Source organism: Nannobrachium achirus (genome assembly GCF_963921795.1).
Source record: "Nannobrachium achirus genome assembly, chromosome: 15".
Taxonomy (NCBI): Eukaryota; Metazoa; Chordata; class Actinopteri; order Myctophiformes; family Myctophidae; genus Nannobrachium; species Nannobrachium achirus.
The window spans coordinates 39,809,718-39,953,896 of NC_137822.1; the positions used below are offsets into that span (position 1 = coordinate 39,809,718).

At 42.0% G+C, this 144,179-nt stretch overlaps 2 protein-coding genes across 2 annotated transcripts; one reads left to right on the forward strand and one right to left on the reverse strand.

Annotated features, from left to right (window-relative positions):
• Positions 1-13,372: 13,372 nt before the first annotated feature.
• Positions 13,373-19,286, forward strand: LOC308299850 (LHFPL tetraspan subfamily member 5 protein-like; the record flags this gene model as incomplete). The annotated part of the gene is made up of 3 exons (XM_080743633.1): positions 13,373-13,549; positions 15,066-15,303; positions 19,015-19,286. 3 exons carry the CDS (start codon positions 13,373-13,375, stop codon positions 19,284-19,286), a joined length of 687 nt encoding a protein of 228 aa, XP_080599759.1.
• An 8,918-nt stretch (positions 19,287-28,204) lies between these two features.
• On the reverse strand, positions 28,205-73,193 carry LOC308299851 (aquaporin-3-like; the record flags this gene model as incomplete). Its single annotated transcript, XM_080743634.1, has 7 exons — positions 28,205-28,376; positions 29,015-29,093; positions 30,062-30,200; positions 31,612-31,730; positions 32,398-32,535; positions 33,728-33,854; positions 73,086-73,193. 7 exons carry the CDS (start codon positions 73,191-73,193, stop codon positions 28,205-28,207), a joined length of 882 nt encoding a protein of 293 aa, XP_080599760.1.
• Positions 73,194-144,179: the final 70,986 nt, after the last annotated feature.

Here is a 144,179-nt window from a genome sequence, read left to right on the forward strand (position 1 = left end):
AGTACATTGTAATATTGTCAATTAATACCTCCTGTTACCGTACTGTAGATATTTGTGTAAATGTGAAAGGGGTTCTATTTGTTGTATTATTTAATGGTACGTTGCTTCATGGTAAACTGACATTCACTCATTCAGCTCAGGTTGCAGGACTCAACTATTTTAATTCTTCTAATATTTAGGAGCAGCTACTGCCAGCAACCTTTGCATTTTGCAGTGTGTTGCATGTCCAATTCAAACTTGGCAGAGAGTTGATAAAACCACCAAAACATCCATAACAATGGGTTTGGGTTTTCAGACAAAATGGTAAATAGTAGCTACATTAATATATTGATTGATTGATTGAAGAATTTATTAGAAGTTTGCAATAGAAAAAAGTACAGTTTCATGACAGTACAAATCACTGGTACAAGGTCAACTAAAAGGAGATCCTAGAAAGCCGAGGCTTATTTCCACAGGAACCACACTTTAAGTATCTCATATAACATTGAAAGACAGACGGATAGAACATAGTACTTTATCTAGGATAATATCAGTTTCAAAAGTATTACATCAAATACAAAAGGCAGAATACAAAGAAAAGGGGGGGGGGGGGGGGGGAGCATGGGGGCTTAGTCTATTTACAAGTCACGGGTAGCTGCTGTCTGAAGGTGACTTTTCATACCAATTTTGAAGGAGGCTAGGGATTTGCTCTCCTTTAGGGCTTGTGGAAGGGCGTTCCACATGTTGATGGTATAGCAGGAGAACGAGTTAGCGCCTTGTTTAGTGTTAAATCTACGCTGATGATGATTAGTGGAGCTGCCTCTGGTGTTATGATCGTGAACATCCTTGACCTTTAAGAAGTAGTTTGTCAGGTACATGGGAATCTTGGAGGTGTAGTGTATCTTGTACACCAGGCCCATTGCAAGATGCTGTACTCTGTCAGCTACTTTGAGCCACCTCACGCTTTCGTGGTGATGCTCGGTAAGGTGGGTCAGAGGAGGGAGACCAAGCACAACCCTAATTAGTTTGTTTTGGGCTGTTTGGAGCATTAGCTTTAAGGCAGCTGGGGCGTCGCGATACCAGACAAGGACCCGTAATCAATGAGGGGCCCAATAAGAGCACCTCCTAGTGTCTTTCGGGATTTAATATTGATCAGCGGGGCAACTCTTTGCAAGAAGCGGATTCGTTGATTGACTTTATTGATTACCTTGGTGGTCATTGTATTCCATTCATCCAAAGGGCTTTACAATGTGCATTACATTCACCCATTCACACACAAACATGAACACTCCGACAGCAGAAGAAACCACGGAAGGCACCAACCTGCTCATCAGGAGCAGTTAACAGTTCAGTGTCTTGCTCAAAGGCACTTCGACACTACACGGGGAGCCGGGTATCAAACCGGGAAACCTAGCGATCTATTCATCTGTTTTACAGTCATGTTAAATGGTAAATGCCGGTGCATTTATTCCAAAGCGCTTTACATAGACTGTGCATTCAATTCACCATTCACCCACACATTCATACACCGATGGAGGAGGAAACCATGCAAGGCACCAACCTGCTCACCGGGAGGCGGGAGCAACTAGGGGGTTCAGAGTCTTGCTCAAATAGAGAAGAACTGGATTCACATCACAGTGGATGGAATGCAAGGAGAACAAAGCTGACATCTGTGACATTTACATTTCATGAGAGACATTGACAGAATACTAAGTCTATATGGAACGTGTGAGCAGACATGTAAATCAATTAGTCTACAAAATGTGGTGGCAGGATAGAGCCATCAGGCATGAGTCACATGATTAAAACATGCACTAGCTTAGATTTTCACATGGATTAGTTTTTCAATATTCATGGATGTTATACATGTATTAATACATAAATCAGATTGTAGCAGCAGCAGCGTACAGCAATGAGCAGTAGCATAAAATCAGAGATCCACATCCACACTAGCTCCTAAAAATGCAACAATCTAATTTGACAACTCATTAATAATCATGTGTGATGGAGTCTCATTAGTTATTGTGATGATCACTTCAAAGCCTGGGCTCTGGGGGTCCATGCTGTCACTTTCACTTCCACAAGCACACAATCATCATCATATTTCTCCATGCACAGCACATAATCGTGATCATGTTTCTCAGCATGAAACAGCAGACTCAATAATTCAACAGCAAGTTCTACTTAGCCTGCCCTGATCTCATAACAACACAATGTAGATGTTTTTAGTTGTGCACATTTTGTTTCATTAAATTATATTTAAAAGAAATGTGAGAATCTATTTGTTGTTAGCTGTAATGAGACTGATTGATTGTGTTGGTTATTATAAAAGGGATAATGTTTGAAGTTGATTCATCGAAAATGAATGTGATGTGGTCAATCCCTGGCTGTCAGCCTCTTCACACAGACAGAGAGAAATCAAAGAATGATAAAGAAGAGATGGATCAGAGGTACTGTATCCTTACTGTGAGGATTTTGACTCCTTTGTACAGGGAAGACACTGTAAGGAGGTCATTTAGACTCCTTTGTACAGGGAAGACACTGTAAGGAGGTCATTTAGACTCCTTTGTACAGGGAAGACAGCAGGGTTTAGGTTGAGGAGAGAGAACCTTACTGTGCTGGCTGATTCATTCTGACTGCCTGGGGATCGACAGGTTCTCTTACTGGTAAATGGTAAATGGTGCATTTACTGTATATAGCGCTTTTTATCCAAGGCAAGATTGTCCATTCACACACACATTCATACACCGATGGTGGAGGAAACCATGCAAGGCACCAACCTGCACATGATCATCGGGGGCAATAAGGCTATTAGGGGTTCAGACTGAGTCTTGCTCAAGGACACTTCGACACAAACTCTGGGGGAGAACTGCCGCCACTCTACCCCTGCCGCCACTCTACCCCTGCCGCCACTCTACCCCTGCCGCCTCTGCTTATTGCTTCTTCACACACACACACACACACACACACACACACACACACACACACACACACACACACACACACACACACACTTTTCAGGGTACCGTCAGCAGGTTGGAGTCTATTCATTCCAATGGGAGAGTGAACGTGAACACAGCTTCTGAACCAGTCTTTAGCTCCATGGTCACTGAACTAAATGTTGGACCAGGTCGTCAAAACGCCACACAATATTCCCAACAATGTCATACTAAAATGGCTTTTTTCAGAGACAAAAATAAGGGGAAAATCAACTTTTATTATCTAACTTTCTCTGTCGCAGCAACACACCCTCAGGATCTGACACCAGTAAACAAAGGACGTTCCAACTAGCGGCTCCTATTGGGAACGTGTATCTTCCTCTATTAACAGTCTTTGGTACACATCACTGCTGCTGGCTACAGTAAACGAATGTCAGGAGGAAATGAGTTCAAACTGAGGGCACAGCAGCCCTGTCTCTTTCCTCTGTCGTTCACCAGTACTGACAATTTACAGGGTACAAAGCCCAAGGAGACACGCATGCACACACACGCATACACACACATGAGAATCTCAGGCGTTTCCCCTGAGGCATACTTATGTTGAGAGACAAACACACAGACTTACACACGCACATATTGTACAAATACACACACACACACACACATTTGTGTGTGCATGTTTCCCCGGGCCATAAGTTGAGACAAACAAATGCTTTATCCAACAGAGATAACAATGTAATTTACACCCAGAGCTATAAAACAGCTCAACTGTTACAGTAAGAAACAGACTTTCTGTGGTCATTTAGCTGCTCTTCTGACAGGTTCTCTCTATGTGTCTTGCCCAGTGACAGACTCCCTCTATGTCTTTTGTCTGTTCCCAGTACACTTGACAAAATGTCATCAAAGCTCCATGTGCAGATAAATATGGTTCCAATGTACAGCAGTGTTGCCAGATGTACGATAATTATCGTATTTGTACGATAATTTGACCCTCTGTGCGATGTACGATCAATAATTCCAAAAATGCCCAAATGTACGATAATTTCGGCATATCACCAAAAAGAGCGTGAATTCACTATTTTCCCTGGCTGCTGATCTGGGATCTGGTTTGGCTTCTCAAAATAAGCCAGGAAATCAGTCAATCTGACCCTAGATCTGTACTTGGAGGCATTAAAAACACCTGTTGTATCTTTCCAGACCAGTTTCAGTTTTTTATTTGTGCATTTTTTGGTGAAATTACGTTTTTACGCAAGTGATTTCTCTTGTTTGGCTGTGTACGATAGTTTCATGTCAAATACGATAATTCTGAGCCTCCGGTACGATAATTCAACATTTCCCATCTGGCAACACTGATTTACAGCATCTTCCATCCTATGCATTGAAAGAACATTCATGTAGCTCTACTCCTGTATTCTCAAAGCCACCATTTAGTCAATCCACTTAGTGAGCTCTCCATCATAACCACAGCCATGATGATCAATTAACAGCAAAGCCTTGTTAAGAGTGGAGACACTTAACAACCCGTGGTGTGAGTATCATACCCACTGCAACACGCGTGGAGCGTGGAGAAAATCAAACAACATCACAATGAAATGGGACAACAACCAAATGAGTTAAAAACTAAGCAGTAAAACAATACATAGAAATCAACAATGCATAGCAAAACAATATTACAAGGCCAGGCTAGACGTGGTTCAGCCACAGCTGAACACGTTGCTGTCCCTTCTCATTCATCTCTGCCCAGTCCCATGCTGTGCAGGGCTGCCACACAGCATCCCCATCATTTAGGTATCATCCCTGTTTGGCGAGAGTGGCGTTTGCACGTACGCCAGATCTCAGTGTCTGCTACCCCCCACAGACAGACAGACTATGTGTGTCTGTGCCCACCCCACACTGACAGACTCTCTCTCTCTCTGTCTGTGCCCAGCCCACACTGACAGGTTCTCCACACAAACCAGGCTCATTGTCAACAACAACAGAGTCAAAGTGAATCTGTTAAACTTGGACAGGGAGTTGACTATTCTTACTGGTGAGATCCTGTGAGACAATGGAAGACAGCTCAAGTCTCAGCTTCCCTGATGGATGTATTTGAGAGAGAGAGAGAGAGAGAGAGAGAGAGAGAGAGAGAGGGGGAGAGAGAGAGAGAGAGAGAGAGAGAGAGAGAGAGAGAGGGGAGAGAGAGAGAGAGAGAGAGAGAGAGAGAGAGAGAGAGAGAGAGAGAGAGAGGGAGGCTGGGGACATGCAAACTCAGAAAGGCCATTTTGCCAACACACAACAGAGAACACACCCCCATGGCGCCCCATCAAACCCAGGACCTTCTAGCTGTGAGGCGACAGCACTGCGCCAACGTGCCCCGGCTCCGACTAGATACCAGCATTTCTATGCAGAACTTTGATTGCAAACATACATCAGTACTAGGAATAGAGGAAAGGTACAGTTGAACAATAGGAAAAAACAGGGAACGCATGCTCTGTGATTGTTTAAAGTGTGTGTGTGTGTGTGTGTGTGTGTGTGTGTGTGTGTGTGTGTGTGTGTGTGTGTGTGTGTGTGTGTGTGTGTGTGTGTGTGTGTGTGTGTGTGTGTGTGTGTGTGTGAGCGCGCGCGCGCTCGTGTGTGTTCGGACTGTCAATCAAGATAAGAGTCACATTCAGTTATTGTGCAGCAGCACCGCCCCCCAAACACACAGCACACACTCCAAACCAACATCACAATGCTTTATACTAAAACACAAACAACAAATAAGCTTCTGAAAAGAACAATGAAACGCTGTCTTACCTTGGAATCCAAAGAGGAAAGTGGATGCGGGAATCCAGAGCGTGTGAATCCAGAGGGAAAGCATCCTGAAGAAACCAGCGACTTTAAATCCACACTTCTGTCTGTCTGTCTGTCTGTCTGTCTGTCTGTCTGTCTGTCTGTCTGTCTGTCTGTCTGTCTGACTGTATGCTTTAGCTGTGCTTTAACAAAGCAAAGATGAGGGAGACCGTGGACGTGAAATGAAACGTGCAGCAGGGATGGTAATAATAATCCACTGGAAATGATTGTTCAACCACAGAATGAAACACACTGACTGCATATGGATGCTGAGAGCAAACCCACAACCTGCTGTCCATTAGTGACACCTGTTGGTTTGATCACGCTGCTACACCCAACAACTCATCCTGTTGCCTCTGTTTCATGTAGGCCTATGTTTAAATTAAGCCTATAGGCCTACACTTCGACGCAGCTCGTTACACTAAATGTAATAATGAGAGCTGCGTTATTCCTCTGCAATAGTGCTGTAAAAGCACAGCTGTTTCATTTATTTGAATTTTAACCAGCCGAAAATGGCCGAATCCAATTCCAATCAGGCCTAATTAGCAGCACATGCCAGCCTCTGTCCTGTTCACTGCTTTTGACACTTCATACTCAGTCAGAACCAAGTGGTGAAACCAACTCAGAATGTATGGGTCCATTTGTCCACTCTCTCGAGTTAAATACATTTATTGTGCGGTGATTCCCCCCCCCCCCCCCCCCCCTACAATAATCATCAGGTATCATTTTGGAGGAAGATTTATTTTTATTTCTATTTTTACAGAAAGTACATGAAACAGAAGCAGCAGGATGAGTGGTGATTTCTTCCCGCGGCGCCTACAAAATAATCATCAGGTAGGCCTATCATTATTATACTTGGAGGAAGATTTTTTACAGAAAGTGTGATGAACTAGCTTTCAGTAAAAGCAAGGGAAAATAAAATAGCTATCGACCTGCTGACTCTGATAGGTCTAAAGGGCAGATTATTCCAGAGCCTGGGGGCAGCCGCTGCAAAGGTCGCCCCTGGTTCTCTTTTTTTGATAAGCTCCTTCTGCAGTAGCTCACCTCAAAGAAGAAGCCATATGTTTGAAGTCAGAGTTCTTTCAAAGTCACTTTGTTTTTATGGAGACCTGAGGATAGAGGCTCTACTGGTATCTACTATTAATCTAGCAATAAAGAACCAAGTAGGCCTATATCATAATCACTAATTAACACAACTGCCAGTTCCTTTACAGAACCATCCAAAGTTATGACTGGTACCATCTGGTGATAGGTAGGTGGACTTCTATGTTCAATGAATGGTTGCTTATATGGTTTTCATGATCATTGTAGCTACTATTTACAGCAGTAACTATTTTACTAACATGTGCTCATACCTGTATACTGCACATTGATACAGTAGTGTTTAATTAGTGTCTTTAGCCTCCTACTGTTTTTATCGTTTTGATTTATTAATTTTATTTTAGATTTTTCTTTTTTTGCTGTGTGTGCGGAAATCCCTGATAAATAAAGCTCACAACACGTTGCTTCGCGCCACGTTGTAAACTTGTAAAAATGTCGTTGATTTCATGAATTTCTTTTGAAAAATGTTCTTGAAAATCATTGCTTTTCACCCTTTTTTCTTTAAAAAAAAAAAAGTACTGGCTAGTGACGACCCATAGAAATGTGTCCGCGACACATAAATGGGTCCCGACCCAGTGTTTGGGAAACAGTGATCTATATCATAAGATGCCAGCAGCAGGGGTGCCTGCTGGCCTAGCGTTCCAGGTGCTTATCATAGCCTCTGATGCCTGACAGCGTGTCGTGGGTTCAAATCCTGATCCTGACGACCTTTGCTGTGTGTCACTCACATCTCTCTCCCAATTTCTTCAGTCTACTGTCCTATCAATAAAGGCATAAAATCCCAAAAAACGAATCTTTATAAAAGAATAATTAAAAAAGTAGCTAAAAGTGATAAAACAAGTCAAGTTTAGATTTTATTATTACACCAAATAGACATGATGCTAAAATGTGTACCAAGATGGAGAGTATTCATCACAGACAGACATGAGAGACATTTTTCTAAGCAAAGACAAGCCAAGTCTTGCTTCACATCATGTGAAAACTGAGGGGGAGGCAGAGGAATGTGGAATGAAAACCATGTGTCTTGGCATACAGCATGCTGGCATGCATTATTCATGAACCTGACCCTTCATATCAGATGGAGGGAAAAGTGTGCGTTGCGTTATAAGACTCACTTTATACACAAGATTCTATTTCACAACTTAATAACAGAACAGAATGATAATACCACAGCCTCACCACTGGTATCATAAGTAGGCTAACTAGTAATTGTTCCTGTAACTTTTAATAACCCCATTAAGACTGGAAATGTGCCTGTGTCCCGTAACCACTTTATTGTTTTTATACGTTGTATATTCAAAAATAACAGATATACAAGTTGCAGAACCGAGTGCCACTTGTAGATCTGCTATTTTTTCTCAAATCTTTGAATATATATACTTTTAAAGTGAACGTTTTGCTCCATGGGGGCCCTGAGATGGTCCGTGGACAAATACATGTAATTTTGGGGGTCCTTGACATGAAAAAGTTTGTACACCACTAATTTAGGGTGGGTAAAGAAATCAAAGCTAACCTTATGTCTACGGTCTCACTCAAGCTTGTTAAAACATTTTCAAAGGTCGTTCCAAAAACCTTTTGAAAACAAAACAAAACAAAGCAACCACAGAAGGCAGTGGTGGGTGGCCTTAGTTTTCACACCATGTGAGCTGCTGAGTGGAAGAAAGACGGTGGACTAATCCTATCTGACAGCATGCATTAGTAAGCTTGCTGCACCATGCTCACACTGTCAGAGTAACAGAATACATATGTTTTCTAGAAATAAAACTTTTTATGATTGATAGGTTTTTCTTATTTTGTTCAGAGAAGGGGAGAACAGTGTTATTTTACCTCCTGGATGAGTGTGCTTTACGATTGTCTATTAAAGGGAGAACAGTAACAGAATCACATCAAGTGCGTCCAGTTTATCACTGTATTATTGTGCAAATATGTTGCACCTGTTACATCGATCTGATGAAGCCCATCTGGGTTAAAATGACAGGCTTTTATGAAAAAAGCGATTATTTTATGTCTCTGTTCTATTGATATTTGGAGGTAGAACCTCAACTCTGATTGTTTGAGCTGAGACCTTTGTAACCACTGTATAAATATTGTATTCTGGTACAGTAGCTAATACCAAATGTAGGCTAACATGTGAAACACACAAAGAGCAGAACTCATGGATAAGTCAAGACTGTCATATTTAATGCATTTAACACCATGCATGTGATGTAGCCATAACTGGTCTCTTCACTGTGTGTAATGGCTGTAGTCATGTCTAATGACATTTCTTTTTACTCAATCAAGTAACCCAAAAATGGCTGTAGGCTTCTAGGGTGCTGCATGCATTGCTGTCTGCTATCGAGCTCATGGCTCTTTAGTAGACTGGTAACCTACGTGCCTTGTTAATATGCGGCCCGGGTTGGCCTCCCGGACAGATGGACACTATCTCTTCCTGCTAGACTCAGAGAATAGCATGTCAATCAGCCAAAGTCTTGAAGAGAGGATGGACTGTTAACACTGAGGGCTGATCCCAGGCCAGTCTTCTAGAACAGTGGTTCTCAACCAGTGGTCCGGGGACCAACAATGGTCCTTGAAGGGGTTCCAGGTGGTCCCCAGCTATTCAAGCAGTGTTCATTCACTATGAACCTTTATTTTAAATGGAAATGTTAATTTGTATGTAGAAAGGATAGGAATAAATAGGCTTTTTCGATCAGCCAGTAATTGTTGGATTGAAGTGTGGAATGGTTTTGTGATGACTTTGTTGAGGATCGAAATAAACTAAACCAAACTAAACTAAACGTGCGATAGGATGCCATGTTGAAAATGGCTAGACATCGGTCTTTATAAAAATCCTATCTAAATCACATGTTTGGTCACTGAGGGCTATGGGCTGAGGTGGAGTCTGAAGAGGTGAGTCTTCAGACTACTTCAGATCTATCTCTCATTAGTGTGGTTGTCCTAACAGGGCAACCACACTATAGTACTTGTCCGACTTAATTCCATCTTTCCAGATAAACTTTATTTTGCCACACAACTCCTCCCACAGTTTTGGTGGTACGAACTTGGGCCAAATGTCAAATCGACCGGCTTCATTGGGAATCGCGTCACATGCTTGCATTGTGCTAAGACATACGTTATATAGTTTAATTTATATAAATGTATTAGTGAATTAATTTTCTCCATTGACTTGAATGGGAAAATGCTGATTCAACCAGTATGTCCATATATGGGCATTCCAAGATATGGGCTTAATATTGATTGATAAATATGATGATCATGGATCTCCAAATATGGGCATAAATGGGACAAAGCCTGACACAGAGATCTCCATAAATGGCCATTCATTTATTAGTGACTTAATTTCCACCATTGACTTGAATGAGGAAAATTCAAATGGTAAGACAAAATTCATGTGCAAGAGTGACTCGCGTCATGGCAACCACACTTGCAATTTCCCAGGATTGCATCTCTAGTTCCTCTCATTCTCTGACCTCCTATCTGTCTAACCCAGGGTTTTTAGAGGTCGAAGGGTCCCCGAAGGGTTCCCAGTTCGAATCCGGGCTCCCCCTGAGTTAATGTCGAAGAGTCCTTGAGCAAGACTCTGAACCCCTAGTTGCTCCCGTTGAGTAGGTTGGTACCTTGCATGGTTTCCTCCGCCACCGTTGTATGAATGTGGGTGAATGTAATGCACAATCTACAGTATGTAAAGCGCCTTGGATAAAAGCGCTATATAAATTCACCATTTCCAATTTATTTACAATTTTTTGACTCAGGGCACCCCTGTAAATAACGTTTTCATTCAAGGGCACCCCTGAATTACACTGTTCATTTTACACATTTTATATCATATTGGAGAACTGTCTGTTGAGCTTGATAGCGTAAGGCTTTATCTCTTCTATCGGCTTTGTGGATTGGCCAAGCTTTGCGTGACATTTGTGCCACTGAAGCAATATAAGCAATAGATGCACACATTAGGACTCCAGTGTTGTTCAGATCCAGACCTTACTGATTCAAACAGATTTTCACAGATTGAGAAATGTTCTGCTGGATGGTAAACCGTGTGAATCGAAGACCAGACGACTCCTGTTCTGTTGCTGCAGTGCAGCACAATGTGTACGCCTTCAGGCGGTTCAGTCCTTGCCACTGCGTGGAAGTGACTGCCTACGTTTTCAACACGCTGTGTTCACGCTGGAGGGAGTTCACCTCAGTGACAACTGGAATATGCCATTGCTCCTTTTGGATTTACCAGTACACGTACCCTGAGGGTCACACAGCTGTGCTGATAGAACACGTTGCCTACATCTGGGGAGGTCGTCCTCCTCACAGCAACGTGCTTCATGCATTTGATGTGGACACCCACAGCTGGTCCAAACCCAGGGTGTCCGGGACGGTTCCAGAGGGGAGGCAGTACCACTCGGCCTGTGTCTTGGGGAAGGTCATGTTTATCCATGGAGGACACTGCGAGCGGACTGGACTCACTAATGACACCTATAGGTTGGACACCAGCAAAATGGTCTGGTCTTTAATTAACACCAGAGGCAACACACCGCCTGCTTCAGCGCAGCACTCTGCCAACATCATCGGGACAAAGATGTTTGTATTTGGGGGTAGAGGGCACTACATCAACGTCAACCACTACAACAGCATCAGAGTGTTTGACACAGAGACCAACTTCTGGCTGGACACACCTCCTGCCGAGCTTTGTCCAGGAAGTCACAGCTTGCATGCAGCAGCCTTTGCCTACAATGGAGAGCTGTACGTTATTGTTGTCGACAAAAGTGCCCTGTGGAGGTTCAACCCTGAGACCTTTTCCTGGACGAAAGTTGAGTCCAAGGGGAAAGGCCCATCTATGACGTCTAGCATGTGCTGTTGCATGGTGGGAGATCGCATCATCCTCTTTGAAGGAGTTGACCTGCACATCCTTGACTTGAGTCCTAGTCTGAAGACGTTATGCAAGAAATCAGTTATTCAGTACGGTCTGGAGCACTCCCCAGAACTCCCACATGACATCAGGTGGGAACTGAGACCATTGACTACCAAAAACAACGGAACACTCCCTGGAATTCTTTTTTGAGATCACAAAACGAGATTCAGTCTACATGGACTGCTAGCTGAAAAGTGTGTATCAAACTGAATGGAAGGACACCAGAAGACGCAAAGGTTATTGTTATGAATGAGTGAACTGGAAAGATTCAATGATTGAACGACTTATAACCCCAAACCTTGTCTGACCTGCTGTGAGGTAGGACCCATGCATGTGTCTAATATTCACACACACACACACACACACACACACACACACACACACACACACACACACACACACACACACACACACAGTCTAAATGGGTTAAACCCCCTCCCCCTGTGAAGAACATTCATGGGGGGCCCGCAGTGAATCCTTGTACCCTGCAGGACCCAGAATTTGGTGCGACACCCGTGTGTGTGTGTGTGTGTGTGTGTGTGTGTGTGTGTGTGTGTGTGCGTGTGTGTGCGTGTGCGCGTGCGCGTGTGCGTGCGCGCATGCTTGAGTGCACCTGGCTGTGAAAGGATTATCATTGTAGTCACAGGTTTCACCTTACAACCTCATCTTCTTACACTGAATAATTCATCAGATAACACCTTTCTTGGCAAGCAAGCGCATTCTACCAAACACCTTGTCAAACAACAAGCTCCAATGATCCAATCCCAACCAATAGGTGTAAATTATACCAATCCGTTTTAGTTTTTTCCTTTGTTTTCCCCCCAAAAAATTTGGTCGCCTGCCTACCACCAGTAACTACATAAAGTCAGTCTCACTGGAGCTCCATTCAGTAGTAGGCTGCAGTCAGTGGTTACCAAACCTGCCTACCACCAGTAACTACATAAAGTCAGTCTCACTGGAGCTCCATTCAGTAGTAGGCTGCAGTCAGTGGTTACCAAACCTTTTAGCCATGTCTGTGACCCAAAAGAGAAATTAGACGTTTGCCCGGGACCCAAACTATTGAAAACAGCAGATCTACGAGCACACAACACGTCGCTTCATGCCATGCATGTTGTGAGCTTGTAAATCGTCTATTTTCCCTACTTAAGCATTTTGTTTTAAAATGTATAGAATTGCTTCCTAAAATTACTCCTAAAAAAATCATGAACATTTTTGCTTTTTTTGAGGGAATGTTTTTTTTTTTTTTTCGTAATGTTTTGAAATAATAATAATTAAAAGAAAATGTAGGAAAAACTAAAACTTAAGGGACCCATAAAAATGCGTCCGCGATCCACAAATGGGTCCCGACCCACTGTTTGGGAACCAATGCGCCACAGTCCACAACCTCTGAGTCAGCACTATGTCATCAAGGGGAGGGGCTGCTGTCCAGGGTGCTGAAACGTCACTTAACTCCTGACCCAGCCTGGAGCAGAGCTGCCAGGGGTCGCGTCACGCACAGTCACAACCGTCTGGGCTTTTACTACGGAATTCTAAAAACCAGGTGGCATCATATTAGCAAGAGATATTGGATTACATTTTTTACATTATTTACACGACGAAAGGTTTATCGGGGGCTATACTCAATAATAATTGAGTAAAGATGTCGACAAACTTGATAACAGCCTTGGAAGCCGCTCAGATCTATCACACCAACTACGTGAGGAACTCCCGCGCCATCGGCGTCATGTGGGCCGTGTTCACCATCTGCTTCGCCATCATCACCGTGGTGGTCTTCATCCAGCCCTACTGGATCGGGGACAGCGTCAACACCCCGCAGGTAAGGGCTGGCACCAGAGTGTTGTTGACCAGGGGTCTTCAACGTTTTCAGGCCAAGGACCCCTTAGCTGAGAGAGAGATGAAGCAGGGACCCCCACAACCTTTTCATAGATTCTATATAGTTTCATTGTTTGACAGCGTGATCGATCATCAGTGTATTTTGGGTTCATGTCAATTTCGAATTTGTGTTTTCAGAATTAACCTTGAAACGTCAATATAAACTTGACCTTTCACTCTGTACTTAGGCTGCTCTTTTTCCCCTCTACACCAAAGGTCTTTGCCAAAAATAGCCGATCTACAAGCTCACAACGCCTCGCAGCGCGAGGCGTTGTGAGCCTGTAGATCTGCTATTTTTGGCTAAAGTTCTCAGAATAAGGACACTAGGGTTCAAGTGGTTATATAAAAAAGAAGAAAAAAGTTTCTATCACTCAAAGATTTGGAGGACCCCCTGTAGTAACTCTGAGGACCCCCTAGGGGTCCCGGACCCCCTGTTGAAGACCCCTGTTGTTAATTAATTGTCACTCAAATAATTTCGATTAGGCCTAAAGATGTAATTGTGTTTGGCGTTGAACATGGAACATATGAATACATTTGCTTCGTAATAAAATAATGGCGTAGGGCAGATATGACAAATAACTTAAATATACAAGAAATGATTGCCACTTAATAGTTTTATACAAACATTTGAAATAGTTGATCTGCAAACGTGTCACAAATTGACGCGTTGTAAGCTTGTAGATCTGCTATTTTTTTTTTTTTTTTTTTTATCCCACAATTCTGTAACCCATTTTTCACCCGGGGTCAATTATCTAATACTGTGGTTCTTAAACTTGGGGTCAGGACCCAGAGATAGCAGATTTACATGCTCACAAGCATGTAGATCTGCTATTTTCACAGTATCTGTGGAACCGAGTCACCTTAAATGTAATACCTACAATTACAAGTGCTTGTCAGGGTGGGGGTCCCTGGTTCAACTTCATATTATGTTTATTTTGGGGGTCACGTCCTAAAACAGATTGAGAACCCCTGATCCAATGTAATCCTGGGTGCTACACTCCCTCTGCCAACCTGGGGAGAGAACGTACTGACCCCATGCTTGAGGAGTCCAAGTCGCTTCTTTTCCCCTGACAGGGGGAGTTTCCCCAGTTGGCCCCCGGCTGGCCAGGAGGAGACAGTATAGAGACCAGGATTACTGCATGTTTTTTGTGAGGGTACCTACCCTAGGAGACACGGGGAGAACATGCAAACTCCACACAGAAAGGCCCTTTTGCCAACCCCACCTAGGGTGTGGGCACTGATGACGCGGAGGAGAGAACACGCCCACAGCGCTCCCGACTGCGCCACCGTGCCCCCAGATCTGCTATTTCTAATATTCTTGTATTCAAAAAGTTTTGAGCATTTTTCAACATGGAAACGATTATGACGATTATGCAAAAATAATTGTGATCAAATTATCTCAAATACTTGCGATTGGATGATTATCATTTAATAACAGTGAGGGGCCTACTGTGTTGCAGGCGGGCTACTTCGGCCTGTTCCACTACTGCATCGGCAACGCGCTGACCTCAGAGCTGACGTGTAAAGGCAGCGTCCTGGACTTCAACAGCGTTCCGTCGGGAGCCTTCCGCACCGCCATGTTCATGGTGGGAACCTCCATGCTGCTGATCGTGGGCTCCATGTGCTGCTTCAGCCTGTTCTTCTTCTCCAGCGCCGGGCAGGTCTACAAGATCTGCTCCTGGATGCAGCTGGCCGCCGGTAAGAGGACAAGTAGTCATTATAGTAGTAGTCAAAAAGTGAAATTTCTTGCCAGAGTCTCGACTCAGGTGGATCAAAGAGCGCTAAAAATACTAGCATCAGCAGTAGTCCAATGTCATTTCGAGTATGCCTGTACCTCCTGGTATTCCAGCATCCCTAAAGTCCTCAAAACAAAGCTACAGACCTCCCAAAACAAAATGATTAGACTAATCCTGAGACTTCCTCCCAGAACTCATCTTCTCCCAGCACATTTTCATAGCCTAAAGTGGCTGCGAGTCGAGGAGAGAGTATCGCACACAAAAATGCGTATGGTTCACAGAATTAAGAACAGGGAGGTACCCAGGTATCTGATCAAATATTTTGTAAATGTCAAAGACACCCATCGGTATAACACCAGAGGTAGCTCTACTGACTTTGTACCATACAAATTCAACAGCGGTATGGGAAAGAGCACATTCCTATACTCAGCAGCCGTTATGTGTTTTGGCTATTTGCATGCTTGTATGCTAATATGTATGTCAATAAAGAAATCAATAGGGGCAGATCTACAAGATCTGTTCTTGGATGGTAAGAGAATATGTAGTCATTATAGGGGCAGGTCTACAAGATCTGCTCCTGGATGCAGCTGGCCGCCAGTAAGAGAACATGTAGTCATTATAGGGACACGTCTACAAGATCTGTTCCTGGATGGTAAAAAATGTAGTCATTATAGGGACAGATCTACAAGATCTGCTCCTGGATGCAACTGGCTGCCGGTATTAAAGAGAACATAATATGTAGTGATTGTGAAATTCAACAGAAGCATGCGTGGCCGACATGAAATGAGAAGCCAAAATAATAAATAATGATACAATTTTAAGAAATAGTTTTAGTAATCGCCACCGGTTGCAAGAAGATCGCATAAAGTGGTGGGTGCCGTGATGCCAGTCCAGGGGTGCCTCAGAATAATCTGATGATATTTGGAATTCATCAATATTACTTCACTAGTAAAACAGACCTGATTCGAGTTATTGTCCCATCTACGGCCAACTCTCTTCACCAAAAAATAGCAGATCTACAAGCTCACAACGCGCCACATTGTGACACGTTGTGAGCTTGTCGATCGGCTATCTTTGGTGAACCTTCCCTCCAGTAATGCTGGGGTTCAAGTGGTTAAACGTAAAGTTATTTTCAGTCAGTTCTGATGGAAACGGTTATTTCTCCGTGACATAGCTGACCGTATCTCAGGTGGAAAGATGTGCATATTTATTTTGCGTAATATGATGTAAGATTCTAAAACATAACAGGTTAATTCAGTCAAAAACGTTTGAAAACCCCTGGCATAAAGGCAACAAGAGGTGTCCCACCGTGGTATCAGTGATCGAATGTCGAGGCAAGACACGGGTCAATTGAAAGACAACAATATTCTAATGTCAGGGAAAGAAGTTCATAAAACATGTAGGGTACACAAAAGAGCAGTGAAGTCATGGCGTGACTCGCTCATCCCCCGGTTCATGGAAGTAATTTCTCTATGGAGAATAACATTGGGTCATCTTAAAATCGTCTCATATAAGCATCGTGGTCCAAATGTCACTCATTTTGATAAAGCCTGTTTCTAGCGAAAATCTAACTAATTCGGCGATAGTAACATTAGCGTTTTCTCACGATCAGTTGATTATTCATATCCATAGTTCTTATATGACGCGATATGAAAAAAGTCTATGGGGATTCAGAATGGGGAAAAAAAGTGAACCAGGTAGGATGGGTAAATGACATCAGACTTCACTGCTCTCAATTAGTACCGGTAAGCTAAATATACTGTAGGGTTAGGGTATTACATCCAAATTAAATCACTATGAACAATCACAGTGGCATTATTTGAAAGTAGAATGGCAGGTCTTGCAAACATGACATTTATACACTGTAAAATCCTGTTGATCTATCCACGGGTTCCATTATACACTCTCAGAGTCACGGTAACACTCACGATTTTACAGTGTGTTGGCTACTTTTACAATGAAAGATGGAAAAAAGAAATACATGTGAGAGATGTATTTGACTTAACAGAGGGGATATGCACACGCACGTACACACACACACACACACACACACACACACACACACACACACACACACACACACACACACACACACACACACACACACACACACACACACACACACACACACACACACACACACACACACACACACAGAGAGAGAGAGAGAGAGAGAGAGAGAGAGAACCACAGCTGTTTAGTTTCAGGAGTGGCCTGTGTGTCCAGAGGGTGTGTAGTTCTAGGTGTCAACCGCACCGCAGAAGCCAAGAGATCCTGTTTCCTCTCTGATAGTAACACCTCCTCCAGTGACAGATTGCTAACAGTACATGATGTAACATGATTCAGTGTTGAGGGGATTGTCTGACAGACAGACAGACAGACAACCAGAATTTACATTTATTTTATATTGGGAGGCCAAATACATACAGTAATACATACAGTATCTAGCTTGTAGATCGGCTATTTTCAAATATCCGAAATGTATAGGGATGAAGTGGTTACTGTATGTTTTGTAAAAATAGGCTAATCTACAAAGTCACTACTAACTAAAGTTTTCAAATAATGGCAGTAGAGTAAAAGTACAATATTTTGATCCTAGATGTAGTGGAGTAGGCCCCTCCCCATACACACCCATTTTAACTTCAAACTCCATTTTAACCATGATAGATTCATCAAAAACACCCATTATTTTTTTTCAGGTGACTCATAATACGTGAGCTGGCCATGTTTTTCTATAATGTTTTTCATTTATTTTATTTTATTGTATTACATTTTTTCCATTTGCCCAAAGAAATTAAAAAAGTTATCGAAAAACACAGCCAGGATGGTATTATGAGTCACCAGAAAAATAATGGGTGTTTTTAATGAATCTATCATGGTCAAAATGGAGTTTGAAGTTGGTTGTGTATGGGGAGGGGCCCTGGAGGAGGAGGAGGGCCTGATAACATTTACTTCAAATATCGAAATACTGAATCAAGCAAATTAAAAACTGTTCAGGGTGTTCATAAAAGCCTGATTAGACAATAAAATGACCACATTTCTTTTTTTTAACTGAAATATTCCTTTAACCCATTTAGGCCTAGAATTATTGAATGCTTTAACCAGTGAAAAATAGCAGATATATAAGCTCACAGCGCAGCACGAGCTTGTAGATCTGCTATTTTTGAAAATATTCGTGAAAATGTGTGCAAATCTTTGAATATATGCATTTTCAAAGCGAACGTTTGTAACTAAAATTTTGCTTCTGGGTGGTCCCTGGAACTAAGATGGGTGTCTGTGGCCAAATAAATATAATTTTGGGGGTCCTTCACATGAAAAGGTTTGAGAACCACTGACATAGTAGTCTCTCAAGAACAGGCTAACTGAGCTCCATTTAAGTGAAAAGGACCTTTTCTTTGACAATGGCTGTAGCCAGATTGCTGACATAGAAACATGGGTTTTTCAAAAAAAAAATTATCTTAGGATTCAAAAAACACTTATAGAATCGGGTCAAAATTCTAATTGTCACGATTTTTCAAAAAATAGCAGATCTACAAGCTCGCAGCGCGGCACTCGTGCCGCGCTGTGAGCTTGTATATCTGCTATTTTTCAATAGTTAAAGCATAACATAATGATACACGATAATGTGTACCCGTTTTTTAATCAGTATTTTACTTCCCCCACACACACACAGCCGTGCTGATGGTGATCGGCTGCATGATCTACCCGGACGGCTGGGACGCGGAGCCGGTGAAGAGGATGTGCGGCCAGCGCACGGACAAGTACACACTGGGGAACTGCACGGTGCGCTGGGCCTACATCCTGGCCATCATCAGCATCCTGGACGCCGTCCTGCTGGCCTTCCTGGCCTTCACCCTGGGCAACCGGCAGGACAAGCTGCTGCCCGACGACTTCGAGGTGGAGGGGATGGGTGGAGGAGGAGGAGGTGAGAGCCTTTTTATCTGAGGTGGAGGGGATGGGTGGAGGAGGTGAGAGCCTTTTTATCTGAGGTGGAGGGGATGGGTGGAGGAGGAGGAGGTGAGAGCCTTTTTATCTGAGGGCGGAGGGGATGGGTGGAGGAGGAGGAGGAGGTGAGTGTTTTTATCTGATAGTCTGGGTAGGTTAGCCGAGTGGTGGACCAATCTGGGAACTAAATGCTTTCCAATAGCTTTCTTCACAAATGTGTTCATAAAGGCCAATGTGAGCGTATGAGGTGTGTACCTGCTTACCCATTGTACATACTTTAGATTCTAATAGCTAACCTACTCCTCCCAGGGATATTCCGTATTTTCAGACCAACCCTGCTGATTCGCTGCCCACAAGGAGCGTGTGAGCAATTAAGGGTTAAGAGTCTTGCTTGATCGATTAAATTAGTAGGAGCGTATGGTGGCTGTTAAACGTGGTGTTAACACAATCTCTGCCACACACGCATATAATGGATTCTCTATGGCCGGGCGTCACTTCTCATGCACGGCCAGTGTGCATTGTAATCGAATCGCGGACTTTGCCGACTCACACGGGACCAGAGTGGCGTACTGTATGTAGGCCTAATGAATGTACTCATATCATACTCGGGCAACTCGGGGCATGTCATGTCTAGACATCGGGAATCACTCCGGCAACTCGGGCTGGGGCGGAGAATGTGTTTAAAGGACAACTTTAGTTTTTGGAGCTGTGTGGAACACAAGCTCCCTATACGTGGCCGTGTGTGTGTGGGTCTGTCTGTCTCCGTGTCTGTCTGTAGCCTGCAGTAACCTTTTCTGACCACACATGTTAAGGGAGGGGCGCTGGACACACACACACACACACACACACACACACACACACACACACACACACACACACACACACACACAGCTCCACTTCGAACAGAGGTTCGATTTTTTACAACAAGGGTTCATATTTTAGATTGTAATTAAAGAATATAAAAGATAAGTGTTATAATTATTTCATTTACTTCTTTGTATCGTTTTAGAGATTCTTATTTCAGTGGTTGGGGGCATGCATACAAGTAGCTAAATATGTCATTTTACACTGAATAAGCCCATTCCCAAGATACAACGCAACCTTTCATGGTTGGATGTGACTTATGGGGGATAGAATTGTTACTGTAAATAGCTGTAAAGAAATTAGCTGGCTTATTGTGTCTAAAAATACATATTTAGCCACTTGTACGCATGCCCCACATTTTAGCACGGTAAACGCGATAAAACAATAGAACGAAGCAAATGAAAACATTTTAACAGTCACTTTTTCTTTTCTCTAATTACAATCTAAAATATGAACCCTTGTTGTAAAAAAACAAAGTTGTCCTCTGAAACTAAGGGTTAAAGTGAGCAATTTTAATAAATTAAGAGCTAATACGAGCAAAGAACTAATGTCCATTGAATTTAACAATCCATTAATGCAGTTCTTCTCCTATTACAGATCAAGAACAGAAGTAATATGATGGGATACAAGCTCAGAAGTCTGGCCATCCTGATATGTAGATATCAACACAAGCTTTCTTTATGGTTATGGTGCCATTTCCACAGAGCAGAATGATTTCATTTGAAAGATTCATGTTTTTTCTTTTTTCTTTCTTTTTTTTTTTGGTATTTACATATTTCTCTGAACAAGTAATAAAATACAATAATTGGTACTGAATACCAACCCCAAACCTTGTGCAAAGTTTTATACCTCGGGTTCGGGGCGTGAAGTGAATTGTTTTATTTGATCAGTTTCTCTCTCGCCGTAACTATAGTGCGAGTGGAGTTTTTGCAATTTGCGCATATATCAAATATCAAAATACATAATTACACACACACACACACACACACACACACACTCACAAGCTGTACAAGCAAAGGGCTTTCCCCCTCTATGAGTCCTCATGTGGTTTTTCAGATCACTACTTTGACCACAGCCCATGTGATGTGATGTCACAGTGACAGTCCATATATGGTTATCCCTTTTATGCCCATATATGAAGATCCCTGATGTCATTGATACCACTGGCCAGATGGCAAAGGCATGGCCCATTGTAAGGTTGACCCGAGCGGCCCAGGCTCCAAGAACAGTCAGGAATGTCTTTCAGGGTTTTTATTTCTCCTAATTCACTGTGCAGGTTTTACAGGTGTTCACATGGCAGAGCTAATACTATTCCAAAATAACAAATAGAGCAATGAGGAAACATAACAACTTGGCGAGCACTAGTACAACAAACCCAACTGGGCTAAGAGTTCTCTTCTGGAAACACCTGAATCACACCAGGTCCAGTAACTCTCCCTCAGGGATGTTCACAGTGCATTTGCCACATCACACACTTCCTGAGCTGTCCCTGCAGCCTCCATTAAATAGGAGCAGACTGCACCACAAGGAAACAGCCCCAATTAGTAATACTACTTCCAATACTTCCATATATCCATTTCCAACATAACCCCCAGCTAGTAAGTGTAACCTAAGCATACTATATGATGCGTTACCTTAAACTTGGGTGCACTTCAAATGAATAACATTCTAAACACATTAGCCTTCTTTGCAACACCCCTCTCCTCCACAGCACTTGGCACCTTCCCATTAATCAAGGAAGTGCCCCCAGCTGTGAAGGAGAGACACAGGAGACATAACCACACCCCCTTATTACCACCACCCCAAACATTCAATAATCAGGCAAACATTGAAATGCAGTGGATTGCAGTTGAGTGTGTACATTGTCTTCACTCATTGTGTGTACTATACTGTATAGGGCACGGCTGCCCCGTGACACCCATCTGTGTGGCTGGTTAAGATAGGGATCTCCATGCATGGGCATCAAATATATTGTATAGAAACATATTATTATTATTATTATTACCCTTCATATAAAGGCCCTTAGATTGTGTGTAGAATATAATGTTTCATGCAAATTGCTCAAAAATCCCAGGATAAAAACGGGTTTAAGCGTTTCACAAACAAAATCATAGCGCCCCCCTTTGGCCAATTGGGGTAAGATTGGTTTCAGTGATATTTGGACTAACCCTCTACAGTAGTTCATCATGCAAATTTTACTTTGCATGTATGTTTTAGAGGCAGAAGGATAATTTGCATAAAACTGCAATATTCATTGAATTATTAAAAAAGAATGTTTCAATTTCCGATCTGACAGATCTTTAGATATTGGTCCAAAGTTCATGTAAAAAAGGTTCTGTGCACGTGACGCGAAACTTCCAGAATAAAAGCGGGTTTAAACGTTTTACAAACTGCTCAAAATGGCGGGAAATCTAAGGGCGGAGCATACTTAACAAAGACACAGATGGCTTCCGCTTGAGTCAAGGCTCGTGTGTACACAACTTCTTTAAACGAAACGAGGCATGACTTAAGCCTGTTTAAAGTTTCGTAAGCTTCGTATAGCTCCCCCCTTTGGCCAATTGGAATAAGATTGGTTTCAGTGATATTTGGACTAAAGTATGTAGGAGTAGAAAGGTGCCCAAAGTTTTGAGGAGAACTTACACTGACTGACTGCCTGCATAGTATGATAGATAAATAATGACAATAACTTACGTGTGCGAGCCCACAAAAAAGAAAAAATCTACCAACACACTTGTTTCCTACAGAGGATCGCCCCGATGGTCAACTTCAACACACTGAAGACCATAGTGATCCAGGCACTCAAAAGTTTAAAAAAGGGAGGAACAATACTTTTTTTTTGCGTTTTAGACAAATGAAATAAAGTATTGTTCCTCCCTTTTCTAAACTTTGAGTGCCTGGATCACTTTTTTCTTTTAGATGATTTGCTCCCGTCGATCCAAGAGCACCACTAGACTCTTTTTTTAATATTTGTATTCTCAAATGAGCACCTGGTTTTCTCTCTCACACTGAAGACCATAGCTGGTGCAATAATTCAGCCCCTCTTTGACTACGGAGTCCACGTATGGTATCGTGGCACCCCACAAGCCCTGAAAACAAAACTCCAAACAGCTCAAAACAAACTAATTAGGGTCCTGCTTAACCTTTCCTATCAGACTCACTTCACCGCTACTCACCAGTTAAGAGTGGGGTGGCTCAGAGTAAAGATGACAGAGTACAGCAACTTGCAAAGGGCCTGGTGTACAAGATACACTTGACTACACCACTAAGATGGAACGCCTTAATGAAGGCCTTAAAGGAGTGTGGTTCCCTATCATCCTTTAAGATTGACCTTAAAAAACACTTACGAGTGGCAATAACAAACCTAGCCCAGCCTTACCCTCCCCTGACCCTTCTTTGTATTCACCTACTGTATATATTCTTTGTCTCTTTTTTTTTTTTCTAGTACTGTGTTCTATCCGTCTGTCATTTAATGTTATGGCTAGATGGCAAAGGCCATCTGGCAAAGGCCATCTGGCCAGTGATATTTATCACTGTTACTTACTGTAAATAAGCCAAGAGGCATTCCTAGGATCTCCTTTTAGTTAACCTTGTACCAGTGAACTGTACTTTTTTTCTATGCAAACTTCTAATAATGTCTCCAATCAATCAATCAATCAATCAATCAATCAATGGTGTGGACATGCTGGTGCCTCTTCAGATTCCCTAACCGACTGAAACCCTTGTCACAATGTTTACACACAAAGGGTTTTTCTCCACTGTGGATACGCTGGTGTGTCTTCAGGTTACCTGAATCACTGAAACCCTTGTCACACTCTTTACACACAAAGGGTTTTTCTCCACTGTGGACACGCTGGTGTGTCTGCAGAGTAGATAACACACTGAAACCCTTGTCACATTGTTTACACAGGAATGGTTTTTCCCCACTGTGGAGACGCTGGTGTGTCTTCAGAGAAGATAACACACTGAAACCCTTGTCACATTGTTTACACAGGAATGGTTTTTCCCCACTGTGGATACGCTGGTGGTTCTTCAGAGAAGATAGCACACTGAAACCCTTATCACATTGTTTACACACAAAGAGTTTTTCTCCACTGTGGACACGCTGGTGAGTCTTCAAAGAACCTAACTCACTGAAACCCTTGTCACACTGTTTACACACAAAGGGTTTTTCTCCACTGTGGACACGCTGGTGATTCATCAGATTCCCTAACTGACTGAAACCCTTGTCACACTGTTTACACACAAAGGGTTTTTCTCCACTATGGATACGCTGGTGAGTCTTCAGATTCCCTAACTCACTGAAACCCTTGTCACACTGTTTACAAACAAAGGGTTTCTCTCCACTGTGGACACGCTGGTGCCTCTTCAGATGATGTAACAGACTGAAACCCTTGTCACACTGTTTACAAAGGAATGGTTTTTCTCCAGTGTGGACACGCTGATGCTTCCTCAGATCAGCTAACGCATTGAAACCCTTGTCACATTGTTTACACACAAAGGGTTTTTCCCCACTGTGGACACGCTGGTGAGTCATCAGATTCCCTAACAGACTGAAACCCTTGTCACATTGTTTACACACAAAGGGCTTTTCTCCACTGTGGACACGCTGGTGCCTATTCAGAGTCCCTGACTGACTGAAACTCTTGTCACATTGTTTACAGTGGAAAGGTTTTTCTTTGGTGTGGACATGCTTGTGTTTCTTCAGAGTTGATGCCCCAATGAAGCTTTTATCATCTATGAGGTTTTCTTTCCTGTCCAAGTCATCCAATGTTTCCTTACTTCTTCTGGCTGAGTTGAAGTCCTCGCAAGATCTTGGTTGGTCTGCGTCTCCTTGCTTCTGGCTGGTTACACAGCTGGTGATTGTCCAACAGGAAGACGATGGGAGCTGTCCATTGCTCATCATTTGACAGGAAACCGGTGTCTTTTGTTTCATGGACACCGCTCCTGCTACTTGGAAGGTGTTTCTTTGTCCTTTTCAGGCTGAAAGATTTGGTCACTCCCTTTCTCCCCTGTAGTTGTCTGTGTTTATTGCTGACTCTCTGTGTCTAATAGAGATCCTACCTCTTGGCCGTACTCAGACTAAATGTGATGTTTAAAAACTGTGTCACATCTTATTCAAGGTTGACCAGAGCTCTGGTCTGATGTCACACAACACAAAATGTTGACATCATTCTTAATAACACCGATTTGCACATCTAACAGCAATTCATGCCCATATATGGTGATACAGAGATCACCATATATGGGCATGAAATGGATGCAGACAGACAGATACAGATCAACATATTTGGCATAAATGGACACAGCTAAACAGATGGTCAAAAGTGGTCCTATGACAACAGGTTTAATGGGACCGGCCTCAAATTCGGCACACACGTTCCCTGACCCGATACACGTTTTTTTGGAAACCAGTCCGAAAAGGTTCGGAATCTCCCTTTGCGGAGCTGATGTCTGACATCAGAGTTTTCCGGAACCGGCACATACACAGGCATAAGAGGGACAAACAGATACAGAGATCTCCATATATGGACATAAAAAAGAAATCTCGTTTTTGCGAACGCCCATCATTTCAACTGGAGGGTTAGCGACTCACTCCACGGAGGTTATGGTTAGGGTGAGGTTTAGAGTCGGGTGTCGAAAAGATGACGTAGTCACCCTAGTCACGTTGGGAACTAGGGATGCGGTATCGGTACTCGCGGTATCGGTACTCGCGCCGATACAACCCTATTTTGCTGTACTCGTACTCGCCCGATACTTCTGACGGCAGCGGCCGATACCGAACAGGGGCGTCACAAGGGGGAGAAAAGTGGGACTGGGTTACTGGGGCTCAAGGTGAAAGCCAGGGCCTTAATTATTTTATACTTTTGCTATTGAAAAATAGCAGACATGCAAGCTCACAGTGCCGCACTGCAAGCTTGCAGATCTGCTATTTTTTAAATACCCCATGAAGAACATTCATGGGGGGCCAGCAGTGAATCCTTGTACCCAGGGCCCAGAATTTGGTGCGACACCCTTGGCAATGTGGCTGTTAAGTATGACATCCTTTTGTAGGCAGAGGAGAATTTCTTTATAATAAAAGGTTGCTATAACATGTAAAATAAGCAAATTAAGAATTACCAAGGGTGATTTGCGGAGCCTGACTGTCATACTGGTAATTGTGGTCACGATGACCCACAGCGGGTGCACGCTGAACGGAGTGAACGCTGGCATTCAGCGGCAGCAGGCTGTCTGTCTGTCTTTCTGCAGCTTCAACATGAGTAGACCTACATTGAGTGATTTGGCAGCATCATTCATCATTCATTAATCTTAAAACTTGCTACGATGCAAAGTTTGTCTGAGTGCTTTGCCTTTGATGGAGAAATCAAATCCAAAAAAGGCGACTGGATGTGAATCACTCACTCATTACCTCGGCAGCTCGGCTCGAGCCTGTTGAATCAGTGTGATCCGCTCATCTGAAGAATAATCCATTTTGAGGTGAGATTTTGAGAACATGGAGAAAGTAGTCTCAGTCATAAGTTGGCTGCGAATGCCATAAATAATGGTTTAGAGTAGGCCTAACAGTGATGAGAGATGAGCGAGATGAGAGAGGTCGCTTAACGAGAGGAGTCCTGTCAGTCCAGCTGCGCTGTGATGCGCTGCTCTGGGGAGTTAATTGGTGACCTAGTTTTAGACTACGTCTTTCACTGGTGATGTAATCAATTATTTTGGAGCAGATTCCAATAGTATAAACATTATTAAAAGGCTTTCATATACTCTTGATATCTTTTTCAAATGAGGTTTAGCCTAATAGATTGAAATGTGCTAGATTTAGGCTATTTTCTGCTTGTTAATGTCAATAAATAAATTCATCAATTAATTTTCGGTTATCCGAATAGGTTTCAAAATTGTCGTGTACATGTCAGTGAAATTAGTTGCTAGGAACATCCCTAATTTTAAGATTTGTGAGGATGACAACACATTGTTTTGTATTATTAATTGTACTCGTATCGGTACTCGGTATCGGCGAGTACTCACAATGAAGTACTTGTACTCGTACGGGACATCCCTATTGGGTACTCGTACGGGACATCCCTATTGGGAACCACACTTGCAATTGAGGTGCCAATGAGGTGCAGCCAAAGGGTAGTAGACCTTTGTGCCCATACATGGTGTTACATGCGAGCGCACACTGTTTCGTAGGAACAGTATGTCTAGTTGCAGCCAAGATTCGTGCAGAGCATGGCATTGTGCTGTGTGTGGGCAGCACAGGCATGGCGGCAAAGAACCTGGAGGGTGGTAGGACAGCTCATTCAAGATTGAAGAGGGAGCGTGTCACTGTTACTATATGTCATCTTTTCAACACCCGACTCTAACCCTCACCCTATCCCTAACCTCCGTGGAGTGAGTCGCTAACCCTTCGGTCGAAATGATGGTCGTTCGAAAGAGTGCGATTTTACCATTTAAGATCCCAATCCCCATTGTCCCCGGACGGTTTTATTGTTTATCTCGACTCGGGACCAGTTTAACTCGAGACGTAGACCTGTCGTAGACCTGGTAACACGCTAAGGAGACGGTGCCACCGCTCAAAAATATTATATACTTAAACATTCCAGAGAGCTTCCTGAGGACTTCAACTCAGCCAGGAATGCGAGCGCTTTCCTCTGGACGTACGCATCATCGTCCAGGGGAGGGTGTGGTTGTATCACCTTTGCTGTATCACCGGAGCTTTTCAACATCACATCACTGCACCATACATACAATGAGGGCAGGTGCGGGGTGTTTGGAGAATGTGAGAGGGCCAGGGCTTTAGGGGGGCGGAGCAGAGGCGATGATTGACATGAGACAGACCATGAAAGTCTCTGAACTACGCCATCTCAGGTGACTAGGTATATTATCTTTGCTACTCAAACAAAAGGCCACAGAACACAGAGAGAAAAAAACTGCCATGGCTCCCTGGAGTATAGTTTTCAGTTTTAACATTTTAATACACGTTTTAAAGACCAGGACAAAGACTTTTATGATTGGTAAAAACAGCTTGTCATGATTCCTTTATGGTTGAATAATTCATTTTCTCTTCATGTGGTGACATTGGAAAGCTTCAAAGTCTGAGCCTCCACTCTTCTCTCCTCTGGCTTCACCTCCACCTCCTCCACCTGACATCCAACCATCAGCTGGTACACCATCACCCCCACCGCTGCCCCCAGGAAGGGCACAAACAGGGGCACCAGACACCAGTAAAACCTGCTTCTGAGAGAGAGAGAGAGAGAGAAGGAGAGAACAGACATGAACTACTAGAAAGATGCAAGGTGCTGGAAAATTGCAAGAGTGGTTGCACTGACGCGAGTAGCGAGGAATTCGCAGGAAAATTAATTCCGTCTTATACTGTTTATATCACATATTGTGATGTCAGGTGAAGCATGACCAATCCTGTCTGATTGGACACACACGCATATATATATATATATTGTCCAATCAGACAAGGGACAAAAGTCTGGAAGTACAAAAGTATTGGCATTTGGCATCAAAATTAACTTTTAAGTACCAAACGTATAGCTCATTATGCAGAATGTCCCATTTCACGAATGTGAACTCTTTTGAAAAGCTTTTCAAAACAATTTAAATAAAAGAATAATAAAAAAAAAAGGATATTGGGCTGATGTAAGTTTTGTAATCAAAATCTACAAAGTAACAAATAATTACAGTTTTCAATACGGGTTGTGGAGTAAAAGTACAATATTTTCCTCTGAGATGTAGCGTAAAAGTACAGAAATTTGTACCACTACAGAAAAAAAGAAGAGAAAAATAAGTAGTAAAAAGTACAGCATTTGAGTAAATGTACTTGGTTACTTTACTTTACACCGTACTGCATACAGAACAGAACTCACGTGAAGACCTGGTGTCCCCAGCCTGCCAGGGCGGTGAAGAGGCGTGGTCCCAGGTCCCTGGCTGGGTTGAATGCATAGCCTGCGTTTTGGGAGTGCAACAGTCCGTCAGACAAATCCATCACAGAACAAAATAACAAGGCAAAGTCGATTTTTAAACCATACTCATAAAATACTTGGTAAACCGAAACGGAGTTGTATCTATTCTGTACACATCATCACAGTTTGTACGTGACACATGAAATGTGTTTTTTACTGTAAATTGACAAAAGTATTAGGGGGGTTAATTGCCCTACTTGATCATACTACAGCATCACACACAAGTATCAACAAAAAATCTTTATCCCATGATTGTGTAACCCATTTTTCACCCAATGCCAATTGCCTAAGCTGTAATCCTGGGCACTGCTCTCCCTCTGCCAACCTGAGGAGGGCTCCGAACTGAGCTCATGCTTCCTTCAGTGCATGAGGAGTGAGCAGACTGCTTCTTATCACCTGACAAGGGGGAACTTCCTGGTTTGGACCAAGGAAGGTTAGGCAGGAACAGACAACACCCGGAATTTGGCACACCATGGGACGCCGCCATGACACTTTTGGGTGGCGGAAGTGACGAAGTGCTCATAGACGCTAATGTTGCCACCCATGGAGCCTAGATGACGTTGGTGACTGTTCTTGCTGAGACCTTCTTTGGTTTGGACGTAGAACATGGAAGGAACATGTTATTCCAACCAGTTCCTTTGCCCTCCCTCCATCATGTGCCCCAGCTGGCCAGGGGGAGGCAGTATAGAGACCAGGATTACAGCATGGTTTTGTTAGGGTATTCCTACCCTAGGAGACACAGGGAGAACATGCAAACTCCACACAGAAAGGCCCTTTTGCCATGCACCTAGGGTGTGGGCGCTGATGACATGGAGAAGAGAACACACCCCCGGCGCCCCCCCTGGCGGGAATCGAACCCAGGAACTTCTAGCTGTGAAGCGACAGCATTACCAACTGTGCCACCGTGCCCCCAGTGTGGTGTGACAATCAAGTTGAATGTGACGATGTTACCTGCATTGAAGCCCATGGACAGACCGACCAGCAGCACCGCCAGGCCCACACTGAAGGCCTCCAGGCCTCTGGGGGCGCTGTTGTTATGAGGGTCCATTATGGCCAGGATGCACACCACCAGCGCTGCCGTTCCAATCAGCTAAGATACAATACAAGGTATGCTGTTGTTGTTACACTGAACTACAAAAACAATGTTGCTACAATATGTATCGTCGTTCGTTGGTGCTCATAACTCAATTTTTTTTTTCTTAAATTGTTTGGTTAGTTGCAGTCAGTGTTGTATTGGTGATTCAATATTTGGCTAGACACTCAATTTAATGATGTCACGCTCACATCTCTTTCACCTACTCTACAGGATTTAACAGGTTCAGACAATGGTATTCATATCATATGTATGCATACAGACTCATTCCTTTGTTAAAACACCCTATTGTGACACACTAGAGCATTTGTAAACGTTGACGAGCCGTGATCTAGGGGGTTGTTTCATAGAGTATATATAAAATAGAGAGCGGACGGGCCCCGCCCCCACTATCATTTCAATGCAAGTGCTCAGTGGCGTTTTGAAGCAACGGCTACGTGCTAGCATGTAGCTAATGCAGGTGTATTCTGGGGGAAATTGGAACCAGAGCTGGTTCCAAAACGTCACGAATGACGTCACGAACGACGTCGACGTCCATTGAACCTATTGTAGACCCCAGCGCCGCGCTCTTATGCTCGTGCATGTATGTTTCACCCCGCCTGAAATTCCAGCTTTGGCCAGTAGGGCGGCTGCTTCAATATTTACAAGCCGTTCTGGGGGCTTGGGTTGTTTGGATGCTCGTGAGAGGCGTGACCCTGCTCAGAAAAGATACATGATGGTGTCTACCCGCGTGACCAGACCAATACAACACTGGTTAGTTGCCCTAACACTGGCGGAGTCCAACTGGGAACCTTCTGGTTGCCAAGCACCAACTCTATCCCTGAGCCACTGCTGCCCCTACCACCAGTGCCACTTCAACCATTTCCATTATGCAGTAAAACAGCAACAAACCGATTGAACCCAGAATGAGCATTAAAGAGGCGGTGCCATAGTTTTGTACTTTTTCTGGTTTTCATGTGTCTAGTAGGTTGACAGTACTTCATTAGACCTCCTGGTGTGGTTATGAGCAATTATGTATTGCCTTTCTATTTGGGTTTTAGCTGTAGGCTGCCACCTTGTGGGGTCAAACGTGCCGGTCCAAAAACACACATACTTATTACATCACATAATCAACCCCTCCCCTAATTACCATTCACCCAACATACATGGGTGTGCTGTGGCTAACTTCAGCTGGGTCACCACCCACCATGACAACCACACATACCAATGAACTGGTGGGTGTGGCCACATAAAAACATAATTTTAACTCTTTCTGTACACTTTTTTGGAAGAAATCTTCCTCCTAGTATAATCATAATACCTGATAATCATGTTTTAGAGGGGGGGAAATCATGGCACCACCTCTTTAAGTTAAACACATAAGAATCCATAGTTCCTGCAGGTGTTCCACCAACAGGAAGAGACTCACCTGATCAAGGACTCCGTTGAGCAGGCTGAGGTGACTGGATGGGTAGGTGGCAAATATACCAGCGGTGGCATTCACTCCTTCTACCAGGAATGCACCCTGGCCAAAGTCACACAATGCATCTGTAGGAAACATAATACAGCACTGTTATTGTCATTATTGATTAATTTATTGATTGATTTCTCTGACACACATGCAGATCAATATTGTTTAGACCAGTGGTTCCCAAACTTTTCAGGTCGAGACCCGAAAGACAGATTAGACGTTTGCCCGGGACCCAAACTAGTGAAAATAGCCGATCTACAAGCTCACAACGCATCACTTTGCACCGCCGTTGTGAGCTGTAATTATTGTTATTTATTGAATTTCTTACATTTGTTTGTTCGTTTTCAAATGTATAAAAGTATTTTAAAATGTTTTATTAAAAAAGATCATTCAAAAATAAATGTAGGAAAACTTGAGTCGTGACCAATAAAAATTGGTCCGCCACCCACAAATGTTTTTGTGAACCAGTGGTTTAGACATACCAAAATACATGCAGAATATGATGATTATTGAAAAATATATATACACCAAAATACATGCAGAATATTGTGGTTATTATACAAATACAAATAAATTACATTAAAAAACACATACCAAAATACATTGTGTGAATATGATGGTTATTATTGTTTTTAGATATACATACCATTATACATCGTCAATATGATGGCTATTATACTGTTTTATATACATACCATAATGCATTGTGAATATGATGGATATTATAATGTTTTATATACATACCATAATACATTGTGAATATGACTGCAGAAGCCAGGAAAGCGCCCAGTGTCTGGGAGCAGAAAAACACAGGGAACTTCCTCCAAGGCTCTCTGCCCAGTAAACACACTGCGAAGGTCACGGCCGGGTTCAGATGTCCTCCTAAACATAGGAAAACAATGTCACTGTCCACCTAAACATAGGAAAACATTATTAGTTTACTAACCTGTAGCTGCACTTTTATATTGTTATATTGTTATATTGTTATTATTATTATTATTATTACTATTCCTAGGTCAGTGGTTCTCAAACCTTTCAACCACCCGCCCATAACTTTGAGAGTGTACAAATGGAACCAAATGGACCCTTACTGGTCCATGTACACTCTCAGAGTTACAGACCTGTAAGGGTCCATTTGGTTCCATTTGTTACACTCTCAGAGCTACAGACTTATTTGGAAAGGCCTTACAACCCAACAAAAACTTAAGTTAAAAGGTAAAAAAGAAAAAGAAAAATCAAACCTTGGTTCGAAGTGAAGCGGTGAATTTTTATTCTGCAGAGGGGGTGAGAATGGGTTGGTTCTAGAGCTATACATTCTGTGTTCTAGATCTATACTTTCTATGTGCTTAAGTTCTATATTTTTATGAATTCTGAATGAATGAATGATTTTATCTGGAGGGCCAAATTGTCATGTGAAGCTTGACCAATCCTCAATTCTGCATGCACGGGACATGTACGGGACAGACAAACAAAGCCTGTTCATTCTGGACTGGAATGACCATATATGGACATGTACGGGACACACAAAGCCACTCCTTGGAAGCGGCTTTCACCGCTTAAAAAAATAAATAATCAAACCTTGGTTCGAAGTGAGGCGGTGAATCTGAGTATAAAATTGTCTAGAGCTACAGAATTCTGAATGAATGAATGATTTTATCTGGAGGGCCGGATTGTCATGTGAAGCTTGACCAATCCTCAAACTATGGTCTCATTGGACATTTTTAATCACCCGTACGGGACAGATAAAACCTGTTCATTCTGGACTGAAATGACCATATATGGACATGGGGGACACACATGGGACACACATTTATGGACAGATAAATCCTGTTCATTCTGGGCTGAAATGACCATATATGGACATGGGGGACACATACCGGTATTTACGGACAGATAAAACCTGTTCATTCTGGACTGAAATGACCATATATGGACATGGGGACACACAAGGCCACTCCTTGGAAGCGGCTTTCACTGCTTCAAAAAACACTTTAGCTGGTATAAAGGTTCCTGGACCCTATAGAACAATAGTGTGTTGCCTCTAGCAACCACCACTCACTAATGACCCTCTCACCTGACACCTGTCCGCTCACCAGGACACCCAGCGTTGCAGCAAAGCCAAAGGCCAGGTTGACGCTCAGGAACAGACCATGAGAGCTGCCACTCAACACCATCTGAGCCACGGCACCGCAGCCAAACATCTGCACGGAGGAACACGCACGCACGCACGCACGCACGCACGCACGCACACACACACACACACACACACACACACACACACACACACACACACACACACTTTCAATTCAATTCAATTCAAAGGGCTTTAATGGCATGAGAAAACACACGTTTACATTACCAAAGTAGAAGTAGGCTATACGCAACAGTTTCCATGTATCAAGGTATGCAGAGGGCGGCAGTGGCTCAGGGGAAGAGAAACCCTCTTAGAACACAGAGGGTTCCCGAAGGGTTCCCAGTTCGATCCCGGGCTCCCCCAGAGTTAGTGTCGAAGAGTTCCTTGAGCAAGACTCTGAACCCCCTAGTTGCTCCCAGTGAGCAGGTTGGTGCCTTGCATGCCATCTGCATGGGAATGAATGCATGTGTGAATGAATGGGTGAATGTAATAATACAGTATCTGGCTTAAAGTCCTGTTCGCAATTTGGTGTTAGGGGAGTTTCTCACCTGAACTGAGTCAGTGGGTCCCTAGACATGAAAAATCACAGAGGTGCTCGTCCGCCATAGTGCCACGAATGGCGCAATGGCCAAATCAAATATGGCTGCCATCAGCTATGATGAAAATCCAACTTTTCTGTTTCTGGGGGTATATGCACATATAATACCTCTATTTGGACTAATTGTGGTGTGGGGAATTCATTTCTGATATTGATTTGACCATTTGGGGTGATTTGGACCTCAAAAGGTCATGGTCAAGGTCATTTTGCTATTCCGAAGACCGTGGGCCATAACTTGGCCATTATTAGGAGTAAAAACAGGTGCAGTAGGTCTAAATCAACTAATGCTGACATGTATAATTCATTTCTGACATTGTTTTGACCATTAAGGATCATCTTGTCTTTGAAATATCAATGTCAATGCCATTTTTCAAAAACGATTTTGTTCATTACTTGCGTTTGTTACTATTTTATAGTAAGTTTGTTTTGGTTATAACAAAAGACATACTAGTGAGAAATACAACAAGTAAACATCCACATTCAACTTTAAAGGGGGGTTTTAAATGGGCTTTAAATGAGCAAATAAGTACTATTTACGAATAAAAGTGACAAATAAAATCACACAACAAAAGCACACACAAAATTAAATAACAATTTCCCTCAAAGTGCACCATATTGTGATTGTGTGCATCCAAGTTAGTATGATGTGTTTTTACAGGATGTATTTGCCATTTTTCCATGGCAAAATATGATGCACCGATATCCATCAGCAAGGCAGCCATATCCTCGAGAGTCGAAGTGTTCCTTGCATCTTCACCTCCAGCCCCTTTTGCAGGGAGCCACTCATCATCATCAGAGATAGATAACAGAGTCGACAGACGCACCCATCAACTTTACAAATTCTGGGTGTCTGAGGAGAACAAACAGCTCTCCAGCTGTGTGTTCGGAATACGGTGTCCATTCAAGCTTGTGGCGATGTAGGTAGAACGGCTGTTGGAATCTGAAGGTTCCAGGGTCGATTTCTGTCTCCTCCTGCTTATTTGTCGAAGTGTCCTTAAGCAAGACACTGAACCCCTAACTGCTCCCGATGAGCACCTTGCATGGTTTCATGTTGTGAATGTATGTGTTAATGGGCGAATGTGAAATACATTGTACAGCGCTTTGGAGAAGAGCGCTATATACTGTAAATGCAGTCCATTTACCATTATCAGCTCTGTTGTCTCTGTTGATGATGTCGCTAGGGGAGAAGAGATATCTTGAATAGGATTGAGGAGGCTAACACCTTGTTGTCTCCTTCACATTACTGCTATACTACACCCCATATTTCCAAGCACTGGGGATGAAGGAGATCTGGCAGCAGTACAGCACTGGTGAGACTCACTTCCTCTGCATCAAGCAGTCTCATCTTGGAGCACCACTAGCCAAGACAGTGATCAAGGCACATATGCTATAGTCAACTTTTTCTTGAAAAACGGATGCTAAAATAAAAATGATTCGAAAATATTTTATAAAAAAATAAGCATATATGTGTTTATTAAAAAATGACCACAAAAAGCGTAAAATAATGATAAAATAATAATTTTGGCCATTGTCAGACCGACACTTTGTTTACATTCTAGTCTATAGACTAGGATGTAAACAAAGTGTCGGCCCTACAATGAAAAAGTTTGTAGTTATGGCTTCTGACCGAGTACAATATCTAACAAACTTTGGAGAGGCAAAGACCTTGACAGAACAAGACACAGTATTGGTAGCAGAGAAGTACAACTGCTGAGACCAACAAGGCACCTTTCTAGTGCATTTCTTGCCACCTGCTTGCAACAGCCAAGGAACCTGAGGAAAGACTAGAACCAATGGAACATGGAACAGGGCATGACATAAAGGCTTGTCCTGTTGTCGGGGATACAAGTGCCCATACTATGGAGTGGAGGGAGCAAGGGGGGTCATTAGCCGTCCTTTTGTTATTATTTCAATGTATGACATTTTTATCCGGACAAGTGACTTTTGTCCCCGGACAAGTGAATGGGAAATATACTTGTCCGAAGGACAACTGCCTCAAAAAGTCAATGTCAAGCTCTGATGCATGGAAGGAGCACTTTGACTTTAGTACACTCCTGCCATGTCTGAAGCAAGCCACTCGACACTGATGGAGTTCTGTGCATCATATTTTGCCATGGAACAATGACAAATCCATCCTGTAAAAACACCTCATACTAACTATGCACACAATCACGATATGGTGCACTTTGAGGGAAATTGTTATTTAATTTTGCGTGTGATTTTGTTGTGTAATTTTATTTGTCACTTTTATTCGTAAAAAGTCTTATTTGCTCATGTAAACACCCATTTAAAACCCCCCTTTAAAGTTAAATGTGGATGTTTACTTGTTGTATTTCTCACTAGTATGTTTTGTGTTATAAACAAAACAAACTTACTATAAAATAGTAACAAACTTACAAAAAATACTATAAAAGTGCAAGTAATGAACAAAATCGTTTTTGAAAAATGGCATTGACATTGATATTTCAAAGACAAGATGATCCTTAATGGTCAAAACAATGTCAGAAATGAATTATACATATCAGCATTAGTTGATTTAGACCTACTGCACCTGTTTTTACTCCTAACAATGGCCAAGTTATGGCCCACGGTCTTTGGAATAGCAAAATGACCTTGACCATGACCTTTTGAGGTCCAAATCACCCAAAATGGTCAAAACAATATCAGAAATGAATTCCCCACACCACAATTAGTCCAAATAGAGGTATTACATGTGCATATACCCCCAGAAACAGAAAAGTTGGATTTTCATCATAGCCGATGGCAGCCATATTTGATTTGGCCATTGCACCATTCGTGGCACTATGGCGGACGAGCACCTCTGTGATTTTTCATGTCTAGGGACCCACTGACTCAGTTCAGGTGAGAAACTCCCCTAACACCAAATTGCGAACAGGACTTTAAGCCAGATACTGTATTATAATGCACAATCTATGTAAAGAGCCTTGGATAAAGGCGCTATATAAATGCACCGTGTAGTACCATGCAGACAGTGGGGAGGGATACACAATGATTAGTAGTCTCTCTAAGGTGGTTGTGATCCATTTGATATCCTTCTCCTATCACAGCAGCTCACAAATCTTGCTGCTGTCGCGCGCACGCACGCACGCACGCACATAGTACTGCATGTATTTTCCTAAATCACCACTAGAGGGTAGCATTACCCCATTGATACACTGATCTTGATCAGTCTGCCATTAGGTACAGCGGTCATGGAGTCATCTCCATACCTTTCTTTTTTCACTGACTGAAAACTAAATAAAAACTAAGCTAAATATATTGACGATTTATTCAACCAATAAAAGCAAGACTACACATTTTGTGAATTATGAATAAAAGGACCCCAATGTAAAAATAAAAACCTTTCTTTCTTGAGTTTACATCCTAGTAGACATTGTATCTAAACTGTACTGTCATGTCATGTGATGTGCTTTTCCTATGCAAACGGCTAATAGGCGAATGTATTCAATCAATCAATCAATTAAAAAATATAATTATAAAGCAAAAAAAAATGCATTTTTGGTACTTCTGTAGGCGGCCCGGAACTTTGGAGAAGTGTACCCGGCCAGATGCGTGATTCAAAATAACGACGTGGTTCGGCCAGTGGAGACGCCCCTCTCGTTCCGCTTGCCTTTGATTGGCCCGTGGCGGCACCCGGGTGGGGACGCTGTCATCTCTGTCAGGCACGTAGCGCGTTATAAGTTATCTTGTATGACAGTAGTTCGGGTTTTAATGTTAAAGTAAAGGTGAATTCGAATAAGCTATAAGGAAATGCTGAGTATGAACGTTAATTCACATTGTATGGTTTCCTTAATTGTTTCCTACAGCCCATGTTTTACAACTGTATTACATTTTTGGCTGTTGTAAATAAACAGTTATGTCTTCTAAGTTATGTCTGCATTTTCTAGTAGTGAACAAAACAAGACAGTATATTTTTATCTTTTCAAAGTGTGTTGTGAGCCGTTTTCACTAATTCTCTAATTTCTCTTTACGTACCATGCAAACCCATAAAAAAAACCACCCAGCACAGAAGATAAATAAAATGAGAGGCCTTTCAAAGTGTCAAGTTTATTTTGAGCACAGCACAAAAGTGTCTTGTGCAGGCTTTAACAGTTATATGCGTGTGTGTTGTTAAGAGGGGCGTCTCTATAGAGTATAGGGGCGTCTCCACTGGCCGAACCACGTCGTTATTTTGAATCACGCCGGCCAGATAGAGGGAAAGACGAGCCACGAGGACCGTTTCCGTTTCCGTCCCCTCCTCATGGTCCCCTCTCTCTCGTCCCAGACCTGGCGTTTCCCAATGAACCTAAGCACAACGGTGGGGGCCAGTGGAGGGTAAGGAGGTAGAGAGCGCTCCGTTGTGTTCACTTGGACCGCGCGGGGGTTGCCGAAAGTCGGAGGGATGAAGATTTAGGCCTACTATTCTGTCCATAACGGCACATAACTCGGTTTAACGGCGCCGAGACAGCTCATGCGACCGTCGCAACGCTCGACACGGCGACTCGCTCACGCTGGGGTGTCTCACGTGGCTCGTCATGGTCGCCTGAGACGGCACGCCTCCGTCGTCACCACCGAAAACAAGCGCTCCTTTCCCTGGCTCGCAGCCCCCCGCGCCCCCACCGTCGCGCTTATGGTAAATGGGGAAAAACCTGGACGCCTCTCGTCCCGTCGGGTTGGAAAAAGCGTAAACAACAGAGCATGAGATACATGATAAGGAGAAAGTCTGTGTTATAAATGCAATAATATAAGTTTTCACTCACAAACCGTTGTGGGTAACTTTTAGAGGGTTTCACTCTAACTTTTGTAACTTTTGTGTCGGATAGTGTCTGTGTAAAGAGTGACGACGTCACACTCACAGGCTGGCTCGTTGTGAAAACGTGAGGAATGTATTTTCTTTAACCAGTGGAGACTAGAATCCTTACTTTAGACCTGTGTTAAAGTGTGTTTTCAACCAGGAGACTTTAGAGAAGGTATGTTTGTTTTGTTTTTTCTCCCTTTGTTGTTGTTGTTGTTGTTTTTATAGATTTAGCTGCAATTTGCATCACTAGACCGTTCTTAGCCGCAGGGTTGCAATGCCTCCTAGCCCTGAATACAGGACTCTCATATACATGAGAGTCCTGGTGCCGCCTCAACATGAGGAGTAGTGGGCAATCGAGCCCTTAACGGTTTGAGCTAGGAACGTCAGATTTCAAAAATAAACTGCTTACCCAAGCCAACTTTGCTAACGATTTGACGCCGCACAACGTTCATTACACGCCGCTCCCCGGTTGTTGAATAAAACGCATTTTTGTCCGAAATTATTTTGCTTAACATAGGACGTCCGCCTCTAGTGGACAGTCGCGTCATCGCATCATCTCCGTTCACTACAATGATCAACCGGAGATGACGCGACTGTCCACTAGAGGCGGACGTCCTATGTTAAGCAAAATAATTTCGGACAAAAATGCTTTTTATTCAACAATCCGGTAGCGGCGTGTAATGAACGTTGTGCGGCGTCAAATTGTTAGCAAAGTTGGCTTAGGTAAGCACTTTATTTTTGAAATCTGACGTTCCTAGCGCAAACCGTTAAGGGCTCGATTGCCCACTACTCCTCATGTTGAGGCGGCACCAGGACTCTCATGTATATGAGAGTCCTGTATTCAGGGCTACAATGCCTCCCATAGGGATCCAATGCATGAAAACAGCTTTTTGCTATCTGATTGTATTAAACGACTTCAAACTCACCAATATTGTGGCTCTATGGAAAGCTTGGAATTTACTCTTGCTATCTGCAAAGTGTTTGCTTCTGAAAATTCCACCGTGGAATTGTTATGATTTATTTTCTGTCAATAAAATCCGAGCAGCCATGTTTTTTTTCTAAGTCTTGAACTTAGGAAGCGCTCGTCTTCTATAACACCACGTCCCGCTGCCTCCTGCATTAGGCTATGTGACAGAACCAGCTGGTACACAGGACTGCTGAGTGACTTCCCACGAGCGCTTCCAAACTCCAGCACTTAAAAATAATCACCCGAACTGAATTTCTTGACAGATAAGAAATCATAACAATTCCACGGTGGAATTTTCAGAAACAAACACTTTGCAGATAGCAAGAGTAAATTCCAAGCTTTCCATAGAGCCACAATATTGGTGAGTTTGAAGTCGTTTAATACAATCAGATAGCAAAAAACTGTTTTCATGCATTGGATCCCTATGGGAGGTATTGCAACCCTAGATTCATCCGAGTATAAAAAATCTAGTGTTGCAATTTGCGGCTAGACCGTTCTATGGCTCTGCATTTGAGAGTGTCAATCGACCGAAAATCAGAGACATTCTAGGGCTAACCAATAACGGGGCTGTATGGAAAGCTTGAAGAATCCTCTTTATATCTGCAAAGTGTTTGTTTCATAACAATCCACCATAGACATGTTATGAGTTACTTTCTGTCACTCTCTCTCTTTCTTCCCCTTTTCTAAGGGTGAAATTAATACAATACAGCTGTGCTATAAATAATACTCATGTTAAAGATGTTTTACAATACAGATAGCTGTGCTATAATCAATAATAAACAGTTAAAGGTTAAACATTAAAAGCAGATTGTCTACTTTCACCTTATTCACTTTAGACCATTATTTTCATATTCTTGACACCACTAGGTGTGAGGTTATTAAGTCCTTGTTGAATTGCTTCATTTCAGAGCAGTGTGTGTGGAGTCCAGACTGCAGGTGAAGATGAACTCTCCAGACTCAGCCAGGGCAATTTCTATTAAACAGGAGGAACCTGAAGATCAGCCACACTTCAGTAAGTTTAACCACTTGAACCCTAGCATCGATTCGCTATGCAGGGGGAACTTTTGCTGTCGATCTACAAGCTCACAAGTATTATGTTTTAAATATTCGCTATAACATTATTTAGTGTGGTTTCCCCTCCAACCGACTTCATTCCATCTTCCATCGTCTCCTAAGTAAACTTTTTTTTTACTCCTCCCACAGTTATGGTGGCACCCACTTCACCCATATGTAAATCGAGGACACGCGTGCGCGCCATTTTGCTAAGAAATACGTTAATATATATATATATATATATATATAATTTATTGCGGCCGTAGGTCGCAGTTTAGTATCAAAACCTCCACCGGCCGTCGGTCGGTCGGTCGGTCACACGTCACACCTTTGCCCTGCTCATATCTCCGCATCAGTATGACATCACACCACATGTGTACACAAACCTTTGTGTACGTTGCTGTGGCAACAGTCTGTTGTTGCTGGTCTGTTAGTGTACGTTAGCAACCACCTTAGCAACCATGGTTTTACCCTAGCAACCAACTGTTTACCCTAGCAACCAACTGTTTACCATAGCAACCATGTTTTTTTACCCTAGCAACCAACTGTTTACCATAGCAACCAGATACGCAGAGCAGGGATCTCCATATATGGGCATAAACAGGTGACATCACACTGATGTCAGATACTCAGAGCAGGGATTTCTCCATAATATATGGGCATAAAAGGGATTCTGTTAGGGATCTCCATATATGGGCATAAAAGGGATTCTGTTAGGGATCTCCATATATGGGCATACAAGGGATTCTGTTAGGGATCTCCATATATGGGCATAAAAGGGATTCTGTTAGGGATCTCCATATATGGGCATAAAAGGGATTCTGTTAGGGATCTCCATATATGGGCATAAAAGGGATTCTGTTAGGGATCTCCATATATGGGCATAAAAGGGATTCTGTTAGCTGTTAGTGATCTCCATATATGGGCATAAAAGGGATGCTGTTAGGGATCTCCATATATGGGCATAAAACGGATTCTGTTAGGGATCTCCATATATGGGCATGAAAGGGATTCTGTTAGGGATCTCCATATATGGGCATAAAAGGGATTGAATCCCAGATGATGCCCTGTTAGGAGATCCACACTAACAGAATCCATATATGGTCCTACCGACAGCTGCTATAAGCCAACCCTGGCGATAAGGTCTGAGTCGAAGAAATGCTTCTTTCCTGGCAAGAATTGCTCCTTTATACTGTAGGGCTTGTTTGTGTATTGTATGACATCACGCCACATCATCGGCTGAGGACTGTGTGATGTCATCATATCTCCATATATGGAGACATAAGTTGCTCATGCCCAAATATGGGCTGGTGAGGTCAGACTTAGTGTGATGCGGAGGTTATCTCCATATTTGGAGATTCAACTTCAATGAGTAACCATGGCAAACTGTCAACTGCCCGTATGTCTTGATAATTGGTAAAAGAAACTTTTGGCCTATTTGTGGAGATAAGCGACCAACGGTCGCTTATCTCCCGATTAGGGAGTCTTACTGGTTTATTGCGGCCGTAGGTCGCAGTTTAGTATCAAAACCTCCACCGGCCGTCGGTCGGTCGGTCGGTCACACGTCACACCTTTGCCCTGCTCATATCTCCGCATCAGTATGACATCACACCACATGTGTACACAAACCTTTGTGTACGTTGCTGTGGCAACAGTCTGTTGTTGCTGGTCTGTTAGTGTACGTTAGCAACCACCTTAGCAACCATGGTTTTACCCTAGCAACCAACTGTTTACCCTAGCAACCAACTGTTTACCATAGCAACCATGTTTTTTTACCCTAGTAAGGTACTTGATCTTATGAGTGTATGTTTGCAAGCGGGCGGTTATATAGTCCCCTGATGATGTCATCATTATGCCCATATTTAGTGGTATGGCGAGGTCAGCTGTACCCAAATATGGAGTCCATGCAGCAGTGGTAACCATAACAACCAGGGCTCTCTCAAACATATTGAGTAACCATGACGACCCTCTGTAAACAAATGTGGATCAAACAAGTGTGGTCACTGATGATGACGTGCTCTGACATCACTCTGTGACATCACAAGCTCATGGGGTAACTGGGTTCATTATATCTTTATCCTGTCAGAAACCTGGCAGAAACCTTGTATCTCCATTTTTCTTGTCCCTTTTATGCCCATATATGGAGATCCCTGATGTCAACAGTATATATGCCCATATATGGGCATGCCCCCTTTTGTTGCCCATATATATGGAGCTGACTGTCGTTGTGCCTTTTATGCCCATATGGAGATCTCTGTATATGTCGGTTCTTGTCTCTTTTATGCCCATATATGGAGATCCCTGATGTCATCAGTATATGCCTACTAGCCCTTACCCGTTCAAAGATATGAGCTCCAAAATGATGTGCAGTGTGTGGGTTATGGGATGTGCACTGTGCACACAGTATATGAGGGATGGAAAGTAACTTTAACTGGTGCTTGCATGATGTAGGAGCATCAATGTAAGAAACCCGTTTCGTTTAATGGCTACAGAGATACTGCCCCCCCCCCCCCCCCCCACACACACACACACACACACACACACACACACACACACACACACACACACACACACACACACACACACACACACAGAGAGAGCTGGTTAAACATGTTGCCTCATGCTAGATGCAGAATAGATGTGCCTCATGCTAGATGCAGAATAGATAGTAGATACACCATAAAAATGCTAATATACAGTATATGATTTGTGAAAGTGACAAACAGGCTTCACAGTTATGTCAGGTGTGTTCATATGCTGATGGTGATGCGATTTCAGATCAATTGCTCCAGCCACTGAGGAGAAACGCTGTTTCAGACAGACAGACAGACAGACAGACAGACAGACAGACAGACAGACACTCACTCAGACATTCGCAAAATTATAGTATAGATATATGGGCATGCCCCCTTTTGTACCCATATATGGAGCTGACTGATTTGTTTGCGGGTGGTGGGCGGACCTCTTTGACATGATGTCACCATGACTCAGCCATAACAATACTGTATAAGCCTTATATGGTTATAGCCTGGTGTTGCTCATACTAATTCCTCACTGCGTGTCCACTACCAACAGGGGGTGGTGTTGTGCAGTCTGGTTTATTAACCAGGCTAATATGGTTCTTCTTCTTTCGTGTATCATCATCCTTGATGATTGGTTGACAACATTTTATTTCACAAGATTTCTTGTTACTTAGGGGAGGCCATGGGGCTGGCTGTCGTCTTCTCCCCCTTGCTGACGTCGGCTTAGGCAGGGTTTGAACCACTCACCTTCCGTATGAAGGGCATATGCACTAACCTATAGCTGAGTCATGGTGACATGAGCGTGACAGGAACTCCTGGAGTTCCCATTTCAGCTATGCCCAAATATGGATGGTGTTGTCTAACCTCAATGTCATCAGTATATGCCCATGCCCATATATGGGCATATACTGCTTATGAGCCGATGAGTTGTGTCAGAGTCGAGATCCTGCTTGCATCTAATCTGTCGGTAGATAATGCCGGTCTTATATAAGGGTCATTTGTGTACGGTGTGATGTCATACTGATGTCAGCAGTGTGATGTCATACTGATGTCAGCAGCTATGTCTCTATATATGGAGTTATATGTTGTTCGTGTCCAAATATGGGGCTTGTGAGGTCAGACTTATTCGTCTGACCTCGTCGGTTATATTTGTGGAGATAAGCACCAACGGTCGCTTATCTCCCGATTAGGGAGTCTTACTGGTATACATGTATTCGTTAATACATGGGATGCACATAACTGGTGCGCAAGTGCGCATGCGTGGTCAAAATAAATGTTGTGTCGCAGATCAGACAAAATGAAGCGCTTTTGCGCACAACCTCCTGTACCCACAAAGCTGTAGCTCCAAAAACGGTTACTGTGCAATTATCAGGCCATTGCCGGCGACTTTTCTCTGTTCTCTTTATTTATTGTGTTTTGCTGCCACGAGCGACAACTGGATATTATACAATAGACTATCTATTTAATGCGGTAGCATTGGTCTTAGAACAGTCTGCAGTCTGATGGGGGGAAAACGACAATCAATAGCTGCGTGTACATGACAGCTTCATTCCAATCTGATCTAAATAAACCTGATTGAAGGTATTGGATCAAGTGTTTACATGGGGTGAGATCAATCCGATCTGGTGTTTACATGTGCCCACCTTTAAATCGTGTTGTGATCGCATTTCCCAGCTGTATCCATTAAATAGTAGCCTAATAATAATGGAGCCTAATGCAAATGCACAGCCCCACCAAAGTGAGAAAAAAGCTGCAATGCTCTTTTAATTAGATTATTGGGGATGTGCATTGTTCTGTAGGCCTATACATGTAGGCCTGTCATTATTATAATCATCATCACGTCACAATCCATATTTGCGCCCGACGGCCCATAGAACATAATAGGCTTCATGGACAAGTGCATTCACGATAATAAACAAAAAGTCTGTATAGTTAAACTTTTAAAATCGACTCTTATATCCCCTTAACCCAGTCCCCTTTAAATATTATTTATCTGATGAAGGATATAGCATAAAGGATATTTTGCTGGTGGTTTCTTATATTAGGTTAGGTTATTTATGATCGCAAGAGGACAATTAGTTAATGGCCAGGTCAATCTGACCTGGTAAAAGACGCACAGCGGCACAGGACTCGACAGGAGGATAGATGAACGGGACAGGGTAGCGTCCATTGCACTAGATTCTTTCTCTTTCTCTCTCTCTCTCACACTCACACACCACACATACAGTACAGGTCCATTTAGTGAGTTTGCGCGCTCGTGACGTTTTTGGGTCGGTGTGTTAACCTCTCTCTCTCTCTCTCATGATTTTTTTGCGTTGTGTGTGTGTGTGCGCGCGCGTGTCTCTCCCCTCTCTATCTCTGTCGCGCTCATCAGCAATATGCTTCATGTGCTTCGCTGAAAGAACATGTCACATTCTAATCGGGTTAGGTGTTTACATGGAAGGATTTTCCTTTTGATCGGGTCGTAAAAAAGACTAGACCACCCCTCTGCATCCGATCAGAATTTAAATCGTGTTAGTTTTGATCGGGTTTATTTAGGTGTATACATTGGAGAATTAGATCGGGTTTATCTAAAATCTTGTTTTTAATACGATTAGAAGCGTGCATATAAACGGGGCTATAGTTCTTCATCTATTCATTGCTTTTAAATGCGCCAAAGTGAGCACTGAAACGATTGCATTGTAGCCTTCTATTATGTCATGACCTGTATATTTGTATATAAAACAAATTGTAAAATATAATATATATATATATATATATATATATATATATATATTGCAAAGGGTGAATCTACAGGTGCTCCCCAAAAAAGTTATGTGCACCCCTGATCATATATGTCTGACATCACAGACCACATGAGACTGACACAGTATGTCCATTTATGGGCAAGATATTGGCTTAATATTGATGACATTAGGGATCTCCATATATGGGCATAAAAGGGACATGGACTGACAAAGAGATCTCCATATATGGCCATTAATATATTAGTGAATTAATTTTCCCCATTGACTCAAATGGGGAAAATTCAAATTGTAAGACAAAATGTTTTTATAAAATTTGCGTCACAGCAACCACACTTGCAATTTCTGATTGCATCCTTCTAGGGCTGCCAAATGATTAAACAAACGTAATCAGATTAATCTCATCTTAAAAAAATAATGGATCATGATTAATTAACTCATTTAATGCCACCCTTTCACCACTAGAGGGGGCCAAGTGTGCCACAGACAATCCCATAGAGATATGCTGGTATATGCAGAAGCCCTGCAGCCATGACTTGCCTAAACACTTTCCTTTGTGCATGTACAGGAAGAGGATGAAGTTAGCTTGAAGTTAGCTATTGGCTACCAAGCATTTTAAAAGCCTTATTTTCGTCAACTTAGCCATGATTAAACCTTGCACACCTCATGCATGGGAAAAAAACAGAGAAGAATGAGCTCTAAAAAATCCAATGCAATCCTGGATTGCATTGTTGTGGGTTTGTGCAGTTTGTTCACAGCTTTCAAACAAAAAAATCCGATTGGAAATCCGTTCAGGCATTCTTGAGATAATAGCCATTATGTTTTACACTGTTGTGAGCTTGGAGGTCTGCTACCTGAGTTGTATGGGGGTTGTATGGGGGTTAAACATGCAAAATCGCGATTGAAATCATGTTCACTAGTTTTGATGGGGTCCAAAAAAAAAAAATTCAAATTTTTTTTTCAAAAAAAATATTTTTTTTTTTTTTTTTTTTTTTGGAATCACGTGTATATACGTGATTGGCACTGTGGGATGCGCTAATATATCACGTGTATACACGTGATTGGCACAGAATGAGTTAATCATGAATTAGTATATTTTCACTTTTTCAGTATATTGTTGTGGGAATTGAAATGTATGTATTGTATGTATGTATGTATTTACAATCATTATTATTGTTTATTTAAAATGTTTTTTTTTTTATTGTTTAGCAATAAAAGACTCTGGCCAGTATTTTGATTGCCTTAAGTACCAGATCTTATGCCTTAACTTAAAGGCCTGTCCATACTGTCTCCGACCACCAAAGCTTTCGTCGGAGAGTTCCGACTTTCCGACGTGCAGCTTTCTGAACTCTAATTCGGGGTGATTCTTTTCAGAAGATGTGAGTGACGTAATTTTGTAGTTGAACCGGACCTCCGACGAAAGGGTCAGTGGTCAGAGACAGTATGGACAGGCCTAAAGTAGAGCTGGTACTTAAGACAATCAAAATAGAACCCAATATGTCTAAAACACTGGATTAATGGTAAATAAATGGTGCATTTATATAGCGCCTTTATCCAAGGCTCTTGCATTACATTCACCCATTCACACACTAATGGCGGAGGAAACCATGCAAGGTGGGAGCGTGTCGCTGTTACTACATGTCATCTTTTCAACACACGATTCGACACCGGACTCTAACCCTCACCCTAACCTTAACCTCCGTGGAGTGAGTCGCTAACCCTCCGGTCGAAATGATGGGCGTTCGCAAAAGCGAGATTTCCCCTGCAAGGCACCAACCTGCTCACCGGGAGCAACTATAGGGGTTCAAAGTCTTGCTCAAGGACTCTTCAACACTCTGGGGGAGCCCAGGATCGAACTGGGAACCCTCCATGTTCTAATAACGGTTTCTCTACCCCTGAGCCACTGCCGCCCTGGCTTACAGTTTACTGCCGGCTTACAGTTTAATTATCGGAAACTAAATAAATATGAATTAAAGAAATTAAGACATATCGATAATGCCTCTAAATATTGTCTTGCAGTTATTGCACATATTATATAGCATAGCAGCTGCATTGCAGCCTGAGTTATACTTCTCTACAGCACTGTGTTTTACAGAGAGAATACTCCTTGGATCACTGAAAGGGGCGGGTCATTCTGCTAATGCGTTAAATGTGCCAAATATTTTAACACAATTCTAAAAAATATTACCAATAATTTTGACAGCTATAGTATTAAGTTAACCCTTTGTAAGCCACGGGGGGGGGGGGGGGGCGTTAATTAATGTTAAAACCGTACTATATCGCACATCCCCCCAGGGACTCTCAGCCATCCCGCACTTAAACGGATTTTGTCTTTAAAACCGGAATAAAAGCTTTTGATCCGAAAATCGGCGATCGTCTAGCCTTCCCTAGTCACCACTCGTGCATTCATAGCTCAGGCAGACCGTGCATGAAGCAGAGGTGACGTCAGCGCCTCTCCTTCTACAAGGCTACTCCCAGCCCATTCGTTTGCTGTCTGTACACCAGTGCTCCTACTGCAGCCATGCTTGGGGCTATGCTAGCGAAACTTTTCAGTTCTGCTCTTCAGTCACACATGGATTATTTGCGGGGACATTTACGTGAAAGGATCGCGCACGCGAAACGCACGGGGACATCGATGATAGGCCAAAACCCCCATTCTATCCCAACGGAGATCGAGAAAATCACGGTAAGCTAATGACCTGGGGAGGGGAAAAAAAGAAAAAACAACGGCGCTGTCCAAGAAGGAGGGGTGGCGGGCTCATGTTTATAAACATAATATTATGTCTCAGATCACAATACAATAATAGAAATTTCACGGCTAATCTACCAACCACCATTCTATTGTGGACGGCAAAGTGTTAAAGGTGATACACCATGAAATTTCACTTTTCCTATTTTAAAACCTTTTTTTGGGGTCCCACTAGCACCTTCTATCCTCACAAAGTCCCATTTCTGACCGATGTGTCTTTCTCTGGTTTTGAGAAGGCGAAGGTTAAAAGTATCCCACGGGTTCTCAAAACAGGCTGTTCAGATTTGATGCCGATTGTGACGTCATCTGCCGATTGTGACGTCATCACTTTTTTTTTTTTTTCAAAAGGATTTTGGGGGAGGTGGCGCAGTTCAGGCCAAAGGTGGTACTGCAGCTGAAATGCTCTGAGAGCCATTCAAAAATGAGAGAGGCTCTCTATTCAGGAGTGGTAATATAGCCTCAAACCTTTTGAAAAACGTTTTTGGGACATAAACAATATGACACAAATACTTTTTAAATGCATGGTGTATCACCTTTAAAAAAATCATCCCAAAAGGTAGCGTGGCGTTATGGCCAACTAAGGAATATGACGCTTCGGTACTATTCACAGTGGGCTGTTGAATATAACATGTCTGTCCAAAATGACCCCATTTCTTTCTTTCTTTTTCAAGTGTTCAAATAGCTGATCTGCAAGCTGACAACGCGTCGATCACCGATCACCTATTTGAATAATTTTAAATTGTTTTTCAAAATAGTAAAAAATAAGGGTTAGGGCATGGACAAAATATAGGTCACAGGCTTTTGGGCCTTTGAAAAAAAAGACATCCATCCATCCATCCATCCATCCATCTTCAACCGATTATCCGGAATCGGGTCGCGGGGGTAACAGTTACAACTGAGACTTCCAGATTTCCTTATCCCGAGCAACTTCCTCCACTCCCTCAGGGAGTATACCGAGCCAGTTTGGAGATGTAATCCTTCCACCTGGTCTTTGGTCTGCCACGGGGTCTCCTCCCAGTGGGACGTGCATCGAGGACCTTCCTTGGAAGGCGCTCGGGGGGCATCTGTACTAGATACCCGAACCACCTAAGCTGACTCCTTTCCAAGTGTAGGTGCAGCGTTTCTACTCCAAGTCTCTCTCGGGTGACTGAACTCCTCACCCTATCTCTAAGGGAGCTACCAGCCACCCGTCTGAGGAAATCCATTTCGGCCGCGTGCACCCGCGACCTTATACTTTCGGTCATGACCCACACTTCATGACCATAGGTGAGAGTAGGAACGAAGATTGCTCGGTAGACAGAGAGCGGCTCAATTCTTTTTTCTTCACAACAGTGCGATTTAGCGACTGCAAAAGTCGCTAAAAAACATGGGAAAAGACAAGACATTGTTGGCAGTAAATTAGCTAAGTCTAAATAAACATGTCCATCCTCCATGTACAAAATGAGGTATCATCTGCTTAAAGGGATAGTTCGCCCCCCAAATTTTATTTTGTATCTATCAATTACTCACCCCATGGAGACTTGAATTCATGGATATTTTTGTTTGTTTTTCTGCTCCTAGACATCTTGCACATGGTTGTGTGTAAAGAGGAGGTTTCTCCTGAACAGGAGAGGAGCTCCAGTCTGCTCCAGGAGGATCCAGAGCCTCCACATATTAAAGAGGAACAGGAGGATCCAGAGCCTCCACATATTAAAGAGGAACAGGAGGATCCAGAGCCTCCACATATTAAAGAGGAACAGGAGGAACCAGAGCCTCCACACATTAAGGAGGAACAGGAGGAACCAGAGCCTCCACACATTAAGGAGGAACAGGAGGAACCAGAGCATCCACACATTAAGGAGGAACCAGAGCCTCCACACATTAGAGTAGTAGAACAGGAGGAGATACTTCAAACATCAGAGGAGCCTTCTGGGTCAACGTTGACTTCTCTAGTGGCTACTATGAAGCTTGCAGTGGTGGTCCTTCACAAACTCCCTCTGAACATGGTTCACCAGGCTCTCCATCCCCTAGGGCACCTGCAGCAAGGCAGCATTGAGGAGAAACCAGAGCCTCCACACATTAAAGAGGAACAGGAGGAACTACTTCAAAGACCAGAGGAGCCTGATTGGTCAACGTCAACATTACCAACATTACCAGCAGTGAAAAGTGAAGCCGATGATGAAGACATCTCTTCACACTGTTCTGGAATTGAAGTCGTGCTTGAATCTGACTCTGAAGTCACTGAAGACAGTGACGATTGGGAGGAGACCAGTGGAGGTCAGTCAGTGTTAAAAACAGGGACAGGACTTACATGTGTGGGCGAAATAAACTGGGAGTTTGAATAAAAGAGGTTGAAAATACAATCAAATCAGAAATATTAACAGGGAAGCCGTAATTGCTTCTCATTTTATATATTTTACTATATTTTTATACCAGTTTTAACCTGCCTTTCACCTTCTCTCTTCCTCCCTCTCTCCCCTCTGTCCCTACTCTCCCCCGTCTCTCTCTCTCTCTCTCTCTCTCTCTCTCTCTCTCTCTCTCTCTCAGGAGACAGTGGAGAAAAATCTTTTCACTGTAAATATTGTGACAAGAGTTTCAGTCAGTCATCTACCCTGAAGAATCACCAGCGTGTTCACACTTTAGAAAAACCTTTTCACTGTGAACATTGTGACAAGAGTTTCAGTCAGTCATCTCACCTGAAGAATCACCAGCTTGTTCACACTGGAGAAAAACCTTTTCACTGTGAACATTGTGACAAGAGTTTCAGTCAGTCATCTAGCCTGAAGAAACACCAGCCTGTCCACACAGGAGAAAAACCTTTTCACTGTGAACATTGTGACAAGCGTTTCAGTGAGTCATCTAACCTGAAGAAACACCAGCGTGTTCACACTAGAGAAAAACCTTTTCACTGTGAACATTGTGACAAGAGTTTCAGTCAGTCATCTAGCCTGAAGAATCACCAGCTTGTTCACACTGGAGAAAAACCTTTTCACTGTGAACATTGTGACAAGCGTTTCAGTGAGTCATCTAACCTGAAGAAACACCAGCGTGTTCACACTGGAGAAAAACCTTTTCACTGTGAACATTGTGACAAGAGTTTCAGTGAGTCATATAACCTGAGGAATCACCAGCTTGTTCACACTGGAGAAAAACCCTTTCACTGTAAACATTGTGACAAGAGTTTCAATCATTCATCTAGCCTGAAGAACCACCAGCGTATCCACACTGGAGAAAAACCTTTTCACTGTAAACATTGTGACAAGAGGTTCAAGCAGTTATCTAACTTGAAAGACCACCAGCGTACGCACACTGGAGAAAAACCTTTTCACTGTGAACATTGTGACAAGAGTTTCATTGTGTTATCTCATCTGAAGATCCACCAGAGTGTCCACACTGGAGAAAAACCTTTTCACTGTAAACATTGTGACAAGAGGTTCAGTCAGTCATCTAGCTTGAAAGCCCACCAGCGTACCCACACTGGAGAAAAACCTTTTCACTGTAAACATTGTGACAAGAGTTTCAGTGGGTCATCTCACCTGAATGCACACCAGCGTGTCCACACTGGAGAAAAACCTTTTCACTGTAAACATTGTGACAAGAGGTTCAAAAAAATCATCTAGCTTGAAAGCCCACCAGCGTACCCACACTGGAGAAAAAACCTTTTCACTGTAAACATTGTGACAAGAGTTTCAGAGAGTCAGGTCACCTGAAGAGCCACCAGCGTGTTCACACTGGAGAAAAACCTCATTGATGTCACCAGTGTAACAAGTGTTTCAGTGTGTCAAGTAGTCTGAACGCACACCAGAATATCCACATTCCTCACTGGAGAAGAGAGAAAAAAATATGTTCCTGTGTACATATTGTGACATGAGTTTCAGTTGTTGTAGTAATTTTAAATGACACCAGTTTATTCTCACCAAAAGGGGAAAAACATTCTACTATAAAATATGCCACTGGGAGGATTAATTTAAACAACCTGTATAGGGTAGGGAGGTGGATGGAAAAGCAGAAATTTTATGGATATTATTTACACACACACACACACACACACACACACACACACACACACACACACACACACAGTACTTGTTGTTTGTCATATATTGTTTGTTTTCCTTATTTTTGTTTATTATTATAGGTGAGAACCTTGTATAAGTTAACTCGATCAATCACATTAACTCACTGTTATGTTAATCGCAATTCATTATTTTAGTTGGAAATAATCAAACATGTATTTATTTGGCCTATTGGTAGTTTAGGACGGTGGTTCTCAACCTTTTCAGGCCGCGACCCCCAAAATAATCATATTTTCACTGGGGACCCAGTGAAAACAAAACATTTCATTTTATATAATACCGTTCTATTGTGAAAATAGCAGATCTACATGCTCACAACGCCTCGCAACGCGAGATGTTGTGAGCATGTAGATCAGCCTCTAATTTTTGACAATTTGGCCAATGTTTAATTTGTCATTTTAGAAGCGTTAAAATTTCCTTAACTTGTCACTTTAGAAGTGTGCAGATAGCCTCTATACACTTAAACTTTATGCTGGTTTGTTTACCGTCGACTGAGAAAACAATGTTGCACATTAAGTTAATCATCTGGGGACCCCCCAAAATATTTTGGGGACCACTCTGGGGGTCCCGACCCACAGGTTGAGAACCACTGGTTTAGGACACAGCACCTGTGTGTGAGCTTGCTGCTTATGTTTTGCTGTTATGTGTTGTGGATTTCAACTTTCTAGACAGTATTTGCCTTTGTTCCAATGATAATATTAAATGTGCATTTGCATAAAGCATGTTGGTAAGAGTATTACAAACTTGGGGAAAAAATATATTTTTATATATCCTTTTTAAGGTAGTTTTAGAACAGATACAAGAATGCCATTAACTTTAATGGCATTAACTATGGACAATCTATTAGTCCTGGTGAGGATAGGAAATGCGCTGCAGCATTCTGTAATCATTTAATTTTGCAATTGTTTTCTTTAGCAGACCACCTAAAAGAGTGTTACAACCTGTATTATAATGCCCAACACCTTTAAAACCTTTAAAGGACAACTTTTTTTTTTTTTTTACAAAGTTTGGTCACAATCAGGAAGGCCGAGACAGGGGCCCTTATTTGACAGACTGAATCACTACAAGCTATTTGATAAAATGTGCCAAAGAGGGGTACCCACAGGTACATAATCAGGATTTTAATACAGACAATGCAGGTGAAGTGGTGTAATACTATGTCTGAACACTTTCATGTTGGTAATGGCCTGGTAAAAAGAAAAAAATAGGATTTTGTCCCCTTTCTTATTTAATCTGTACATGGATTTGGGATTTGAACCTCTGTAAAACTGGCTGTGTCATTGGTAATAGAGCATCGCAGTTTAAGCCCCGCCCCGCCCTCACTCTGGTGTCGGAAGCGTTTTCCCCATGCATTTCGGAGTCCTGCTGAAGTGCAATAATCTGCCAGGTAGACATGGAGTAGTAGCTGATAATGAAATCCCCTATGGGGTAAATGAATGGGCAGTTTACTTCCGACACCTCACTGCGATGCTCTATAGTATACTATACTCAATTTATGTACGCGGATGATTTGGTAATCTTTTCCCCGTATAGTGCAGGTTTACAACAGCTTCTGAGGATTTGCTCCCAGTATGGCACTGATTTTAATATTAAGTATAATGCCAAAGAGCAGCATCCTGATTGTGCGTAGTAGAGATGATAAAAGAGCTGTTTTCCCAAATTTTATTCTCTCTCGATGACAAAGACATCCATAAACAACGTTGCAAACTGTATGCCCAGGCAAACATGTTAATGCATAAATTTCACAAAGCGACACATTGTGAGCTTGTAGATCAGCTATTGTCAAATGACCAAAATGTATACAGGTATATGGCCGAAATGTATATAGGGTTGAAATGATTTGTAATTATGAACACAATCTACAAAGTAACAACTAGTAACTGAAATGAGACAGTTTTTTGAACGGCTCAGCGATCCGGCTCACTTCAAATAACCATAAATCCAATCTCTAGGACAAGCAGAAGTGCTGTTGTTTCCCCAAAGACTGTCAGGTTCAAAGTAGGCCAGTCAATCTAAGGTTTGACCCAAAATAAATTGCTATAGTAATGGTTCAAGCTTTTTTTAATGATCCTTAGGGGTCATCCAAATAACATATTAAAATGTGTGAATTATATGTTTTGTGGAGCAAGGTAAATTCAGGGGGTTCAAGTGTGGGTCCCTTCACTTACTATACAGGAAAAAAATAGTTTTGCACAAAAAACATATTCTTCGGGTTAAAAACGGAACCCAAAATGGAGCCCAAAAAAGTGATGACTGATAGTTGTGTGGTGTCTGTTTTTACCCAGAGGATATTTCCTCGTGCAAAACAAATGCTGGCAATGGATTCAGAATCATGAAAAAACCCTAGTTAGACCCCTCACATGCTGTAACCCTATGCTATATACAGTATACACAGGGCCAGGGGTATGTACCTTTAATTTGCCTTTAAGAGTTGGCGGGCTGAGAGGGGAATTATGGGATACGCTTGGCGCGGTGTTGTTGTTCTTGTCAGGGAGAGAACAGTGTGTGACGCATGTTACAAGCGGGTTAGGGTTAGGGTTTGGGTTAGGGTTAGGGTTAGGGTTGGGTTAGGGTGATCTATTTTATTTTGTTACGAGTGATACTAAGTTAGAACCCTGGCTGTTCACGTTTCTTACTGGAATATATTTTGGTTATTATTAAATCACAAGTTCTCCAGCACGGACTCCTTGCTTCTTTTAACATAGAAGAACAAGTTAAGGATTACTCGGTCACAAAGATCGCCCCCCAGGACCCCCAGAAGCACAGATTTGATTTTAGTCTAATCTGCATCTAGCTTAAGGCCACAGACCCGTTGGGAAACAAGTCTGGGGCGACTTTGAAAGAGGGCGACTTTTCTGGTATTCCAAGGAGAGATAGTTGATCAGAAAGGACAATTCTACATTCTTTGTGTAGACTTCTTATAAATTAAGTATTGCAGATGTTTAACAATTATTTTACTCTCAGTTAAATATCTATAAGGGTCCATTGGTTTACCAACTCTCCATCATTTATCTGGGGCCCACCTGGAACCCTCTCAAGGACCACTGACCACTGCCCCAGAACATGGATGCCAGGGTTCAAGGGTTTAATCATATAATAGGCTATACAAAACTACGTGATTAAATACAGTGAGACTTTTTTTCCCATCGAAATAAGCTAGTGTCAGGTAGTTGTCAACCCTACTCTGCAGTGCAGTCAGAGGCAGAGCACAGCCTGAAGATCCTAGACTGGAGATCAGCTTCAATGAAGAACAAACATCTGTAGCCTACTCACACACACACACACACACACACACACGCGCGCGCACACGCACGCATGCACGCATGCATGCACGCACACACAGTGTACTGCACGTATTTGCATGTATTTTCCTAAATCACCACTAGAGAGTAGCATTTACCCATTGATGCACTGATCTTGATCAGTCTGCCATATAAATACTGTCAACGGTCATCGCCATGCCTTTCTTTTTTCATTGATTGAAAACGAAATAAGAACTAAATAAAAAGAAAAACTAAGCTATGATAACTAAAACTATATTTTATCAATATCAATCAATCAAAACCAGCTTTCTTTGGTACTTCTGCAGGCCCGGAACTTTGGGGTAGTAGGCTATGTGTTTCAACCCGGACAAGATAGAGGGAAGGACGAGAACCGTTGCCGTCCGCTCTTCCGGTTTGAAACGGCGTAAACAACAGAGCAGAGAGAGAGCGAACATGTCAGATACAGAGAAGGTCTGTGTTATAAATACAGTATTAGAGGTTTTCACTCACTCACAAACCTTTACTTTAGAGCTGTGTTAAAGTGTGTTTTGTACCAGGAGACATTCTTGAAGAAGGTATGTTTTTGTGTTGTTGTTGTTTATATATGTTAAGAATGTAACTGGGAAGAAAAGGGCACTTCACTATTAAGGTAAAGGACCTGAACAGTGTTTACTTGGAATACATGCATAATATTAGTATTTCATTGCACACATCATGTGACTAAATCATTTAGTTATTTTTCTAAAAGAGAATACTGATTCTACTTACTTTTAAAGAGGAACATTTTATATCAGAGAGAGAATAACATTTTGATATTAGTTATATTCCCCACGTGTGTGTGTGTGTGTGTGTGTGCGTGCGTGTGTGTGCGTGCGTGCGTGCGTGCGCGTGCGTGTGTGTGTGTGTGTGTGTTGGTGTGTCTCTGACCAGCCAGACCTCAGCAAGTTTCACTGTCTCTCTCTTTCTTCCCTTTTCGAAGGGTGAAATGAATACATTACAGCTGTGCTATAATAAACAGTTAAAGGTGTTTATACAATACAGTTATCTGTGCTATAATAAACAGTTAAAGGTGCTGTAAGTCATTGTTTCCCAACCAGTGGGTCGGGACCCATCTGTGGGTCATGGACCATTTTTTTATTGGTCACGACTCGAGTAAAAACCTATTTTATTTTCCTGCATTTAAAACAACATACATTTTTAAACAGATTCCCCCCTCCCCAAAATATATAATACAAAAAAAAAAACTTAATTTATCATATCTTAAAAATATATAATTAAGAAGTAGTGAAAATAGGTCACAACATGTCACTTCTGGGTGCGTTGTGAGCTTGTAGATCGGCTATTTTCACTAGTTTGGGTCCCGGGTGGTGTTTCACTCTGACGTGAAAGCAATTACTATCCGAATAGAGATATTAATACAAAATAAAATATTCTTTATTGCTTCAGAGATTAATCCTAGATTAAATGGCATTTGGCTCTAGAGAGTCTGGGTCCGTCTTTTGGCCAAACATCCTAAAAACGATTGTGGCAGCAATTAACTCAATTACGTTTGGTCAATATTATTATTTTCCTCTTTGAAACCAAACACATAGACTGGTTTTATATCTTTCTTGTTTACCAAAAGGCTCTCTTTCCATCATCTTGGCTCAGATCAGAACTAAACATCTCACAGTTTGAGAAAAAGTGCACGGATGTAAAATCATTTTTTTCTTTTTTGTCCTACTGATCACAAAGTAAAAAAAAAAAATGCTAATTACAGTTAGGTCCACGATTAAGACATTTTACATGATGATTAATTGTCTCAAATAATTGCTTTGAAAATATATGAATATATCAAATAATTTGCGATCAGACGATTATGTTATTGTCATTGTATAATTGACAGGCCTACTTACAGTATGTGATCACAAACCATCTCTCATCCCCACTCGCTAGCTTTGGGATGTATTTTGGATCACAGCCCAGTTTCTTGAACTACAGTTATTTGTATCCTCTTCCTCTGTTTTACATGAAACCATTTCTAAAATGCATGACACATCAAAGCCTGTACAGCCCAAGAGTAAAGGGTGGGGGTTATAATTGAGATGAGGTGGGTATAATAAGAAAGCATTTGTTGCAGAAACATTAAAAGCAGATTGGCTACTTTCACCTTATTCACTTTATACCATTATTTTCATGTTCTTGACACCACTAGGTGTGAGGTTATTAAAGTCCTTGTTGAATTGCTTCATTTCAGAGCAGTGTGTGGAGTCCAGACTGCAGGTGAAGATGAACTCTCCAGACTCAGCCAGGGCCATTTCTATTAAACAGGAGGAACCTGAAGATCAGCCACACTTCGGTAAGTTTAACCACTTGAACCCTAGCATCACTGTATGCAGGGGGAACGTGTGTCGTGTGCTGAAAATTGTCGATCTACAAGCTCACAACTTGTCAGGTATTATATTTTAATATTATTTCATAATTTCATGATTGAAATTAAATATTTGCTGTAACATTATGTCTGTGGTAACCAGACTATAGTACTTTATTCCATCTTCCATCATCTTTTTTTAATGTATTTATTTATTTTTGCCGCGCTACTCCTCCCACAGTTTTGGTGGCACACACTTGGTTGAAACCGACCGGCTTCATTGGGACACGCATACAAGCTGACATCACAGATAGGGGCGCGATCTCTAGACATGCGCGGTCCGAAGGGCCGCAAACCTCTAGTTGAACTCAATGGATCGTGCCGGCACATGCACACGACTGACAGACAAGCGTTTGTTACAGCTGCCATTAATTGTGGGCTCGCCTGAAAGGCGAGAACACTATGTTATCTTCATTATTTATATAGTGAGTTCTGTCGCAGACAGTACAAAGGCAGGGCCCTTAGCCAATGAGGTGCAATTGAGGTGTGGAAAATCTGGGAGTGGTGTTAGCTGGAGTATTGGTTGAGCTTCACATGACAGTTAGCACGCTGCAGAATATAGTCACAAGCGAGCCCACACTGTTTCGTAGGAACAGTATTTCTAGTCTACTATCAAGTTCTCCTCAAAAATGACGTAATCTATCAGTCACGTTCTCCTCAAAAATGGCGTAATCTATCAGTCACGTTCTCCTCAAAAATGGCGTAATCTATCAGTCAAGTTCTCATCAAAAATGACGTAATCTATCAGTCAAGTTCTCCTCAAAATGACCTAAGACACTGCCCTTGTACCAACAGTACAAAGGCAGGGCCCTTAGCCAATGAGGTGCAGCCAAAGGGTAGATCTTTGTGCGCATTCATGGTATTACAAGCGAGCCCACACTGTTTCGTAGGAACAGTATTTCTAGTGATTGCCTATGAGGTCAAATCAGGGTCAAATGTGCATTCTCAATGAGCCATCGTTATCCTGCTAATGTTACATACTGTAGCATAGCCAACTGGCAATAATATACGCAGTGTTGAAACGCATCCAACGCAATCGCTACTCTAATCCAACCATGTTGGAGCCTAAATTTGTGGATTTTACTTTGGCTGGTCAATTTGAGATGACAACAGCCACTTAGTGTCTCTCTCTCTCCTGTGCTGCAGACTCAGGCCTCCGACAGACATTGGGATCACAAGCCTCTAGGATGCCCTTGGGGAAGCGGGAGGGAAATCGGCGTCCATTTCATTCCCTATGAAAGTCACATGTTTTGAATAAGTAAGCTTGCCTCTAGCTTTGCTTTAAAGTGGCAATAGGTTCTTCAAAGGGACCTCCGTAGGGAATGAATTGGACGCCGCTCTCCCACCTCCTCCCCCAAGGGCATGGACAGGACAGGTGCTTCGAATGTGTAATTCCAGCCTCAGAGTGTCTGTGGGGAGGGGGAGCAGCTTTATTGCAGCCTGAGTTATACTTCTCCATAGCACAGTGTTCTACCGAGAGTGAATGGGGTGGATCATTCTGCTCATGCGTTGAATGTGACTAATATTTTAACGCAATTAATTCCCCAAAAATATTACCGCTGTTAACACGATAATTTTAAACACAAAGCATTTAAAATGTAAGGATCAGCTTGGTAGGGCATGGACGGAAATAAAGGTCACAGGCTTTTCCCCAAATGGAATAAACAGGAAGTAAACGTGGAGGTGATCATGTGTTCTCCTGGTTCTCTGTGTTAGAGAAGCATGTTTTTTTTATAGATTCTGCCAAGTGCCACCCTTCATTCTTTTGATTGGCTGAAACGCAGTCCCTTTGAGGCGCAGTCGGACACAGAATAGCGGGGCAGTTAAGGAGAACAATACTTCAGTTCTGGAAAGAAGCACCAAAATTTGACAGAGTGTACCTCTTGGGTCATTCTTTAGAAAAATCACATTAGACACTTAATTTTCAAAATGGCCACCAGTTTTAAAGATGGCCGACTTTTCGGAAATGTTTTACAGTACGCCAGCCAGTTAATCGAATTTTCATAATATCAGAGTTGTTTTGCAGGTTTTAAAACATCCTCAGTTCATTTATTACACTTATAGAGCAGCCAGAATAACCTTTCTGACTTTTGGTTGGGGTCTTTCCTCACCTGGGACCCCCCAGACAGACCCCTGAGCCCATTTCAGTAATCGCTCTGCTCCTGCTCCAGAACAATGTTAAATTAGATCTGAAATATGCTCTGAAATCAAAAATGAATAGTAGCAAATAACAGAGGTCTTCCACGGGGGGTCCGGGACCCCTGGGGGGGTCCTCAGAGCTACTACAGGGGGCCTGCCAAATCTCGATGAGATCTTTTTTTATTTATTTTTTATTTGAAACTTCGAATATTTTTATGTATCCTGGTTTTATGTATTGTTCTTTGATGGTTTATTAGTATTCTCAGTATTATTTATAATGTTTTTGTGTTAAACAGTTATGGTTGACAGCTGTTACTGCAGGGATTGCAATAATGAAGGTATTGCAACTTTTCACTTTGAGCGCATTTATTGCACTGCACTCACACTGACCACACACACACACACACACACACACACACACATACACACACACACACACACACACACACACACACACACACACACACACACACACACACACACACACACACACACACACACACACACACACACACTCACCCCAAAACCCTCACCTTATCCTCTTATAGAGCCCATGGTCAATTACCCCCAAAGAGATTCACTACAATACAGTAATTTCAGACATGCAGGATATATTTGTCTTCATCATCATCATCTTCAATGTCCAACCTAATAGTGTTGACACAGTCTCCACCATAGCATAGAGTGAAAGGCAGGTTATTTGAGCAGCTGCACCGTCCCTTACAACCTGCTTTGCAGACACATTTGATGAGCTCAAGTACTGCCTTTGGAGCAGCGAGAGCAAGAAACCTGACTGGAATATACCCTCCACTCTCTGAATTCCATCTATTTTCTTCGATTGGTGGAAGCACAGGGCAATTTGTCAGGTATGATTTATCCTGCATTGTGACGGAGTTGGCACAGAGGTAATGTGATAGCAGTGCAGCACGACTTGGAGGTAGCATCTCACCCTCCAAAGTTCTTTGACAGAAATAGTTCCCATCTGAGTAATCCCAGGGTTGTTGGACCTTTTGAACTGTAAACATGGCATGCAAAATGTTCCGACTGCAATGTTGATGGAAGCTCACCATTTATAAGCTCAGGAGGAATGGCCAATGACCTTGCCAAGGTCTTTGAAGCGGTTAATGGCTTGGTCATCATCATCATCATCATCAAGTAGACATTGACCCATGTCTTTTTGGTGATTCCAACAAATGTTCTTCCCCAGTCAGCACCTGAAAAACTATGTACGCAAAGGAACCCTAGACATTTGTTACATCCAATAACTTGAACTCACTCGAATATATAAATTTCCTTTTTTTGTACCAGAGGAAAGGACTCTGGTACAAGGGTATCAGCCTCTTCATGTGTTTGCACTTCCTCAAAATCATGTCCCTTGATGAAGGTATCGTATTATGATGCCTACTTTGTCATACTTGACAAATTGCCCTGAGCTTCCATCAATTGAAAAAAATAGATGGAATTCAGAGAGTGGAGGGTATGTTCCAGTCAGGTTTCTTGCCCTCCCTGCTGCAAAGGCAGTACTTGAGCTCATCAAACGTGGCTGCAAAGCAGGTTACAAGGGACAGTGCAGCTGCTCAAACAATAACCTGCCTTGCACTCTCCTCCCTGCAAATGCTATAGTGGAAACTGTGAACACTATTAGGGAGGACATGTATAGTAGTGAATTTCTTTGGGTACAATTGACCGTGAGCTCTTTAAGAGGATATAGGGTGCGGGTTTTGGGGTGACGATAACAAAGAGGTGTGTGTATTGTGTTGTCAGTGTGAGTGCAGTACAATAAATGGACATGTTAGACTGCGCGCCCAAAGTGAGAAGTTGCAATACCTTAATTCTTGCAATCCCTGCACTAACACCTGTGAACCTGTCTGTCTAACACACTCATGTTATAAATAATACTGAGAATACTAATAAAAACAGTTTCAAATGTAAAAAAAAAAAAAAAAAGAGAGAGAAAGAGAAAAAAACGTTCCCATCAAGATTCGGCAGGCCCCCTGTAGTAACTCTGAGGACCCCCTAAGGGTCCCGGACCCCCTGTGGAAGACCCCTGGGTATTTGCTACTACTCATTTTTGCTTTCAGAGCCCAAACAACTTTAATGCTTCATTTATGATCTAATTTAACATTTCTCTGGAGCAGGAGCAAAGCGATTACTGAGATAGGCTCAGGGGTCTCTTTGGGGGGTCCCAGATGAGGAAAGACCCCAACCAAAAGTCAGAAAGGTTATTCTGGCTGCTTTAAAGGTGTAATAAATGAACTCAGGATGTTTTAAAACCTACAAAACAACTCTAATATTATGAAAATCAGACATTAACTGGCTGGCGTGCTGTTCAGAGGCAGCCATCTTGGAAACATGGCAGCCATTTTGATTTTTCAGTGTCTAACGTGTTTTATCATAGGAACAACCCCTAAGGAGTACTTGTGAAAAGTTTTAGGTTTCTTTCCACTTGTGAAGTATTTTAGTGCAAAAATGCATTTATCTGCACCGCTAGAAGCAGTCCCCACAACAATATTTACTATCCTGTCCCCCAGTATATGTAACTCTGACGGCGCTGAGTCGTAGGCTCATGTGACCTTAGCAACGCTCGGCCTGGCGACTCACTCACTCGGCGGGACCTCACATGGATCAAGGTCGCCTGAGACGGCACACCTCTGTAATGGTCAATAGTTATACTTTATTGAGTAAAAAGAAAAAGTTGTCTGCGGAAAAAAGTGGCACGAGCAGGATATGAACCCGGGGTGCATGGATTCCAGGTCTAATGACTAACCAGCCAAGCCACTGAGGCAGATGCACTCAAGGTGACACCTGGCCAATCACGGCGCGTCTTCTCCGGGACCAGGCTAAATCTAGTTGTATTTAGATATCATGCGTTAGAGAATGAAATGGTGACCCATATGTTAGCCAAGAGCGCCATCTACCATAAACTCTGAAGAAAACAAACGCACACTTGAAAAGAGTTTTTTTTTGGCAGTGTGGCTCTTGGGTTAGGGTTAGGGTTTTGTACATGAAGGATGGACATGTTTGTTTACACTCACAGGTAAAGGGATAGTTGTTATTCACCCCATAGAGACTTGAATTCATGGTAGGGGTGGGTGATATGGAAAAATACAATATCACGATATTTTCCCAAGCTGTATCATGATACACGATTTTATCACGATTCTTTTTCACATTGGTTTTTATGATTATTTTTCAAGTTACAGTACTTGACAAAAACTAGACTCTCTGGGTTCCTTTTGGGAGGTCTAATTTGAACTTTACAAGTATGTAACTCTGACAGTATACAAATGAATCCAAATGGACCCTTACGGGTCCATTTGGTTTCATTTGTAAACTGTCAGAGTTACTGGGAGACCATGACATTTTCAAGTTTGAGAACTACTGATTTAGACCAAAATGCAGGTTTAAATTGAATTCTGCAATGAATCTCTGTATTAACGATTAAACAGGATTTTTTATAAGGCTCCCTCCATTGTATCACGATATATACGATACCTCTGAAAAGGCATATCGTAGAGACATTGTATCGTCTCCACGATAATTATCACCATATCGCCCACCCCTACCCCATAGAGACTTGAATTCATGGGTTGCTTTTTGTTTGTTTGTTTGTTTTTCTTCTCCTAGACGACATCCTGCACGTGGTTGTGTGTAAAGAGGAGGTTTCTCCTGAACGGGAGGAGCTACTTCAAAGACCAGAGGAGCCTGATGGGTCAACGTCGACGTTACCAGCAGTGAGAAGTGAAGCCGAATTTGAGCTTGAATCTGACTCTGAAGTCACTAATGATTGGGAGGAGACCAGTGGAGGTCAGTCAGTGTTAAACACAGGGACAGGGACAGGCGGGGGGAAATAAACTAGGATTTAGAATAAAAGAGGTTGATGAAAAATTAAATCATAAATATTACGGGAATCCGTAATTACGCCTCATTTTATAATTACCAGTTTTAACCTGCCTCTCCCCTTCTCTCTTCCTCTCTCTCCTCTGTCCCTACTCTGCCCCCCCCCTCTCTCTCAGGAGACACTGGAGAAAAACCTTACCACTGTGCATATTGTGACAAGGGTTTCACTCGGTCATCTAACCTGAAGAACCACCAATATGTTCACTCTGGAGAAAAACCTTTTCACTGTGAACATTGTGACAAGAGTTTCAGAGAGTCAGGTCAGCTGAAGGCACACCAGCGTGTTCACACTGGAGAAAAACCTTTTCACTGTGAACATTGTGACAAGAGTTTCAGTCAGTCATCTAGCCTGAAGAAACACCAGCGTGTCCACACTGGAGAAAAACCTTTTCACTGTGAACATTGTGACAAGAGTTTCAATGTGTCATCTAACCTAAAGAAACACAAGCGTGTCCACACCGGAGAAAAACCCTTTCACTGTGAACATTGTGACAAGAGTTTCAGTGAGTCATCTAGCCTGAAGGCGCACCAGCGTGTCCACACTGGAGAAAAACCTTTTCACTGTAAACATTGTGACAAGAGTTTCAGTGTGTCATCTGGCCTGAAGACACACCAGCGTGTCCACACTGGAGTAGTCTCGTGTAGCCAGACAACTATTCCACAATCTCCGAATGCTATATAGGGTCTGGAACGGCAGCTCCCGAACGGCGAGTATCGGAAGTAGCCAGTGCTGCACTGAACTGTAGTCCCATTAAAACATAACAGAAACACACTAGCACAGACAAGAGTCAGTCGAGTGTCATATTCTTGTTATGGTTGTATAGTTTAGACAGCATTCGAAGTAACACCAACAACACCAGAGAAAGACGAAATAACGGCCCCAAAAATATTGAAAGAAGACAACACTATACTGCACCAAGGGAGCGGTTGCGTCACATCCGCTCTATCTCGCACTCATCGTTTCTATTTCCGTGCCCCAGACTGTATGCCGGGAGCATTTGCAAATCGTGTTAGGCAACAGTCTGGCCACGCGAGACTAGCACTGGAGAAAAACCTTGTTGAATATCCACATTCCACACTGGAGAAAAAGAAAAGAAAAAAAACTTTCCTGTGCACGTTGTGACATGGGTGTTATAGTTTTAGTCAGGGTGTGTCCCTGTGACCGTCAGGGTCATGATGGGGGTCGTAGTTTTAGTCAGGGTGTCTCCCTGCAGCACCGTGGGTATGATGGGAGTTGTAGTTTTAGTCAGGGTGTGCGCCTGACCATGAGGGGTATTGCCTGGGAATAATACCCCACAACACCACTGGTGGAAAGTAACCTTTACTCAACATTTACATTTATTCAAGTACGGCACTACAGTAGTTGCTAGTTACATAGCAGATTGATATTATTAATTCAAATCATACATTAACTGTGGAACAAGTCCTATCAATATTTCACTGAATTTAGTGGCCAATAAAATCTTCTAGAACTACTTTGGATATACGAAAACAAGATAAGATAGTCAAAAAGGCAAAAGTTTGACCCATTTTATCATTGTTTTGTGTGAAGTGGGCAATTCATAATGAGTTATTTACTTTGCTGTACAGATTATTGATGTGAAAAGGTTCTTGGTCGACCTATGTTGTTTGATTACTATTTCTATGCATTTGACATATTGATGTTGTGCTGTCTTTGCCTATTATAAATCTCTCTGGATTAAGAGTGTCTGCTAAATGCCTAAATTGTAAATTGTACCAATTTGATGACAATACTTTTATGCTTTTACCCAATGGAGTTTTGAGTCCTTTTGTACTTGTAACAAAGTATGTGTAAATTGTGGTATCGATACAAAAAATCAAACCTCGGTTCGAAGTGAAGCGGTGAATTTCTATTCTATGTGTTCTAGAGCTATGGAATCTGTGTTCTAGATCTATACATTCTGTGTTCTAGATCTATACTTTCTATGTGCTTTAGTTCTATATTTTTTTGAATTCTGAATGAGTGAATGATTTTGTCTGGAGGGCCAAATTGGCATGTGAAGCTTGACCAATCCTCAATTGGTCAAGCATGCACGGGACATGTACGGGACAGACAAAATTTACCAATCGGATGCGGGGGACATGTGCAGGACAGACAAAGCCACACCTTGGAAGCGGCTTTCACCGCTTAAAAGAAAAAGAAAAAACAAATCTCGGTTCGAAGTGAAGCGGTGAACTTCTATTCTATGAACTGAAATGGCCATATATGGACATGGGACACACATTTTGCTTTTTGAAAAAGCCTATTCATTCTGGACTGATATTCTGGACGTACGGGACAGAAATAACCTGTTCATTCTGGACTGGAGTGACCATATATGGACATGAGGTGACATACATTGTGTTTTTGAAAAAACCTGTTCATTCTGGACTGAGATGACCATATATGGACATAAAACACATTTTGTTTTTGGAAAAAACCTGTTCATTCTGGACTGAAATTACCATATATGGGCGTGGGACACACAAAGCCACTCATTGGAAGCGGTTTTCACCGCTTCAAAAAAGAAGAAAGAAAAAAAACGTAGAGCACTTCTTTCACTCAGGCTGTGAATAGAAACATGTAGTACAACCACACTAACAACAACAGTCTGTCTGTAACAATAGCTGCTGACTGCTATCACTGAATGGTCAGGACAAAAGGCTGAGTAAATGTACTACGTTACTTTCCTAAAAGCCCTCCCCCCAAAAACACCGTCTGGGGCGTTAGAGCTGCTGGGGAGAGGAATAACAAACACTGCAGGGTAGGGACGTGTAGAGAATGTTAGAGAGGCAGGGGCTGAAATCTCTAAAAGGGCCTTTGGTGAAAATATTGAAAATAGCAGAAACGTGAGCTTGGAGGTCGGCTATTTTTCGGTACTTGATACCACACTAAACTAAGCAAAATCAGGTGAATACTGCATGGAGGTGTGGCGTAACAGCATTGATTTCTACACCGAGAGGGCAGTTATTTCAACATAAGATGCTGCATTCAAGTTCAGGAGAGTTTGGTCAAGGCAATTCTCTTGAATGCTGCCTTCAGGTGATGGCATGGAAAGGGGGGCATTTTGCATTTCTTTCACCATAGTGAAAACTGCATTCATGGTCTGGAGAGGGCATTTTGACAGACCGGTAAAAGGGCAGGGGCTCAAGCCCCCTTTGATGTCTAAAGGCCTATCCATACTTCGACCGAAACCGCCGTTTTCGGTCAAAAGGTCCTTTTCTACCATAAAATTATATCCCTTGGGACTTCTGAAAAGCATTGGACCGAACGAGAGTTCGGAAATTTGCACGTCGGAAAACACAACTCACCGAACATTTCGGTCGAAGTATGGAGAGGCCTTTAGAAACCCAAAAAGAAGATATTCGAATACCTCAAATATAAAATAGGTGTTTAATATTTGTAATAGGCCTAATTATCTAGATATGGCAAAGCAACTCGCAACTAAGGTTTTTAACTCTTGAGGACATCTTTGTTTTTTACAACCAGGCCTCATATTTTATTATTATTAGATTGTAATTAGAGAAACGATAAGATCAGTGTTGAAATGTTTTCATTTACCCCCTTTCTATTGCTATAACGATTATAATGATTTTGATTTCAGTGGGTGGGCTATAATTACAAGTACAAGAGGATAAATATGTCTTAAAAATAAAAAAATCACACCCGTGTGAACTGAGCGGTGGTCGTGGAGGTCCATAACCCCCCCCCAACCATAACCCCCCCCTTCCCCCCTGTGTGTGTGTGTGTGTGTGTGTCTGGCCTTGCCTGAACAACAGCGCCCCTCCCTTAACATGTGTGGTCAGAAAAGGTACTTCAGGCTACATACAGACACGCACACACACACGGACGCATACACACACGGCCACGTATAGGAGACGGTGTAACCACCGCTCAAAAACTAGAAAGATGCAATTTAAAATTGTGAGTGTGGTTGCTGACTATATTCTACAGTAAGCTAACTGTCATGTGAAGCTCGACCAATTGATTCCCTATTGATTGCCACTCCCATTGATTCCCTACTGATTCCCACTCCCTATCCTTGCCATTTCTAATGGCAGCGGAAAAGTAACCCTAGAAGTCTATAAAAAGTTACGCTAGAACTCTATAAAGTTTGCCTAGAACTATAATGTGTCGCCCCTGTCAGGCAACCACACTAATAAGCCGGTGATTTCTTTATTGCTATTTACAGTAACACTACTAGCCCCCATACTGTAAGTCACATCTACCTGTGAAGATTGTGGTGCATCTTGGGAATGGGCTTATTGTGTCTAAAAATACATATTTAGCCACTTGTACTTAACTACGCATGCCCCCACCCACTGAAATCAAAATCCTTAAGATCCCTAAAACGATAGAAGGCAGTAAATGAAAACATTTTAACACTCATCTTTTCTTTTCTCTAATAATTACAATACAAAATATGAACCCCTGTTGTAAAAAAAAAACAAAGTCGTCCTTTCTAGTCTACACAATCAGAGAATGCAGAATAATTGTTGTTTTGATCGACGTTTTGTCTGTCAACTCTCCTATGGTACTGTACCAACATCAATACAGCATGGAATTGAGGACAACTTCTTAGGATCTGAGAGGCTAAATCTCATCAAATGGTTGTTCTGTGGCTCACACACCGAATACATAATGGACCATGATGTGAAAAAGGTTGAAACCACTTGACTTAACCCCCTAAACATTTTTCGGTCTATTAGATGTCTTATATACGTCTAAAGGCTCATCTAAAATACGTCTAAATATATGTCAAGATTTGAACGTTTTTTAGACGTCTAAGCTTAGACTAGACGTCGATTAGACATCTAATAATAGTCATCTATATATAGACAGTCTATATTTTAGACGTATATAGCCGTTGAAATAAAGTCTAATCAACGTCTAGTCTAAGCTTAGACGTCTAAAAAACGTTCAAATCTATACCTCTTATTAGACCAAATTTTAGACCAACGTCTAATAGACGACTATTGCTCAGTGGGAAGTATAGAAAAATGGACATCAAGTAAAAGTACCCCTGCTTGAGTAGATGTACTTAGTTACTTTGCAGCACGGCTGCTGGTCAGCAGAATAACAAACAGATGAGGTTTTTCTCAGAGGGCGTTCAGCAGACTGCACCGCTGGCTAGCAGAACAACAGCGCCACGCACACTCTCCCCACGCTGGTGATGTTTTCATATAGGTTACACTAAAAAAACATGGATTCTCCTCCTGTTGTTTTTCTGAGCTGCATTCCAAGGCGTGTGACGGTTTTCAACAGTGCTGTAGATTAAGTGGTTCCCAAACCGTGGGTCGGGACCCATTTGTGGGTCACAGACCAATTTTTATGGGTCACAACTGAGGTAAAAATGTCATTGTCTTTTCCCACATTTTTGAATAGCTAAAGTATAAACTAATGGTTAAAGTGGTTAACATCTAAAGCAGGGGTCAGCAACCTTTTTGAAATGAAGCGCCATGTTTTTATTTTGTAGACAGTCAGTGTGCCATGTCAACATACATTTTAATAACACCGCTTCAAAATTCTTACATTCTCAGAGAGACTCAGACCTATCTCCCCGACTCCTTCCCCAGTCAAAGTTCATAATTTTAATGAGTGTAGAGTTGTGTGCCAGATGTAATTTGCTGCAAATTAGGTGACTTAATTTAATTGACTTTAAAACAAAAATCCTCTCTCTCACACTTCTGCCAGTGATCACTGATCACCCTCCCCTGTGCCAATGTTGGCACCCGTGCCTAAGGTTGCCTACCGCTGATCTAAAGTGACACAGACGCTGTCCAGGTCTAAATAGGTTAACCCATTAAGACCTGAGGCCGATTCTTCTACAAATGCCTTCTAAATCCTTCTAAAGTTTTTGAAAAATGTATGTTTCTATAATCAGTGTGGTTCTCAAACCTCTTCGTGTCAAGGACCCCCACAATTATATTGTATAAAATCACAAAATATGTTGTTCCAGGAACCCCCTGTTGAAGACCCCTGCTATAGAGTGTTAGTTAGTTCAGTAGCCATATGGGTCTCCTTCCCATCTGCTATAGAGTGTTAGTTAGTTCAGTAGCCATATGGGTCTCCTTCCCATCTCTCAAGCTCTTTATAAACAAAAAATACATGTTCAGGTGGGATATTTCCACACCCATGTATTGGCTTCAATCGTATAGTGTTCCAGTTCTAATTTTGTCTGCTGCTGCTCACTTCATTCTGTCACTTCTCACACCAGTTTTATTTGTTTATCCTACATCAGGGTTCCCCAATTAGTTTTCCCCAAGGGCCGAATTATTGTCTAGGGTATCAAGCCGAGGGCCACAACATTGCAGGGGGCGACGGCGGCATTCCTGCTACTCCAGCGACTGCGACAGTTCAGATATCGTCGTTGTCGGGTGAAAATCTTGTATGTCCAAAACCATTCGTTTTGCATTTATCATTTTAAAAAATATTTAAACTAGTGAAAACAGCCGATCTACAAGCACACAACGCCTCGCGGTGCGGTGGGCCAGACAGTAGCTCCCTGCGGGCCGCAAATGGCCCGCGGGCTGCCTATTGGGGAACCCTGTCCTTCAGTATATTCTCCCGATTGGATCAAATTGGCATCCTGACCTGAAAATATATGATCATGTTTCTGAAGAGCTGGAGAGACAGGGAGGGTGTGGTTGAGAACCGTGACCCACACTTAGACCTGAGGCCCATTCTAAAAAACGCCTTCAAAACGTCCGAAAAACTCAACTTTATTCCAAAGAAATGTATGTTGCTATATCGTCTCTGTCGGGTGGAAACCTCATATGTCCAAAACTGTACATTTTCAGGATTCAAATTCAAAGGTAGCAGATCTACAAGCTTTAAACGTGTCGCTTCGCGCCGCGTTACGAGCTTGTAGATCTGTTGCTTTTGAGTGAAGCTGTAGACTTATCAAGTAATTGTAAACTTGGCACTTAAAGGGGTATTTCACTTTCAAAAAAACTTTTGGTAATTTTATCATCTAATCAGGCTTTTATGAATACCCTGAACAGTTTTTAATTTGCTTGATTGAATATTTAGATATTTGATGTAAATGTTACCAGGCCCTCCAGGCCCAGGGCCTCTCCCCACACACACCCATTGTAACTTCAAACTTCATTTAAACCATGATAGATTCATTAAAAACACCCATTATTTTTTCTGTTGACTCATAATACCCTCCTAAAAAAGTTACAGAAAAAACACGGCCTGCTCACATATTAGGAGGGTAGTATGAGTCACCAGAAAAAATAATGTGTGTTTTTAATGAATCTATCATGGTTTAAATGGAGTTTGAAGTTACAATGGGTGTGTATGTGGAGAGAAGCCCTACCACTGCTCCCTGTTGAAAGTGGAATATCCCTTTAATGTCAAAAAGGTTGCGACCCCTGGTATAGGTGATCCCTGTTATGATGGGATAGTGACACTCACACCGGAATGAGGGTGGCATTCTGCCAGGGGTAATGTACGTATGACACTCACCACGGGACGTGCTGGGCCCCTGATTCAGCCCGGGAAAAAGAGTTGGAGAGGCCCTCATTGCGCGCTATAGAGAGAGATCTCTCTCTATAGCGCTGCTGCTGCTACTCAAAGATTTGCCATTTCAGATCCAGTGGGCCAGTGGGCCAATTACATGAGTTATATTTCGTTGTTGTTGGGTGTAAACCTTGTATGTCCAAAACCGTTTGTTTTGTATTTATCATTTTAAAAATGATTTAAACTAGTGAAAACAGCCGATCTACAAGCACACAACGCCTCGCACCGCAAGGCGTTGTGTGCTTGTAGATCTACTGTTTTCACTACTTTTGTGCGACGGCCTTGTATGATGAAGCAGGGCTTTGCTTCGTGAAAAAAATTACACATTTGAAACTTGGAGATACGAGGTTTCTGCCCGACAGTGACGGTTTACTTTGTTGGCCACCCAGCCCCCAAAATGGAACGGAGGCCGACATTTCATTTTTTTTTTTTTTTTCCTAATGGCCGGCCTGGACCGGCCGGGAATGAACCGGCCGTTCGGGAGTTGTCCCGCTTTTCCCAATGGCCAGCACGTCCCTGCTCACCACCAGAATGAGGGTGGCATTCTGCCAGGGGTAATATAAGAGACTCACCACCAGAATGAGGGTGCCCAGGCATTCTGCCAGGGCCTGGCGCAGCAGAGGGTGTCGTGTCTGGAAGCTCTGTGCCAGCCGGTCCAACACTTCCTGTTGCCTTCCCATCATGTACCTGTGGTAGGGGGTAGGAGGGGGAGAAGTTAAACAAACAACAATTAACCAATTTAGGACAAGAACCCCTATTTGTAACTCCGTCCTTTCAGGACGGGAACCTCTTTTGGGGTCCTTGTTGCTATGTGGGAGAGTGTTTTCTGCAGGTGATTCAGTCCGAGTGTATCAAAGGGTGCGTTCGGAAATGCGCACCGCGTGTGTACTCTCAGTGTAGTGAGAGTGCCTAAACCTAACCTTAATCCTAACCCTAACCTCAGTAAAATTATGCCTAACCCTAACCCTAACCTTAACCTCAGTAAAACTATGCCTAAACCTAACCCTAACCCTAACCACACCTGGTGCGCATTTCCGAACGCACCCTTTGATACACTCGGACTGAATCACCTGCAGAAAACACTCTCCCGTTGCTATGTACAGTATATAGCCACATATTGTCACTGTCGGGCAGAAACCTTGTATCTCCAAGTTTCAAATCGCACAAAACTGTTGCACAGAACTAGTGAAAATAGCAGATCTGCAAGCACACAACGTTGTGCTTGTAGATCAGCTATTTTCACAATTTTATATAATTTTTAAAATGATAAATACAAAACAAAGGTAAACATAGATCAAGACTTAGAAGGTGTTTTTAGAATCGGCCTCAGTCGTAAATTGGTTAAGGAGTTCTTCCACCGTAATCTGAACGTAATCTGAAGACTCACATCTTCAGACTCCAGTTGAGCCCATAACTGTGCATCTGCCCTATACCCTTGAAGACCTTGCAGCCTTATGCAAAGGTTATTAAGATGTCATTTAGATGTTATCTAAAGTTACATGGAACCAGATGAAAGGTTCATGTTTAGACCTGGCATCCTATAGTTTGTATGATTAGATTATTACTGTGGTTGCTTTTATGCCAGCTAAAGTGAACCTTTTAAATTAAGTCATCCGGGTTGTAAGGCCAGATATCTTGGAAAATATAATGTCAAATCAGACAGGACATGCTTCAGTTAACATTAAATTACTATGTCTATGCATTTGATGTAATACTGTAATTCGCTCTGGATTAAATGCCAAATCAAATTTACCTAAATTGTAAGCATATATCACCCATTTTCCTCCTTCGCTGAGAGTGAGTAGACAGAAATTGTTCCATCTTATGAGGATTTGTGAGGAAAAAACAAGGCTACACACACACACACACACACACACACACACACACACACACACACACACACACACACACACACACACACACACACACACACACACACACACACACACACACTCTCTCTCTCTCTCTCTCTCTCTCTCTCTCTCACACTCTCTCTCTCTCTCTCTCTCTCTCTCTCTCTCTCTCTCAAGTAAAAGTATTGTTCCTTTAAAATAAGTCAATGAATTGAGTAAGATAAGAAAGTATAAAGTGAAAAGAATGCTCAGTTACTGGGTTACATACTGTATGATCTGATTTAAATAAACAGACATTTTGAAATATCTCAAATATAGGCTAAATGATGCAGTAAGTATAGAAATCAACTAAATTGGCTGAAATCTCAAAAATAGAACATGAATTCATCTGTTTTTTTTTTAATAAAGATTTTGCAAAAATATTTTTGAAACATTACTTTCTCTACACTGCCCAAAGCTAACACTTTTTATTCACAAATATACTTGTGAAAAGAGTGTAGCATTAAAACCTCTCTTACAAGTACAACTTAGTAAAACAATAGGCCTACGTAAATGAGTAGGGATGGGATGATAATACCTATTGTCCTCCGTCATACACTACATTAGTACTACTGTATCTTTAGACCTTTTTTTAACTCTACACCAAATGTCCAAAAATAGCCGATCTACAAGGCTCACAATGCGTAACATTTTGACTCATTGTGAGCTTGTAGATTGGCTATATTCTTGCCAAACTCTCCAACCCCTTCAATAGTGGTTAGTGCAATTTCAAGAGTTGAATGCATATTTTGACCGTGATAAAATCGATTATTTTGGACATCATAATTGAGTAAAATTAAGTAATGCTACCCACCTGTAGTCTGTGGTCTGCTGCTCCTCCAGTGAATGTGTGTCAGCAACTGAAGTATTTTTACACTGAAGGGTCTCTCATGCAGGAACCCTCCCTCTATTAGAAGTAACAACAAGCCACTGGACTGTCTCTCTGTCATTGGTGGACAGATCACACAGTAACTATATGTACATTTACTCAAGTAATGCACACATTTAAATACTCTTAAGAAAGTACAACAGTTGTAGGCCTACCGATTTCCAAGCGGTTAAGTTTGTAACAAATGCCAGCCAGACATGGCGTTATGGATTACATTGTTGTGGTTACATCTACTGTGAAATGCATATTTTCATACCATAATACTATCGAATCCAAGTAACAGTAATAGTCAAACGTTTCTGTGGTTACATTTAAAGTCTATGTGAACCCAAATGCAGACTCATACACAGAGGCAGCGATATGTTTATATCTAGTTTTATTCTCAGCCCAGCAAGCAACAAAAATGCAAAACTTTGATTGGATCCGGTGGATCCGGCACCTATTTGATCAGTTCCGGGACCTTAGCTGTCAATCAAAATAGTGCTGTTTGGTCATTTATAGGTTTTCATACTTTTAAATAGACCCTTTTGGCTACAGCACTCTTTACTTTATATTTTCATGTTTCTGTTCAATTTCTTGTAATTTTGCCATAGGTGACAGTAACACAAAATATACAAGCTAGCTACACACATACAAGGTGTCATAGAATTTGTTAAAAACAAATATATTTTTTATATGCCAGTTATTCAGATTGATCATTCCAAATTGATAGACCGCCTATCAGTGTTCTGATGGGCCACATGGGCCAAATGTTGCTGCTAATGTTATACTGGGTGGGTACATTTAGGTCAGATTACCCAGATTTTTTTTTAAAAAGAAAAAAGAAATAAACCCTGTAAATTGACAGTTTACTCGCACAGTGAGTAAACTGTTCCCCCTTGTTCTCCCACAAATGAAGCACTGGGCTGGTGAGGCACCGCACCCCAGTCTCCAGTCACCCAATCACACACGGACAGGAATTAGGAGGAGGTAGATGGCACTGGCATCTGGCAGCTGATGTAACATCCATCTCCAGTCAATTAAATAGACAATAAACAATTTACAACAATAAGCAGGCCGAATTGCAGAATTGCCTTTTCTGTATACAACATCCTCATCATGCTATTAACACATAACCCAGCTGAAAGCATTTATAAGGTCGCATTGCAGTATAATAATATAACGGTTAGTGGTAAGTAAGTATAAAGAAATCTTTTAAAAATCCCTTGAAGATAACTGTTTTGCACCTTTGCCGAGTAGCTGCAGTTGCCACTCAGTAATTTATATAGTGCAGATGTGATGTCCCCCTGAAATACCCTCAAGTACCCCTGGATTGCAGGGGTGTATCACCAAATTCTGGGCTCTCGGGACAAGGATTCACTATGGGCCCCCCTATGAATGTTCTTCATAGGGGGAGGGGGCTTTACAAGGCCCCCACCTCCTTTTAAGTGCTATTTTGATGTAGGCTATTTGTACTTTACTTGAGTATTTCCAATTCCCAATACTTTTACTTGTACTGTCTCACTCTCCGCTACATCTTGGATCCAAATATTGTACTTTTACTCCGCTACAATTATTTGAGCACTTTAGTTACTAGTTACTTTGCAGATATAAATGATAATTTTATAAAAACAAACACAAACTAGTTATAGTCCTGGTGGTGCTATAATAGGCAAATGTAAAAAGGGTGGCATGTGTTCTTCACCAATCCTAGACCTTTCATGGTGCCACCATGAGGCTGATTTGAACATTTTGTTGTGTAATTTCTTCCTTGGCCTTTTGCGAATGTGCGTGCACAATTTCATTACAATTGCACGCTGTGTTTGATTTGAGGCATTTTGTTCGAAACGGACCAATCCTGCAAAGTTTGGAGGCCAATCTTAGCCAATCAGGATGGAATATTTAATATGGGACAGATCCGTCTTGATCATATGACTGTAGAGATACTGTGTACTGATTTGTGTTAATTGTGGGTAAAATCTGAAGGAGTAATATTCAAAAATGTGTCTTACATAAGTCGGCCTCCTGGTGGCGCTATAAAAGGCTGATGTGAAAAATGCAAGGAAATGGTTTTTCCTTGGCCTATAGGGAGTGCGCTTACAAAGTTTGAAACTGATTGGTGGAGTTATAGGTAAAACCACAAATTGGCCTGTTATAGCGCCACCATGAGGCTGATTTAAAAAAAAATGAAGTGGCATTTCTTCTCGGCCTAGTGGGAACCTGTGTGCGCGATTTCATGTTAATTGCACTCTGCGTTTGTGATTTGAGGCATTTTGTCCAAAACGGACCAATCTTACACACTTTGAAAGCCAATCTCAGCCAATCAGGATGTAATATGCACAATCAGACAGATCCATGTCGATCACATGACTGTAGAGATACTGTCTACCGATTTGCGTGATTTTTGGACAAAATCTGTAGGAGTACTGGCCAAAAGGTAGTTTTGCACAAATTGGCCTCCTGGTGGCGCTAGAACAGGCCCATGTGAAAAATGTGGGGCAGAGGTTCTGAATTGGCATCCAGGGAGTGCGCTTAGAAAGTTTGAAACTGATCAGTGGAGTTATAGGTAAAACCACGAATCGGCCTGTTATAGCGCCACCATGAGGCTGATTTCCGAAATTTGATGTGGCATTTCTTCCTCGTTCTAGTGGGAACGTGTGGGCACGATTTCTTGATAATTGCACTCTGCGTTTGTGATTTGAGGCATTTTGTGAAAAATGGACCAATCTTACAAACTTTGAAAGCCAATATCAGCCAATCAGGATGGAATATGGACAATCAGACAGATCCGTGTCGATCACATGAGTGTAGAGATACTGTCTACCGATTTGCGTGATTCTTGGACAAAATCTGTAGGAGTAGTGTACAGAAATGTGTTTTGCAAACATCGGCCTCATGGTGGCGCTAGAACAGGGCCATTTGAAAAATGTGGGGCAGAGGTTCTGAATTGGCATCCAGGGAGTGTGTGTGCTCATTTTGGCAGCGACCGGGCCAACGGTGCCGGAAATTAGCTGTTAACAAACTTGGAGGACGGACGGACGCACGCACACACGGACGGACGGACGCACGGACAGGGGCGAAAACTTACTCTCCTCCTGGCTTCGGCTGGTGGAGACAACCAGTATTATTTTATACCTGTAGGCACTTCTGCTTCTGACATACTGTGGTAGCCTACTGTTACTATACAAACAATGGACAGTACCCGAGACCAACAGTGGGGGCAGCAATACGCCAACTGGTCAGACTCAGAAGAAGAACAACATTACCCACAATGCAGCAGTGAAAACAACATGGTGGCTCCGTGGCTGACGGTTGTTACGTTGTTACCTTTATATATACTCTATGGTTGTTACCCTATAACTCTATGGTTGTTACTTTAAACTACAAAGAAAACTAAAACAGTGTCGTCGTTAAGCAGCAGCAGGAGGACGTTCGTTTGACCACTGGAACACAGCAGGTAGGACTATTATGAACTCATTCATTTGTTCCGTCTATTTGCGTCGTTTAGTGCAGTGTTTCTCAAACCTTTTCATGTCAAGGACCCCCAAATTGACACGTATTATTAGCCCGCGGACCCCCATTTGGACAGATATCCCCATAAGAGAAGATTGGTACAGCTATAGCAGTGATTCTCAACCATTTTAATGTCAAGGACCCCCAATTTGATATGCATTATAGCCAGGCTATATACGGACAGACCCCCATTTAATGGCATTTCTATCTCTGGGACCCCAATTTATATTGTGAAATCAATGTTAATTTAACTCTGAGGGTGTACAAATGGAACCAAATGGAACCGTTCCACACCCGACCCAGTCCATAAGGCTCCATTTGGCTCCTAACTATCATTTAGCTGGAACAACCTCAAGGACCCCTGGAGGTCCCCACTCCCCAGACCCCACTTTAGCCCCTTTTCGACTGCAGCTTTAGCACCACACCACACTAGGCTAACACCACACCACACTAGCCATAAATTATAACATAACTTCCAGGAGAGGGCGCTAATATTCGGACGTTATGTCTCTCCTGGAGTTATAAGGCAGAGTCATATGGCTCTCGCTGGTTGAGCCCCAAAGTCCATACTAGGCTCAAAACATGTACAAATCAATAAGTTGCTCACCGAGTCATCGAAACAGCTTTATATCTACGGGGCGGCACACTCGTTGGCATGTGTTAGTCCATATGTTGCTAATAAATTAATGTTTACTAAAACTTCACCGAGTCTCATCGCTTTCCTTGTTTTTGAACTGCTTGGGTAAAAATGGCCGAACATATCACGTGACGTTGATCGCCGTTGCGATTCGCTCATACTAGGACATGACGTTTTTGTATGCGGAAGTATTCCAACGTTCTGCAGTTCTGAAGCGAGAGAGTGTTTTCTACTGGTGATTCAGTCAGAGTGTATCAAAGGGTGCGCTCGTTTTATTGTCCACGATATTGCAAGCGGCGCGAAGGCCAGCGGCCGCGAAGAGCGGGCCAGGGCCGGCCGCGCGAGTTACGAAGCCGTGGTGAATGCAATCGTTATGGCCTGGGCAAGCCCACGATAAACGCCCGTGCAGTCCGGTGCGCATTTCCGAACGAACCCTTTGATACACTCGGACTGAAACACACTTGGCCACCTCAAGTGGCCAAGACCTGAGGGCAAGTAGATCATGACCTGTAGAGACCTTAGTGTCAACCCCTGCATTTGAAAATAGCAGATCTACAAGCTCACAATATACATTGCAATGCAACTCATGTTTTATGAGCTCTTTAGCTCTGCTGTTTTAAAAAGATTTGCATACGTTTTGAAAACTTATGAAATAGGACATTCTGCACAATTACTACTTTTACTTTTGATACTTTAAGAGGTATTTTTTGTAATAAACAAAATCTTCAAAGTAACTATTAACTAAAGTCTTCAAATAATTGTAGCGGAGTAAAAGTACAATATTCGGATCCGAGATGGAGTAGCCTAGAAGTAAAAGTATTGGAAATTGAAATACTTTATTGTACTTAAAGGGATATTACACTTTCAAAACATTTTTTTCGTCTAATCAGGCTTGTATGAACACCCTGAACAGTTTTTAATTTGCTTCATTCAGTATTTAGATATTTGATGTAAATGTTACCACCTCCAACACGCCCAGGCCCTCTCCACATACACACCCATTGTAACTTCAAACTCCATTTTAACCATGATAGATTCATTAAAAACACCCATTATTTTTTCTGGTGACTCATAATACCCTCCTAATACGTGAGCAGACCGTGTTTTTTCAATAACCCTTTTCTTTAATTTTTAATAATTCTTTGGGAAAATGGAAAACATTAAATACAATAATATTTTATTGAAACTAAATGAAAAAAGTTATTGAAAAAACACGGTCTGCTCACGTATTATTAGGAGGGTATTATGAGTCACCAGAAAAAATAATGGGTGTTTTTAATGAATCTATCATGGTTAAAATGGAGTTTGAAGTTACAATGGGTGTGTATGTGGAGAGGGCCTGGGCGTGTTGGAGGTGGTAACATTTACATCAAATATCTAAATACTGAATGAAGCAAATTAAAAACTGTTCAGGGTGTTCATACAAGCCTGATTAGACGAAAAAAAAGTTTTGAAAGTGTTATATCCCTTTAAGTATATTACTTGAGTACATTACTTGAGTAAATGCACTTTACTCAAGTAATGATGTGATGAGGTGGTCATATAAGGATGCTTGGCTACAGAGACATCAAAAACATAATATGGGCTTCTTTAAACGTATTATCTTTAATTCAGTCATTCTTAAATATACTGCATGAACCTCACAATCTTTGCTCCTGAGGTTCATATGTTGGAGAGTTGGTCTAAAGCACCTTTCAGATAGAGCGCGGGTGCCCCAGCGGGGACCGTGCCGCGGTCTCATGTGGAGACAGAAACACAATCACTCCGCGAGTAAACGGCGCTGGACGATATTACGCCTAGCAGCCATTTGTTTTTGTCCTCCTGCGTGCCAGCCGTCAAAACGTGGAAAAGAAAAAATTTCACAGGACGCGCCCGCTCGCCTCGCTGTGACACTAAACGTTGTCAGGTGTGAATTTGGGGGTTAATTTGAATTGATGCACCTGCACGTGAGAGGCATGACACTGTTCAGAAAAGATATGGGGCGGCGCGTACGTCCCTTTGGCAATTATATATGGAGATTAACTAATAATTAGGTGTGTTTTTGGTTAGTCTACCTACTTTCCCAGCCAAAGAAGACATATACACGCCGTTGGTGGTTTGTGTGAGTTAGTGATGCTTTCTGTATGTAAGGTTGCTGAATGATAATCACAAGTTCTTTCCACAGACCACCACAGGGAGAGGTCTACGGTATCGAGAGAAACCGCCTCCAAAAGATATTCAACGTTGTCTGAGGAACAGCGAGAGATGGATGAGGGACATGGAATATCTGATGCAAGGATGCAACCTGTAGTAAAGTTGTACAGGATAGGTATGTACTGTTTTAGTTACTAGAGATGCAAGGATTGCAATACTCTTGGCCGATACATATTCCAGAATTGTTCTCATTGATTAGACTGACTTGCTGATACTCTTTTTTGCAGATACTGTCTTTCCATTTAATCTAAGAACTATAAGTAGAAAGCACATTTTTTAATTTATTTTAAATTCTCTTCCCACTGGTCATCACTAGGGATGTTAATCGACGCATTATTGGCGAATCGACGCGTCGCGGCCGAAAATCGACGCGTCGATCGACTTTTTTCACTTTTTTTTCGCTAAGCAGCAGCTGAGAGGAGAGCACAACGGCGCATTACTTAAAGCAACACAACGTATGCAGCTGCACCCATAGGCTGCACCCATCAGAACTTGCATCAAAGCCCTATATAATAGCATGGAGTCTGTTCTTTAGAGACTAGAAGCGGAGTTACAACGTCCATGGAACGTAGTGGGGGCGCTCAGGCTAGCGCACCCCAGGCTAGTGTATCAAATGTGGAGCAGTGTCTGACTCGCTCTCTCCTCGACCGAGTCAACGGGTGTGTCGCATTAACGTGTATTTTGCGATCATCGCACACGACGGCGATGCTGCCATTAACAAGCAAGCTTTCGTGTCAAGCAAAGAAGCATGCATGCGGAGGCAGGAGGTAAACAAAAGCATCCAGTCCATAGAGTTGATACAGTCAGGCAAGTCAGCGCGCACTGCTATGACGCGCACATCAGCCCCGGTCCAGCAGTGTTTCTCAACCAGTAGTCCGCGGACCTGACTAGCGCCGCATGCATGCGAATGCACAACACATGCAGGCATGCACTCGTCTCCGACACAGACACAGACACACACACACACACACACACACACGGCCCTCTCACATATGGAAAACATTAACGCTTATAACGTTTTTGAACGATTAAAACCTTTTTTGGGGGAAAAACTTTTGAAAAATAAAAAAAATATATATATTTTTCGATTTTTCGACTCGTACTTTTTGAGTCGCGGTGAGCGTGCGTCGATCGATTTTTTTTCACATCCCTAGTCATCACGGTACGTTTTTCATTTTTGCTGGACTCACAGTAGTCCCGCAAAGACTTTCCTCTTCTCCCGCAACGTATAGAAAGCTTAGAAAAGCAACGTATATAGCTTTGTCTGCGACATCGCCGGCAAAACTGAAGCACAAAATGTTGGCTCCGGTTCGAATTCAGGTTCGCTGGAGGTTGAAACTGCGCCATCTTGTTAAAATTGTTCCAACTTAACTTCTGACACCATGTTTATATTGATGAGGCGTCACAACAACTTTAAATATATAGGTCACTTTACTTTGTATCAGCAGCTCCATACAACAAATACAAGTCATTACTACCGCTTATTACACGGCTACTTAATAAATTAGTTGACTCAAAAGTAAAAAACAAAACAAAGTATTTCCTTGCTTACAGTAAAGCGTGTCTTCCGAGCGCAACGTCGCCTCGGAAAGCAAGGAAGTATTTCTTTTAGTTTTCAATGACACTGTGTGTTTGTTTACATGGTGTCAACTCATGTTGGATACAGCATAACATGCCCGCAGTGCAGCCAGGTGCTCTGAGCCTTTGATTAGACAGGGATCTGTTAGCAAGAAATAACTCACAGCTGATTTCAGCGACTGACCAATAAGAATCAAGCATTCAACCAAGTTGTGTAAAAAAAAAAGCCCTGTATCATTCTGTTCTGTGGTAGAGCTATCACCAAGGTAAAAGTGTATCTGGTAGTAAGGGTGTGAAGATGAACCCAATATGAATCATTTTTTAGTTGGAACAACATATCTTATAAATGATCGAGTCTCATTTTTATACGCTGTCCATGTTAATTTGGTTGTCAAGTGTACAGAATTAGACTACTAGATTGATTGATTGATTGATTGATTGATTGATTGAAGACTTTATTAGAAGTTTGCATAGGAAAAAGTACAGTTTCATGACAGTACAGTTCACTGGTACAAGGTCAACTAAAAGGATACCTCAAAAAAGTATACAAATATCTCATTTACACTGTACGATAGCCAAGCAAACAAGCCAAACATGTCTTGTAAATGCATTTATATGGTGTGACTATGAAATAGGTGCGACGTCTAGAAATGCGTCTGTGAGTGTGATCTGTGTGAGGTTAACACAGATGGATCTATTTTGGCAGTCAGTTTCTTGATTTGACGTTTTAACAACCTATAATACTGTTGCATGCCTACTCTGGTAGGACATTTGTTGAAAAGAGACGCCCTACAAGCTCACAAAGTGTCACATTTTGACACAATCTAGGCTTCCAGTCAAGCCATGTGGCTCCATTGAGTTCAATGTGAAGATCCAGGTCTCCCTTTGCAGTAAAAGTTTTTTTTGTGGTCACCACTTCTAGGTGGCAGCGTGACCTAGAATAACAGATTGATTAAAAAAGCAAAAAGAAAGAAAGAAAGCGTAAAAGAGATAGGCTTATGGGCTCCACTATAATCTATGATGGCTGCTGGGTTCTGCTGAGGAAACTGGACATGTCAAGGGCATTGCTGCCGAATAGAACCCGTCGACAGTTATTTGGCATCAATATAAGTAGGACAATGAGCCTAGATGTTATTTAGTCTGGAGTTGTCCTTTAAAGTCGTTATGAATTTACTTCATTTCAGATCAGTCCAGACTGGAGCAGAAGATGAACTCTCCAGACTCAGCCAGGGACATTTCTATTAAGCAGGAGGAACCTGAAGACCAGCCACTCGGTAAGTTTCACCTGCTCTTTCTTTCTGTCATTGTCATGTGGTAGAACTGCTATAATATCTCATTTTCACTGCAGCCATTTTGGGTGTTTTTGTATACCTGAGAGTGTACAAAATGGTATTTTATAACAGCTGAGAGGCGTGGTGGCCAACCCTCTCAGCTGTTATAAAGTACAGGTAACCAGAGGCCTTGCATGTCTTATTGCTTTTCTAAAAATAATAATAATAATAATAATAATTATATATATATATATATATATATATATATATATATATATATATATATATATATATATATATATATATATATATATGTGACGGAGAGAGTCGCAGCCCCAGCCTTGAAGCCTCAAAAGTCTAGTATCTCCCCCAGACCAAAGAGATGTCTCTTTGGTCTAGTGGTTAAGATATTGGACTTTCGCGTGGGAGACCCGGGTACGAAGCCGGAAAATTTTGCTTAATTAATTAATTAATTTGCTTAATTAAAATGCATTTCTTGATTAATTTTGATTATATTAATTCTTATGTTTGCCCTCAAAATATTAAGTGAAGTTAAATAAGAGAGAGAAGTTGCTTATAACAAACAAATCAAAACATATTTCGATTTTTGATTAAATCAGTTATCATTTTTGCCCTCAAAATATTAATGAGTTGGTGTGAAAAAGGAAAATGCAACTACATTATGCTATCATTATTCACATTGATTCAACATTGTGTAGCAAAACCAGTTTAGCTACTTTGAACCTGTACATCTGCTATTTGAAAATAGCTGATCTGCAAGCTCACAGCATCACACAGCTAAACCAAACGTTGGCAAGGTTGTTTATAGGCTACTTTACTTTTAAGTACCAATCGTTCTTATTTTGTTTTGAAGTCCACCGATAGGCTCTTATTTTGAAGCCTATGTATTGACCGGGGTAACAGGTTTACGTTGGTCTGACATGACGAACAATAACATAGCTACCTAGCTTGCTAGTGCTACTGTGTGCTGGTGATGAGTGATGACCAGTGATCGGACGCTATTCTATCGTCGTAGGGTTAGGTAACGTGGTATTGGCGCTGCTATGTTTAATCTTACACATTAAACCAACATAAATAGTAAAGCTTTTCACACGGAAGGCTTTATTGAGCAATGAGCACCCGCACAAAGTCCTGTGAAATTAACTCACGGAGTGTTGCGTAATTCTCATGCAGTAGCCTACACACGTAACACATCCCTCCCGTGCTGGAGTTAAATACTTTTGCAAGTTTTTCTACGTGAGTCGCGGTTAACAGCCAGGATTTCCACCGCGGAGGTAAAGGCTCAGCCCTGAGCCGCTCAGGGCACTGGGCAGGGCTGCATTGTGCCAGCCACCCTCTCCTCCTCTCCTCCGTGATATGAAACATGCTCGTGGGCGGCGGCGCAGCGCAGCGTGGTGTAGGAAATGTGAAGTCCATCTACTGTATCAGTCCCAAATCGCAAAATGTACTATAGTGGTTTTAAAAGAAATCTACATCTCTTCCTTGCACCGTTAAAGCCCCGGTGAACATTTGTGACGGTGGGCTGCTCTGGACGTGTGTATGTGATGAAAACAAGCATGCACTGGTGATGTTTAGGGCTTTTCGCTAGAGACTTCATTTACTCAAAAAGAGACATTTTGATCCAAAGGGTGGCCTATTTAGAGTAGAAAATTCACTCGGCAGGGCGCAGCCATGTTTCTTTTCTGGGCGCACACTGTCATGTGACTAGATGACGTAAATGTTGCCGTCAAGTGATAATCCAAAAAAACTAAAAGAACCCCCATCCGGCCCTTCAAAATAATAGCGGAGGCCTACGGAGGAAGCGGCTCGGCACCAAGGCACCAAGCATCCCTTCAGATTAAAAGGCAGTAGTAGTGTTAACTGATTCAAGGTATCGATTGTGGTGTGATTTATACACTGGTCTAATCAGAAACCAGCCATTCAGAATCAAGTATTGTAATTGGAATTTATTTTATATCTGTTGTAATTTGGGGGCTGCAAACAAGCCCCCAAGTATTTGAGTAAACACATTGGGTCCCTGGGCAGTAAGGTGGAAAAACACTGCTTTGTGGCTTTTCCCGGCTTGATTGTAATTGTCTCCACCAGCCGAAGGCATGGGGGAGAGTATGTTTTCCTCTTTGTCCGTCCGTGTGTCCGTGCGTGCGTGCGTCCATCCGTCCATGCGTGCGTCCTCGCAGTTTGTTACCACCTAATCTCAGTCGCCGTTGGGCCGGTCGCTGCCAAAGTGAGCACACACATTCCCTGGATGCCAATTCAGAACCTCTGCCCTAAAATTTTCAAATGTTCTAGCGCAGGGGTGGGCAACTTTGATGATGGCGAGGGCCACTATATTTCCACCTTCACTCCAGAGGACCACATTGCATATTGCTACTTCCTACTTTATCATTCTAGTATCTCATACAAAATACGGTAAGCAAAAATTGCAGATAAAAAATAGCAGCTCAAAACGCATCGCGCTGCGATGCGTTTTGAGCTTGTAGATCGGTTATTTTTGCCTCTTTTGAATTGGAATCCTGATTATTATTTTTTTTATTGGAATCCTGAAATGTAAGATTTTGATTCAATTTCAAATGCATTTAGTTATATACTCGTTAACTTCATGAACCTAAATACAATGGACAAAAAAAAATATACATTTTAATACTACTATACTAGTCATTAAGCTACTAAGATAGACTGACGGAATTAAAGCAAGTTTGGAATTACAGCTTAAATCAATAATATATCAGTATTCTGGTATTAACCTGAGGGCCACATTAAGTGAAGGTGGGGGCCGCATGTGGCCGCCAGTTGCCCATGTATGTTCTAGCGCCACCTAGTGGCCAATGTTTGCAAAACACATTTCTGTACACTACTCTACACTACTCTATCCTACAAATCGGTAGGCAGTATCTCTACAGTCATGTGATCGACACGGATCTGTCCGATTTTGCATATTCCATCCTGATTGGCTAAGATTGGTTTCCAAAGTTTGTAGGATTTTGAACAAAATGCCTCAAATCACAAACGCAAAGTGCAATTATCATGACATTTTGCATGCACATTCCCACTAGGCCGAGGAAGAAATGGCACTTAATTTTTTTTTTAAATCAGCCTCATGGTTCTCGCTATAACAAACTTTGTGTTTTTACCTATAACTCAACCAATCAGTGTCAAAATATTTACGCGCACTCCCCAGAGGCCAAATAAAAACCTTTGCCCTGCATTTTTCACATCATTCTTTTATATCGCCACCTGGAGGCCGACTTATGTAAAACACATTTTTGGAAATTACTCCTTCAGATTTTATCCAAAAATAACACAAATCAGTACACACAATCTCTACAGTCATGTGATCGAGACGGATCTGTCCGATATTTCATATTCCATCCTGATTGGCTAAGATTGGCCTCCAAACTTTGCAGGATTGGTCCGTTTTGAACAAAATGGCACCATTTTCACGCCACCAGGAGGACAGAATAACCTTCCTGACCTGGTGGAGAACTGTGCTCGGAAGAGCACTGCTTCTAGTTATACCTTGCAAATATATACTTTTGTCCCATCGCAAAACCAATTGGGATTTTTTGGGCCGATAGTGATCACAGATCAACTGGAATTAGTATCTGCCGATACTGATATTCCCGATCGATCGTCAAATCTAAAGATTCTTCTATTTATTGTGTTACTGTAGCAACATTTATATATTTAATGATTCTTCTTACAAACATTGACATTGTATTATACGTATAAACATTAGGAGATTGCAGGCTGAGGTCCTTTAGTATCCAATTCAACTTGTAGGAGTTGAAGCTGAAGTTACATTCAGTCCCACAGATAAATATTGTGAATATAGCTGATCTAGCTTGTAGATCGGCAAAGCCGACACTGATCAAAGCCGATAGAGGCATTATCGCCCCGTTCGCGATCATTTACATTTTTTCAGTGTGAAGTTTGAACACACTAGGGCTGTGAAAATGTGCCAAAAATAGCATTCGAATATTCGGCCGAAAATCCACCGTTGATTCGAATAAATTCTAATATTCGAAAATATCGAATAATTCGAAGCATTCGCAATTCGAAGCTGTTTATTCTAATCTTTTTTTTTTTTTTTTTTTTTTTTTAAGAAACCTTTTTCTTTTATTATTTATTTTATTTGCATTGTTATATTGCTGTTGGTGTACTGACATATTAACTTGTTTATTATTGTGATGTGTTATCTGCTTATTGTAAGTCGCTTTGGATTAAAAGCATCTGCTAAATGCCTAAACTGTAAACTGTAGACAGTCGTGGTCGTGCAGCCAGGTCCGCGTTGGTCAGGGACGTGCAAAGAATGTTAAGAGAGGCAGGGGCTGACATTTCTAAAAGGGCATTTTGGTGGACAATTCTCTCTTAAAAGGGCAGGGGCTCAAGCCCCGTTTGATGTCTGTGTGCACGTGCCTGGCAGCATCGCATCGTCGTTGCGAAGCGTCACACTCACAGCAGCAGCCTGTGATGGAGTTGGAACAGCCACGACATGAAACGAGCAATTATAATCACACCAATGGAGTATGTTTTGGTTTGAACCAAATTAGGTAGTCTACAAGAGTGTGACGGAGGGACTTTTACCGTTACCGTGGCTGCGTGCGGGGAGAATGACTCGTGAGAAGAAATCCATGCTTTGTGTTTTTCGGTGGAGAAGTCTCGTTGTCCGGCTTCCCGTCACTACCAAATGCGTCGCCCGTTTCAGCTTGACTCGATAATCATTCTGAATCAACGTATTAAGCAGGGTTCGAGTTATGTGGGTGCCAGTAGGGGCTTAGCCCCCATAGATAAAGTCTGGGACCCCATAGTCAAAAACCCCTATGGGGTCTCTTTTTTTCCCAAGTGTGTTTTTTTTTTTTTTATTATTATTTTTTTTTTACTGACAGTCCCACATATCATACCTAAATGTCCAAATAGATAAACGTATTCCCACCATACATTGCCGGCAAATATCGAATTTTCATAACACAAGGATTTTCAGTTTCACAGTGCAAGGAGTGCAGTTAACATAGGTGCAATACAGCCAGCCGCCTGCACTGTTTGTAGCGGGGGCGCTAGCGAGATAGAGATAGTTGAGAGGACTGAATTTTGCACAGTGAGGAAGAAGAGAGACGAACGCTCCGTGCAGTGAGCAGCTGAGGAGAGGGGACTGGAGTGGACTAGTGGAGGAGAATACGTTGAATCTTGTCTTCATTTTACAATGTGAAGTTAATTTGAGCAACACAGCACTGTTTGTGTTTAGTGGACACACATACTGTACACATGCTGTTACCCAAACCACGCATGCACACCCACATTAATAAATAATTATGAGAATAAAAGTAGGCTATGTAATCATTATTAAAATTATAATCATTATAGGCTTCACTAAATGGTCAGTCCATAAATGTAGGCCTATTTGCAAATGGAAAGGGGGGAAAACAGCTCGTTTACAATTCACTTTTGCTACCTCTGAAAGAAGTAAATATCATGGAATTAAATTTATATTGGAGGTGAGTGAGAAAAGGAACAAATATTGATGGTTAAACTTAAAACTTAAAAGTAAGACTGAACAATGACATCACACCGTTTAATCCTACTATTAAACGGAGGGAAGTAGGGGTGCTGGGGGTGCGGCCGCACCCCCTCCCCCACGTCCCACCGCACCCCCTAAAGGGGGGTTGGGGGGAAAATATTGCCGATCGGCAAGTAGAGGCTCTGACATCAGTGGCGTGAAGTAGGAGCTATTGGCTACTTCTATTTCCAGTACAATTTCAAAATAAACATGTGTTGAATGATCGATTGTATAGACAAAAAAAAAAGAAAGGCTCTTGTTTTGAAATGTGCTTCTGGGCACTGTTCAGAGAGGAAATGGCTTTCAAAGGACTTCCCTTTTAACTTGTCTGTCTGAACGTCTGTCTCTCCGTGCGTAACTGATGCGTCATGGACTCGGTGGATTATAACAATATGGCCATAAAGGAATATACAGAACACCAAGACAACACACCCTAGGCATTAAACATCGCCCTCTGCTAGCCCTGGCGTCCTCACTGGTGAGTCGTGGGCTCGTGGCTATAGACTTGTAATGATGAATGAATGCTATGTTATGCTGCTGTGCTGCCTGGCTAGGCTAACGTTTGGGCTAGCTAGTGGCTAGTGGCTCGTTGTGAGCTTGTACATCTGCTATTTTCACTACTTGTTTGGTACAAGGTAGTAATGTCTCTTGGTTCACGGGCTAAAAAGTTTGGGAACCATCATACTTGCTGTTGTAGACAGGTTCACGGGCTAAAATGTTTGCTTGCTGTTGTAGACAGTGGTGTAAAGTAACTAAGTAGATTAACTGAGCTCTGGGAACTGAATGATTTTATGAAACTGGCACTTGTTGTCTGACTGTTGGTACCAAGAAATCCAGACTATATACCGAAAAATACCTGATTTAATATGATTTAATATAGGAAAATACTCGTTTTAGCCGACTTTATACCCGAAAAATAGGGCCCCCATAACTATGGGGGCCCTATTTTTCGGCGGCGCCTTTGGCGCCGCTAGAGGGACCCCATAGCTCTCGGAGTATAACTCGAACTCTGGTATTAAGTTTAACAGCACTGAGTGTGCAGTGCACAGCGAGGCGAGTGCATTTCTCCACTCCGTCGGAATTGAGAGAGCCTCCCCTCCCCTGCGGAGGAAGCTGCACACTGTGTGTGAGGGACAGCGTGAGTGAAGGGAAAGTTTAGCAGCTGGAGGTTTATTCTTCGCTGTATGACGGTGTCGCTAAATAGGCACCCTTAATGTACAAGCTCACAACGTATTGGATCAGCGACGTATTGTGGACTTGTAGATCAGCCCACTTTTGCAGCAGCGAATGGAGACTTCTGCCTTGCGAGACCAGCCACCTTTTAACGTTCCATGCGCCCAGAATCTCGCGAGAAGTGCGGTATATTTGTTTTAATTAAATATAAATTAATTCGAAGCTACATTTTTTACTTTCGAATATTCTTTTATTGTTAACATTCGAACGAATATTCGAATAAAGAATATTCTTTCACACCCCTAGAACACACCTTAACTAATTTCCTGCTATCCCAGACGAAACCTAAGATTTCCCGCTGTACGGCCCTGCCATGCCCGATGAAACCGAAGATTTAATTTGCTTTAATTGTTATGAAAAAATTAAAAGTATGATCACTGTTTATCGTCGTTCCGCACTCTATCGGCCCCTCTGAGACTGCATCCGTCCGCATTTCCGGTTTCGACCGGATCAGTTTTCGTATCCGGCCAGAGGCGGGACTTAGGAGCACCCTCCATTAGCTTCAATGTAAACAGAAGGAGATGCAACTCCAGGACGGAGCGGTGTTTTTTCAGTCAGATTTTTTATTTATAATCTGTAACCGGTTCTACTCACGCCTGGAATATGATCGCGCACGTGCCCACGCAGGACCATAGCGCACAGCTCGCTGTTTCCGTTTGTTTTTTATGTAAATAGTGGCATATACAGTCTGGCAACGGAATTGTGTATTTCCAATTGAATTGTTTTACTCAAAAGCTGTGGTCGGGTCTACACGCCTTGTACATGAGTCGTGCACAGATCATACACGATGCACGCACATGGCCAGGTTAAAAGTAGGGATGTTAATCGACGCATTATTTGCGAATCGACGCGTCGCGGCCGAAAATCAACGCGTCGATTGACTTTTTTTTTTTTTACTTTTTTCCTGCTAAGCAGCAGCTGAGAGGAGAGCACAACGGCGCATTACTTTAAGCAACACAACTTATGCAGCTGCACCCATCAGAACTTGCATCAAAGCCCTAATAATAATTATAATAAATAATTGCTCTTCCTTGCGTTAGCACAGAGTCTGTTCTCTAGAGACTAGAGGCGGAGAGACAAAGTCCATGGAATGTAGTGGGAACGCTCTGGCTGCCGTGGCTGGCACCCCAGGCTGGTGTATCAATGTGGAGCTTTTGTCTGCCCACGGGTGTTTCGCATTGGCGACGAGTAGTGTATTTTGTGTTGTTTTATTGTCAACCTTGACAAAATCACTGCACACGAGGCGACGCTGCCAAGCGAGCTTTCGTGTCAAGCATGCATGCACACAGGCACGTAAACAAAACAAGTCAGCGCGCACTGCTATGACGCGCGTATCAGACCAGTCCAGCAGTGTTTCTCAACCAGTAGTCCGCGGACCTGACTAGCGCCGTATGCATGCGAATCTGCGATGCAAGCATGCACAACACAGACATGCACTCGTCTCCGACACAGAGACCCACACACCGGTCCTCTCACATTTGGAAAACGTTAACGCTTATAACGTTTTTGAAGCGATTAAAACATTTTTGGGGGAAAAACTTTAGAAAAAAATTATTTAAAAAAATTATAATAAAAAGATATTCGATTTTTCGACTCGTACTTTTTGAATCGCCGTGAGCATGAGTCGATTTTCGAGTCGATTTTCGACACATCCCTAGTTAAAAGGTAAGGACAATTTGGCAGCGATGTTTAAAAGGGCAGCAAATTAGTTAAGTAGGTGATACATCAATTTGTACATGGAACATGGAGGGTGGACATGTTTCACTACAGGAATCCAGTGTACACTATCATGTTGTTTTTCTGCTCCTAGACATCCTGCACATGGTTGTGTGTAAAGAGGAGGTTTCTCCTGAACAGGGGAGGAGCTCCAGTCTGCTCCAGGAGGAACCAGAGCCTCCACACATTAAGGAGGAACAGGAGGAACCAGAGCCTCCACACATTAAGGAGGAACAGGAGGAACCAGAGCCTCCACACATTAAGGAGGAACAGGAGGAACCAGAGCCTCCACACATTAAGGAGGAACAGGAGGAACCAGAGCCTCCACACATTAAAGAGGAACAGGAGGAGCTACTTCAAAGACCAGAGGAGCCTGATGGGTCAACGTCAACATTACCAGCAGTGAAAAGTGAACACGATGAAGAAGACATCTCTTCGCACTGTTCTGGAGTTGAAGTCGTGCTTGAATCTGACTCTGAAGTCACTGAAGACAGTGATGATTGGGAGGAGCCCAGTGGAGGTCAGTCAGTGTTAAAAACTGGGACAGGACTTGCATGTGTGGACAAAATAAAGTGAGAGTTGAAATAAAAGAGGTTAAAAATACAATTAAATCAGAAATATTAACAGGTAAGCCGTAAATTGCTTCTCATTTTATACCAGTTTTAACCTGCCTCTCACCTTCTCTCTTCCTCTCTCCCCTCTGTCCCTACATTCCCCCCGCCTCTCTCCCTCTCTCTCTCTCTCTCTCTCTCAGGAGACACTGGAGAAAAACCTTTTAACTGTAAACATTGTGATAAGAGTTTCAGACAGTCATCTAGCCTGAAGAATCACCAACGTGTTCACACTGGAGAAAAACCTTTCCACTGTAAACATTGTGACAAGAGTTTCAGTGAGTCATCTAACTTGAAGAAACACCAGCGTGTTCACACTGGAGAAAAACCTTTTCACTGTGAACATTGTGATAAGAGTTTCAGTGTGTTATGTACCCTGAAGACACACCAGCGTGTTCACACTGGAGAGAAACGTGTCCACACTGGAGAAAAACCTTTTCACTGTAAAAATTGTGACAAGAGTTTCATTGGGTCAAGTCACCTGAAGGCACACCAGCGTACCCACACTGGAGAAAAACCTTTCCACTGTAAACATTGTGACAAGAGTTTCAGTGTGTCATCTAACTTGAAGAAACACCAGCGTGTTCACACTGGAGAAAAACCTTTTCACTGTAAACATTGTAACAAGAGTTTCAGTGTGTCATCTAGCCTGAAGAATCACCAGCGTGTCCACAATGGAGAAAAACCTTATCACTGTAAAAATTGTGATAAGAGTTTCAGTGTGTTATTTAGCCTGAAGAACCACCAGCGTACCCACACTAGGGAAAAACCTTTTCACTGTGAACATTGTGATAAGAGTTTCAGTGTGTTATCTAACCTGAAGACACACCAGCGTGTTCACACTGGAGAGAAACGTGTCCACACTGGAGAAAAACCTTTTCACTGTAAACATTGTGACAAGAGTTTTATTGGGTCAGGTCACCTGAAGGCACACCAGCGTACCCACACTGGAGAAAAACCTTTCCACTGTAAACATTGTGACAAGAGTTTCAGTGTGTCATCTAAATTGAAGAAACACCAGCGTGTTCACACTGGAGAAAAACCTTTTCACTGTAAACATTGTGACAAGAGTTTCAGTGTGTCATCTAGCCTGAAGAATCACCAGCATGTCCACAATGGAGAAAAACCTTATCACTGTAAACATTGTGATAAGAGTTTCAGTGTGTTATTTAGCCTGAAGAACCACCAGCGTACCCACACTGGGGAAAAACCTTTTCACTGTGAACATTGTGATAAGAGTTTCAGTGTGTTATCTACCCTGAAGACACACCAGCGTGTTCACACTGGAGAGAAACGTGTCCACACTGGAGAAAAACCTTTCCACTGTAAACATTGTGACAAGAGTTTCAATCATTCATCTAACTTGAAGAAACACCAGCGTGTTCACACTGGAGAAAAACCTTTTCACTGTAAACATTGTGACAAGAGTTTCAGTGTGTCATCTAGCCTGAAGAATCACCAGCGTGTCCACAATGGAGAAAAACCTTATCACTGTAAACATTGTGATAAGAGTTTCAGTGTGTTATTTAGCCTGAAGAACCACCAGCGTACCCACACTGGGGAAAAACCTTTTCACTGTGAACATTGTGATAAGAGTTTCAGAGTGTCATCAAGCCTGAAGGCACACCAGCGTGTTCACACTGGAGAAAAACCTTTTCACTGTGAACATTGTGATAAGAGTTTCAGTGTGTTATCTAACCTGAAGAACCACCAGCGTACCCACACTGGAGAAAAACCTTTTCACTGTGAACATTGTGATAAGAGTTTCAGTGAGTCATCTAGCCTGAAGAACCACCAGCGTACCCACACTGGAGAAAAACCTTTTCACTGTGAACATTGTGATAAGAGTTTCAGTGTGTTATCTAACCTGAAGGCACACCAGTGTGTTCACACTGGAGAGAAACCTCATTGATGTCACCAGTGTAACAAGTGTTTCAGTGTGTCAAGTAGTTTGGAGGCACACCAGCGTATCCACATTCCACACTGGAGAAGCGGAAAAGAAAAAACACTTTCCCGTACACATTGTGACATGGTTGTTATAGTTTTAGTCAGGGTGTGTCCCTGTGACTGTCAGGGTCATGTGCATGATGGGGGTCGTAGTTTTAGTCAGGGTGTCTCCCTGCAGCACCGTGGGTATGATGGGAGTTGTAGTTTTAGTCAGGGTGTGTCCCTGACCATGAGGGGTATGGGCTGGGAATACCATCGCATAACACCACTGGTGGAAAGTAACCTTTTCTCAACATTTTACATTTATTCAAGTATTGCACTATACAAGTTGCTAGTTACTAGGGTGTAACGATACATTTTAATAGCGATTTGATACATATCACGATACATGGTTGACGATACGATACATGGACGATATTGGTTCATTCATGGCGATACTATACGATTCAGTGATTTAAAATCGATATAGTAACTATTTAGCAAAGAAATTAAATCTGTGTGAAAGGTGTGGATAGTGCAGGTTTTTAAGGGAAACATGTATTATTATGGATATAAATAAGTAAACACAGTGATTATCTGCCAAATACAAGGACATTGTATATTGACAAACCTGCACCTTGACATGAACCCAGAGATTACACACATTTATCGATAGACCAGTGTAGCTATACCCCTCCTTTTAAAAATGTCCTCTTAAAAATGCTAAATACAATGCCCAAGTAGGTAGTATCGATACAATCGATTCTTCGCACTGCCAATTCGATACGATACAAAATAAAACAATACGATTCGATTTTAGCGGTTTTCATTTCGATATACTTAGATTTTTTATGTTAAAAACGATATTTCGATACAGTTACTATATCGTTACATCCCTACTAGTTACATAGCAACTGTTTTCTAAAGATCTGGAGAGACAGTGTGTGGTTGAGAACTGTGACCCTCACTTAGACCTGAGGCCAAATAGAAATAAAAACGCCTTCAAAACGTCTGTAAAACTCAACTTTATTTTTCTTTAAAGGAGTTCAACCCCAAAATGACTTTGTTTCTATTGATTACTCACGCCATGGAGACTTAAGTTCAATACTATCATATTATGCAGAATGTACCATGTTTTCAAATGTATGAAATGTAATAAAATCCTTTGAAAATAGCAGATCTTGTAGATCGGCCAGTCTCATTAACCCTTCTGCCAGGGTTAAATATGAGACTCGCCACTAACCACTGCGCCACCGTGCCCCCACTTTCATGGTTAAGTTTGAAGTTACAATGGGTGTGTATGTGGAGAGAAGCCCTACCACTGCTCCCTGTTGAAAGTAATGTCAAAAAGGTTGCAACCCCTGGTATAGGTGATCCCTGTTATGATGGGATAGTGACACTCACACCGGAATGAGGGTGGCATTCTGCCAGGGGTAATGTACGTATGACACTCACCACCAGGGACGTGCTGGGCCCCTGATTCAGCCCGGGAAAAATAGTTGGAGAGGCCCTCATTGCGCGCTATAGAGAGAGATCTCTCTCTATAGCGCTGCTGCTGCTACTCAAAGATTTGCCATTTCAGATACAGTGGGCCAATTACATGAGTTATATTTCGTTGTTGTTAGGTGTAAACCTTGTATGTCCAAAACCGTTTGTTTTGTATTTATCATTTTAAAAATGATTTAAACTAGTGAAAACAGCCGATCTACAAGCACACAACGCCTCGCACCGCAAGGCGTTGTGTGCTTGTAGATCTACTGTTTTCACTACTTTTGTGCGACGGCCTTGTATGATGAAGCAGGGCTTTGCTTCGTGAAAAAAATTACACATTTGAAACTTGGAGATACGAGGTTTCTGCCCGACAGTGACGGTTTACTTTGTTGGCCACCCAGCCCCCAAAATGGAACGAAGGCCGACATTTCATTTTTTTTTTTTTTTTTCCTAATGGCCAGCTCTGTGCCAGCTGGTCCAACACTTCCTGTTGCCTTCCCATCATGCACCTGTGGTAGGGGGTAGGAGGGGGGAGAAGGAAAACAAACAACAGTTAACCAATTTAGGACAAGAACCCCTATTTGTAACCCCGACCTCTTTTGGGGTCCTTGTTGCTATGTGGGATAGTGTTTTCTGCAGGTGATTCAGTCCGAGTGTATCAAAGGGTGCGTTCGGAAATGCGCACCGGGTGTGTGCTCTCAGTGTAGTGAGAGTGCCTAAACCTAACCCTAACCTCTGTAAAACTATGCCTAACCCCAACCTTAACCTCAGTAAAACTATGCCTAACCCTAATCACACCCAGTGCGCATTTCCGAACACACCCTTGATACACTCGGACTGAATCACCTGCAGAAAACACTCCCGTTGCTATGTACAGTATATAGCAACATATTGTCACTGTCGGGCAGAAACCTTGTATCTCCAAGTTTCTTTTGTAAAGTAAAGCCCTGCTTCATCATACTGTCGCACAAAACTGTTGCACAGAACTAGTGAAAATAGCAGATCTGCAAGCACACAACGTTGTGCTTGTAGATCGTCTATTTTCACTATTTTATATCATTTTTAAAATGATAAATACAAAACAAACGGTAAACATAGATCAAAATTGAGAAGGTGTTTTTAGAATCGGCCTCAGTCCTAAATTGGTTAAGGATATCTTCCACCGTAATTGAAGACTCACCTCTTCAGACTCCAGTTGAGCCCACATTTGTGCACCTTGTAGCAACTCATAATGTAATAACGGCTCATAATGTAATAAGGGCTCATAATGTAATAAAAAAAATGTAATAAAAACTCATAATGTAATAATCAGCTCAAAATGTAATAAAAAAATGAGCGCATAACGTAATAACAGATTTTTCAATAATGTAATAATGTAATGTGTTACATTAAGAACCTCCACATAGGAGGCTCATAATGTAATAAAACTTCATAATGTAATGTATTTTTATTACATTATGAGCTGATTGTTACATTATGAGCTTTTATTACATTTTAATTATTACATTATGCGCTCGTTTTTTATTACATTATGAGTTTTCATTACATTTTGTATTACATTATGAGCTATTATTACATTATGAATCATTTACATTACATTATTGGTTGCTACACACCCTGCCAACTTTGTTGATGAAGAATGGAGCAACTAAAGCTAAACATGCAGCAAATGAATACCGTAATTGCCGGACTATTGCCGCAGCTTTTTCCCCATGTTTTGAACCCTGCGGCTTATACAACGGTGCGGCTTATATAGAGATTTTTACAGTTAACGGCCAGTTAGTTAGTTTTACAATGGTCTTTAACTCTCCTACTGCCAGATTATTTATTTATTTATTGGGTCTGGCGCCATCAAAAAGCGGCTTACCTTTGCGACGTTATAGTAGATAGACAGACAGACATTTATTTATTTATTTTTATTTTTTTTGGTTGTGCAATAGTGCACTTTGGTCTGCCAGGCAGCAGAGGGCGGCGTCATGCGAGAATGAATGTGAATTTGCCTGTTATGTGTTGAAGAAGAAGAAGACCAGTCACTGGCCACAGAGCCTCAGAGCCAGAGAAAATCAACAAGGAAGTGAATTGTTCTCCGTTGATGTTAACGCATAATGGATTTTTTACACCATCACCGCGGAAAATGTGTTTACAGTAGACGGCCGCGCGACGCCTCATCAGCTTACAGTCATCAGACGAACGAACCGAACGAGCGCCGTATTAGCATCGAGGTTCTGTAAAAAATGGGGCGAACGTGAACGTTCGAAGCGGCGGGAGAGTTAACAAGGATTTATATATAGAGTTTTACAGCTAATGGCCACCAGGGGCGCTCTAGCAGGAAGGACACCTGCAGCTTACAGTCAGGTGCGGCTTATATATGTAACCATTTGTTTTTTTGTTCTAAATTTAGCTGCTGCGGCTTATATTCAGTTGCGGCTTATAGTCCAGCTATTACGGGTACATACCGTATATGGGGATCATTTAACTGTACAAAGACCAGTCACACACTTGATTCAAAGAGTCCAGGAAGCAGAGGAGAGCGCACCACTTCGAAGTGTGTGACTTTTTTATGTTGAATTTGCTAAAACATAATTCTTGGAGAAATAAAAACATTTTAAAACATGCTGAGTCACTATACTGCCACTGAGCAGCTCCATTTTACTGAAACCAAGTTTCAGTAAAATGGAAACTTGGTTTCCATTTTAGGCCTGCTCAGCAGGCCTGCCCACCCCTCCCCAACCCTCTCCCAGCTCCTCCTGCCTCCTTCTCAGGCCTGCCCACCCCTCCCCAACCCCCACTCAGCACAGCAGTAGCAGTAGGTCCTGATTGTGCTGTCACAATCTGACCTAAAATCAGACAGCCCGTTCTGAGACCTGCTTACATAGATCTGCCCATAAACTCAGAAAGACACAATGGTCAGAAATAGGACTTTGTGAGGATAGAACGTGCTGGTGGGACACCAAAGAAATACATAAAAATTGGAAAAATGTAAATTCATGGTGTAGTCCCTTTAAATGATCCCCGTATTCATTTGCTGCATGCTTAGCAGATAGTTGCTCCATTCTTCATCAACAAAGTTGGCAAGGTGTGTTACCCGCAACCAATAAGGTAATAATGGCTCATAATGTAATAAAAAATGTAATAAAAACTCATAATGTAAAAATCAGCTCATAATGTAATAAATACAGAGCGAATAATGTAATAATTAAAATGTAATAAAAGCTCATAATGTAATAATCAGCTCATAATGTAATAAAATACATTATTACATTATGAAGTTTTATTACATTATGAGCCTCCTATGTGGAGGTTCTTAATGTAACACATTATTACATTATTGAAAAATCTGTTATTACGTTATGCGCTCGTTTTTTTATTACATTATGAGCTGATTATTACATTATGAGTTTTTATTACATTTTTTTTATTACATTATGAGCCCTTATTACATTATGAGCCGTTATTACATTATGAGTTGCTACACACCTTCCCCATACCCTCGACGACCTTGCATCCTTATGCAAAGGTTATTAAGATGTAATTTAGATGTTATCTAATGTTAAGTAGAACCAGATGAAAGGTTCATTTTTAGACCTGGCATCCTATAGTTTGTATGATTAGATTATTACTGTGGTTGCTTTTATGCCAGCTAAAGTGAACCTTTTAAATTAAGTCATCTGCGTTGTAAGGCCAGATATCTTGGAAAATATAATGTCCAATCAGACAGGATTGGTCATGCTTCAGTTGACATTACATTACTATGTCTATGCATTTAATGTGATACTGTAATTCGCTCTGGATTAAATGCCAAATCAAATTTACCTAAATTGTAAATTGTAAGCATATATCACCCATTTTCCTCCTTCGCTGAGAGTGAGTAGACAGAAAAGTTAAAAGTATTGTTCCTTTAAAATAAGTCAATTAATTGAGTAAGATAAGAAAGTATAAAGTGAAAAGAATACTCAGTTACCGGGCTACATACTGTATGATCTGATTTAAATAAACATACATTTGAAATATCTCAAATATAGGTTAGATGATGCAGTAAGTATAGAAATCAACTAAATTGGCTGAAATCTCAAAAAATAGAACATGAATTCATGTGTTTGTTTTTTAAATAAAGATTTTGCAAAAATATTTTTTAAACATTACTTTCTCTACACTGCCCAAAGCAGTAAAAGTAACAAACACTTTTTATTCACAAATATACTTGTGAAAAGAATGTAGCATTGAAACTTCTCTTACAAGTACAACTTAAGTAAAACAATACGTAAATGAGTAGGGATGGGATGATAATACCTATTAACATTTCTTGTGGTAACAGTCTTATTGTGGAGATTTTTATATATCGTGAAATTGTCCTCCGTCATACACTATATTCAGTACCTTTTTTTACTCTACACCAAATGTCCAAAAATAGCCGATCTACAAGGCTCACAATGCGTAACATTTTGACTCATTGTGAGCTTGTAGATTGACTATATTCTTGCCAAACTCTCCAACCCCCTCAATAGTTTAATGCATATTTTGATTACCGCGATAAAATCGATTATTTTGGACGTCATAATTGAGTAAAAGTAAGTAATGCTACCCACCTGTAGTCTGTGGTCTGCTGCTCTTCCAGTGAATGTGTGTCAGCAACTGAAGTATTTTTTACTCTGAAGGGTCTCTCATGCAGGAACCCCTCCCTCAATTAGAAGAAACAACAAACCACTGGACTGTCTCACTCTCATTGGTGGACAGGACACACAGTAACTTATAAGTACATTTACACAAGTAATGCACACATTTTAAATACTTTTACTTAACGCTTGCAGTGCCAGCCCCTAGAGGGCACCAAAGAATGCCAGACTTTCTCCCATAGGGGACTGCTTTAGCATCCGGGGGCTCACGTTGCAGTGACGCGCGTGCTCACGTTCGTGCACGTCATGGAAAGGTCCCGGATGATAATGCTAACAGAATAGCTATTCCCATTTTGTCATTTTAAAGATCATTTTTCGGCGATTTCGCCATAAATAAACCTCGCGCCACATCCCTAAAAACACAATCCAGAGATATGGGCCTCCAAAGATGTGGTTTTTCATTGGATTCGGCGGCGATTCGCGGCGCCGTTCGTGGCTAACGGCCGGCATGGCGGCCCCCGGATTTGGAACACTGGATTTTAAATTTAGGCTCAGGCTTCAGAAGGCCTCGGATCATTTTATTCATTTCATTAAAAAAGTCGAACATGTTCGGGATAGGCACACTGGACGTCGTTCCGGAAGCGGCGCTGAACATTTGGTGAACATTGGGGGGCTCAAAAATGTATTTTAAACCATTTTTAATGGAATATATTGTCGGACCATGTAAAATGGCTAGCTGGCTAGCGTAGGACGAGCCAGGACCACCCACGACTCTACAAGCAGCTCAGGGTAAGTCAATTAATAAAAAAAAAATTGTATTGGATTGAAATAAAGCCGAACATGTTCGGGATAGGCACAGAATGAGTTAAGAAATAAGTACAACAATGTTGTACCGATTTCCAAGCGTTTAAGTTTGTAACAAATGCCAGCCAGACATGGCGTTATGGACTACATTGTTGTGGTTACATCTACTGTGGGTGCACCCGATACACATGTTGTGAAACGCATATTTTCATTCCAAAATACTTTTATCGAATCCAAGTAACAGTAGCTAATAGTCAAACGTTTCTGTGGTTATGTGAACCCAAATGTAGACTCATAGGCTACACAGAGGCAGGGATACGTTTATAGAATCTAGTTTTATTCTCAGCCCAGCAAGCAACAAAAATGCAAAACGTCAAAAGCAGGCAAAAAGTTAAATAAGGACTTGGCCAAAACCTTGAGGCCTAGGCATGGGCTGACAGAGCAATCAAGTCAAGGCGAGGTCCACAAAATCACACAGGCTCTGGGGCCAGAAAGAACACAACAGGTTAACTCAGGCTCAAACAAAGAATGAAGAGCAGAGCAGAACTTATAGATTCCACCAGATTGGTGAGGCGCTGCCAATGCTTCATTTGTCAATGAATAGGTGCCGGATCCCAGGCTGTGTGAGTAAAACTGTCAATTTACAGGGTTTATTTCATTTCAGTGTCTTTTTCTTTAATTTTTAATCTGGGTAATCTGACCTAAATGTACCCACCCAGTATAACATTAGCAGCAACATTTGGCACATGTGGCCCATCAGAACACTGGTAGGTGGTCTATCAATTTGGAATGATCAATCTGAATAACTGGCATATTAAAAATGTATATACATTTTTAACAAAATTCTACGACACCTTGTATGTGTGTACATAGCTTGTATATTTTGTGTCACTGTCACCTATGGAAAAATTACAAGAAATTGAATGTGTGGGAACGTGTGTGCGCGATTTCATGTTAATTGCACTCTGCATTTGTGATTTGAGGCATTTTGTCCAAAACGGACCAATCTTCCAAACCTTGAAAGCCAATATCAGCCAATCAGGATGGAATATGGACAATCAGACAGATCCATGTCGATCACATGACTGTAGAGATACTGTCTACCAATTTGTGTGATTTTTGGACAAAATCTGTAGGAGTAGTGTACATAAATGTGTTTTGCAAACATCGGCCTCATGGTGGCGCTAGAACAGGGCCATTTGAAAAATGTGTGGCAGAGGTTCTGAATTGGCATCCAGGGAGTGTGTGTGCTCATTTTGGCAGCGACCGGGCCAACGGTGCCAGAGATTAGCTGTTAACAAACTTGGAGGACGGACGCACGCACAGACGGACGCACGCACGGACAGGGGCGAAAACATACTTTCCCCCTGCCTTCGGCTGGTGGAGACAACCAGTATTATTTTATACCTGTAGGCACTTCTGCTTCTGACATACTGTAAAGCCTACTGTTACTACATAAACAATGGACATACCCGAGACCAACAGTGGGGGGCAGCAATACGCCAACTGGCGTCTAGACAAAGTGGTCAGACTCAGAAGAAGAACAACATTACAATAGCAACAGCGCAGAGGTCCGTGAAGTGAGCTGCATTAGCGTTTCCGGCCTGGGAGCAGGCTGCAATAAGCCAAGCTCCAGCCTTCAAAATAAAAGTCAACTAAATAATGTTTATTTAAAAGACACAATGTATATAAAAAATACGTTTATGGTGTATGTCTCTATACTAGTGTACTTCTAATTGTCCAACACATTTTCAAGGTTCTTTCAGATTGAAATTCGTGGTATGCCAGCGATTAAAAGCCACTTAACTAACATGTTAATTCCATTCTTTCAATTGTAATCCATAGAAGAGCTATCAATTGGTTGTTGACACAAGTAGGCTACACCTAATGAGGTCCAGTTACTTAATCATCAATTTTACTTTATCTGTTTATTTTAGATTGGGCAGATGTAATGTATGGTAGGGTACTATAGGCTATATTAATGTAAGTAATGAAAATACACCTTGTAGTCCAGTTATATTTGTCCAAAAATGAAGGTTCGTTCAAATTTTCTGGAGATTAGGAAAACTATACATTTTTGGAAACTTCAGAGTGTAACAAATCAGAAAATCCATGATTCCATTTGCGCTGAAGCCAATATGGTGGTCATCTTGGACTTTGAAAAATGTCAACCTTTGAATATTCATTTTTCAATATCTCGACTTATAGATTATGTAGGATCATGATTCTAGTGGCTAAATCAACATTTTAGGGTCAGGAAATCCAATGGTGCTGATTAGAAATATTCACAAATGATCAATGGCACAGATGTGGGTCCTCATCCTTAATTTTGGGGGCAAAAGGTAACATTTTTAATATTCGTTTTTCCACTGTTTTGAACTACAGTATAGGATCATGATTCCAGTGGTTAATCTAACATTTTTAGGAAATCAATATATTATCTGAAGAGGCAGAGACAGATGATTTCTCTCAATGACACAAAATTGTGTAATTTATTTACACCCAACAGTAAATTGAATTGATTAAGTAAACTATCAAGTAAAAACTGGTAGGCTATATTGTTGCTGTCGGGTGGAAACCTTGAATGAACAAAGCAGTTACTTCTCAGAAAATGGAAACAATAACCTGTTCCAATGGACCCAATGAAGATATTTTTCATATGCTCTTGTCTATACTTTTTGTTCTTTCATTATTCATAAACCCCACGTACAGACAATTTCAGTGATAAGTTCTTCCGCAAATAGCAAAAACTTTCACCAAACAGATATAGGACCCAATAGCAGGCAAAGAGGCAGGTACAAATCGGCCAGATCAAGTTGGGCTCCCATTGACTTTCTATACAGGAGGAAAATACCCAGAAAAAAAGTATTTTTTTCTGGGTATTTAAGTAGGATCTGAGGGGTCTAACTAGGGTTTTGTTATGATGCTGAATCCATTGCAGGCATTTGTTTTGCACAAAAAACATTCTTTGGGCTAGAAATGCCCTCAGAAAACAATGCATGTATGGGTGAGCATTCATGTTAGTCGGAGGCCTTAGGGTTTTTTTTCTCGTGCTAATCAGTCTAATAGTGCAAACTTTACACTCAGTGGAAACAGTCAAGCTTACCTGTAACAATATAGCAAGAACACGGCTGTCTATACATCATCTTCAATGTTATAATTGCTGTCACTAGCTGATTTATGTTGACAGCCTTCATTGTTTTGGAAGTCAGTACTACACTGACATAATTCCATAGAGGGTAGCTCCACTGATCTGCAAGAACATCTATGTGACAGTCTGCTTTTTGCAGTGACATCTGAGCATCTCAATGATTGCTGGGAGAGACTCATTTGTTTCAGCTGGCCATCCTCGTCCTTGTAATATCCATTGTTGAGTGGGTTAAGGAACTCCTGCTGAGCTATGTGTGCCTGACTCCTCACTCTGGCCTCGATATGGACTTTTAGGACATGCTGCTTAAGAGCACCAAGTGTCAGTGGAAGCTTGACCCCTTCTGCCAAGTGTTTGCAGAATAGATGCCTTCTCAGCTTACCTTCGGTAAGTGCAGTGCATACAAACTTAGCTACTGTAGTTAATAGATCCTCTGTTACATCACTGGTTTGAGAAAGCATCTTCAGTGCCTTGAAGACTTCATCACCAGCTTTGAGGTAGCTGTTCCACCATGTAGATTTGCCTATCGAAAATCTCAGTGTTCCCAGTGTTGTCTGCTCCTGTAAAGGCATGAAATCAAAGACCATTGAATACAGCAAAGACTCCCCCATGCTTGTCATTGGGTCCGCTATTAGGACACACAAAGATTAACAGTGAACTGCACTCTAAAGCCAACAACTATGAAGAAGCAGACACCTTGTTGATCCACCTTACAGTTCTGACTTCATATAGCAAACTCTTTGATGCACAGCTAATGTTCTTCTCCCCAGACACAGATGTGTTGTCCTCAAGGCTCTGAAGATGCTTTCTTAAACCATGTAACAGGATCTTCAAACTACAGTAACTAAAATTTCCACTGTAGGGCAGACCCAGAACTAGAACCAGAACTTCTGCTTTTGTTTCCATATAACTAGAACTAACCGGGCTCCGAGCAGCAGCGCTGCTGGCCCCGCCCATAGGTTCCCAGAACTCAAGTTTAGTTCTACTTCAGGAGCAGAACCGAAAAAAGGTTCCAGGAACCTTGTCTGGAACCAGGCTGTGTGCAATGGAAACAACACCAGAACCAAAAAAATAGGTTCAGGTTCTGGAAAGTTCTGGTTCCACCTTGCAGTGGAAAGGGGGCTTAAGTTTGTATGCACTGCATACTTACCAAAGGGGAAACACCCCTGAACTGAGATGGCATCTATTTGCAAACACATAGCAGAAGGGGACAAGCTTCCACCCACACTTGGTGCTCTTACGCAGCATAGAGTCCATATCGAGGCCAGAGTGTGGAGTCAGGCACACGTAGCTCAGTAGGAGTTCCTTGACCCACTCAACAATGGCTATTTCAAGGATGAGGATGGCCAGCTGAAATCAGTTACCTCACAGTACCAGAGGCAATCATTGAGATGGTCAATGTCACTGTATTTGCATTTATTGATGTCACAATGAAGACTGTCAAGATACATTGACTAGTGACAGCAATGGTGATAACGAGGATGATGTATAGATTACTGTGTTCTTGCTATTTCTACAGTTAAGCTTGCCTGTTTCCACTGAGTAGCCAGATCATTTATTGCCTCACTTATTCCACTATTCTCTGCCTGCTGATTTATTCTAGCTTACTATAACCTGTATTTGTGGCAGTTTTTGACCCCTGGGTTAGCCTGTTTAGACAGGACAGGACCCACAGACTATGACTAGCCTTACCCTCTAGAACCAGGCGCCACGCAGATTGCCCACTCAGAACTCTGACCCATGCTGCCCCTTTGACTACGTCAATCTCCACCTGGTCCCTTTGCTTCCCCCTCACTGAAAGTGTTTTTCTGTGGGTTTATGCATATTGAAAGAACAAAAAGTATTAACAAAAGCATATGACTAAATAATATTTTCATTGGATCCATTGGAACAGGTTATTGTTTCCATTTTTTGAGAAGTAACTGCTTTGTTCATACAAGGTTTCCACCCTGACAGCAGAAATATACCAGTTTGTACTTGATAGTTTGAAACCTAATCGATTCAGTTTTATGTTGGGTGTAAATAAATGACACGATTTTGTGTCAATAAGAGAAATTATCTGTCTCTGTCTCCTCAGATAATATATTGATTTCCTTAACATTTTAGATTAACCACTGGAATCATGATCCTATGTACTGTAGTTCAAAATAGTGGAAAAACGAATATTAAAATGTTACCTTTTGCCCCCAAAATTAAGGATGATGACCCAAATCTGTGCCATTGATCATTTGTGAATATTTCTAATTAGCACCATTGGATTTCCTAACCCTAAAAATGTTGATTTAGCCACTAGAATCATGATCCTACATAATCTAGAAGTCGAGATATTGAAAAACGAATATTCAAAGGTCGCCATTTTTCAAAGTCCAAGATGACCACCATATTGGCTTCAGCGCAAATGGAATCATGGATTTTCTGTTTTGTTACACTCTGAAGTTTCCAAAAATATATAGTTTTACTAATCTCCAGAAAATTTGAACGAAAATACAAATAGAACTGGACTATTGTGTGCATGTAAACCAGGGGTCTTCAACAGGAGGTCCAGGACCCCTGGGGGGTCCTCAGAATTACTACAGGGAAGGCACCAACTCTATGTGTGATAGGACCATTCTTTTAGAATAAATGAACAACCCTCATCCCTTTTCTGAGGAGAACTTTAGCCAAAAATAGCAGATCTACAAGCTTGTAGATCGGCTATTTTTGGCAGAGATCTACAAGCTTGTAGATCGGCTATTTTTGGCAAATAGGTTTGGTGTAGAAGTAAAAACGGAGACCAAGTACAGAGTGAAAGGTAAAATGTACTAAGTAAAAGATGGAACAAGGATAAGGAGTTAAATGTAAAAAAAAAAAAAAATCCCCCAAAAGCTCTAGTGGGCACTAGACATGAGGCGGCTCTTTGCGTCGGCACTTTGAACACACGCACGCGTTCGGGGAGACCTCCTCTATCACACCACAGTCTCCGCTAAGCAGGAGAGGTGTAAAATCTATTTCTGTTGGCTTTCCAGTGCAGCCACTCGCTCAAAAAGTGTAATTTTCAGACATTTTCAGACTCTAGTTGGCGCTGGAGAGCAGACGGCTCTTTGCGTCGGCACTTTGAACACTCGCACGCGTTCGGGGAGACCTCCTCTATCACACCACAATCTCCGCTAAGCAGGAGAGGTGTAAAATCAATTTCTGTTGGCTTTCCAGTGCAGCCACTCGCTCAAAAAAAGTGACATTTTCAAACATTTTCAGACTCTAGTTGGCGCTGGAGAGCAGACGGCTCTTTGCGTCGGCACTTTGAACACACGCACGCGTTCGGGGAGACCTCCTCTATCACACCACACTCTCCGCTAAGTGGGAGAGGTGTAAAATAAAGTGCTGTTGGCTTTCTAGTGCGACCACACTCACAAAAAATGATTGTATGGAATATGTATACGTAGGTAAATGTGTGGATGGGTGACTGGATATACTGTAGGCCTATGTATTTATGTCTGAAGTGAGGCGTGTGGGTACAAGATGTGGACATTATTTTCCTACCTGGATTTGTCACTGACCAGTGATCTACGGTAATTAAACTAGACGGAACGATGCATGTTGAAAATTCATGTCCCACACAGTTATTCAATACTGTTGTCCGAGTACCCGTTTGTACCCCTCAGTCTGTGTGTGTCTCTTCTATGCCCATATATGGTGTTCTGTGTCAAGCATGCCCAAATCTGTCTAGATGTGTCTGGTAGTGGTACACACCCGGACTCGGAGATAGGCTAATGTTCCTGAATCTGAAATGGGCTGCTTTTAGGAAGCAAGGTTTTGGAGAATGGGCTGTTGTAAGGAGCTGCTGCAGACTCCCAACTTCAGAATTACAGTAGTGGATGATGCTGACACAGTGGAGCTGTGTGGAGCACTCAAGGTAAGGAGTGTCTCATTGTACCTTTTAAAACATTGTATCATTTTAGAATTTAGAAGAGCTTGTAGATCAGCTACTTTTGCAGAATGTTCACCACCAGAATACAAAATTAATTGTACCTTTTGTTCACATAAATGGCAGCATTGTTTCTGGGACTTAACACATGTATAGATCTTTTTGTGTGTGTGTGTGTGTGTGTGTGTGTGTGTGTGTGTGTGTGTGTGTGTGTGTGTGTGTGTGTGTGTGTGTGTGTGTGTGTGTGTGTGTGTGTGTGCGCGCGCGCCTGTGTGATGTAGCCCTTGTTTCATGTTATTTTATATTGCAATATATTTATTTATTTATTTTGTATATATTGTGATTACTCTCTCTAATTATTCTCTGCTAAGCCGTATAAAGAAGTGTGGTGTAAAAATGACTAGAATCTGAAAATGTCACTTTTTTGAGTGAGTGGCTGCACTGGAAAGGCAACAGAAATTGATTTTACACCTCTCCTGCTTAGCGGAGAGTGTGGTGTGATAGAGGAAGTCTCCCCGAACATGTGCGTGTGTTCAAAGTGCCGACGCAAAGAGCCGTCTGCTCTCCAGCGCCAACTAGAGTCTGAAAATGTTTGAAAATGTCACTTTTTGGAGCGAGTGGCTGCACTGGAAAGCCAACAGAAATTGATTTTACACCTCTCCTGCTTAGCGGAGAGTGTGGTGTGATAGAGGAGGTCTCCCCGAACGCGTGCGTATCTCCAAAGTGCCGACGCAAAGAGCCGCCTACTGTCCAGTGAGTGACCAATTTGTAAAGGCTATGCACTCCAGTGAACTGCATTTATCCATTTATAATGTTTTTCTAATTTTAATAAAACGTTTCTTTTACCCAGAATCATAATTAGCATTGTGTGTGTTCGTTTAAATGCTTAATCTATATTTTGAATGTACATATCATGGGACAATTATTCGTTTTTCAACATTTTTCAATTGCCTCAGGGTAGACTACTCTTATTCTGAAGAGATCGGCACCGGAAGTCTTATTGAAGCTAACGCTAATGCAGCTCACTTCACACAGGCACAGCGCAGCAGTGAAAACAACATGGTGGCTCCGTGACTGACGGTTGTTGTTACTTTAAACTACAAAGATAACTAAAACAGTGTCGTCGTTAACGGACGTTTGTTAGCAGCTCGGCCACTGGAACACAGCAGGTAGGCCTACTAGGACTATTATGAACTCATTCATGTGTTCCGTCTATTTACGTCGTTTAGTGCAGTGTTTCTCAAACCTTTTCATGTCAAGGACCCCCAAATTGACACGTATAATAGTCCGCGGACCCGATTTGGAAAGATATCCCCATAAGGGAAGTTTGGTACTGTGATTCTCAACCATTGAATGCTAGGCTACGGACGGACCCCCATTTAATGACATTTCTATCTCTAGGGCCCCAATTTATATTGTGAAATCAATGTTAATTTAACTCTGAGGATGTACAGATGCAACCAAATGGAACCGTTCCACACCCGACCCATATGAGTTACATACCTACCCAGGCCATAAGGGTCCATTTGGTCCCAGTGTTGGGTAGCGTTACTTTTTTTGGTAATACATACTGAATACATTTCGTTACATATTACCCCCCGAGTAGGAGTAATATATTAATATTACTTTACTTATTACTTTTCTGTTAAAAAAAAAATTAAACGCTCAAATTGAACAAATAATTATCTAGATATTTTATTATTATATTTTATATATTTTATATATATTATATATTTTATATATTTTATTATTTTATTTTATATTTTATTGTCTGTTTTTTCATATGAAACACAATAGACCTACCTTCTTAAATGTGGCCTATAATTGTGTGACACTGCTGTGTTCTGTGTTTCTGACGTTACTTTGTGGGAGTGATAGCTCTTGTTTTGGGCATGTTTTATCTGACAGCCCGTGCGTCGGAGAAAACATCCACCAACACAGCGCTACAGTTCATGGGTGGGAGATATAAACCAGGCATTTGATAGTTCTCACTTCTCAGTAATGCATACATTTTAGCGTGTGTTTTCCCTTCAGTTGTTGAAATGTTGTAGCTTACTAGGCTAATAATCATTCTAAACACCTGGGCACGCTGACTCGCTGTGCGCAATGGTTTCCAGGCACTCCAATCCACCCGACAGTGCCTGGCAGGCATGTACACACATAGACATCAAAGGGGGCTTGAGCCCTGCCTCAGCCCCTGCCTCTCTAACATGTCAGCCCCCTGCCTCTCTAACATTCTCTGCACGTCCCTGCGTTCGTGTGCCGTTCGGTGCGGGGCAGCAGCAGCGCGCAGCCACAGAACTTGATAGGAAGGCTGAAGGCACAGGAGGTATTATACTGGGTCCCACGACAAAAATCCGTACCATATTGGCTTAAAACAGGACGACGGGAGTCACGGGACCCTGGTTGGTAACGCGGAAAGTAATTAAGTAATGAAGTTATCATTATAATAATATATTACCGTTTTTTTTTTATATTAGTCATTACCGCATTTCGGTAATATATTAGTAATATGCGTTATATTACTAACGCGCGTTACCCAACACTGTTTGGTCCTTACTATCATTTAGCTAGATACCGCGTCCGCCTGGAACAAGACAAGGACCCCTGGGGGTCCCTACTCCCCAGGCCCAGACCCCACTTTGGTAACCAATGATTTAGAACCAGAGTTCCCAGTTTGGCCGGGATTGTCCTGTTCTCAAGCTGCGTGTCCGGACAAATATCACAAGTAAATTAAGTGTAGCAGAGTGATTCACAGCCTCAGCCTGATGGCCTCAAAAGTCTAGTAGTATCTCCCTCGGTGTCAGGCATATTCGCCTATCATATTCGCCTACACGCATTTGGTCCTTCCTTTCGCCTGGCATTTTCGCCTTGGAGGAGAGTCTTTTCACCTACCTGTCTGAGCCATTTCGCCTACCCTCAATTCTGCTGTCAGACTGTCCATGTTTTCATATTATCTCTTTGTCATTTAAATATTATAGTGACTGTGACAGTGGTGTTACATGTCAAACCTACACACGGCTATCCTATGCACTCCATAGTAATCACAAATACAGAGCTATTGGAATCAGGTGCGCCCAAATAATTAATTAATCCATGTCCCGATACTATACATTCTTTGGTGCAGTATTGAACAGTATTGTAAAATGGAACAGTATTGTAGGCCTATATTGTTTTAACATTAGGCTATACAAAATATATATGTAGGCTATTAGCCTATATAGGTCTACATAAGATATATGCTACACCTAAATAGCCTATAGAATCAACCTTGCCTGTCAACAGGCATAAAAAACTATTTTGCCATTTTTTAGGAATAAAATAAAAAAATAAATAATAAATGTCAAATAAACTGTTAGATTCACTTGACACCACTGTCACAGTCACTATAATATTTAAATGACAAAGAGATAATTTGCAAACATGGACAGTCTGACAGCAGAATTGAGGGTAGGCGAAATGGCTCAGACAGGTAGGAAAAGACTCTCCTCCAAGGTGAAAATGCCAGGCGAAAGGATCAAATGCGTGTAGGTGAATATGTTACAGGCGAAAGTGCTGGTGACCTCTCCCTCGATCCATAGCAATGTCCCTTTGGATCAATGGTTAAAATACTGGACTTTCATGCAGGAGACCCGGGTTCGCATCCCGGGCGTTACATAATAATAAGGGAATTTTATAAGAGATTTGACCAATCTGCGAAGCAAATCGTTACCAAAAAATTTCTTCACCAACGTGTTTCTAAAGGTGTGTAATAATATATAATACAAGGTTGAAATTCAACTCCTGGGTGAAACCTCATAAAAAATGATTTGAGTTTGTGTTCCATTAACTTTAACTCTTATACTGCTTTGGACGTTCCCGTTCGCCCCAATTCTTTGTAGAACGGCACGCCAATACGGCCGTTCGTTCGTTTACCTTATTAATGTCCTTAAGCTGATGAGGGGTCGTGCCGCCGTGTACTGTAATCACATCGCGAGCAGTGATGGTCATAAAAATCCATTATGCGTTAACATCAACGGAGACCAAGTCTCTTCCGTGTTGATTATCTCAGGCCCTGGGGCTTTGTGTGCAATGTGTGTTCCCAATCTATGGCAAGACTAAAGCTGGCCATACACTACACGATAATCAGGCCCGACTGAATCGGGTAGAATTAAACACTACAGGATCATTTTTTCAGATTATCTGGCCAGAGAATCTAAACGGGCTCACACTAGCCGTTTTGAACAGTCGGGCACACCGCACGCTACAGGATTCTATTCCGATTGAGTCGGGCCCAAACACAGCAATAATAAATAAATAATTTATATAATGAATACAAAACATCACTGTTCCGAGAGCTTCGCCTTGCAACACGCGTGCAGACGCACATACAAACAAACACATTATGTTATCCACTCACAAACACACCATTGCCTCACGCAACGAAAAAAAAAAAGCTTCAAATGATACTATGACTATGAGTTCACTTTGACGCGTTTCATGTTCATCCATGGATCAACTCTGATCGACTTTTCCCCTCTCTCTCCACTGCTAAAGTCAAGTGCTGCGCGCTGTCTGCTGGTGCTTCAGTTCTCATGGTGCCTGATTTATGATTAGTCGTATGACTGTGTTGCGCAGAGAACATATCAGATCTCCAAGATCAAACTGCGTCCCTCCGCGCCACATTGTAGGGTTTGTAGATCAGGCAGTGGGCGTGTAGGCCTACTTGCACTCGTGTGCTGTTCCCACTCCAGTCTGTGACTGACTGGTAGTGACTATTTCTGCTGATATAAAACAAACTCGCGACCATTGAGTTTTAATTCCCATCGCAAGCAATCATGATACAACCTGGGAGGATGGATGTGGATCATTATTTGAAATAATAAGCAGTGTATTTATGTGTATTGCTTTTTTTTTTGGGGGGGGGGGACTAGTTTTCAGTCCCAAATATACTGTAATGCTTTAAAAAGGACAGGCCTATTAGGCCTATATCCATCCAGGTTTATCATTGTCAGTTTTGATAAAGTCATTTTATTTTATAATAGTTAAGGTAACGTGCGCGCATATTTTCTAAACCTGCTGTCTGTTAAAATACACAAACGCCTGGCTATGCGGGGCGCGCTGTGCCCGGAGTAGCCAGGAGTTGTTAACCCAGCTGGTAGATCAAACAACGAGTTGTACCTATGGCCAATTGGAACTTGAAAGGAGTAGAGATTACATAACGGCACCGTGCACGGACCATCAGAGAAAGTGACTGACGTGGGGTGAGCTGCTGTTGTAGGCTGCTTCCACCACGGACGGTTCAAGTTCAAGACAGGTTCAAGTTCAAGACAGGCACGTGTCTGCTTTTATTTTAGTGGCCATGGCCTAGGCTTTCAATCATGATTTCCCCTGTCTTTTAACAAATTATCGCGGTGTGGGCGGATGGATCAATCAAATATAATCATTAAAAAAAGATCCGAGGGCACGGAGATCCAAATCCAATGTCCCAGAGAGAGAGAGAGAGAGAGAAAGAGGACGGTTCTGTCTGGTCCATTTGAAGAACTGTAATCCAGCATTTTGAGGTGGAAACATGGAGAATGCACAGGTTTATCATACATTTGAGAGTGAGAACCATAAGTTTAATGTAACTTAATTGGAGTTGGAGGAGGAGAGCAGAGCTGGAAAGTTATTAGCGGGTCCAGACTTGCACTAATTGGTTTGGCCTAGTTTTACGTCTTTGTTGATTGATTGATTGATTTTGTGTGTGTGTGTGTGTGTGTGTGTGTGTGTGTGTGTGTGTGTGTGTGTGTGTGTGTGTGTGTGTGTGTGTGTGTGTGTGTGTGTGTGTGTGTGTGTGTGTGTGTGTGTGTGTGTGTGTGTGTGTGTGTGTAGAGAGAGAAAAAGAGATAGCTCTGTCACTCAGATGCTCAGAGACTTGCGTCTATCAGCGGCTGCTGTACCTATTTTCAATCAGTCCCCTGCTGCTATTCCAGACCAGTACTGATCCAGGAAAATATCAAACATGTTTGAAAAGAGTCGGGCAACCCCCGATCGTCCTCCGAGCCACTCGGCTGGGCTCCGAGTGGATCTGTGAGACCTCACGCTAGACGACGTTCATGCCCGATTGTCGGGCCCGTTTCAGTCGGTGGCAGCCCGATTGTCGGGAGGGTAATTAAATAGCCCGATTATCGGCTAGTGTGCGGCCAGCTTAAGCGGCCAAATTCACATTAATGGCATTACGCCACCCTCTGCTGGCTGGTCTGCGAAAGCGCAGACCTGCCAGGCAAAAAAAGTCTATCAATCTACTATAACGTTGCAAAGGTAAGCAGCTTTTTGATGGCACCAGACCCAATAAATAAATAAATAATCTGGCAGAATAAGAGTTAATATACGGGAGAAAAATACAAAAAATAAAAGATTTAAGTAGCATGTGAGGGGTCAAACTAAGGGGTTTTCATGATGCTGATGAATTTATTTATTGACAATAACATGCAGAAAATAGCCAAAATCTTGCACATTTCAATCTATTAGGCTAAACCTCATTTGAAAAAGATATCAAGAGTATATGAAAGCCTTTTAATAATGTTTATACTATTGGAATCGGCTCCAAAATAATTTATTACATCACCAGTGAGTGAGAGACGTAACACTAAGTAGGTCAAATACTAATTAACAGCGCAGCGCACCGCAGCTGGACTGACTGGCCTCGTCTGGTGAAGCGACCTGTTCATCTCTCTGTTACGTTAAACCATTATTTATGGCATTCGCAGCCAACTATTAGGGATGTCACGATACCAGAAATCTAGTAGTCGGTACCAATACCATTGAAATTCCACGATTCTCGATACCATTTCGATACCACGATAAAAATAAAAAATAAACCCCATGTAGTTCAACATACACTCCTTTATTAGAAGTGAACAACAAACAACAATACTGTATGCTTAAACAGAAGTTGCACGTAGCTTTAAATGATTAAAATAAAATAATGTGCATGTAGCCTTAAAAAAATGTATCATTAATAAAATCAAAGTGTTGGCTGTGTGTGTGTTGCTGCTGGCTTTGCTCTGGCCTGTCCTCCCTGTCAAAGTCCTCCTCTGGCTGATACTGTGAAAAGAACATTGAGATTTCAGTTAGTAGGTGTAGCTAAGTGACTGACTACAGCAACAATAAGAAAACAGCATAGGCTGTAATAACACACAAACACAAAAACACACACACACACACACACACACACACACACACACACACACACACACACACACACACACTCAGTGCAAGCAGTCATTTAATGACGTGGTGAAACCATTTTTAGTGATATTTATTACAAATCATAGCCCATTACAACCACACACACACACACACACACACACACACACACACACACACACACACACACACACACACACACACACACACACACACACACACACCCTATTATTACAACCGCACGCACGCACGCACGCACGCACACACACACACACACACACATAATCCTAGCGTAAAAAAAGTCTAGAAGAACATTGGCCAAACATCAATGCCAGCCTTCTCAAACAAAGAATAACGTGTATGTATTATTCCAGCGTTTTTTAACGTTACGTTAGGCGAGTTACGTTAGGCGATACAGTAAATGAGCTGCCTTGCAACTTTATGTAACTTTATGCGGGACAGAAGGGGGCTGCTCTCCGTGACGAGGCTGGACACAACGTTAACGTTACTTTGCCAGGCAGCTCTTTTACTGTGTGGGCTCACCATAGTAACGTTATTAGATATGGACAACAATGATAATAACACGTGAATTCAAATGCACTCACCTTGAATTCTTTGTACAAGTCTGGATGTCGGTCTTTTAGATGTTTCGCTAGTTGGATGTGTTCCCCCCCTTTCGTCTGGAAACGGTTACGGGCCGGCATACAGGTTTTTGACGATCAACTATTAATCCCTGCTCATCCTCGAATGCAAAGTAGGCCTACTATACGCGACTTTTGTTTAGTTTTTCTTCTCAAGGGGCAGCTGTCGCTGCTGGTTGGAGACGACGCGATGCAGATGCGTGTCCCGCCGCCATGTTGAATGTTGTTGTTTTTCTCCTTAAAGCGTGGTAGTCCACGTAACGTTATCACAGCATCAGACCTGAGGGTTGTGCGTGTGTCTTCCGACTGCCTGCTGTGAGGCTTGCCAGATAACCGCTCATTTACAGCCCAAAAACAACACAAAAGAAGCGGCCAGATCTGGCATCTCGGTACCAACGGTACTTCGGTACTACCGTACTTGTAGAAAAGTCAGTACCGTACCGTACCGTCACATTTGGCATCGAGTTGGTACCGAAGTATCGGTTCTGGTGACAAGCCTACCAACTATATGATTGAGACTACTTTCTCCATGTTCTCACCTCAAAATGGATTATTCTTCAGATGAGCGGATCACACTGATGCAGCAGGCAATAGCCTACTCGAGCCGAGGTAACGAGCCGAGGTGTCGCCTTTATTGGATTTGATTTCTCCATCAAAGCACTCAGACAAACTTTACATCGTAGCAAGTTTTAAAAGTAATGAATGATGAATGATGCTGCAGCTGCTCAATCACTCAATGTAGGCCTGGCCTACTCATGTTTAAGCAGCAGAAAGACACAGACAGCGCTGAATGCTGCTGCCAGCGTTCAGTGCGCACCCTCTGGGTCATCGTGACCACTTACCAGTGTGACAGTCAGGCTCCGCAAATCATCCATGGTAATTCTTAAGTTGCTTATTTTACTTATTAAAGCAAACTTTTATTATAAAGAAATGACATTAATATGGGTGCAAGATGCAAATGTTGAATAAAGTTCATACCTCAATAATTAAAAATATATTTAATAGAATAACCAAATTTTATTTACAAACCGAATAGTGGGATCAGCCCCGTTTAGTCGGATAACCGAATAATCGCGCACATCCCTAATTTGTTTTGCACGAAAAACATTCCTTGGGCTAAAAACAGACCCACAAAACGATGGTTTAGTGATGAGACATCACTTTTCACCGTTTTGTGGGGGCCATTTGAAGCCCACGGAATGCAAAACAAATCTGTGCAATGGATTCAGCATCATGAAAAACCCCTAGTTTGACCCCTCACATGCTACTTAAAGCATATTTATTTTCTTTGTTTTTTTACTTTATAGTAAAGTTAATGGGACACAAACTTTCATCAGTTTTTTTATGAAGTTTCCCCCGGGAGTTGAATTTCAACCTTTTAGTACATATTATTACACACCTTTAGAAATACATTGGTGAAAACATTTCTTGGTAACGATTTAGTTCACAGATTTCATTATGTTTCCCTTATTATAAGTACAATTCTGAGGTATTTTATTTGAGTATTTCCAATACATTCACTTCTATCCCTACATCTCAGATCCACATATTGTACTTTTTACTCCACTACAATTATCTGAAAATGTTATAGATTGTGATTATTACAAAATATACCTTAACTAATTTAACCCTTTATACGTTTCGTCCATTTGAAAATAGCAGATCTACAAGCACACAATATACATTGCAATGCAACTCATGTTTTATGAGCTCTTTTAGATCTGCTATTTTAAAAAGATTTGCATACGTTTTGAAAACTACTTTTACTTTTGATACTATAAGAGGTATGTTTTGTAATAATAAACAAAATCTTCAAAGTAACTATTAACTAAAGTCTTCAAATAATTGTAGTGGAGTAAAAGTACAATATTTGGATCCGAGATGGAGTAGCCTAGAAGTAAACATATTGGAAATTGGAAATACCTTATTGTACTTAAAGTGATAGTTCACCTATTTTTGACATAAAGCTGTGTGAAATACTTGCCATTAAAACAGTGGTTAAAAATGTATTAATTGATTACCAGAGTCCCGTGGTCAGAGTTCTGGTCAGTTTCTAATGAATATTAAGTAGTTCCAATGGGGTGGGGGCCATTTGGCGTGGCCCAATCATTGAAAATAGATTAATCCACAAAACTAGCGTAATTTGTATTGTTGGCCTATTTCTACCATATAGAGGGAAGTTTCGTTCTGATCAGCTGCCTGCAAAGCACCTTGTTTTGGGGAAATACTTTGCAGCGGCGTAGTGATACTGGACACAAAAAATAGTACCATGTGACAGAGGGGTCAAAGTTGAACGAAAGTTGGTCTATTTGGTAGAAATAGGTCAACAATACAAATGAAGCTAGTTTTGTGGATTCATCTATTTTTAATGATTGGGCCATGAGCCCCTGCCAAATCACCGGAACTACTTTATATTCATCTAAAACTGACCAGAACTCTGACCATGTGACTCTGGCAATGGATTAATACATTTGTAACCACTATTTTAATGGCGAGTATTTCACACAGCTTCATGTCAAAAATAGGTGAACTATCCCTTTAAGTACATTACTTGTGTAAATGCACTTTACTCAAGTAATGATGTGATGAGGTGATAATATAAGGATGCTTGGCTACAGAGACATCAAAAATAAAATATCTTTAATTCAGTCATTCTTAAAGGGGCACTCCACCACTTTTCAACCTATGTTCATATAATTGGTCCTCACTCAAAAATAGCTTTTTCTTTCTTTTTTTTTTTCTCAGAGGAGGGCTGTGGGCAGGTCAGAACCCATCGTCTTGTGAAATCATCGATTGCCAATCCAGCTTATAGAAACTGCAGGCTTTCTATTCCTGAAAAGTTGCAATTTTAAAGTGGAAGCCATTGCTCTCGCGATAATAAAAATCTAAATATTTTTTTCAAAAATATTGATTACATTTTCTTTTTTGGAAAATGATGATGTCACAAAACGATGGATTCTGAACTTCCCACAGCTCTCCTAGGAGACTTGGACTGAGTAATAAAAAAATGTTATATTTTATCATGAACATTAGTGAGGACCTATTATATGAAGACAGGTTGAAAAGTGGTGAACTACTCCTTTAAATATACTGCATGAACCTCACAATCTTTGCTCCTGAGGTTCATATGTTGGAGAGTTGGTCTAAAGCGCCTTTCAGATGGAGCGCGGGTGCCCCAGCGGGGACCGTGCCGCAGTCTCATGGGGAGACAGAAACACAATCGCTCCGCGGCGCTGGACGATATTACACACCTAACAGCCATTGTCATTGTCCTCCTGCGCGCCAGCACTCAAATCCTGCTCTTGCCGCCCACGTGCGCATGCACGAACGAGCATGCGCACAGGAATGTCACAGGACAGCGCCCGCACACCTCGCTCTAACACTAAACGTTGTCAGGTGTGATTTTGGGGGTTAATTTGAATGCCCCTGCACGTGAGAGGCATGACACTGTGTACGTGAGACACTGTTCAGAAAAGATATGGGGAGGCGCACACGTCCCTTTGGCAATTATATATGGAGATTAACTAATAATTACTTCACCAGAGGTGTGTTTTTGGTTAGTCTACCTACTTTCCCAGCCAAAGAAGAAATATACACGCCATTGGTGGTTTGTGGGAGTTAGTGATGCTTTCTGTACAGTGATGTCATACGTGCGCATCCCGCATCAAAAACTCATTCAAGTCGCCCAGGGACTCATTCATGTCATGGTCCTGGGGTCCCGGGGATGCGCCTCCATTGGAGTCCATGTTAAAATAATTTACCGGGTCGCGGTAAAAGAAAAACATTTTAAAATTCCACAGACACCACCATTGTTCATGGGTGAAAGCATCCTACTTTACCCTACGTTAACACAAATAAAATCCACGTAGAAAGTCTTAAACAGGTGATAGAAACGTCAATGTTTTGATTCCGCCGACGTCCGACGCCATTTTGCGTGCCCAAATTCATTAGGGGCACATGTTTTAGTAGTTTTAGTAGTTCTAAGTTCAAACATTAGCCAAATTGTAAAATAAATATAAGAAATAGGCAAACATTTTGAAAATAGCCGATCTACAAGCTCACAGCGCTCGAAAACATTGTATTGAGGACTCATAAAACTTTTCTGGGACCCATTTGAATGACCACCTGTGGGTCCCGGGACCCATTACATTGAAAACCTAGTAACATAACTGCAGTATGTAATGTTGCTGAATGATAATCACAAGTTCTTTCTACTGGTTATTTCCACAGACCACCGCAGGGAGAGGTCTACGGTATCGAGAGAAATCGCCTCCAAAAGATATTCCACGTTGTCAGAGGAACAGCGAGAGATGGATGAGGGACATGGAATATCTGATGCAAGGATGCAACCCGTAGTAAAGTTGTACAGGATAGGTATGTACGGTTTTATTTACTAGAGATGCAAGGATTGCAATACTCTTTGCCGATACATATTCCAGAATTGTTCTCATTAGTCTGACTTGCTGATACTGTTTTTTGCCGATACCGTCTTTCCATTTAGTCTAAGAATTATAAGTAGAAAGCACACTTTATTTTTTATTTTCTTCCCACCGGTCATCACCGGTACTTTTTTCTTCTTTTGTGGGCTCACAGTAGTCCTGTAACTTTACTTACCTCTTCTCCCGCAACGTATAGAAATGCTTTTTCCGCGACATCACTAGCAATACTGAAGGACAAAATGTTGGCCCCGGCTCCCCAGGTTTTTGTCAAGAGGGCATCGCAAACTCAGGTTCGAAGTTTTAAACTGTGCCATCCTGTTAAAATTCTTCCAACTTAACTTCTGACACCATGTTTATATTGATGAGGCGTCACAACAACTTTAAATATATAGGTCACTTTACTTTGTATCAGCAGCTCCATACAACAAATACAAGTCATTACTACCGCTTATTACACGGCTACTTAATAAATTAGTTGACTCAAAAGTAAAAAACAAAACAAAGTATTTCCTTGCTTACAGTAAAGCGTGTCTTCCGAGCGCAACGTCGCCTCGGAAAGCAAGGAAGTATTTCTTTTAGTTTTCAATGACACTGTGTGTTTGTTTACATGGTGTCAACTCATGTTGGATACAGCATAACATGCCCGCAGTGCAGCCAGGTGCTCTGAGCCTTTGATTAGACAGGGATCTGTTAGCAAGAAATAACTCACAGCTGATTTCAGCAACTGACCAATCAGAATCAAGCATTCAACCAAGTTTAAAAACAAAAGCCCTATATCATTCTGTTCTGTGGTAGAGCTATCACCAGGGTAAAAGTGTATCTGGTAGTAAGGGTGTAAAGATAAACCCAATATGAATAATATTTTAGTTGGAACAACATATCTTATAAATGATCAAGTCACATTTTTATACACTGTCCATGTTAATAATAATTTGGTTGTCAAGTGTACAGATTAGACTACTAGATTGATTGATTGATTGAAGACTTTATTAGAAGTTTGCATAGGAAAAGGTACAGTTTCATGACAGTACAGTTCACTGGTACAAGGTCAACTAAAAGGATACCTCAAAAAAGTATACAAATATCTCATTTACACTGTACGATAGCCAAGCAAACAAGCCAAACATGTCTTGTAAATGCATTTATATGGCGTGACCATGAAATAGCTGAGACGTCTAGAAATGCGTCTGTGAGTGTGATCTGTGTGAGGTTAACACAGATGGATCTATTTTGGCAGAGTCAGTGTCTTGATTTGACGTTTAACAACCTATAATACTGTTGCATGCCTACTCTGGTAGGACATTTGTTGAAAAGAGACGACCTACAAGCTCACAAAGTGTCACATTTTGACACAATAATGAAGTGATTTACAGAAAGGAACTCAGATCTAGGGCTAGGCTTCCAGTCAAGCCATGTGGCTCCATTGAGTTCAATGTGAAGATCCAGTAGGTCTCCCTTTGCAGTAAAAGTTTTTTTTGTGGTCACCACTTCTAGGTGGCAGTGTGACCTATAGAATAACAGATTGATTTCTTTTTTTTTTAAAGAAAGAAAGTGTAAAAGAGAGAGGCTTATAGGCTCCACTCTATGCTATGATGGCTGCTGGGTTCTGCCGAGGAAACGGGACAATGGCAAGGGCATTGCTGCCGAATAGAACCCATCGACAGTTATTTGGCATCAATATAAGTTGGAAAATTAGCCTAGATGTTATTTAGTCTGGAGTTGTCCTTTAAAGTCGTTATGCATTCGCTTCATTTCAGATCAGTCCAGACTGGAGGAGAAGATGAACTCTCCAGACTCAGCCAGGGACATTCCTATTAAGCAGGAGGAACCTGAAGACCATCCACTCTGTAAGTTTCACCTGCTCTTTCTTTCAGTCATTGTTATGTTGTAGAACTGCTATAATATCTCATTTTCACTGCAGCCATTTTGGGTGTTTTTGTATACCTGAGAGTGTACAAAATGGTATTTTATAACAGCTGAGAGGCGTGGTGGCCAACCCTCTCAGCTGTTATAAAGTACAGGTAACCAGAGGCCTTGTATGTCTTATTGCTTTTCTAAAAATAATAATAATAATAATAATTATTATATATATATATATATATATATATATATATATATATATATATATATATATATATATATATATATGACGGAGAGAGTCGCAGCCCCAGCCTTGAAGCCTCAAAAGTCTAGTATCTCCCCCGGACCAAAGAGATGTCTCTTTGGTCTAGTGGTTAAGATATTGGACTTTCGCGTGGGAGACCCGGGTACGAAGCCGGGTGGGGAGGTTCGGATCACCTCCGTTACATTGGTGCCGTGACCCGGATTCGGGCTTCCCCATAGGAGGAGGTCGAAGGGGGGTGAGTGTGACGGAGAGAGTCGCAGCCCCAGCCTTGAAGCCTCAAAAGTCTAGTATCCCCCCCGGACCAAAGAGATGTCTCTTTGGTCTAGTGGTTGAGATATTGGACTTTCGCGTGGGAGAAGTATGGGGTATGAAGCCGGGTGGGGAGTTTCGGATCACCTCCCTTACACACACATATATATATATATATATATAATATATATTTAATAAAAAGCAACATGAAAAATCATAGACATGTACCAATTAAAACTGTTCTATTTCACTAATAATTCACTACAAGGTCTGCAAGAAAGTAGTTCCCGGCCAGGATGCAGAAACAACATACCTGTTACTTGCAATCAGAAAGGGTAATAGGTGGTGCTTGCTGTTTTTACAAGCTCCGCCCGGAGTCACTCACTTACCGTCCTATGTGCGTGGGTGGTGCTTAGAAGCTCCGCACGCCAGGATTTGAGAGAAAATCAAGCAGCCCATTCTTTAGTTCAGCTTTACAACACTTTGGAAAGAAATAACACACCTGGGTTTGATATTAACAGATCTGCTGCCGTTGACAATCCTCACCGGCATTTAAAGGGTTAAAATCATGGTGCCGTTGACGGTGAGGACTGTCAATCTTACTGTATTTACAATAAAAGTATAATTACTTAGAGTACGACGCTCCGGTCCTGCCCGCATCGGTAATGTCCACGATTTGTTTACAACGCACGTTGGGCGTGCACGCGAAGTGAAGCTCCGCCATAGTAAATCCATTGATCCATTACTCAAATACTTGGGGGCTTGTTTGCAGCCCCCAAGTATTTGAGTAAACACATTGGGTCCCTGGGCAGTAAGGTGGAAAAACACTGCTTTGTGGCTTTTCCCGGCTTGATCGTAATTGTCTCCACCAGCCGAAGGTATGGGGGAGAGTATGTTTTCCTCTTCGTCCGTCCGTGTGTCCGTGCGTGTGTGCGTCCGTCCGTCCGTGCGTGCGTCCTCGCAGTTTGTTACCACCTAATCTCAGTCGCTGTTGGGCCGGTCGCTGCCAAAGTGAGCACACACATTCCCTGGATGCCAATTCAGAACCTCTGCCCTAAATTTTCAAATGTTCTAGCGCCACCTAGTGGCCAATGTTTGCAAAACACATTTCTGTACACTACTCTTGTAGATTTTGTCCAAAAATCCTACAAATCGGTAGGCAGTATCTCTACAGTCATGTGATCGACACGGATCTGTCCGATTTTGCATATTCCATCCTGATTGGCTAAGATTGGTTTCCAAAGTTTGTAGGATTGAGCCGTTTTGAACAAAATGCCTCGAATCACAAACGCAAAGTGCAATTATCATGACATTTTGCATGCACATTCCCACTAGGCCGAGGAAGAAATGGCACTTCAATTTTTTTAAATCAGCTTCATGGTGGCGCTATAACAGACCGATTCGTGTTTTTACCTATAACTCCACCAATCAGTGTCAAAATATTTACGCGCGCTCCCCAGAGGCCAAAGAAAAACCTTTGCCCTGCATTTTTCACATTCTTTTATAGCGCCACCTGGAGGCCGACTTATGTAAAACACATTTTTGGAAATTACTCCTTCAGATTTTATCCAAAAATAACACAAATTAGTACACACAATCTCTACAGTCATGTGATCAAGACGGATCTGTCCGGTATTTCATATTCCATCCTGATTGGCTAAGATTGGCCTCCAAACTTTGCAGGATTGGTCCGTTTTGAACAAAATAGCACCATTTTCACGCCACCAGGAGGAATAACCTTCCTGACCTGGTGGAGAACTGTGCTCAGAAGAGCACTGCTTCTAGTTATACCTTGCAAATATATACTTTTGTCCCATCGCTAAACCAATTGGGATTTTTGGGGCCGATACCGATCACAGATCAACTGGAATCAGTATTTGCCGATACTGATATTCCCAATCGATCGTCAAATCCAAAAATTTTATTGTGTTACTGTAGCAACATTTATATATTTAATGATTCTTCTTAAAACATTGACATTCTATAATAAGTATAAACATTAGGAGATTGCAGGCTGAGGTCCTTTAGTATCCAATTCAACTTGTAGGAGTTGAAGCTGAGGTTACATTCAGTCCCACAGATAAATATTGTGAAAATAGCTGATCTAGCTTGTAGATTGGCAAAGCCGACACTGATCAAGGCCGATAGAGGCATTATCGCCCCTCGAAAGCTGCGGTCGGGTCTACACGCCTTGTACATGAGTCGTGCACAGATACATGGCCACGTTAAAAGGTAAGGACAATTTGGCAGCGATGTTAAAAAGGGCAGCAAATGAGTTAAGTAGGTGATACATCAATTTGTACATGGAACATGGAGGGTGGACATGTTTATTTACACTACAGGAATCCAGTGTACACTATCATGTTATTTTTCTGCTCCTAGACATCCTGCACATGGTTGTGTGTAAAGAGGAGGTTTCTCCTGAACAGGAGAGGAGCTCCAGTCTGCTCCTGGAGGAACCAGAGCCTCCACACATTAAAGAGGAACAGGAGGAACCAGAGCCTCCACACATTAAGGAGGAACAGGAGGAACCAGAGCCTCCACACATTAAAGAGGAACAGGATGAACCAGAGCCTCCACACATTAAAGAGGAACAGGAGGAACCAGAGCCTCCCCACATTAAAGAGGAACAGGAGGAACCAGAGCCTCCACACATTAAAGAGGAACAGGATGAACCAGAGCCTCCACACATTAAAGAGGAACAGGAGGAACCAGAGCCTCCACACATTAAAGAGGAACAGGAGGAACCGGAGCCTCCACACATTAAAGAGGACCAGGAGGAACCAGAACCTCCACACATTAAAGAGGAACAGGAGGAACCAGAACCTCCACACATTAAAGAGGAACAGGAGGAGCTACTTCAAAGACCAGAGGAGCCTGATGGGTCAACGTCAACATTACCAGCAGTGAAAAGTGAACACGATGAAGAAGACGTCTCTTCGCACTGTTCTGGAGTTGAAGTCGTGCTTGAATCTGACTTTGAAGTCACTGAAGACAGTGACGATTGGGAGGAGCCCAGTGGAGGTCAGTCAGTGTTAAAAACAGGGACAGGACTTGCATGTGTGGACAAAATAAAGTGAGAGTTGAAATAAAAGAGGTTAAAAATACAATTAAATCAGAAATATTAACAGGTTAGCCGTAATTGCTTCTCATTTTATACCAGTTTTAACCTGCCTCTCACCTTCTCTCTTACTCTCTCTCTCTCCCCTCTGTCCCTACATTCCCCCCGCCTCTCTCTCTCTCCCTCTCCCTCTCTCCCTCTCTCTCCCAGGAGACACTGGAGAAAAACGTTTTAACTGTAAACATTGTGATAAGAGTTTCAGACAGTCATCTAGCCTAAAGAATCACCAACGTGTCCACACTGGAGAAAAACCTTTTCACTGTAAACATTGTGACAAGAGTTTCATTGGGTCAGGTAACCTGAAGGCACACCAGCGTACCCACACTGGAGAAAAACCTTTCCACTGTAAACATTGTGACAAGAGTTTCAGTGTGTCATCCAGCTTGAAGAAACACCAGCGTGTCCACAATGGAGAAAAACCTTATCACTGTAAACATTGTGATAAGAGTTTCAGTGAGTCATCTAGCCTGAAGGCACACCAGCGTGTCCACACTGGAGAAAAACCTTTTCACTGTAAACATTGTGACAAGAGTTTCAATCATTCATCTAACTTGAAGAAACACCAGCGTGTTCACACTGGAGAAAAACCTTTTCACTGTAAACATTGTGACGAGAGATTCAGTGTGTCATCTAGCCTGAAGAATCACCAGCGTGTCCACAATGGAGAAAAACCTTTTCACTGTGAACATTGTGATAAGAGTTTCAGTGTGTTATTTAGCCTGAAGAATCACCAACGTGTCCACACTGGAGAAAAACCTTTTCACTGTAAACATTGTGACAAGAGTTTCATTGGGTCAGGTCACCTGAAGGCACACCAGCGTACCCACACTGGAGAAAAATCTTTCCACTGTAAACATTGTGACAAGAGTTTCAGTGTGTCATCCAGCTTGAAGAAACACCAGCGTGTCCACAATGGAGAAAAACCTTATCACTGTAAACATTGTGACAAGAGTTTCACTGAGTCATCTAGCCTGAAGGCACACCAGCGTGTCCACACTGGAGAAAAACCTTTTCACTGTAAACATTGTGACAAGAGTTTCAATCATTCATCTAACTTGAAGAAACACCAGCGTGTTCACACTGGAGAAAAACCTTTTCACTGTAAACATTGTGACGAGAGATTCAGTGTGTCATCTAGCCTGAAGAATCACCAGCGTGTCCACAATGGAGAAAAACCTTTTCACTGTGAACATTGTGATAAGAGTTTCAGTGTGTTATTTAGCCTGAAGAATCACCAGCGTGTCCACAATGGAGAAAAACCTTATCACTGTAAACATTGTGATAAGAGTTTCAGTGAGTCATCTAGCCTGAAGGCACACCAGCGTGTCCACACTGGAGAAAAACCTTATCACTGTAAACATTGTGATAAGAGTTTCAGTGTGTTATTTAGCCTGAAGAACCACCAGCGTACCCACACTGGAGAAAAACCTTATCACTGTAAACATTGTGATAAGAGTTTCAGTGTGTTATTTAGCCTGAAGAATCACCAGCGTACCCACACTGGGGAAAAACCTTTTCACTGTAAACATTGTGATAAGAGTTTCAGTGTGTCATCTAGCCTGAAGACACACCAGCGTGTTCACACTGGAGAGAAACGTGTCCACACTGGAGAAAAACCTTTTCACTGTAAACATTGTGACAAGAATTTCATTGGGTCAAGTCACCTGAAGAAACACCAGCGTGTTCACACTGGAGAAAAACCTTTTCACTGTAAACATTGTGACAAGAGTTTCAGTGTGTCATCTAGCCTGAAGAATCACCAGCGTGTCCACAATGGAGAAAAACCTTATCACTGTAAACATTGTGACAAGAATTTCAGTGTGTCATCAAGCCTGAAGGCACACCAGCCTGTCCACACTGGAGAAAAACCTTTTCACTGTGAACATTGTGATAAGAGTTTCAGTGTGTTATCTAGCCTGAAGAACCACCAGCGTACCCACACTGGAGAAAAACCTTTTCACTGTGAACATTGTGATTGTAGTTTCAGTGTGTTATCTAACCTGAAGAAACACCAGCGTGTCCACACTGGAGAAAAACCTTTTCACTGTAAACATTGTGACAAGAGTTTCAGAGAGTCAGGTCACCTGAAGGCACACCTGCGTACCCACACTGGAGAAAAACCTTTTCACTGTGAACATTGTGACAAGAGTTTCAATGTGCCATCTAGCCTGAAGGCACACCTGCGTACCCACACTGGAGAAAAACCTTTTCACTGTGAACATTGTGATAAGAGCTTCAGTGTGTTATCTAGCCTGAAGGCACACCAGCGCGTCCACACTGGAGAAAAACCTTTTCACTGTGAACATTGTGATTGGAGTTTCAGTGTGTTATCTAACCTGAAGACACATCAGCGTGTTCACACTGGAGAGAAACCTCATTGATGTCACCAGTGTAACAAGTGTTTCAGTGTGTCAAGTAGTTTGGAGGCACACCAGCGTATCCACATTCCACACTGGAGAAGAAGAAAAAAAAAAAAACGTTCTCGTACACATTAGCTGTATTCCAATCCGAAGGGTTTGCACTTTGAAGTGCGCATTTGAAGGGCTATGACGTCACTGGGCTGCGCCAAATAGCAATCTACAAGCTCACAATGCGTTGCGTTGCGACGCATTGTGAGCTTGTAGATCTGTGACCAGTGACGTCATAGCCCTTCAAATGCGCACTTCAAAGTGCAAACCCTTCGGATTGGAATACAGCTATTGTGACATAGTTGTTATAGTTTTAGTCAGGGTGTGTCCCTGTGACCGTCAGGGTCATGTGCATGATGGGGGTTGTAGTTTTAGTCAGGGTGTCTCCCTGCAGCACCGTGGGTATGATGGGAGTTGTAGTTTTAGTCAGGGTGTGTCCCTGACCATGAGGGGTATGGGCTGGGAATACCATCGCATAACACCACTGGTGGAAAGTAACCTTTACTCAACATTTTACATTTATTCAAGTACGGCACTAAACTAGTTGCTAGTTACTAGGGGTGTAACAATACATTTTAATAGCGATTCGATACATATCACAATACATGGTTGACGATACGATACATGGACGATATTGTTCATTCATGGCGATTCGATTCAGTGATTTAAAATCGATATAGTAACTATTTAGCAAAGAAATTCAATCTGTGTGAAAGGTGTGGATAGTGCAGGTTTTTAAGGGAAACATGTATTATTAATATGGATATAAATAAGTAAACACAGTTATTATCTGCCAAATACATGGACATTGTATATTGACAAACCTGCACCTTGACATGAACCCAGAGATTACACACATTTATCGATAGACAATACAATGCCCAAGTAGGTAGTATCGATGCAATCGATTATTCGCACTGCCAATTCGATACGATACAAAATAAAACAATACGATACGATTTTAGCGGTTTTCATTTCGATATACTTAGATTTTTTATGTTAAAAACTATATTTCGATACAGTTACTATATTGTTACATCCCTACTAGTTACATAGCAACTGTTTTCTAAAGAGCTGGAGAGACAGGGTGTAGTTGAGAACTGTGACCCTCACTTAGACCTGAGGCCAAATTCTAAAAAAAACGCCCTCAAAACGTCTGTAAAACTCAATTTTATTTTTCTTTAAAGGAGTAGTTCAACCCCCAAATGACTTTGTTTCTATTGATTACTCACGCCATGGAGACTTAAGTTCAATAATATTATATTATGCAGAATGTACCATGTTTTCAAATGTATGAAATGTAATAAAATCCTTTGAAAATAGCAAACATGAGACTTGCCACTCAATAGTGGAGATGTGGCATAACGGCATGGATATCTTTATTTCAGACCCAGGGAGATCCATATCAGTTACAATGCAATACAACAATACAAAAACTAAAAGATTGGCTATTCAAAAATAAAAGTACAATGCACCAAGCCCAATTATTCAGTTTCTGACATACAGACATGGTTGTGCACATGGTTCCACGTGCACAGTTTAGATGAGAACCTGACAGAACTGCATGTGGGGTCTGTTACAACAGCAATGATGTCATTACACAGGGAGGGCTATTTTTATCAACATAAGATGCTGTATTCAAGTCCAGGAGAGTGATGCCTTCAGGTATGGCATGGAAAGAGGGCATTCACATTTCTTTCCCCATAGTAAAAACTGCACTCATGGTCTGGAGATGGCACTTTTTCAGACGGATAAAAGGGCAAAGGTGCCGGGGCTGCGGGGGCTCAAGCCCCCTTTGATGCCACACACACACACACACACACACACACACACACACACACACACACACACACACACACACACACACGAGCACTGTACTGCATGTATTTTCCTAAATCACCACTAGAGGGTAGCATTGACCTATACACTGATCTTGATCAGTCTGCCATTAGGAACTACTGTCAGCGGTCATCGCCATCACAGACATAGAAAGGTAGACGCCTCTTCCGGCTGGGGGGTGCTGGTCCAAGACCGCTGGCAAGCCTCCCAATAACTCTACGCAAGCCTCCAGAATTCTGAGGCGGGGCTCTTGGGAATTCTGAAGGAGGCTTCCTTGTGCGTCACAGAATGGGAAGCTCGGTAGTCCAATCAGATGCAGGACTGGCAGGACTCCCTCTTTCCCATTGGAGGGGGCAGAGTGCCTTCCGCAGTTCCACAGTTATGCACTTCCGCCAGAGGTGTTTGACCAGTCGCGCTAATGAACTGCGTGATTCAAAATAACAACGCAGTTCGGCAAGTGGAGACGCCCCTCTCCACTCTGATTGGCCTCTGATTGGCCCGTGGCGGCACCCGGGTGGGGACGCTGTCATCTCTGTCAGGCACGTAGCGTTACTTTAACAATAAAAACCCGAGTTAAGTTATCTTGAGTATGACAGTAGTTCGGGTTTTAATGTTAAAGTAAAGGCGAATTCGAATAAGCTTTAAGGAAATGCTGAGTATGAACGTTAATTCACATTTTATGGTTTCCTTATTGTTTCCTACAGCCCATGTTTCACAACTGTATTACATTTTGGTGTCTTCTAAGTTATGTCTGCATTTTCTAGTAGTGAACAAAACAATACAGTATATTTTTATCTTTTCAAAGTGTGTTGTGAGCCGTTTTCACTAATTATAATTTCTCTTTACCATGCCAACCCATTAAAAAAAACACCCAGCACAGAAGATAAATAAAATGAGAGGCCTTTCAAAGTAGTTGTTAAGAGGGGCGTCTCCACTTGCCGAACTGCGTTGTTATTTTGAATCACGCTAATGAACTGCAGCGGCGGAGGAGGTATCTAGCTTTTTATATCTGTGATCGCCATGACTTTCTTTTTTCACTGACAGAAAAATAAAAACTAAGCTATGACTATGGCTATGGCTATGACTAAAACAGATTTTAAATATATTGACGATTTCTTCAACCAATAAAAACAAGACTATTGTTTGGGAGGGGCTAGTGGGGAAGAGATTCAGTAGCCTAAAAGAAAAGTCTTTTCGTTTTTTCGTATTTTTTCTTTTCTTTTTTTCTTTTTGCATAGTTATGTTGTCTGTCGTGTGAATTCACCGTTTGTCAGCCTTCTGATTGGTCCCTGAGACTCCCTGACTGGCCAACCAGAAAAAAACATTCACTTTTTGCTATCGGGGGTGGAGTTTGTGCAGTGGAGAATGTTGAATGTGGCTTTCAAGAACTGTCCGCACTGCGCGACACGGAGTTCGCCCGGTACGGCCGCGGGAGGTGATAGCGACGGCAAGCGATCTCGCTCATCATAACGAATAAGCTTCAACAAACTAGTTCACATGGACCTTATCAATGGTCTAAGAGTCACGATTGGGTACATATAATTTAAATGGGCAGAATTACGAAAAGCCAGCCTATTATGTGAGGAGAACTATAATCAGCCTGTCCTCTTCCTACCCAAGATGCAATGCGCTTTCTTTTTCTATTTCTATTCTCTCTCTGATCCAGAGGATTAAACTAATTAAAACATATATTTTCGGGGGGAAATTACTGTTTTGCTATGTAATTACTGTACCTTTTTCTTCCCTTTTTATTAATATCACGTAGATGTGTTTTTTTTTGGTACTTTATATAGCTGTAATGAGGCTATGAAGGAAAAAAAAATCCCATCCACTTCCACTATAAAATAATCTGCAATAGTGATTCTGTCCCACTGGGATTAAACAAATTAAAACATATATTTTCGGGGAAACCCCCTGTTTTGCAATGTAACTACTGTACCTTTGTCTTCCCTTTTTATTAATATCACCTAGATGTTTTTCCTTTGGTACTTTATATAGCTGTAATGAGGCTATGAAAAAAATAAAAAAAATCCCATTCACTGCCACTATAAAAACAATCTGCCCAGGGTCAAATGTCCCATCATAGTAACAGGGCAGAATGGGGCGGGATTTGCAAACTAGTGAATTATGTACAAAAGGCCCTCAATGTAAAAAAAATGTAAATGTAAAAAAAAAGCCATTGTGGTTTCTTGGGGCTAGGGTTATAGTCCAGGCAAACTAGCATTTTACGAGAAAGTAATTGTAAAAGATTTTTTTTCTTCACAGACCTTTTCAATAAGGTCTCCAGAACAACATACTAAAAGTCCTAAGAAATCCCAGTTGCGGAAATATGTTTAATTGGCACCAATCCAAGAAAGAAGGAGGAAAATACCCAGAAAAATATTTTTTTTCTGGGTATTTAAGGAGGATATGAGGGGTCTAACTAGGGGTTTGTCATGATGCCGAATCCATTGCAGGCATTTGTTTTGCACAAAAAACATTCCGTGGGCTAGAAATGGCCTCAGAAAACAATACACGTATGGGTGAGTATTCATGTTAGTAGGAGGCCTTAGGGTTTTTTTTTCTCGTGCTAATCAGTCTAAAAGTGCCACATTTTGCACAGATGTAGCTCAGGGCATGCTCTAATGATTTAGCTAGGGCGCCCGAGTCGGCGACCTTCGGGGTCACCATAGCACCCACAAAACTCTGACTCATCACTTTTCATCACTAAAGTCGATGGGAGCCCAACTTGATTTGGCCGCTGTGGCGACCCCGAATGTCGCCGACTCGGGTGCCCTAGCTAAATCATTAGAGCATGCCCTGAGCTACATCTGTGCAAAATGTTGCACTTTTAGACTGATTAGCACGAGAAAAAAAAAACCCCTAAGGCCTCCGACTAACATGAATACTCACCCATTTGTGTATTGTTTTCTGAGGCCATTTCTAGCCCACGGAATGTTTTTTGTGCAAAACAAATGCCTGCAATGGATTTGGCATCATGACAAACCCAGTGATGGGCAGTAGCGAGCTACAAGTAGCGACGCTACATAGCTTAACTACATTTTTCAGTAGCGTCACGGTAGCGCCGCTCGTTTTGAACCAAATAGCTTTTAGCGTAGCGGTCTAGCGGAGCTATTTTTAGAGCCCAGTAGTGACGTAGCGTCCACCAAACGCTACACGTTACTAATAAAGGTTGTGCGCAAAAAAGAAAAGAAAAAAATCCCCGGAGAAAAGCCATGGTACAGCCTGTGCACATGAATCACAGCTCGTTTTATACTTCTATAGTACAGCGGTGTCATTTGCCAAAAAGGACAGATCTACAAGCTATCAACGTGTCTCGGCTCGGCAGGGTGTTCGCTTGAAGATCTACCCTTAATTCCTTCCATGGCCCCTCCCCAATAGCAAGAAGTCACTGCTCTGTCTAGCGCACCGGACGTGCACCCACTGCACACAGAGACAGTCAGACTCAGACACGGAGAAGGAGAGACGGAGGGGTTATGGTCATATGGAACTAAACCTACACAGTGAAACTGTTATTTGCAACGTTTGCAATGTTAGAACTTCACTCGTTATAACTTTAACCAAATGCGGGTGAAACAGTGAAGGGGACACCACATCGCATGATAGCGTGCACGGAACGACGGACTGGACATACCTCGCATATCGATCAAAAACAACCATTCGCACCTCGTTTAAAAAGCGTGCCTCAACGACGTGAATTAACATAAGAATGAGCCATCGACTGGATGCATATCTGATCCATTGTGTGACCTGCTAAATTAGTGCTAATGGTTCTGTTCTGTCTAAAGCAGAGATGGAAAAAGTACTCACAATTTGTACTTAGTAAAAGTATCAATACTTCGCTGTAGATGTCCCCATTACAAGCGAATGTCCAGAATTCAAAATGTAGACTACTTGAGTAAAAGTATGAAAGTATTGGCATCAAAATGTAGGTCTACTTAAAGTAGGCCTACCAAAAGTAAAAGTAGGCTACTAAATGTTTGAAAATAGCCAAGGAAGGTATAAAATAGGGCTAAAGTGGAATAATGTAGTGTATATTTTATAATATAATCTTTCATAGCTGTAAAGTAACTAGAAACTAAAGTTTTCAAATAATTTTAGTAGAGTAAAAGTACAATATTTGGATTTGAGATGTAGTGAGTAGAAGTAAAAGTACTGAAAACTGGAAATACTCTGGAAATACTCAAGTAAAGTACAGATACCTCAACATTGTACTTAGTGTAAGTAGGCCTACAGTAAATCTACTTTACACCACTGGTCTGAAGTAGTCAACGTAGAACGTTACACTCAACTCACCATTTATCTGCACTACAGTACAAAATGAATTGTAGGCCTATAACATGAATCAATTCAAATGAGAATGTTACTTGACTGACTGACTGACTGACTGACTGTCTGTCTGTCTGTCTGTCTGTCTGTCTGTCTGTCTGTCTGTCTGTCTGTCTGTCTGCATAAAGATTATCCATCCATCCATCTTATCAGCTGTTTCGACAGCACACAGATCAAGGCACTCTTTTGTCCACAGCTAATGACAGTGAAGTGGCAATTTAAGGACCTTTTAGACATTTTTAATACCTAAAAAAATATAAATAAAATACCAAAACTGCATCAAAAGTTAGCAACTATAAAAACTGGTCAAACATTGGCCAATTTGACAATATAGTAAAAGAGGCACAACTTGTGAAAATGGCAGATCTACAAGCTCGAAACGCATTGTGTTCCGAGGTGTTGTGAGCTTGTAGATCTGCTATTTTCACAATATTTATCGGTGGAACAGAGTGAACTGGATGAAACAAAAAGCCAGACATGAGGGCTTTTTTCCAGTTTTATAATAATCAATTGAACTGAGCATTTTTTGCCTGACTATTTGTTTGGTGGAAAGTTGCACTTGATCATGAAGTTGATTAAAAAAATAAAATAAAATAAAAAGTAGCTTTGTTGTAGTTGGCTACTTTTGCAGTGTAGCTTGTAGCTTGCTTTGCTACATTTTCTGTGGGTAGCTTTGTTGTAGCTTAAGCTATATTTCATCAAGAGTAGCTTGTAGCTTAGCTTACTACATTTTCCAAGTAGCTTGCCCATCACTACCCCTAATTAGACCCCTCAGATCCTCCTTAAATACCCAGAAAAAAATATTTTTCTGGGTATTTTCCTCCTGGGTGGATTTCTTGGATTGGTGCCAATTAAATATATTTCCGCAACTGGGATTTCTTAGGACTTTTAGTATGTTGTTCTGGAGACCTTATTGAAAAGGTCTGTGAAGAAAAAAAATCTTTTACAATTACTTTGTGTTTTGGGTCCAAAATGAGCTAGTTTGCCTGGACTATTAGTAGACCTTGTACTGTCCTTTGGTGTGCTTTTCCTATGCAAACTGCTAATAAAGTATTCAATCAATACATCAAAACCAGCATTGTTTGGTACTTCTGTAGGCCCGGAACCTTGGAGAAAGGTGCTTTCAACCTGGACAAGATAGAGGGAAGGACGCGGACCGTTTCCGTCCCTCTTTCTCTTCCGGGTTGAAATAGCGTAAACAACAGAGGCAGAGCAGAGAGAGAGCGAACGAACAGATCATGATACAGAGAAAGAGAACGTCTGTGTTATAAATACAATATCAGAGGTTTTCACTCACAAACCTTTACTTTAGCGCTGTGTTAAAGTGTGTTTTCTACCAGGAGACATTCTAAACAGTGGAGACTAGAATCCGTACTTTAGAGCTGTGTTCTGTGGTTTCAACCAGGATACGTTCTTGGAGAAGGTATGTTTGTTTTGTCGTTTTTAATCCCCCTTTTTGTTGTTGTTTATATAGATCTAAAACTTATTTATTTTGCAATTGCATCTGTAGGCCTACGACTGTTTTTTTTCCCTCCCTCCAATGATATCTTCTGCTGTCTGCACAGTAGCCTCCTATTGTGTTGTCATTCAATGTTATATGAGTTTTAAAAAAAAAAGGATCTCAATGGAAATAAGCCACGGCTTCGGCTTATCCTTTTAGTTGACCTTGTACCATGCAGTGTACTGTCATGAAACTGTACCATTTTCCATGCAAACTTCTAATAAATTCTTCAATCAATCAAATAAGAATGAAACGAAGAAAAGGGCATTTCACTAGCCTTACATTAATTCTCTCCTGTAGTAGCTTCTGCTTTGATGACGTCTATGGCTACAGGAGAGTCTTAACGCTTTGACAGACAGGTCGGGAGTATGGTCTGCAAAACTGCTACTGCGGCTCTACACATGCATACATGCGAGACATATCTTCCGTACAAGTTCTGCAAGGTGTATGCGACTTGTACGGTAGCCTTGTTTAATGTATAAGTCCGTATTGTTAAATAAAATGAGTTTTTACCAAGTGTGTGTCTTTTCCAAATCGAGCAGCTCTGGTCTGGTTAAAGATGGCTGCACTTATCACGTGACGTTCATCCATTCCCCCATTCGTTCATACAAGGACATGACGTATGTGTATACGGAATAATGCTTCCAGCCACCAACGGGCGCTGTTGCAGCTAACATTGTAGCAAACGAGGAAAAGCTGTACACTTGGTAAAAACGAATTTTATTAAAAAATACGGACTAATACATTAAACAAGGCTACCGTACAAGTCGCATACACCTTGCAGAACTTGTACGGAAGATATGTCTCGCATGTATGCATGTGTAGAGCCACAGTAGCAGTTTTGCAGACCAGACTCCCGACCTGTCTGTCAAAGCGTTAAGACTCTCCTGTAGCCATAGACGCTGACGTAATCAAAGCAGAAGCTACTACAGGCGAGGATTAATGTAAGGCTAGCATTTCACTATTTAGGTAGTGAACCTGAACAGTGTTTACTTGAAATAAATGAATAATTTGTATCTTATTGCACAAAGCATGACTAAATAAGCGAGTTATTTTTACAAAAAAAGAAAATAATCATTCTTCTTACATTTAAAGATTAACATTCCAGAAAGAGTAACGATATGACATTAGTTCTGTTTTCCACACAATATTATAAAGACAAAACATATTGAAGTGAAAACGGACCTTAAAAGTTATGAATTATAATTGCATATTCAGGAAGTGCTCTGTCAAAAAAAGTAGCGTAAACCCAAGTGATTAATTATGCAAATACGTTACTGGTCTGTTCATGAAGCCATTTCTAGTTAGAATAAGTTACTGGTCTGTTCATGCAGCCATTTCTAGTTAGAATAAGTTGCTGGTCTGTTGGTCCTTCGTGCTGTCACGATTATGACATGTAATATGACGATTAATTGTCACAATAATTGCGATTAACGATTTCATTGTGTTTTTGTTGTTGACAATTACATCTCTGTTTGGCTTGTAGGCTTTGAAGTTGCACATGGCAGATATGACACAAAAGCTAAATATACAAAGACATTACTGACAACTTAATACTTAAAAATAACATTGATAGTGGAACATTGAAAGCGTGGTTGCGATGCAATGCGCTGTGAGCTTGTAGATCTGCTATTTCCACTATGTTTGAAAACATTTTCAACATGGAAAAGATTATTGCAATAATGACAAGGTAATTACGATTAGACAATTAATTATGTAATAATTGTGACAGGCCTATTGGCGCAGCCATTTTTTGCCCAAAGTAAGGTCTGGAGCCTGGATTAATACTGAGGAATAAAATAAACTCACACTGCCTGAACTATTCTTAAAATATCTTCCCTTTTTCTAAGGGTGAAATGAATACAATACAGCTAGCTGTGCTGTAATAATCAGTTGAAGGTTAAATATTAAAAGCAGATGGTCTACTCTCACCTTATTCATTTTAGACCATTATTTTCATATTCTTGACACCACTAGGTGTGAGGTTATTAAAGTCCTTGTTGAATTGCTTCATTTCAGACCAGTGTGTGGAGTCCAGACTGCAGGTGAAGATGAACTCTCCAGACTCAGCCAGGGCCATTTCTATTAAACAGGAGGAACCTGAAGATCAGCCACACTTCAGTAAGTTTAACCACTTGAACCCTAGCATCGCTATGCAGGGGGAACTTTTGCTGGAAATAGTCGATCTACAAGATCTACACAGTATATTGTTGTACGAATGTAAAGCTAAAGGCGGAATAAGACAGATACATTTATCATACAGTATGTACTGTATGTTTATTATAATCATTATTGTTTATTGTAATTATTATTGTGATTTCTTTTAACCCTTTTTCATTTATTGTATAGCAATAAAAGACAATGTAAAGGCAATCTGACAACAAAAACTTGCCAGTGAGGGATATGGTAATCTCGAAGCTCTTTCCATACGCGTGGTGCAGTTGACAGTAAAGAAGGTCTTGAGTGCATTTAAAAACGTTTATTTTAATGCAGGATGATGATATTAGCATAACAGAAGCCGGGTGTTTTGACTGCAAAGTAACCAATAACTTGTGTACAGAAAATAAACCGAAAATAACTCATAACAAACAAAAGCAGAGCACGGTTGAAAAACTTTGTGGCTTCCCACTGTGATTGCCAATCCCTGGCAGCTGTGCCCCACCGACACCCTAAAGTAGACTAGTGCCCCGCCATTGGCCGACGCCCACCTATGCCCAGGCCTAGCAATAGTCATGACAACCACACAATAGCAACTTTACATAGAATAAATGCATTGCAATAAAACAATCAAATTGGCTGCAACACTCCGGCCCCTAATTGTTACTGTACCAGTAAGACTCCCTAATCGGGAGATAAGCGACCGTCAGGTCGCAGCGTGATTTTAGGGCAAAATGTGTAGGAGCAGTGTCCAAGAATGTGGTTCAAAAAATTGGCCTGATGGTGGCGCTATATGGGACATCCATATTGATGAGATGAGTGTAGACATACTGTGTACCGATTTGCGTGATTTTAGGGCAAAATCTGTAGGAGCAGTGTCCAAAAATGTGTTTGAAAAAATCGGCCTGATGGTGGCGCTATATGGGACAGATCCATGTTGATGACATGAGTGTAGACATAGTGTGTACCGATTTGTGTGATTTTAGGGCAAAATCTGTAGGAGCAGTGTCCAAAAATGTGTTTTGCAAGAATCGGCCTCATGGTGGCGCTAGAAGAGGGCCATGTGAGAAATGAGGGGTGGGGTCTCCGCGTTGCCTTGGCGGACGAATAGGTACCGGCCCCGGCTCTCCCGGACGCTCCTAGCCCGAGCATTTTATGTGAGCTGCAGTGGAGGGGGTCCTCCACTGGGGGCGCCACCACTTTTGCATCCGTTCTGGAGCACCAGGAGTCGGTGGTCCCCGGGAATTCCCCGTGAGCAGCCCCGTTGGGGTGGTCATTTGGTCATTTTTGCACATTTGGTAATTTTTTACATCTGGGGGTCCCCCAGGGACCTGGGGGTCCCTGGAGCTACGGGGGTCCTTGGAGGTTGTAGTTTGGCAGGCAAGGAGTGTGTGTGCAAAATTTGGCATGGATCGGGGCAACGGTTGCGGAGATATGAGCAGGGCAATAGTGTGACGTGTGACAGACAGACGGACTGACTGACTGACTGACTCACAGTTTGTGGAGGTTTTGATAGTAAGTGCGACCTGACGGTCGCAATAATAACATAACAATTCAACAACATACAATATTGCAGCCAAATAAATGCATTGTCCACGTCAGTCTTTTCAAACCGTAATGTTCATTGTTCATAATCCAATAGGGTTGGTAACCCCAATAATAGAAGTTGGGTTTCAGTCTTTATTCAGCTTCCAGTAGAAGCCAAGTCTTTGTGATCGGTCGCTCCAAGACGTTGTACTTGGTCCAGACTCTAACAGACCGCACAAGTCCTTGTCTGTCAGGAAAGGTCTGCAGTACCTTGCCCAACAGCCAGGATCCGTGAGGGGCAGTAGAGTCCGCTACGACGACGACGTCTCCAGCGAAAGAAGTTCCTCTTGTCCTTTAGCCACCGCTGTCTCTCTTGCAACAGTGGTACGTACTCCCGCAGTCATCCGTGCCAGAAGAGATTGGCGGGGAGTTGAACTTGCCTCCATCGTTGTTTGGAATAAGAGTCTGTTTTGTTGAAAAGCCCAGGTGGTAGAGAAGGTTTGCCTTTCAACAGGAGAATGTGATTTGGAGTCAGTGGTTTGAGATGATTTGGATCCTTTGAGGGTTTTGTAATGGGACGGTCAGGGTTAGGGTTTAATATGGCTTCAACTTTGTTCTTTTGTTGAGCTGGGTCAAGTCCTCTGCTGGAAGTGAGGTGGTGTTCAACTCTCACCCCATGAGAGGCCTTGTCAGCTGGGTTTCTTTTTATGTCAACGTACCTCCATTGTGAGATGTCTGTGGCTTCTCTTATAGCAGAGATCCTATTGTCAACAAAGGTGTGAAAGCGCTTTGTTTTGTTCCTTGTGTATTTTAACACTTTTGTGCTCTTTGTCCAGAAGATTGAGTTGTACAGCTCTAGTTGCAGTTCTGCGTTCAAGCGTCTGTCAACTCTCCAGAAGATTGAGTTGTCCAGCTCTAGTTGCAGTTCTGCTTTCAAGCATCTGTCAACTCCCATTGTCAGCACAGCAGGTAAGAAGGTAGGAGTTCTCTCCCATTTCTTTTTCAGGCAGAGGATCCTTTGCTCAGCCAGATGGCAGTTGTCGGGCATGACAACCTTGTCCTCTCTGAGAGGCAGCTTCAAGCAGTGATGTCCAATTTTGAGTTCAGCTGAAGTGTTGCCAACTTGTATGAACTTCAGATCTTCCTTGGACATTGCTGGCTTGTCCTCTGTTGAGTTCTCGTTGAAATTATGGTTGCATTGCTGCACAAGCAGTTCTTCTTTGTGAGCAATGGAGATTCGGTTGGCTGTGATTGTGGGGCAGCTACTCCCACTCTCGTTGCCTCCTCTCAATGGTCCGTTGACAACCCATCCCAGTTGGGTTCTAACAGCATAAGGTCCTTTACCTCTGCTGTTTATCACTTCCCGTGGTTCCATTACTTCTGGAGCGTTAGTTCCAATTAACAGCTCTACATCTGCATCAATAGCAGGAATTTCCACAGAGTTCAGGTACGGCCAAGCGTACAGGTCTTCCTGTCGTGGGATGTTATCACGAGTCACCGGCATCTTGAATTGTGTGTACACATCAGTCAACTCAACATAGATGTCACCATTGAGTGCTGCTACTTCCAGTCCTGAGATGACGTGACTGTGGACAAAACTTTCTTGATTCATCGTTTTCATTAGGAATTTAGTGTTCCTTCCTTTCACTTTTAACCTCCTCATCAGTTGCTCTGAGCAGAAAGTGGACAAACTGCCGGGATCTTGAAATGCGTATGTCGTTAAAATTGTGCTGCCTTGCTTTGCCTTGATCTTTACAGGCACAATTGACAAGACGCAATCCTGTGCTCCGGCCCCTATATGACCACATGTCTTGGGAGTGGTGGCTTCGCTCATCTCTGCTGTTTCTTGCTGTGTGTCCTTTGATTTCATTTCCTTCCATTCCTCTTCATGAATATGGAGAATGCTGGGATGTTTCAGGTTACACAACTTGCAGGACAGCCGACTGTGGCAGTCCTTACTCATGTGTCCAACAGATAGACATCCAAAACAAGCACCTTTCTTCTTTAGAAAGTCAATTTTGTCTCTGTGCTGCTTCTTCTCCATCTTGGGGCAAACTTCCAAACTGTGGCCCTCCTCACACAGCAGACAGGATCCCAGGTAAGTATTTCTCCTTTTGAGCTTCTGAATCAACAGCTGCCACTGATGTAGCAAAACTGCTTCCTGTTTCCCTTGTGTGTCCCTGTGACACTTTAGTTCCAACTTTGAACTTTGAAGATGAGACCGTTGTATCTTGAATGTCTCCATATAGTGGATCAGAAGCGATGGACACTTGCCTCTCAATGAAATTAACAACATCACCGAACACTGGTGGGCGATGGTGTTTCTCCTGATGCTCAAAAGCAATGTTCCTCCATTTTTCCCTCAGTTTGTATGGTAACTTCATGATGATTGCACGCAGATTTGATGGCATATTCATCTCTGACATGTAGCTAATGTCTTCCATGGCATTACAGCAGATTTGCAGGAATAATGAAAATGCTTGTAAGGCTTCGATGTCTTCTGATTTCAATGGTGCCCATCCAAGGGCTTTCTCCATGTACGCATTGACTATTTTTTGCTCATTTCCAAAGCGTTCCTGTAACAGCATTCTTGCTCTTTGATACCCTCTGTCAGATGGCATGTGTTGACAGCTCTTGACCAGCTCTCTAGGTTGCCCTCGAGTGTACTGCTCCAGGTAGTATAAGCCGTCAACATTGCCAGCAGCCTTTCCTTCCACTCCATGTTCAAAAGCTCTGACAAATGTGACGTACTCAAGAGGGTTTCCATCGAAGATTGGGATGTTCCTTGGAGGTAGTGATAGTGAAGACTGCTGTTGCACTAGTAATGCTGTGATGTCGTTTTGCTTTTGCATGATGCGTAAAATATTTCCTTGTTCCTCACTGTTTTGGTTGGATTGCTGTGGTGGATGTACAGTATTGTATGAACGTCCGGATCTTTGTGGCATGCTGCCTTGGTCCTCCTCATTGACTTGGTGCCATTGCTGTGGTCTGTATGCAGTGGTCTGTGACTGTTGAGATCTTTGAGGTAAGGCTGAGTTGGGATTTGAAACATAGGTTTTTATGGTTCCTTGTGAACTGGGTTCCTTGGCCCTTGTCCCTGTTCTGTTCGACATTATGGCTGTATTCATGAATTGATGGTGTGGATCCTGTAGCTGTTGAGACTGTAATGGCATTGCAGTTTTAGCAG